The sequence below is a fragment of the Ochotona curzoniae genome, unplaced genomic scaffold (assembly GCF_017591425.1).
Source record: "Ochotona curzoniae isolate NIBS_2020 unplaced genomic scaffold, NIBS_Ocur_1.0 scaffold_3208, whole genome shotgun sequence".
NCBI classification, from domain to species: domain Eukaryota; kingdom Metazoa; phylum Chordata; class Mammalia; order Lagomorpha; family Ochotonidae; genus Ochotona; species Ochotona curzoniae.
The window spans coordinates 31066843-31201852 of record NW_024467106.1 but is presented as its reverse complement, the minus strand read 5'-3'; the positions used below and the strand labels follow the sequence as shown (position 1 = coordinate 31201852).

The window sequence follows — 135010 nt, the reverse complement described above, 5'->3', positions numbered from 1 at the left end:
AAATTCAGTCCTTATGCCAATTCCCCTTTGCTGTGTCCCACCTGCTTCACGAGGCTTTATTTAGCCTTTAGATGTCCCAGTATAGATGCACCGAGGTATGAATACATAGGTCAGGGCTCGCTGCTCCTCACTGCCTTCTTTCCTCTTCTTGCCATCATCTGGCCTGAGGTCTCCACTCTGATTCATTTGTCATTTCATCAGGGTCTCTTTTTTAAAAATATTTTTGACAAGGTGTTAAATGTCTCCCTTGGCACCTCCCACGTGGTGCCAGGGGCCTGAGCACCTGGCATTCTCTTCTGACTTCCCAAGCACATAAGCAGGAAGCTGGATCAGAAGCAGTACTCAGATACGGAATGCTGGCCTTCCATGCAGTGGCTTAAGGCACTGTGCCACAACCCTGGCCCCCAATCCTGTTATCTTTTAACATCCAGGGTTGCAGATGAGGAAAAAGAACGTGCTTTCTTTCTCCCAGAAGATCTGCGAGGCTTCTTGTATCCTTGAGGTTGTGGACTTGTACCTGGATATGACCAGCTGGTGTTTTCTTCCTGTCGGTCTGATCAGACACTTCAGTCTTCCATCGGCTCAGACAGCTCTCATCCATGATTCACCGGTGACCTCGTCTCCTCCCGCTCCGGTCTCTCCTGGCGCCCACAGTGTTTGCAGGTGAGGTCTCTGGAGTCTGCTCCAGCCTTCCATCTCTCACCGCATGATTTGCATCTCTCTAAATTTTGAGATTTTTTTTTTTCTAGGCCTGTCATGCGGTTTCAGCTCCTGTGGCTCCTCTATGAAAATGTTTAGTTCTGACGTTATCACGTCTTCAAGTTCAAGGAGATGTCAGGTGGTGGACCTTCATGCTTGGCCCCTCCCGGCTCTCACACTCTCTGCCAGGGACTTGTCCACCGCTGACCTCTGGCTTGTCTGCATTCTTGTGACCTGCAAGCCTGGGAAGCCCGATCCACCATTAGCTCTGGGGGGATCAGGAAGGCCCAGCCAAGTTAGCGACTGGCCTGGGGGAGGCAAGCTGTTTCTGGGACCCGTGTCCTTTCTGGAGGCCCTTGCTCATTACGCAGGATGTTTTCCAGAACTTGTCTGCAGGGAATTCTCTCTGCCAGGAGCCCAACAGTGCCCACATCACTTGCAGCCTATAGCTGGGAGTTGTCAGAAGGCGTGTGAAAGGGAGTGCCTCCCTGGGTCATACCCACCAGGGCGCCTTGCTCAGGGGAGGCTCAGTATTACGGGTTAACCCAAGGCTATCTGCACAGAGGCCAGGAACTGGGAGCCGTAGCTGGGAATAACAATCAGGTGGGCAGTGTTTTAATCTCTGTACTCCACCCAAGGATTCCTCAACCTGAGTACTATTGATTTGGGGGGCAAGGAGTCCTTTGTGGGGTGGGGAGGAGAATCAGTGCTACGATTATAGAGGATTAAGCCACTGCCTATAGAGCCAGCATTCTATATGGTTGCTGGTTCGAGTCCCAGATGCTCCACTTCCAATCCAGCTCCCTACTAATGCTCCTGGGAAAGCAGTGGAGGACAGCCAAAGCCTTGTGCACCCTGCACCTACATGGGAGACCTGAAAGAAACTCCTGGCTCCTGGCTTTGGACAGGCTCAGTTCTTGTTCTCGCAGTCATTTGGGGAGTGAACCAGCAGATGGAGGATCTCTCTGTCTCTCTGTAACTCTACCTTTCAAATAAATGCCTCTTTTTTAAAAAGAAAGCAGCTAACCAGTGCAGTGCACACAGTGCCACAGCAGCCTGACGGCTCCCCATCAGCTGCTCCGCAGTGTCTCTAGACACGCCCCAGACGACACCCCCATCCAGGGGACACAAAGTCAACCCTGATTGGAAAGCACTGTCGTACCCCTTCATCACTGTTTGCATTTTGGTTCTTGCCACGCATGCACATTACTTCTCAGAGCAAACATCCCCCTGAAGTCCCAGGACACAGGAGGAGATAGTGAGAGGCTGTGAGGAAGCAGAGAAATGAAGTGAATGCACACAAAAGGACAGGGAAGCTGGTATGGAAATTAAGAGATTCACAGAATAGGAGCTTGGTGCAACAATCTAGTGGCTAAAGTCCTCGCCTTGCACACACCAGGATCCCATATGGGCGCCAGTCATCCAGTTCCCTGCTTGTGACCTGGGTAAGCAGTCGAGGACGGCCCAAAGCTTTGGGACCCTGCACGCACATGGGAGACCCAGAAGAGGCTCCAGGCTCCTGGCTTCACATCAGCTCAGCTTTGGCTGTTGCGGCCGCTTGGGGACTGAATCAACAGACGGAAGATCTTCTTCTCTGTCTCTCCTTCTCTCTGTAAATCTTCCTTCTCAATAAAAATAAATAAATCTTTAAAAAAAAAAAAAAACAGATTCACAGAATTAAAAGCAGTCCAGACACCAAAACTGAGTCACTGACAAGAGGAGCTGAAGTGTGGAGGCCCAGGTCCTCCTCTCCCCGAGGCCCTGGCATGGTGGAGATCCAGTTAGACCACAGCCACCACCCAGGACTCCCATCCCAAAGGCCTCTAACTCTTGGTACTGGCCTTATAAACACAGTGTGCCCCTCACTTAGCCCGCCCCCACCAAAGTCTTGTAGGCTCCACATCCCACAAGGCACCCCACATGCTTCCACTACTGCTTTCACTTCTTAGCACCCTGATTTCCTTTTTTTTTCTAAATGTGTTATTTATTTATTTATTTTTAAAGATTTGTTTTTATTTTGCTGGAAAGGCTTATCTACAGAGAGAAGAGACAGAAAAATCTTCTATCCACTGGTTCACATCCCAAGTGCTGGCAACAGCTGGAGCTGAACCAATCCAAAGCCAGGAGCCAGGAGCTTCTTCTGGGTCACCCACATGAGTGCAAGGTCCCAAGGCTTTGAGCCATCTCCTGCTGCTTTCCCAGACCACAAGCAGGGAGCTGGATGGGAAGTGGAGCTGCCGGGGTTAGAACCCGTGCCCATATGTGATCCTGGTGCTTGAAGGGGGAGGATTAGCCAATCAAACCATTGCTCCAGGCCCATTTCTTTCAGTTTGAGTAGCCCTGACAGAGAAAACATGTGCTCCCCTCTGCTGATTCACTTCCCTGACACAGACAAGAACCCCATCTGTGTCACCCACTTGGGGGGCAGGAGCTTCCCCGGGTTTACACTAGCAGGAAGCTGGAATCAGGAACTGGAGGTGGGAGTTGAACCCAGGCACTCCAGTGTGGACCACAGTGTCTACACCGGCAGGCCACAGTGGGCTCTCTGAGTACCACACTCTAAGAGGGACTCTGACGGAGCAAAACACTGCAAATGTGGGCTGCGGAAACACCTCCGAACAATGGCAGCAACCTCTTTTTGGCAACAGAAAAGAAGCCTCAAGCCATCCAGCAAGGTCGGCTCTCAGTTCCACCAGGTTGTTCCATGCACCAGGCAGAAAACCTAGCAGTAGGTCAAGAGGTAGAAAGACAGGGTTTGTTTCCAGTTTGTTTTGTTTCTTTTAGGACATTTTGGACATTGTATTTATTTTTATCGGAGAGGCTAATCTATGAGAGAAAGAGAGGCAGAGAGAAAGATCTTCCATTTGCTGGCTCACTCCCCAAATGCCCACAATGGCCAAAACTGAGCCAATCCAAAACCAGGAGCTTCTCCCACGTCTCCCACGTGGGTGCAGGAGCCCAAGGACCTGAGTCATCCTCTGCTGCTTCCCAGGTGCGTTAGCAGGGAGCCGGATGGGAAACGGAGCAGCCAGGACTCTTACAGGTGCCCATGTGGATGACTGCACTGCAGGCAGCAGCTTTTACCTGCTATGCCACAGCATGGGCCATTTCCAAAAATTTTTTTTTAAGATTTATTTATTTTTATTGGAAATTCAGATTTACAGAGAGAAAGAAAGACAGAGAGAAAGATCTTCCATCCACTGTTTCACTCCTCAGGTGGCCGCAACGGTCAGAGCTAAGCTGATCCGAAGCCAGAAGCCAGGAGCTTCTTCCAGGCCCCCCACCTGGGTGCAAGATCCTAAGGCTTTGGGCCGTCCTCGACTGCTTCCCCAGGCCACAAGCTAGATAGAAGTGGAGCAACCAGGACATGAACCAGGACATAGGGGATCTTGGCACATTCAAGGCGAGGACTTTAGACACTAGGCTACATTACCTGGCCTCAAATTTTTAAAAAGATGGGAAATGAACGCTTGGTAACATAGAGAGGCCTCAGTGCCTGAAAGTGTTCAGGAAAAGTGATTCCCACCATGAGGGAGAGCTTGGGTCAGATGTGGTAGCCTCCTTTCACTGTGTACTCTAGGACTGTACAAGGCAGGGCCCAGCACGGTAGCCTAGTGGCTGAATACTCACCCAGCATCTGCCGGGATCTCATGTGGGTGCCATGTCCTGCTGCCCCACTTCCCATCCAGCTCCCTGCCTGTGGCCTGGGAAAGCAGCAGAGGATGGCCCAAAGCCTTGGGACCCTGTACCCACTCAGGAGACCTGGAAGAAGCTCCTGGCTCCTGGCTTTGGATTGGCTCAGCTCCAGCAGATACACTCCTGGTATATCTGCTTTTTCAATTAAAAAAAGAAAGTATTTTTAAAAAAAAATTTTAAAGCTTAGCCCAGAAAAGTATCTTAGGGTCAAGTGACGTGAGAGCAGACTGAAGTCAGATGAGGATGGCTCGTGGGAGAAATGAGCGACATGGGAAGATCCCCGAGGCGCAGCATCCCAGCTGACCCTGCTGCTGTGTTTCCCAGCAGAGTTAGTCATCACTCGAGGCAGTGGGAGAGACGAAACCCAATTCTGACTAGTGCAGAAAGGGAATTTACCAGCTTACATAACTGAGACACTCCGGAAGCAGATCTAGCTCAGGGATCCACGGTCTCACATGAAAATTAAGGCTTGGTCTCTGCCCACCCAGCTCTGTCTCCCTTCCACTGGCCAACACCACCTTGGAACCTAAACACATCTTGACCATCTGCCCAGTAGGGCTAGAGGTACTCGCCATCCAGAAGTAACACCTCGACGACCCTTCTTCTAGCGGGCGTTAGTTTCTCTATCCTCCCAAGCTGGGACTCTGCACCTGGGAACTCCTGGACTGTGGTACTAGAGACGCAAAGAAAGTTGCAAGCCATAGATCAGTCGCTGGCCAGAGAGGGAGCGTGGCTGAGGAGGATCCAGCCGCCCACAACTTGGTGCTTGCTTAATTAGGAAATTGCCTAAAGTGCAGTCACACATGAACATAAAATCGTTTAACCGGAACTTGTTTACAAACGGCTATTTGGAAGCAGTCATAACACCCAGCTTCAGATGCCATGAGCCTGCTACAAGGCCAGCAAACCTGAAGGACGACTACGGGCCACCTGCCCGACCTGAGCTCCGCACAACCCCGAGCAGCCCGGACTACAACTCCCAGGATGCTCCACCGCACCAGACAGCAAGACGCCTGCGTGGAGATGGGGCGCCGCCGCGTCCCACCAGGCGGGGGAGCCAGGGAGCCCGCGCTGGGATAGAGACGGAGGGCTAAGGTTTAGGATAGGTGGGTGGCTGGGCCGGGGAATGTCTGAGCTCTCCTGCTGGCAGGCGCGTCCCAGTGAGTTGGTGGGACTGCAGCCCCCCGCCATTTCCAGGGTCAAGTGCTCACCTCCTGGTGCACGCACACTGAGACGTCTTCAGCAGGCCTAGGAAACCCACATCCCGCTGCCGGTGGTTCCCCGCATCCGGTGTCCGCCCCAAAGCCACCCTTCCTGCCACACAAACCCGCCAGCAGCCTGCCCTGAGCCACGAGGGAGGCCTAGGTTGGAGTCCTCAGAAATCTAGGGACTCCACGCGCATCTGGGTCCTTCGGAGAAGGGGGTGGGGGGCTCCCCTTCTCGTCAGGTGCAGGGGTGCCTGCTCCGGGGGTTTTCTCTGGACTCCCGAGTGGGAAGGAGAGAGGCTCGGATGTGAAAAACCTCAGCTTCTGCTTTTCTCCTCCAACCTCAGAAAGCTCCACCCGCTGGCCTGCATTTTTCCACAGAGGCTCCAGGGCGAGATGGGCTAGTGCGCAGACTCAAAGGGAAATAACGGGTAAAGGATCGACCAGGTGGGGACGAGGTGGGAGCCGGGGCAGGAAGGGTGGGAGGAGACTGTGCGCGCAGGCAGCCAATGAAAGCTGGAGCCATGCCTCAGTGAGTGCATGCCTTGCTTGAAAACAAGTGGCTCCCCTTCACTCGCCTCCAGATCAAACTGCTTGGTGCGGCTGTTTGGGCCAGAGCTGGGCCATCCCACAGCCAGGAGTCAGAAGCTTCATCCAGATCACTCATGTGGGTGGCAAGGACTCAAGCAGTTGGGCCATCCTCTGCTGCTTCCCCAGGTGCCCTCGCAGGGTGCCAAATCGGAAGTGCAGCAGCCAGGACTCGAACCAGCAGTCTTATAAGGCATTGCAGATGGCAGCTTATCGCGCTGCACCACAGCACTGGTCCCTTGGAGTGGCTTTTGTGCCCAGTGTGTGCCGGCTTCTGGCCACGCCCATGCCTCATCTTACCATGTCCATCACCCTCATCACACTTGTCGGCACCTCCAGGGCAGTCTTGACTTTGCTCCTTGGTACTTCTGAAATGTCTCTATCTACGCCCTTCAGTTCAGCCAGACTTGTACCAAGTGGCATGTTCCCACTTACATGTCACTTCACTGTGAGCCCCTGTCGGGTAACCATAGTGATGTGGAGTCCCACCTCTGCTTTTTTTGAAAAAGATTTATGTATTCATTTGGAAGGCAAAGTTACAGAAGACACACACACACACACACACGGGTAATCTTCAGCTGCTGATTCACTCCCCAGAGGGCCACAGCAGCTGGGGCTGGACCAGGCTAAACTCAGGGGCATCGTCCAGATATCCCACATGAGGACAGGCACCCAAGCACTGGAGCTGCCTTCCACTGCTTTCCCAGGCACATTAATTAGCAGGGAGCTGGATTCGAGTTGGAGCAGCAGGGAATCGAACTGATGCCCTTGTGGATTGCTGACAGGTGGCTTAACATCCTAGACCACAACATGAACCTCTCACCTCTCCCTCTGCTCCAGCTCCTTGCTAATTTGTTTGACAGGTAGCGATGATGGCCCAAGTACTTGGTTCCCGCACCCATGTGGCAGACCCATGTGGAGCTTCTGGCTCCTGACCTCAGTCTGGCCCAGCCCTGGTTGATGCAGACACTGGTAAATGGGCCAGAGGATGGAGGCTCTCTTCTTCTCTCCCTCTCTCTCTGCCTGTCAAATAAGTAAGTAGTAAGCAAAACAAAACTAGTTTGCATGATTATACATTCACTGTTTTCTAGATGTTTTACATAGAATTCGTCTTGAAACACAACGGTCTTTTCTGCACTTCTGTCCCATGCTACAGGCTGAGAAGCCAAGGTCCACTTGCTGGTAAGTTAGAAATACAAGGAATTTGAACGTGGGCAATGTGGCTCCCAAGTCCATGGTTCTAATTTCCCTGCCAACCTGCCTGTGCGGAGGAGGAAGCTGGGGGAAGCTCAAGTAAGCAGCAGGTGGACACACAGGGCAGATTGGGTGGGGACTCGGGTGACCACTGAGAAGCAGAGGAGTAGACTGTTGCCATGCCGACAGGCAGCCAGAGGGCAATGGAGGTTTAGGGATGACGAGTAAAGATGCCAACTGGAGTTCACGTGGAACTCTCGAGAGTCGGGAAGGATGAATGGGGGAACTAAGGAGGGGCTAACTGGCAGACTGGTGAGGGGGGCAGCCTAGTATTGGAGATCACAGAGGGAGTCATTGGGGGCGAGGCTGGGGCATTCACAGATTCCCCCCAGGGGATGGTGGCTCTGAGTGACATCCTGGCAGCAGCAAGTGAGGGCAGCAAGTGGGCTCAGCTTCCAGTGTGGGCCCCCCAGCCCCTCCTCCCTAGCTGGGAACCTCCAACGCGTCCTGTGCAGAGGCCCAGGCTCCCCCTCCACCCCACCCTTCACCCCACCCTCCACCCTGTGAACCTGTCGCAGGTCCCCTGAGTAAAATCCAGACACTGTTTGACAAGTTTTATTTGCAAATTTGAGGACACAATAGCAATGCCAGGGTGGAGACCTATATTCTGTCCAGTTCCTGGGGCATGAGTTGGGCTGCTGAGCCCCCAGCCATCGGGGTCCCAGGACCCCTGCAGCCCACAGGCTGCCGTGAACGACACCCTCCCACACATCCTGTGCAGCTCTCACCTCCCCCCACCCCATTTCCTGTGCCTGTGGTGGGGGTGGGTTCTAAAGAAACCCGGGAAATGAGGGGAAGAGAGAAGTTGGGGGGCCTCCAGAAACAGGTGTGGCGGTATGAAGGGGACCACTGCCTTTGCTGCCCCTCCCCCTTCCTCAGGAAACTGGCACCTGCCTGTCCCCCTGACATGTTGCCTGTGTGGTTCCCCATGTGTGGGGGCCGGCTGACAGGTAAGTGTTACTCCCAACACAGGGTGGACAGAGGGAAGAGGCAGCAGCCCCCGTGATGGGCAGGCGGCGCCACGGGCTGTCACCTCAGCTGGCTGCAGGCTGGCTGTTGGCGTAGGCTTCATCGGGGAACGAAGCCCTGGCCCTGCGGGTCTGTGCACACACCGAGGCATAGAGCTCCAGCTCAGGGTCCGGAGGCTTTGGCTCCGAGTCCAGCACCACCTCCGAGTACTTGATGGGGGTCCCAGGGCTGGGGGTCCGGCCATGTGGAGGCCGCAGCTGCAGGCTACTATAGCAGGTGGGCTCATCTGCAGCCTGAAAGGGCAAGACTCAGCAGGTTCACTGGACCCCCCCCCAGTAAAGCACCCCCAACATTTCCTTTCCCCTCCCTCTTCCCTCTGGCCACAACTGACTCACCCTAGTAGGCCCTCCAGTGGGTGGATCCTGCTGTTCTGGCCTTGATTCTTGAGACAGCCGTCCTGGTGCAGGAAAACAGAATCAGGTCTGCTTGTCCCACCCCCACCTGTGGGAACCCCCCCACACCTCCCTGTGCCAGCAACCTCCCTACCTGTCTGTAGGTAGTGCAGGTTCCCATACAAGGGAACCTCCTCCACCGACGCTCCTGAGCTGCAATATAAGAGTTCAGGGCCTAAGTGGGGGACTAATAGGCGAGCGAAAACTCTTGGTCAGCCCATCCCTGCTGCCCCCACTCACACTGCCTGCCCCTGACGCCTGCTGTTGATCCTGCCACTGGTCCAGTGGAACAAGAGTGTAGCCAGTGAGATAAGAAACAGCAGCAGGGCAACCCCGAAGAGGGCCCAGAGGCCCCAGGCCTGGCATAAGGAGGGGATTCCTGCAAATGAGAGAAGATAGGGATGTGACTGCCCTGCCTGAGGACCAGGGCCCAGCTGGTGGGCTGCGGGCCCCACATGACCACTCCCCCAGGGCCCCCGCCCCGCCCAGCTTACCCAGCGCTAGCAGATCTGTGCAGTTGTAATCTCCTTTGTTCATGACTGCTGCTGTGGGCAACCAGACCGCAAGCACACTGCCCTGTGCCTCTGAAGGTCAGCCTGCCTCATGGCCAGACAGCTACCACCAGCCCCCTTCCTCCCACCCCTCCCTGCACCTGACCTCCACAGCTCAGCATCCCCAACACTGGCGGTAACAAAGTCACTCGTTTCCGGGCAGGAAAGGGGAGGGGAAGAGAAGGATGAGCAAAAGACCCAAGACTCCGCCCTGTGTCTGCACCTGCATGGCTCCAGCATCCTGCCCCCCTGGCCCTAAGAGAAGAGATGTAAGCCTGGGCATGGCCCCAGTGTGCATCTGGGCATGCTGTGCACTGCACTGGCACCAGCAACTGAGAAGGCCCAGCCCCAATGCATGTACTCCAAGGTCGTACCACAAGTACTGATTTTCCACGTGGCCAGGGTTTGAGTGTGACCATCTGGTTGTCCCCAAGAAACCTCACCTGGGGTGACCTCAGCCTTGACTCTTGGGTACTCTGCTAGAGCAGGGTAAGGTTCAGTCTGTTACCTGCATCAACCGACATACATACTGGTAGGTGCAGATGCCTGGTCAGTTCTACCTGCATGTCTCACATGAACTGATGGGAGCTGCAGCCTAGGCCAGCCCAGCTTGCCACAAGCACTGGTCTTCATGAACACCTGCAGGTATTGTGGCCTAGTCAGAGCAACCTGCAATAAGCCCCACCAGGCCTACCCCCAGCCCTGGTTTTCATATATGGCAGTATGTGTTGCAGTCTAGCCCAGTCTATCCTATATCTCATCATCTGGCTCTCCTGCAGTTAAGCTGAGCCCAATCTACCCCCAAACCAGGTTCACATGTATGCCAATGGGTGCTGCCGACTTGACCCATCCCCAGCCCTGTCTTTCATGCTCGCCAGTAGGAGCTGCAGTCCAGCTGGGGAGTTTCCTCAACAGGCCCATTCCCAGCCATGATCTTGAGCCTGCAAGGTGGTAAGATGGTCCAGCCTGACATGACTTGTACCCAGCCCTGGCACTTACCAGCAGGTACGGTAGGCTGGCCCACCCCAAGACAAGCTTGCCACCAGTCCTAGCTCTCATGGAAGTAGCAGCCCAGAAAGGGAATTCCCAAAGTTCACCTAAGAGGCCACTGTCAGCCCTGGGTCTTGTGTATGCCAGTGGGTGCTGTGGCCCAATCTGAGATGGCCCATCCCCAATCTTGGCATTCATTAGCACATTCTACAGCCTGACTCAGCCCAGCTCTAATCCCAGTCGGGTGTGCTTCTTGTCAGGCGCAGGTGAGCCACAAAAGTTCCAGGGTGGGTAGGAGTGGCAGGAGGCCAGTTCTTCCTCAGGATGCCCATGCTTTCTCACTGACCATCCTCAGAATGATCACACAGGCCTCCATGAGTAGTGTGGGGAGACTTCCAGGCATCCATTGTCCTGCTGTGCCTGGAGGCTACCTGAGAGGAAGTGTGTCTAGACAAGTGACTGTTATCATTACTGTCATTAATATTATAGTCTAGGAGTTAGAGGACACCAGATTCCCCCTCCCAACCCAACTACTTGATCCAAACTGTCCCTAAGCACCCTCAGTCTCACTAGTAAATTGCATTCAAGGAATCTCTGCTCTGGCAACAGGCTAAGAAGCCAGCTGGTGTGAGTTCTTGCGCTGCCAGAAACAGCTCAAGAACGTGAGAGGCCAATTGATGTGGGAAGCGGGATTTGAAACTCCCAACACATACCTTTAATCAGAGTTTAGAGATGTGTTTTGTCTGGCCTTGATGTTTTTTGAAAATTTAAATCTGGGGGCTGGCCTTGTGCTTTAGCAAGTAAAACCATAGCCTGTGACACCAGTGACTGTCCCACTTCCCATCCAGCTCCCTGCTAGTGCACTTGGGAAAGCATGGAAGATGGCCAGGTGGGAGACCCAGAGGAAGCTTCTGGCTCCTGGGAATGAGCAGATGACAGATCTCTCTCTCTCTCTCTCTCTCTCTCTCTCTCTCTCTGGCTTTCAAAATAGAGCTACAGGGGCAGGCATGATGACACACAAGCTAATCCTTCACCTACAAGGACCACCATCTCATAAGAGCACAGGTTCATGTTCTGGCTGCTCCATTTCCCATTCAACTCCCTGCTTCTATGTGGCCTAGAAAAGCTATGGAGGATGGTTCAGATCCTTGGGCCCCTGCACCCACATGGGAGACCCAGAAGAAGCTCCTGGCCCTGGTTCAGATCAGCTCAGCTCTGGCCATTGCAGCCATTTCTAGGGAATGGAAGATCTTTCTTTTTCTTTTTGTAAATCTGCCTTTGCAAATCAAAATAAATACATTAAATAAATAGTTTTAAAATAAATTTATTTTTTAAGATTTATTTATTTTTATTACAAAGTCAGATATACAGAGAGGAGGAGAGACAGAGAGAAAGATCTTCTGTGTGCTGATTTACTCCCCAAGTGGCCCCCAATGGCCAAAGCTAAGCCAGTCCTAAGCCAGGAGCCAGGAGCTTCTTCCAGGTGTCCTAAGTCTTTGGGTCATCCTCTACTGCTTTCCCCAGGCCACAGGAAGAGAGCTGGACATGAACCGGCATCCTTATGGGATCCCAGCATGTGCAAGGCAAGGACTTTAACTGCTAGGCTACCGCTTGGGCCCTTAAAACAAGTTTAAATGTGTTGGATTGAGATCAGGTGCCGTAGTCTAGTGCCTAAAGTCCTCAACTTGCATGCTCCGGAGTCCCATATCGGTGCTGGTTCTAGGTCGGGTGGCCCTGCTTCCCATCCATTTCCCTGATTGTAGCCTGGGAAAGCAGTTGAGGACAGCCCAAAGCCTAGGAACCTGCACCTATGTGGCAGACCCCAAAGAAATTCCTGGTTTCTGGCTTTGGATCGTCACAGCTTCGAAGATCTTTCTCTGTTCCTCCTCCTCTCTGTATATCTGACTTTCCAATAAAAATAAATAAATCTTAAAAAAAAAAAATGTTGGATTTATGTGCCCCATCCACTACAGACCATAGGGGGCGCCTTGTGAGTAGAGAATTTTGAAATTAAAATCAACTATGCGTGACTCTTTTCTATAATCACCATGTGGCATCATTTCTTTTTTTTTTTTCTTTTTTAATTTCGTTTTATGACACAGCTCTGGGATTCTGCCAACCCCTCCCCATGCCCTCCTCCCATACTAGATTCCTCCACATTATTGCAGTAGTACAGATCAAATCCAATCATGATTCCTTCATTGCAAGTACGTACCATGCATAAAGTCCAGCATCTTATTGTCCAGATAAATTCAACAGTTTCTTGGGGAGACCATCCCTGGTCTGAAAGTAGAGCTGGCAGAATATCATCCCTTCCAATGAAAAGCCACAACATGACATCAACAACAATTTTCAACATTATGGAGTTAACAGACATGGTATTGAGTGACCAATATGTTAGAAAATGCAAGTTCTTAACCACATCCTATGACTACTTAATTGACTTTTCAATTTTAGTTTATACACAACTGCCTGCTATACACCTTAGAATGGTTATAGGGTACTATTCAGCTGTCTCGCTTCTATTTTCATTTTTATATTTAGCAGTTTATAGTATTGAAGCATAATTTTTACTGAACTTGGTGAATTTTAGGACAGTCCAAACCGGCTTATAACTCTAACAAGGCATATGTTAACAATTTAGGTGCAGAACAGTTTTAGGAGGGGTGTGCAGAGAAATCTTCAATACTTTAGTGAGGAGTAACTAATCTTTGTGTCCTACCTAGTAAGGTATATGTGAGTCCAAGCTGACCATTTCCTGTCTGATTCTAAGCTTTCCTTATTGGTCTCTATCTGATCTAATTTTTTGGGGGGGGAGGTCATCAATTCTTTAAAAAACTGTCAGTGACAAGATATTCTCTGAAAATATTTGTTGATCTGAATTGCTGTGGTTGCTGGTAAGTACATAGTTCAGCTTTGAACCAAAAAGTTTAAAATTAATGATGACAGGACAGTGATTGCCGATTGAACAAAGCTGCGCTGGAGTTAACTTTAATTCTATCATTCTAGGTGAATTCTTGGAGTTTTTATTTTAATTGTTTGGAACTTATTGTAGAATGAAATTTTTATGAACCTTTGCTGAGCTTATCCTTATGCTTAAGGCTTTTCCTGTTACTTTTTTATCTGTTATTTCACGAGAAAAAATATTTTGAAATGAAATTTAATAAAATATTCTTTCATCAATAATGAGTATGGCTTGACAAATTTGGTTGTACTTCCTATTAAATATGATCATTTCAAAATTACTTCTGACATATTTTCAGAAGTTAAGGACAAAAAGAAAAAAGATTGAATACATATTGAGCTGTCACTCAGAAATATGTAAGTATAATTTGCTGTACCTTTTCTCAGAAAATACAATAATGTAAATCAGCCATGATATATCTGCCAAATTTAACAAAAGAATATTCATTGAGATTCTTTTCTGGTCCTTTTAATTTCATTCATGATTATTATTTAAAAGAAATAATATTGTCATACAGAGGAAAGTTTTTCAAAAGAGATTCAGGGCACAGGCATTAGACTAGCTTGTTGAGCCACCTGGGAAGCTGGTTTGACTCCTGGCCCCAGCTGACTGCAGCCCCGCAAGCCCCGGGGACCGGGTTCCAGCTGCCTACTCGGGACATCCAGATCGAGTTCCAAGCTTTGGTCTGGCTGCAGGCATCTGAGGAATGAACCAGCAGATGGAGGGTCTTTCAAATAGATAAAAATGTGACAAAGTGGTCCTTAGGAGTGTCAAATACCCTAAACATGCCATTGATTCCCAGATTTGCAAAAAATGCTCACTCTTTGGAAGCTATGAACTCTCCATAGGAAAGAATTAAGATCACACAGTGGAGGGCGTAAACGTCCTACTGGCAACAAGCAGTGGGGGACACTTCTTCCATTGTAAGTGGCCAGAACAGCTCTTCCCACCCACTGTGCCAAATGCTACTATGTTCTGCTTACCCAGCCTGCCTCCCCTAAGGCGGCGGGACCAGAGTGGTTCTGCCTGTCTGTCTCGCTTGGAAACAAGAACGCACCCCGCTATTGTATCCATTCACTGAACACACATGGACCTCCTGCTTGTGAGCCAAGCTCTGAAGACAGCAGTGTGAGGGGGACCTGGTTTATTTCCTCAGAGAACGCATGGTGTCATGGAGAGACTGCGCTTTGTATCCCAGACAATTAAAAGATGCTGACGGGGCGGGGTGCCTGGCTTACTGGGATGCTGATTTCAGTCCCGGCCACTCTACTTCTGCTCCGTCTTCCTGTTAGGCGCCTGAAAAAGCATCAGACCATGATCCAAGTTAAGCATTCAGGCCACTACCAATGGAAGACCTGGGGACGGAGTTCCTGGCTCCTGGAGTCAGCCTGGCCAAGTCCAGTATTTGGTGAGCGAAGCAGTTGATGGAAGATCTATGTTACTTTGCCTTTCAAATAAATCCTTACATAATAACAAAGGTCTGGGCAAAAGACTGGACGGTAAAGCTGCCAAAACAAGATTGGAGAGGGTTCTGTGGGTCAAGCACTCGGTTACCCAGCCCAGGATACGGGTAAAATAGTGCGCACTGAGAATGAGCCCCGTGTGGTTGGCGCGCGGGGCGCGCTGCCTGCGTGACTGTGAGCGTGACGGAAGACACCCCGCACCACGCCGCTCGGCCCCCTGCCGCGGAAGGGCGCTTCTTGGCGGACTAACCGTGGGACGCGGGGTGGGTCTACGTGCATGCGCACGCGGCACTCTCTGCCGGAGGTCCGGGGACTTTCCCCTAGGCGGAAGGGTGAGGAACAAGTCCCCGTATGTAGCCTAGGAAACAGGCCTTCAGCGCGAACTGCCTTGTGCTGCAGGCATGTCCGATTTATAGGACGGATAATCTTTTCTTTTAACGATTAGGGTGAGTAACCTGGAGTCGTGCCATGTCTTTAAAAAGTCATGCTTTTAGACGTCATTTTTAAGATTATAAGTTTCTAATGTATTGTTGGTTAATAAAATACCAAATAAGGGAGTTCATTTAGCAAATCCAGACTGACGCCTCTTTATGCAAATATGCCTTAGCGCCGGCCCCCTATGGAATGGGCGTGGCTTCCTGAGGAAGCCCGGGGCGGTGCGTGCGCGCCCGCGCGTGCGCACTGGGGCAGCCGGGTAGGGCCGGCTCGGCGGACAGGCTGCCTCTGAGTGGTGACAATGGCCGGCGCGGTGTCGCTCCCGGGTTTGCTAGGGTTGCTGTTTGTGTCGGCGCTGGCGGGGGTCCTCGGAGAGCGCCCCGGCGCCGACCACCGGGCACACGCAGGTACCGGCGAGGGCAGCTGCAGAGCGGCTGAGCCTGCCCGCCAGCCCCAGCCATGCTGACCTGCGCCTGCCCTTCCCTCCGCAGGGGCCACGGAGACTCGGCGGCGACCGTCGGCCAGGGAGCAGCGCGAGCGGCCCCGAGCCGAGGCGCTGCCCTGGGGGGCGCTCTACACCGCGGCCGTCGTGGCTTTTGTGCTGTACAAGTGTTTGCAGGTGCCGAGGGTCAAACGGTGGGAGGGTGGGGGTGTGTCCTGGGCCGGAACCTTCCCGTGGGGGTGCTACGGTACCAAGAACAACACACTTGTGTCAACCTTGGCTTTCCAACGTTGTGAGGTTATTTGAGGGGTCCCTCGAGGTAAGAGTGTCAGGGGCACATGGTGAGTTTGAAAATAATTATTGACCTCCCCGCTGCTCACTTGCCATTCAGAGCTAGTAACTGGTGGAGCTGGGACTTGAACCCGTGTATCGGCCATGTGGCTGCAACCTTGGCAGAAGCGGCTGGTTGCAGGCATGGCAGTGTTTCTAGAGTTCGCAACATCCAACAATCTTATGTTCTCCTTGGGCAGGAGGCTCTGAAAAAAAAGTGACCATATATTTTGGTGGCTGGAAACTGCTGAAGTGCAAATGAGTTCCCCCCAAGGCTTCACTTGCATTAGGAAATGAAAGGCTGAACCCATTTGGACATAATACAGAACTGGAAGAAAGAGCTTGCTGGGCGAGCAGGAAGGACTGAGTTTGGTGGTAGGTTTGTAACAAGGAGAGAGGGATGCATTCTGTGCTAGGATCCAGGTACAGCTGGGAGAAACATGATTTTTTTTTAAAGATTTATTTTTTTATTACTATTATTATTTTTTTATTGGAAAGGCGGATATACAGAGAGGAGAGACAGAGAGGAAGATCTTCCGTCCGATGATTCACTCCCCAAGTGAGCGCAACGGCCGATACTATGCCGATCCGAAGCCAGGAGACTCTTCTGGGTCTCCCACGCGGGTGCAGGGTCCCAAAGCTTTGGGCTGTCCTCGACTGCTTTCCCGGGCCACAGGCAGGGAGCTGGAAGGGAAGCGGGGCTGCCGGGATTAGAACCGGCGCCCATATGGGATCCCGGGCCTGCAAGGCGAGGACCTTTAACCACTGCGCCACCGCGCCGGGCCCCAGAAACATGATTTTATTTTATTTTATTTTAATTTTTTATTAATAACATTTATTTTGACATTCTTTACATACTTAGTTAGAGTAAGAAGGTTCAAGGGCTACAGGAAAGTGGATAATACTAGTATGTTTTCCATATTGTTACCTTCATGTTTAAAAGGGGGGTATTAAGGGAGAAGGCCCACCCAATTTCCCACCCTCCCCAAGTCCGGGGTGTAGGACATGCTCTGAGGTTCTTGCTCAAGTGGTTTTGATATTGCAACAGTTATGAATCGCTGTCAGTCTTGCCACTCCAAGCACTATGAGGTCTTTGAAAAATCCACTGATTGACATAGTCCATCATAGCTGAGATGGTTGGTTGACCCGTTCTATCTTCTCTGTTTTCTTCATTAGGGTTCTGAGTCCAGCATTTAGATTAGGAAGATCTCCAAAGAAACTTCTTGTATGTGCTAACAAGTGCAGGGCCTGGCACCGTCCATCGCTCCAATCAGCTGGTGGTTCTAATTGCTGGGTTGGCAGAAACATGATTTTAACAGCACGCCAGTGGAAAAGAGATGCAGGCATCCCAGTAAAAGAGCAGGTTCATCGCGTGATGTGGGACCACCCAGCCCAGATCAGTGCCACAAACAGGGTGTTGCACTTTTATCTGCTACCTAGACCATTCCTGGAAATTCTAATCCTTTTTCTCTTTTGAAAAGCAAAGTTTAGACAGGAGGAGAGACCGAGAATCTTCATGCACTGGTTCACTTCCCAATTGCTGCTGATCCACGCAGTAGTCAGGGCAAGAGAGCTGCTTCTGGGTCTCCCACCATGGGCGCAAGGCTATCTTCCACTGCTTTCCCAGGCATGTTTAGGAGCTGGGTCAGAAGTGAGGCAGGGCCTAGCACAGTGGCCCAGTGGCTAAATCCTTGCCTTGCAAGCACCAGCATCCCATATGGGCGCTGGTTCGTGTCCTGGTTCCTGGTTGCTCCACTTCCCATCCAACTCCCTGCTTCTAGTCTGGGAAAGCAGTTGTGGATGGCCCAAAGCCTTGGGACCCTGAACCCGCATGAGAGACCTGGAAGAAACTCCTGGCTCCTTGCTTTGGATCAGCTCATCTCTGGCCATTGGCAGCCACTTGGGGAGTGATCCAGCAGATGTAAGATATTTCTATCTCTCCTCCTTCTCTGTATGGGTTACCCTTTCCAACAAAAACAAATCTTTAAAAAAATAAGAAGAAAAAGAAGTGAGACAGCTAGTGTACTGGACACCCATATGGGATAGTGGCATTGCAGGTAGGTGGCTTAATCCACTACCCAAAATGCTGGCTCCAAGAATTTGATTCTTTAAGGAATACTACATGCTTAGTCAGGCAACCAGAGATTGTGTGAAATGAGTACTAACTGAAAAAAAGGCTGGCGCTGTGGCATCCCATATGGGCACCAGTTTGAGTCCCAGTTGCTCCACTTCCCATTCAACTCCCTGCTTATGACCTGGGAAAATAGCAAAGGCTATCCCAAAGCCTTGGGACCCTGCACCCGAATGGGAGACCCGGAGGAAGCTCCTGATTCCTGGCTTCAGATCAGTTTATCCCTAGTCATTGTAGCTATTACCATTAGTTGGTGAGTGAACCAGCAAATGGAAGATCTATCTTTCTGTCTCCCTCCCCCACCTTCTCTATCTGTGACTTTCCCTTTTGGGTAAAGATCTTTTAAAAGAAGAGAGAAAACTGAAGCCGTTAAACCGAGTAGAGGTGTGATTGCCATCTCCACATTCCTGGAAAAGACACATGATTGAGACCGCACCCCTAAGCATGCTGGGTAAAAGGCACTTGCACCAATGGCTTTGTGTTTGACTGCTGAGCTGCCCGTGTTGGGAGGTTTGAACAGACTGGGTGAACTACTCTCCTTAGGCTTCGTGTCCTGGGTAACAGGCTCCATTTGTAAGAACTGTGCTCCTTTGAAAGGACTTCCCCCATGGCTCTTCCACATCCAAGGATGCTCCTCTCCCTACTGCCCCGGGGGCCCAGGTGACCAGCCAGAGGCTTGTCGCACCAGAACTGCCCTTTGCTTCTCCCTCCATAGAGGAAGGAAGAGGCCGCTGTGCTCCAAGAAGAGGCAGGCAAGAAGGCGGCAAGACAGTCAGGTGGGTTTACCAGAAGGCTGGGCCTGGCGGGGAAGACTAGGGAAAAGCAGAAATTAAGTATCTGTTGCCCCCTTTTCCTGTCTAGAGCAACAGCTGGCCCAGTTGACCCAGCAGCTGGATCAGACAGAGCAGCACCTGAATAGCCTGATGGCCCAGCTGGACCCTCTTTTTGAGAGGTAAGGACAGCGGTAGCCCTGTGGCAGATGGGGAGTGGGGACATCCACAGGGCAGACCTTGAGTGGACATTTCTGCAGGGTGACCACTCTGGCAGGAGCCCAGCAGGAACTGCTAAACACGAAGCTACGAACCTTCCAGCAGCTGCTGCGGGAGAAGCAGGCGGAGGAGCGGGGGACACCCCTGGAGCCAGGTACAGGGTTGGGAGGTGAATGTTGAGTGCGGTGGGCATAGAAACAGAAATATATGAAACTGCAGCACACTCACTCTTTGTTCCCCCACTCCTTCACCCCAAGAGGCTGGCATTCCCTCTCCCGAGGATTTGAATGTAGCAGAAGACCAGGAGGAAGCAGGTGACAGTCAGGTGTTGGAGGACCCTACAACCTGGAGCAGCAACACATGGAGCCTAGCTACCCCCCAGGAAGTGGCACAGGGGCTAAGAAGACGACGCAGCCAGGTTGCAGCCTGAAAGGGCGGGCACCGAAGGTTTGTTAAAACACAGACTGTTCTTGTGACCAGAGGCCCCTGCGTGCTTTTCCCAGCATAGCCTACTGTACATGCACTTGTGTGAGGTGCCCAAGGACAAGAGGCCCTTCTGGAAAAGCTTCCCTTATTCGGGCAGAGAGCGGCCCCCTTCCAGCGGGAAGCAGAGCCGACAGAGGGAGCTCCAGATCTTTTCACTTAGGCGAGCCAGCCTCCAGAGCACAAAACTCCCAGGTGTGTCAGCAACAGAGACACAAAGGCCTTCCCCTCCCAGAGAAAACTTTATTAACACTTGAGAAAATAAATTATAGAAACGATTTATACTATAAAACAGTCATGTATACAAAGCTGTGACCTTAATAAACAGCTGGCCACAGATGTAGCACCAAGCATATCAATGCCAAGTCCCATGGTCCATGGTGGAACCTCAGTGGAAGTTCGCTTGGTCAGACCTGGGCTCTTGGTTCAGAAGCACTGACCAGAGGACCCAGAGTAGTCCAGTCCCAAAGTAGCTCAGACCCAGGAAACCACGAAGAGGTCTGTGTGTTGTGCAGTGCTGACGATCACGTGGTACTCCTGGCCCTGATCCAGTCCCTGAAGTATTCTAAGGCCCGGTCCATTGCCGCTAATTCTTTTGGCTGCTGTGGCAAGAAGACGCTGTTCAGGACAACTCACAGGCAGCATTGTGGGTGGGGGACCAGAGTCAGGTCAGAACTGACCATAGCCCTCTTCCCAAGGGAAGATGTGATATACCTGATGGCCAGAGTCAGGCTGTGGTACCAGCGGGCCAGCTCTTCCTGATCTGTGGACATGAGTAGTAGTTTCTCGTGGGGGAAGGACAGCTGGGGAGAAACCACTTGTTAGTACCTGGCTCAGGAAATTCAGGCAAGAGCAAAGGCCCTTGGTGTCTCCATGGAGCTTAGGGTGAAATGAGAATATGTAACCCCGCCCCCAGCCCTGTAGCCAGCACTCTCCATGTAGGCAGCTCCAGTCTGATGAAAAGGGACCCAGTCCCCGGAGGCCAAGCAGTCATTCACACTTGAGACTGAGTATAGGCCCAAGGTTCCCCTCACTATAACTTACACTGAGCAGTCCACCACAGGGACCTCCGGAGTGGCCAAAGACCCTGCTGAGCTCACACTGGGCCATGGGGTAGACGGCTCTGCAGGCAAAAGTGCCACTCTGCAGCAGGTGCAACACGGGGCGCGGTTTGGCCATGAGGAGCACATCAGAGAAGAGGAAGCACATGCGGGGCCGAGGCTCCCCCCGCGGAGGCACCACCAACAGCCAGCCCTGGCGCAGGAACCAGCGTCCTGGAGGGTGGACAGGGAGAGGGAAGGGGGGATCCTGGGGGATGCACAGCAGGTGGGGCGTTCCATGGGGCTGTGAGTGGGCTGGAAGAGGAAGACCTGAGAACAGAGGAGCAAGCCCATAGCTACCTGAGGTGAGGCCCTTGGCCTGGCGCCCACCAAGCAGGGCCTGGACACGCCGCAGGTGCTGCTCATTCTTCTGTCTCTGCCCGATGGCCTGAACTCTCTGGGCAGTGTCACTCACCAGCCGAGCAGCCCCTGTAATGACATCCCCAGTGGCTCACTACGGCATGACTTCAGGATGACTGATAGTGGTGAAAGGCTGTTCCGCAGGGGACCAGGGTCAGGGTGTAGCTTCTCCAAGCAAGGGCAGGGCAATAGAACACTGACATGGGGCATGGCATTCACACACGTGCACACATGGCTACACAGCAGAATCAGGGGAGGGCAGCTCCCCACCTCCCTCCAAGCTGCAGGGCAGCAAGAACCTACGCGTGAGCTGCTGGTGGTCGGGGCTGTGAGGACTCGTGTTTTCTGCCAAAGCAACTACGAGACTTTCATACCTGGAATCAAACAATAGAGGATGCATGATGGTCAGCAGATCCTGCCTGATTCACTGAGCACTCCCTACACATAACCCCAGAGGTAAGGCCAGGGAAAGCTACTGCTGCTGGCCAGTGGCTCTTACCCCTTTCTGCCAGGACTCGGGAACCGGCTGGCCTGACTCACCCCTATAGCCCATCACCCACCACCCCACACTACTGAGGTGCACCCTGACTGTAGCTCAGGAAGCCAGATGAGAAATGCTTAACCCAAGGAGGATACTCAAGGCAGCACAGGAGACCCTAACATCCCCAGGAAGAACCACGCTAAGCTGGGCTGCTCCTTCATCCATTCCCCACGTGCTTCATGCTAGGCCCCAGCCCAACTCCCCTCACTTATAGGTATAGTTCCACAGCTCCAGCCAGGTCCTCAGGCTGCAGAACCTCGGTGGGCTCATTTTTTAACTTTGCAAAAAAGTTTTCCAAAAGTTGACAGGCAGCAGTTCAGACAGATCCATCTTGGGGAGTGAGGGCTTGTTAAGGCATGTGAACTTACTGTTGGAGCCGCTGCAGGGGAAGGGGGAGGAGGTCTTGGAGCTGAAGACCACCAAACTCAGGGCGGCCTTCCTGCAACCTCACAAACCTCCGGAAGCGTTTGCTTTTCTTGAGCTGCTCCTGGGGAGGAAGTGGGGGTAAAAAGCCACTCCTGGTACTCAATACAGGCAGTATGCCTCTCCACAGGGAGCATAGCACGGAGCTGGGAGCCCAGGACACCCAGTGAATACAGCGTCCCTAGGGGGATGGAGTTGAGGTCCTCGCTAAGGTTACCTGCAGGGTGGCTCGGGACCTGTCGGCGTTGGCAGCAAACTGGGCGTAGAGCTCCAGGTGGGGGCAGAAGCCCTCGAGGCCCTGTCCCCACCGTCCTTCTTCCAGGTAAGGAAGCAGCTCTCTGTGTGGGCAAGGATGAGCGTGGAGCTCAAGAACCACGTAAGCACCCCCTCACTGAATTCTCTAATCCTGCCCCGGAGGCGGCACTGGCTGCTATGCCCTCTGGCAAATGGGCAACCGGGGCAGGTCGAGGCAGGTGAGGCAAGGGGCCCAACGCCACCACAGACTGAGAACCCTCGGGGCTGCACGCACGGCCAGGAGGCAGGATTCCTCCATTCCTCGGCCGGCGCGCCCTCTACTCACTGGCTAGCGCCGTAGATGGGCTCCCAGGGCCCAAAGAGGGCCTGGCGCTCCGGGGGTCGCAGGGTCCCTTTGGCCTTCAGGATCCCCAGGAAGTACTGCGAGTAAAGGAAAGCAGGTGTCTTGGTCGGCCGCACTCGTAGGGTCCCCACCTCTCACACAGCCGGGGATCCCTCGCCCACACGGGCAGAGAACGCGCCGGCCCGCACCGTGGCCACCAGCCCCAGCTGCTCCTGGTAGCGCCGCTCGGTCTCCAGCAGCTCTCGGGCAGTACGGGCGCGCTTCCGCTCCCACCGGGCTCGCTGCTCTTGCAGCGGGCACCTCGCGCCGGGACCGGGGGACTCCATGCCGGCCCGGAGAGCCGCCACTTCCGGCCACTGCCAGCTAGATTCAAAACCTAACCGCTCGCGGGCGGGGGCGGGACCGGCAAGGGGAGTGCGCAGGACGGAGCATGCGCGGCGGCCAGGCCGACCGCGCCGTCCCTCGCTGCCCCACCACAAGGGCGGCGCTGCAGGTGCAGGGTAAGGGAGTGATCACGGCACACACTGTCCTGGGCTCATGGTCCAAGATGCTTTCCTGCCTCTGATCAACAGGTTATAGGTTTTTAAGTTATTAACTAACTTTCTTATTCCATTTCTGGCTCCAAACCTGATTTTCAACTAGCTTCTGCTCGGCAAGTGTCCATAATTTAACGTGCATGATTTGGATTTGCTGAAATGTTGGCCAGAAGCAAAAGCTTCCAGTTGGTCTGTGTGTGCATGATCAAAGCTAAACCAGAACCTTTTGGCCTTGTGTTTCGATGCAGCAGTTATGCGAGGGACTCACATTATGTCTCTGTCCTGCCTCCTCTTCCAGCTCATGCACCCTGCAGGCAACAGGTGCAGGCTTAGCACATGGGTCCCTGTTACCACATGGAGACCACAGTTGGCTTTCTGGCTTCTGACTTCCACCTAGCTCAGCCCTGCATACTGAAGGCATTTAAGGAGATGGCAGACCACTGCCTGACTCTGCCCCTAACTCTCAAAAACATAAAGTTTTAAAAAATGGTTTATATAATAAAATACACTGGCATTTTCTTTCTTAGGCTTTTTATTTTTGTTTTTGTTTTAAAGATGTATTTATTTATTTGAAAATCAGATATACAGACAAGAGGAGAGACAGAGAGGAAAATCTTCCGTCTACTGATTCACTCCCCAAGTAGCCACAACAGCCGAAGCTAGGCTGTTTTGAAGCCAGGAGCTTCCTCTGGGTCTCTGACGTGGGTTCAGGGTCCCAAGGCCTTAGGCCATTCTCGACTGCTTTCCCAGGAGGGAGCTGGAAGGAAAGAGGGGGCAACAAGATATAAACCAGCACCCAGCACATGCAAGGCAAGAACTTTAGACACTAGGCTACGATGCCGGGGTCTTCTTAGGATTTTTTGAAGAACTGGCATAGCCATGAAGGTAAATAGGCAATGTTGTGTTAAAAGTTTGTATCAGAAATCTTAAAAACATGCCTGCTTACTCTTTTGGCCCTGTGATCCAATTCTAGGAATATATTCTAAATAGATTTGTAGACAAAAAATAAATGTGCTAGACTGTCTGGAACAACATGTTTGTAACGACAGAAAACGAAACCACCTGCATGCTCAGGGATAAGAGAACTGGTTAGGAAAAGTACAGCACAGCCATGTGAAGGAGCAGTGTCCGTGCTGTGGGACAGGATCTGCCCTAGCAGTGTACCTGCATCTCACAGCCAGATGCCTGGGCTTCCGTCCTGGCTGCACCTGATTCCAGCTTCCTGCGCATTGACACCTTGGGAGGCAGCAGCTAATGGTTCGACTACTTGGGTTGCTGACACACAGGAGATCTGAGTTGGATTCCCAGTTCTTGGCTTCAGCCTGGCCAAGTCCTGGCTTTTGTAGCTTTTTAGAAACAGTATTCGTGGGGTCCGGCATGATGGCCTAGCCGCCAAAGTCCTCACCTTGAACGTGCCGGGATCCCACATGGACACTGCTTCTAATCCCAGCAACCCTGCTTCCTATCCAGCTCCCTGCTTGTGGCCTGGGAAAGCAGTCGAGGATGACTCAAAGCCTTGGGACCCTGCACCCGCGTCAGACACCCAGAAGATCCTGGCTTTGGGTTGGCTCAACTCCAGTCATTATGATCACTTGGGAAATGAATCATCGGATGGAAGATCTTCCTCTCTGTCTTTCCTCCTCTCTGTATATCTGACTTTCCAATAAAAAATAAATAAATCTTTGAAAAAAAGAAAGAAACAGTATTGGTGGGTAGAAGGTATCTTGCTCTCTTGCTCTTCTCCTCTCCCCCCTTTCTTTCTGGCTCTGCTTTTCAAGCACACACACATAAATACATAGTTGGAAGTTTATATAAAATTTAATTGTGGTTTCTTGAGCAAGAAAAACCAAGCTGGAGACATGATAGTGCCTGACGTCAAAGAATATTACAAAACTGTGGTAATCAAAAAAGCATGGTTCTGATACAAAAAGCAGTATTCAGTGAGACAGAATAGAGTCCAGAAGTTAATCCACGTACAGACCTAACGTTTGTCAAAAGGGCTCAGATCATACAATGGAGTCAGGGTAATCCCTTCAACAAAGGCTGCTGGCAAGACCAATGTATATATGTAGAAGAGTGAAATTAGAGCCCTACCCCACCTAGTTCCTCTATATCATTACTAAAGTTTAGTTCTTCATACACAGTCATATGTCCATCATTGCAGGCATGGACAATGGCAGAGTCCAGCATCCTATTGTCATGCTATAGTAAACAGTTTCATTGTAAGTCCATCTTTGTCTGGAAGTAGAGGGGAAATTGGGGATGGGATAAGGGAAATCCCAGGAGCCTATGGAACTGTGTCATAACATGATAATAATAATACATTTTAAAAGATTTTTTAAAAGAAATTAGAGCCCTATCTCTCACCACATGCAAAAATCAACTCAGGATGAATCAAAGATCTAAATTTAAGACCCGACACCATTAAGTTGCTGGAAGAAAATGTAGGGCTACACATCGGGGACCTGGGATGGGTGGGAGGCTGGGTGGGGCTTTCCCCTTTATCTCTTCCCTTACCCCAGATACAGAAGAAAAATAATATTAATCTGGAAACAATGGTCTTACCCACTTTTCTGTAGCCCTTGACTTTTTGTGCCCTAATCAGCTATGTAAAGATTGCCAAAATTAAAAAAAAAGAAATAAAAAAAAAAAGAAAAGAAAACGTAGGGATAACACAGCAAGACACAACTTCTTGCACAAGACCTCCAAAGCACAGACAACAAAAGCAAAACTAAACACACTGGATTATACCAAACTCAGAAGCTTCTGCACAGCAAAGGAAATGATGAATAAAGTCAGGAGACATTCAACAGATTGGGAAAAGCTATTTGCAAGTTATCTATCTGACAAAGGATAAATATCCAAAATATATCAGCAGTTTTAAAAACTCAACAATGACAACAACAAAAAATAACCAGTTGAGCCCGGCGCAGTGGCCTAGCAGCTAAAGTCCTTGTCTCGAACACACCAGGATCTCATATAGACGCTGCTTCTAATCTCAACAGCCCTGCTTCCTATCCAGCTCCCTGCTTGTGGCCTGGGAAAGCAGTCGAGGATGCCCCAAAGCCTTGGGACCCTGCACCTGCATTAGGAGACCTAGAGGAAGTTCCTGGCTCCTGGCTTCAGTTCGGTGCAGCTCCAGCTGTAGCAGTTACTTGGGGAGTGAATCATTGGACAGATCTTCCTCTCTGTATATCTAATTTTGCAATTAAAATAAATAAATCTTTTTTTAAAAGCAGTACAGTTTAAAAATAGGCAAAGGACCTCAACAGACAGTTCTCAAAAGAAGAAATACAAATGGCCAATAAATACATGGGGAAAAAAAATGCTCAGCATCACTAGCCACCAGAGATATGCAATCAAAACCACAGTGAGACATCGCCTCATTCCTGCAAGAATGCCTACCATCCAAGACAGAGATCCCTGCTGACAGGGGTGTGGGGAAAGGGGATCGCTGATACATTGTTGCTGGAAATGTCAATTAGCACAGTCACCATGGGAAACAGTGTAGCAATTTTGAGAAATTAGAAAGGGACTTGCCATATGACTCAGGAATTCCACTCCGGGGTATATGCCCAGAAGACTTGAACAGAACTAATCAAGGAGACAACTGCATCACCATATTTAAAGCAGCACTGTTCACAACTCTGTGTGTGTACACACACCTTATGGAATATTATTCAACTCTACAAAAGAATGACGTTCTACCACTTGCAGCAACATGGATCCAACTAGAGAACGTCACGTTGGGATAAATAAGCGTACACAGAAAGACAAATATTGCATGTGTTCTCCCTTATATGTGGGAGCTAATGATTTAAAAGAAAACAAAACAAAGAAATGCCTATGTGCGTCAGTATTGCTGCAAATAGTTTTCTGAGTTTTGTTTTACACCTTGTCAAATCAGTTATTAATAACATTATTCTATGGGGCTGCCATGTGTCAGGATAATTCCTTGTCTGTGGCACCAGCATCCCTTATGGGTACCAGTTCATGTCCCAGATACTCCATTTCCAACCCAGCTCCCTGCTTATGACCTGGGAAAGCAGCAGAGAATGGTTCCCAAAGCCTTGGACTGCTCACCCAAATGGGAGACCTGGAAGAAGCTTCTGGCTCTGGCTTCAGATTAGCTCAACTCCTGCCCTTGTGACCATTTGGGGAGTGAGCCAGTGGATAGAACTTTCTCTCTTTACTCTTTGTGCAACTCTACTTTAAATCAAGTAAATCTTTTTTAAAAAAGAGTATTTTTCTACTACAGTTTTAATAATTCGTGATTGCTTTAAGATTTACTGTATATTGGTGGGGGGTGGGGAAGCCATTCAATTGAACCATACACATATTATTCCAGGTTTGTAGTGAAAACATTATCTCTCAAATACTAAAACAAAAATTAGCTGCGGTTTGTATCTCCAGGTGATGAGAATGAAGATCATTCTGTTCGCAAGTAGGTGTTACAGACTTAGTCTGTGCCAGCATGGAATGCCTGCGGCCACAGGCATGGCTGGGACAAGCTGGGTGATTTCAAAACATTCCCGGACACCTGCCTTCTGCCTTTCACACGTTTTCCTTACTAAGTATATGTTACTTTGTAATTAGGGGGAAACATGATTTTTAAAAATGCTGGAGAGACTCTTGAAAAAAATGCTAAACTCTTTTATACTGCACTGTTTTCAGACTCCTAGGAATCTGAGCTCCAAACCAAGAACCAGGGGCTTGGTAGGATGCTGAGGTCCCCTCAGATTGGATATTGCCAGATTTTGAGAAAGGGTAACTACTGGGCTTGGCCCAGGGAAGAGGAATTTGAAGGGCTGGATGGAGAGAACGAGGATTTGGGATCAGACTGACCCAGGACAGGAACCCAGGACAGCCAGTGAAACTAGAGGGCAGGGCTGAGGTTCCACCGCCTCCAGTGAGTGCGCATGCCAGCAGCTCCGCTCTGTAAGAGGACCCATAGTCCCCTGGTATTACTACACATTGCGCCTGGAGGAAGCAAACAGAACCACAAGCCCTGGCTGCAGCTGGCTATTGGGTCACTTTGGGCTAGCTGCTTCAAGTGGGCGGAACAGGATTGAACAGCAGGTCCAACCCCTGGGAGCTCAGCTAGGGAACCAGCCAACTGTGGAGGCAGAAGAGGGCGTAGCTGAGAAGCCCTGAGCTCATCTGGGTGGGAACAGTGCAGACAAAGTCTCACACATGGCCAGCCAGGCTCACCACACTCGTCTGCAAGAGATGACCAATTCTGCTCCCCAACCCAAGGAAGAAAAGGGCTGGGGGAGCACAGGGAAGGTAACAGCCCCTTCTACTCCTTTCCTTATTCTCAGCCTCTGCTTTCAACTTCCTAGCTGCTACAGAAGCCCCCAGGGATGCTCTGAACAGCAACCAGGTAACAAAAACCTAGCAACGGGTGCAGTGTTGTAGTAGGCTACTCCATCACCTGTGGCTTCAGCATCCCATCTGTGTGCCAGTTGGTGTCCCAGCTGCTCCACTTCCCATCCCGCTCCCTGCTTACGGCCTGGAAAAGCAGCAGAGGATGGCCCGAAGCCTTAGAACCCTGTACCCACGTGGGAGACCTGGATCCTGGCTTCAGATGGGCTCAGCTCCAGCCCTTGCAACCATTTGGGGAGTGAACCAACAAATGGAAGCCTCTCTTTGTCTCTATAACTTTACCTTTCACACACACACAAGTGTGCGATACAGTCTCTCACCATAAAGCGAGAAAAACGTTTTTTTGTTTGTTTGTTTGTTTGTTTGTTTTATTGGAAAGGCTGCTTTTCCAGGAGCATTATCAGAGAGCTGGATAGGATGAGGAGTAGCCAGGACTCTGTCCAGAGCCAACATGGGATGCCGGTATCATAGGTGGTGGCTTAATCCAAAAAGTAAAATTTAAAACAAACAAGCAAAACCTTCCGGCCAGTGTTCACTCTGGCTTTACCACCTGGAGATCAGGGCAGTGACAGGGACATGCCAAGTACTGAGCACTTTTATTCTTCTTTTTCCTCTTCCTCCCCCCCCCCTTCTTCTCCTTCTTCTTAAGATTTACTGATTTTTATTGGAAAGTCAGATCAGATTATCAGATTTATGGAGAGAAGGAGAGACAGAAAAATTTTCCATACACTTGTTCATTTCCCAAATGCCCACAATGGTCAGAGTCAAGCTGATCTGAAGCCAGGAGCCAGGAGTTTCTTCCTCCAGGTCTCCCATGTGGGTGCAGGGTCCCAAGGCTTTGGGCCATCCTCTACTGCCTTCCTATGCCACAAGCAGGGAGCTGGATGGGAAGTGGGGCTGCTGGGACACAATTCAGTGCCCTTATGGGATCCCAGTGCATACGGGGGAAGACTTTAGCCACTAGGCTACTGCATCAGGCCCAGGACTTTATTCCTAAGAGCAATGGTGGGTCTGGCATTGTGTCACAGTGCGTTAAGCCATCACCTTCAACACCAGGATTCCATTTCAGAGCACAGGTTCAAGTCCTGGCTGCTCTGTTTCCAAAATAACTTCCCACTAATGGCTTCAGGGAAAGCAGCAGCAGATGGCCTAACTGCTTGGGCCCCGGCCTCCCATGTGTGGAGTTCTAGGTTCTGGTTGTAGCATAGCTACCATTTGGAGAGTTGACCAACAGATGAGACTTCTTTTCCGTCAGTTTGCCTTTTAAATAAAATTATAAAAACTTTTTTTGGGATGGGGATTATGGTAGTGTGATAGTTGAATTGCCTAATCCTCCACCTACAAGTGGTAACATGCATCTGGACATCAGTTCATGTCCCCGGCTGCTCCATTTACCATCCAGACCCCTTCTTGTAACCTAGAAAAGCATCCGAGGATGGCTCAAGTACTTGGGCCCCTGCACCCATGTGGAAAACCCAGAAGCTCCTGGCTTCTGGCTTCCAATCAGCTTAGCTTCAGCTAATGAAGCCGTTTAAAGAGTGAACTAGTAGATGGAAGATCTTTCTCTCTGTCTCCGCTTCTCTCTGTAAATCTGCCTTTCCGATAACACAAAAACAGATCTTTAAGAAAAGGGGGGGGGTTGTTTGTTTTGTTTTTAAGAGTAATGGGAAACCGATGAAGGATCTTAATGGAATGGGAGGATGAGGTACACCTTTTCGGAAGATTATTCTAGTTAGCTGGACTCGGCCAAACCCATTAGGAGGCAGCTTCCATCACCCAGATTACGAACCAAGATGAACAAGGAGAGGAAACGTTTAAAAGTTAGGATCTGGGGGACTAGCATGGTGGCCTAGCAGCTGAAGTCCTCACCTTGAACATGCCAGGATCCCATATGGGCACCGGTTCTGATCCCAGCAGCCCCATTTCCCATCCAGCTACTTGTTTGCGGCCTAGGAAAGCAGCCGAGGACAGACCAAAGCCTTGGTACCCTGCACCCGCATGGGAGACCTGGAGGAAGTTCCTGGCTCCTGGCTTCGGATCAGCGCAGTACTGGCTGTTGCAGTCATTAGAGGGAGTGAATCATCGGACTGAAGATATTTCTCTCTGTCTCTCCTCCTCTCTGTATATCTGACTTTGCAATAAAAATAAATAAACCTTTTTTTTCAAAAAAAAGTTAGGATCCGGGCCCACAACAGTAACTTAGTGACTAAAGTCCTTGTCTTGCCTTGCATGCACCAGGATCCCATATGGGTGCCAGTTCTAATCCTGGAAGCCCTGCTTCTCTTCCAGCTCCCTGCTTGTGGCCTGGAAGAGCAACAGAGGACAGCAGAGGCCTTGCGACCCTGCACCCATATGCTTCTGGCTCCTGGCTTGGGATCGGCTCAGCTCCGGCCAATACAGCTGCTCGGCAAGTGAACCAGGGGATGGAAGATCTTTCTCTCTGTACCTCTTTCTCTCTGTAAATCTGATTTTCCAATAAGGAATAAATATTTTTAAAGTTAAAAAAAAAAAAGAAAGTAGTTAGGATCCTCAGGGCTTGATGACTGAACATCAGGGCGAACTGGAGCTCATGTCAGTGATTACAAGGCAGAAATGTAGCCACTGAGCCATTGCACCAAGCCCACATTTTTAAGACATTCAGTCCATGGTTCTTTGTCACAACAGGCCTAGGAAATGAATATGGAGACTCAACAGGCCAATCCTCCAGCTGCCATCATTGGCATCACATATGGGCACCAGTTTGTGTCCCAGCTGCTCTACTTTCAATCCAGCTCCCTGCCTGTGGCCTCAGAAAGCAGCATAAGATGACCCACAACCTTGGGACCCTGCACCCATGTGACAAACCCGGGAGAGGCTCCTCGCTTCAGATCCATTCAGCTCTAGCCATTATGGCTGTTCAGGGAGTGAATCAGAGGATAGAAGATCTCTCTCTAGCTCTCCTTCTCTCCATAAATCTACCTTTCAAACAAAAGTAAATAAGCCTTTAAAAATATGAATATGCACAGTGCAGTGGGTCACACCTTTGAGTCAGCCTCAGAGGCACCCAGAAAGGCTTGGATCTGTCTTTTGCTATAAAACCCACAGCTGGGAACCATGGGCTTTCCTCCCTCAATTCTTCCTCTGCAGCCCTCATCAGAGTACGGTGTCTTAGCAATGGGACCCCTGTGTGTCTGCACACACAGACCCCTATGACAATAGACTTGGCCTCCCATGACCTCAGAGAAGTCACGCGCCAGGCATGCAATCTCGTCAGTCCTTGGTACACTCTGTCCCCACCTGGGTGCTTCAGGAAACAAGAACCCTGGGAGCTGAAACCTGTTCCAGTGTTTGGCAGTCTCCCACGGTGAAGGCGCAATCCAAGGTCAGAGTCCACACTCTCCACCCAGCCCAGAGAAACAGCTGAAGAGGGAGCCAGAGTCAGAGAGAATAGCTTTGGGAGCAGGAATGGAGCTGTGGCCGTGGCAGCTCTGTACTCTGAAATGTTAAGAACTGCAGAAATGGTGGGGAGAGGTCTACACAGAGATGCCCTGTTACGAGTAACAAAGAGATTCCAGTAGCTTACCCACACACATGCACATAAACACACAAATTAGAGGGGGCCAGCACTATGGCACAGCGGGTTAAGCTACGTCTACAACACCACCCTTCCACATGAGTTTGTTTGCTTCCTGGCTACTCCAATTCCAATCCAATTCCCTGCTTATGACCTAGGAAAGCAGCAAAGATGACTCAGGTCTTTGGACCACCATACCCGCATGGGAGAGCCAGAAGAAGCTCCTGGCTCCTGGCTTCAGGCTGGTTCAGCCTAGCCATTGCTGTCCTCCGGGATGTGAACCAGCAGATGAAAGATCTCTCTCTCTTCCAACAGCATCTTTTCAAAAAAAAATTACTCAGAACATTAGGGGAAAAGTGAGCAGAAGCTGCAATTGTTGTTGGCTGATTCCGGGCTGTGTGCCTGCAGCTGTTTTGTGGCATGGGGTTCACTTTGTCCTCTCTGCCCCATAACCTCTCTTGCCTTAACTAGATCACTCACCTCTCCCTTCTACCTCATTCAGGTGCATCCAGTCAGTTACACTCCTGGATTTGCCAAGTAGCTGAGTCAGGCCAACTGCTACCAACACAACTGCCTATTGGGGTCAGCTGACCACCCAGGGTACACACTGGGTCAGAGTCACAGAGTTAGCTTCAGAAATGGCAAGGTGGCATTCTGGAATGGACACCGCCTGAGACAACCACTTAGAGGGCAGCTGCTGCAGAGCGTGACACACTTCAGTGTACTCTGACAAGGCAGATGATCGGAGAGCGGACGGGGGAAGGCATCGCTGAAAGGGCTGTCCCGCTCCTGAGATGGCTGCTGCTGAACACGCACAAACCATGGGCATGGAGCTCCCTGAGGGCAGGGAGGCATCAACATGGTATTTTTCCTGCACTTGGCAAGGTGAGCTGCAGTGAGAAAATGTTCCATATTGGCTTCTGAATCAAAGACTGACTCAGTTAAATGCTGGACCCTGCCCTCTGGCATTCAAGGCTATTAAAGCCAATAAAAATGCCATAAATCATCTTAACAGGATTTAGCAGGTGGGCAAGGTTATGATCAGAGGGTAGTCAGAGAACCGTGGTGGCCCAGAGGTGCTATACATCCCTACCAGATGGTTGACGGTTGGTTTAAGAAAGACTTCCTGGAGGAGGCAGCCTTTGAGCTGAGGCTTAGAAGTTATTTAGACAGGGACAGTGTAAAACCAATCAACCAGATAGCAGGTGCACAAGCACCAACCTATCAGAGGTGACGCTGCTGAGGTACATCAATAGGGTCCTGGGACCCCTGGCATGCCAGGCATTGCCCCCTTACCTGAGGGGGTTAGGTGGGGGAAGCTGGAGTAACAGGGAGCACCCTGAATTGGAGAGTGTGACAGCTTGCCAGCAGAGTTAGAAATAGCTCCATTTACTTAACGTATGCAGCCATTCTGGTGTGTGTTAGCCCCAGATTACGGGCCTGAAGTGGCCTTACTCTCTTCTAGTTGGTGGCAGCCACAGGAAGGGACTTCACTAGAGAAAACAGGGTGAGAGGGGAGGAGAAGCTGTCCCCTGGATCCCACAGCAGCTCCTGGAGTATGAGAGGACACTTGCCTCTGTAGGCGGACTGGAATCCCCACAGCCATTCATGAGCTGCTTCCCACCGTCTCCTTGCGCCCTGGTCCCCCCTCCACAGAAGGTTCACACAGCCTGTCCACACACCCTAAAATGAGAAGCGGGTTCCTTCATCCAGTTGCTCAAGACATCTCACCCCTCCCCCCACCCATTGTTTTCACTAATGAGCCTATAACTTCTTCAAGGTCCTGATCAAACTGTACCTGCTGTGTCCCACCTTCTGCCGCCAAGTTCATTTCTCCCCCTACGAAAATACTGCATTGTGAAAATCCCTGTCTCCTGTGTACTCCTTAGGGCGGGTGCCAGGTCTTGCTCATTTCCAGATCCCTGGGACATGGCCCTAAATACTTGTTGAATGAAAGAGTGACTGGCGTCACTTGTTAAGGGTTAGATTAACCAGAGTGGTAAAAAATGTGGAGGGGGGTGGAAGAACAGTTTGATTTGACTGGCACAGGAGGCAGTGCAGCAAGAGCTAAAACAGAAAGGTCTCTTGAGTAGATTTTAAGGGATCTGGATAGCCACAGAAGGAAGGTGAGGGGGTGCCAAAACTCTGGTAGCCCATGGAGAGCCAATCAGACTGTTGAGCAAGTCTGAGTCCATCTGAATCTTTCTCATATGTATGTGCAGTTTCCTGTTCACACTGAAATTGGTCTCTCTACCTCCCCTCCACTGACTCACCTTCAGGTTTTACCCAGCAGTCTGCCCTATCCTTTTCCCTGTTCCCTCCTTGGTCGAGAGCTAGCCAGAGCAAGTGGGGGTCCCAGTTCCTCCACCTTCCATCTTCTTTGGCCAGGGGCCGGGAAGCCAGCCAGTGTTAGCTGAGGCTGGCAGGCAAGCAGCCGGGTGGTGCCAGGGAGAGCCCATGCAGTGCCAGGTGGCGCCTTGGGTTCCAAGTTGTGCCTGTGACTTCTATAACCTTCCCGGAGCACACACCTGCCCCTCACTCCACCCTTCCCCAGGCCCTGGTATCGGGGAAGGGGGCACAAGGCCAAATAGACCCGCGGGACTTTGGCTCTGCGCTCTACAAAAGGGCACTCTGTGAGTCAGCCCGCTCCTCTACAGGCTCGCTCCTCCCCCACCGGCTCCAGTTTCCAATGCACGTAGAGCCCGTACACACCGCGTCCCGGGGCACCCTACCATCAGCCGCATGGCTCTCGCGGGCCCCGGCCCTTGCCTGCCTCGGCTGACCCCCGGTCCCACCGCGCATCCGCTGCTGCTGCTGCTGATACTGCTGCTACTGCCGCCACTGCAACTCCTGGTGTCTGCCCATCCCCAGAGCCTGCCCCAAGGAAAGGGGGATCCCGCCCCTGGGGGAGGTTCATCCGGGGAGGATGATCCCCCAGGAGAGGAAGACCTGCCCAGTGAGGAGGACCCACCAGGGCAGGAAGATTCCCTGGAGGTGGAGAGGACACCAACTGAGAACTCCCTGAAGCCGGAGGACCGACCCACCGCGAGAGCTCCTGTGCATACCCATGGTCCCCCGAATAATGCCCACAGAGGCAGAAAAGGTAAGCAGCCGGTGGGGTCACGCCTCCCCTAGCCCACCTCGCCCGGATCCAGCCTGTAGTTCAGGGAAGAAGAGCTTGCCTCTCCCAGATACAGAGGCTCAGCACCACCAGTCCCCTCTGCTGTGTGCCCACTCCAAGGTGCCGGGTGGGGAGAAGAGGGAGGGAGGCGCGGATGCAGAGACATGAGCTGGAAGAGATGGGAAGGAGAGAAAAAGGCAGGCGGCAGAGATGAGCGTGCCAGAGAAGGCAGACACAGCAGCGGAAGGAGGCAAAAAAGTAGGAGGGGAAAAGAGGAAAAGGTGGGTGCTTTGAGTGGGCATCAGAGGAGGAGGAAAGGTTGCAGAGGCCGCCTCATCTCGCATCTAGCCAGGGAACAGCAGGGATCTAGGGGATACTCGGGCTCCCAAGCCCCCAACTTTGGTTAAGGAGTGGGAGACCCGGAAGAGTGGAGGGATGCTACGCGGAGTGAGGGGTGGGAGTGCTCGGAGGAGGGAGAGTGGGCTGCCTGATCTGGGCCCGGGTAACAAGCTGTGTGGAGTCGTCCACACAAACCCCAAAGGTCGGGTCCCACGCGAGCCGGCTGGTCCGCCCGTCATTCACTCCCAGGGAGTGCTCTAGGCTTGCCCGCTGCTACCTGTGCGCGGTGTCCGCCAACCGGGAGCCGCCACACTCGGGCTCCGGGGCAGGACCGGACATTCACGGGGGCCTGCTGCCCTGTGTCCTTTCTGCAGGGGAGGATCACAGCCACTGGCGCTACGGAGGTGAGACTCACAGCCGCCCAGGACCGACGGAGCCGGCTCCGCAGTTGCGCCCCACTGACGCGCGCCCCGCCGCCCGGCCTGCCCACTTGGCATTTCCCGCCCTCCTTACCTCCCGGGCCCACATCCTCAATTTCTCCACCCGGGTGTCCCCCACCCCCAATCCCAAATTCCCGACCAACGTCGCCAGGTGGCCTCATCAAACTCTCTCTCAACCCCATTCTGCCCCCACCAGGCAACCCGCCCTGGCCCCAGGTGTCGCCTGCCTGCGCCGGCCGCTTCCAATCCCCGGTAAACATCCGCCCCGAGCTCACCGCCTTCTGCCCGGCCCTGCGACCCCTGGAACTCCTGGGCTTTGAGCTCCCGCGGCTCCCTGAGCTGCGCCTGAGCAACAATGGTCACACGGGTGAGGAGGGCTTTCTCGCCAAGCCCGGGCTAGCCAGCAGCCACCGGGACCCTGTGGGGGATGAAGATGAGGATGGGGCGGGCCCAGGGTGCGGCTGGGCGGTGCTTGTGGGGTGGAGATGGAGGAATCACCCGCCGCTCCCCGTCTCAGTGCAGCTGACTCTGCCCCCGGGACTGCAATTGGCCCTGGCTCCTGGCCGGGAGTACCGGGCCCTGCAACTGCACCTGCACTGGGGGTCCGCGGACCGCCCCGGCTCGGAACACACCGTGGACGGCCACCGTTTCCCTGCGGAGGTGAGGCGAGGAACGGGGGTTGCCGGGGCGGAGCAAAGGGCAGCCTAGCAGGGCTGGAGATCTGCCCCACTCTTCCTCTCCCTCACATCCTCTCCAGATCCACGTGGTCCACATGAGCACCTCGTTCACCGAGATGGGCCAGGCCTTGGGACGCCCGGGAGGCCTGGCAGTGCTGGCTGCCTTTCTGCAGGTAGGGCACCTGGACCCCTCTCACCCATCCCCCAGCTCCTGGTCTGTATGTCTTGAAGTGTTCAACAGTGGGAAAACAAAGGAAATGTTCCACGCTCTGGGGCTATGTGGCCCACTCAGGCCATGGCAGGTGCACCAGACTGGACCTCAGCCCAATGGTGGCTCTAGTGTTCTCCAGTAATGCATCAAGGCCCCTAGTGGCAGTCAGTGCTTAGCGACCTCTTTAGCCCCAAATGACCAAGGACACGTTCAGAAAAACTAGAGAAGGTTTGCTTACCTTCCAACTGCCTAATGCCAGCCTCAGAACACAAAATTCAGAGAAGCAATGGCAGGGAAGCCCCACTACCTCCCTGCCCCACGTCCAGATGGCAGCCAGGAACTGTTCAGTTGCCTGCAGAAATGTTATGAACACAGGTCTGGGCGATAGCTTTCTTCAGGAGGAAACCATGGAGTGTGTAGGGTAGTGATGAGACAGAGGATACAAGTGCATAGGGCCCAGGTCCCTGAGGCCATGTCTGCTGGCCAAGCAGCCCGTCTTCCTGTCTCCTCTGGTTTGCCACTGAAAGTCAGTCCACGGAGCCTACGAGTTTGCATAGCTGGAGTGTGTATCAGCTTTGAGTAGCAATGCATGAAACCATGTGCTCCTTACCTTTCTCAGGGCTGGGGCCTCGGGGAGGACCATGGTGAAGTCCACCCCACGTTCAGGCCTCCAGTCATGGCCTTGCATGCATGTGTCACTGTGTCTTGCACTGTCATCCCCAGGAGGGTCCGGAAGAAAACAGCGCCTATGAGCAGCTGCTGTCACATTTGGGAGAGATCCCCGAGGAAGGTTGGTGCACTGGTCTGGCCTCTCCCACCCTTGTGCCCCACCCTGTGTACCCCACCCAGTTCATAGAGAACTGCCCAGGAGAGCCTTAGGCTGGGGTGAACCTCAAAGTGTCAGCTGTTTCTGATCCTTAATTTTGAAGCTGACCAGAGACCAGCTGCTGACCTCCAGGATTTACCATTCAAAACCAACCAAAACAAAACCGAACAAAAAGCTAAATCAGGCCCCTTCCCCTTCCCCCTCAAAACCCTCTCTCCACTACCAACCACCACCACCACCAAATGGTGTTTCAAACTTTGTGAGTACTTTTGGTGAAAAGTGTTCCCTTCTCAGTCTGAAAGCTCACTTGCTCTCTGGGTTGATGCTAAACTGGAGGGTTCTCTGCCTTGGCTTCCGTTTGGCTCGTTTTTCCTTTTTGGCAGACACTGGGTTCCATCCATGGTCCAGCTTGCAACGCATGTTGGCATGCAACACACAGAAGAGCCAGGGAGGGAGCTAAAGAGCCTCTTACAGTTGTCTCCAAGTCTTTCCCTTTCTTTAGAGTTGCAGGAAAGGGACCATTCAATGTAAAAGTGGCCTCAGGGTGTTTCTGTTGGGCTGCTGGATCCTTGGAATTTCAAGCGGGGGATAGTCTAGATGAGACCCCAAAACAGGTGTTCTCTCCAGGCTCAGAGACTTGGATCCCAGGACTGGATGTGTCTGCGCTGTTGCCCTCCGATCTCAGCCGCTACTTCCGCTATGAGGGGTCTCTGACCACACCCCCCTGCTCCCAGGGGGTCATTTGGACTGTGTTTAACCAGACAGTGAAACTGAGTGCAAAACAGGTAGGGCTCACTGAGGGGGTGGGGTGCAGCGCTAAGCCTGGGACCCTTTGGTTTCCTGTGGCCAGGAGCACACTTGCACTGTCTGCCCACCTCCCTAGCTCCACACCCTCTCCGGCTCCCTCTGGGGACCTGGTGACTCTCGGCTGCAGCTGAACTTCCGTGCAGCGCAACCTTTGGATGGACGAATGATCGAGGCCTCCTTTCCCACTAACGGAGATGGCAGCCCCGAACCAGGTGCAGCTTTGTGTGGTACCCCTAGCCACATGTCCCTCATCTCCTGCCATGTCTTCACTGTGCAAGTGTTCATCACAGGTGGCCACAGTCCGCAGCTCTAATGTCTTTTCTTTTCCTTCAGTCCACCTGCACTCCTGCCTTGCCGCTGGTAAGTCTAGGTCTCTGGCTGCTAGTGCTGGAGGATACCTGGGAGCTAGCTAGAACCACCTCCACTCACCTCATCCCCATATTCTGCAGAATAGACCCCTAACCACAAAGTGATACAGTCAGACTCCCAGTGTCTTCAAGGCTGAGATGATCAGAAATCCCGCATCCCTCTCCCCTAGCTTATGGGAGGCTTGTGGTCCCTCCTGAGCCTGCCCCAATCTTTTCTGGGGGCTGAGACTTTGGGGCAGGAGTGGACAAGGGGGACGCCTCCCTTCATTCCCTGAGGCAGTCCTCTTCTGCCCCCCCCACCAGGGGACATCCTGGCCTTGGTTTTTGGCTTCCTCTTTGCTGCCACCAGCATCGCCTTCCTCGTGCAGATGAAAAAGCACAGGTATCCATCCCCCTGATCCTCTCCCTCTGGCACGCCCTCCCCCTCAACCTGGAGTCACATTTCATGCAGGTGGCATGCAAGGGAGGTTCTTGCAGGCCAGATTCCTGATGAGGCTTCCCTGTCGTATAGTGACAGAATAGAGACTAAAGCAGGTGTCAGCTACCACCCTGCAGAGATGGCAGAGACTGGAGCCTAGTGGCCCGGAGCCTTGGAGAAAACAGAAGCATAGACGGCTGGAGGAGACTCGCGTGGACTTATCATGCCCCTTATACCACTTCCTTTTTGCCCTCCAAAGAACTTTTTTAAAAATAAATATTTGTAAGAAAACACATGGGCGTCACCTTTGTTCCCAGATAGGAAGGAAGGGATGTCAGTTTCCTGCTGCTACTGTGACATCAAAATGCCCATTTTTCTCATATCTCTGCAGCCAGAAGCCCACAACAGATCATACAAGGTACTCCAAGCAAGGGCTGTTTTCTTGCATTTTTCAGAGTCCAGATGCCACCTGCTATTCCTGGCTTGTGGCCTCTCCTCACATCCCCTGGTACTGCCAGTGGCCTTCCTGCCTCCCTCACATGAGTACCCTGGCCATTACCCAGAGGACTGGCCACTTCATCTCCCATCTCATTGCCAAGTCTGCCATCCTCTGTAAGGGAACCCTTCACAGGAGCAAAATTAGACTAGGTGGGCTTTACCTGCGTGGTGCAGATGTTATCTGGAAGAGTGGCAAATATGACAGATACTGCTGCCAGGGCTGTGTGTGTGTGTGCACATGCACGCTGAGAGGAACAGGCTGCAGAGAGTATATAAAAGCCTTTGAGCTCCCATGCCACTCCAGGACATCCTGTGCTGCCTTTCACTGTTCTGCCAGCAGAGGGAATGACCCTGTCTGGCTGCCAATGGGAACGGGGCCATGCTCTGGGCAGCAACTTTGCTATGCGGGAAGTGAGGGTGTGACATGGCCTCGTCCTCCTGCCCCATGGGGCTCCTCTGCTGCATGCAGCCTGTTGACGACCCCCATCCCTCAGCAAGGCAAGTGTTCCCTGCCCCATGACCCCATTTCAGAGCAAGGACCCAGGCCCAGAATGCCCATTCAAGGGTCCTCCCAGGTGATTGGCCAACACCAAAGCAAGGCAGAGTGGGCCCAGCAAGACCAGTGATGTCAGTTTTATTGGGTTGAGGTGGCAGCAGCCCACCCAGACAGGGACAGCCCTCACATGTTGTTGAGCTCCAGCAGGGTCTGGTCCAGGGTCTGGTGGATCTCCACGTTCTCTTCCTTGGCACTGGCCAAGGTCTCTGTGAGGGGAAGCAGCATGTGAGCACGGGGAGGGGACACACACAGGGAACTCACAGATGGGAGGGTAGGCGACACACAGGGGCCACGCACACACACGCACGCACGCACTCGCAGGGACCTAAGGGCTCCACGGCAGGGGCAGATGCATGAGTTGACCAGGACAGACCTGGGGACATCCTAGTCACATAGTCATTTACCCTGCTGCTTCAGAAGACTTGAGGTAATGGAAAACAGAAGGAAAAGACCAGGACAGGGAAGAAGGAAAAGGCTCAAAGCAGAAAACAGACCTGTAGCTGTGGCCAAAGCCCCACGTTGCTTCTGAACTTCATTCCAGAACTTTTTCCACCTTCCTGCTGCCTCCCCACTCCCTGGCACCTCACCACACAACTTCCTTGCCAGTCTTTTCTGCCACATCCTGGCACTGCAGCTGAGTGCTCCAAGGCCAGTGATGGACACATGATGGGGTGGTGTCAGTGTGGTGCTTGGCGAGGCCACCCATGCCCACATGCAGCAGTGACAGTCAGAGTGAGTCTGGGGGTGCGTGCACAGGGGTCACAGTGTGAGCCTTGGGATGTGGTGAGAGGGCCCAGTGTAGGGCAGGGTGCTTGTGACAGGCATGGGCTGTCGGTAAGGGCTGGGGTGGCAAGAGTCAAGTGGTGCTCTGGGTGACAGGAAAAGAGCATGGAGACCAAGTTCAGAGTTTATTAAAGCAGCAGAAGAGGTGGAGGCCAGCAGGTGCAGGGGCAGCAGAGAGAAAGTAGGGTGAAGCTAATGCCAGGGTATGTGGGGTCAGGGGGTATGTGGGGTTACTCCACAGGCCGCTCCCAGCCTGATTGTGCCACCTTGGCGAAACTATGCTCCTTCTGCCTGCCTCCCCTCCCCCAAGAGAGTGGAAAGAGAGGGGAAAGGGGGGCCAAGGCAGCCACACTGGGGTGGACTCAGAGGGAGGTGATGTCGTTGAGTGCGTTGTCCAGCTCCTCGCTGATGGCCTTGTACTTCATCTTCTGTGCATAGACTTCATCTGTCCAGGGGAGGGAGGCCAGGTGGGAGTGTGGGGAGAGGGAGTGGAGGGAAAGAGGCAAGGAAGGAGAGAGGGCGATGGAGAGAGAATCAGACAAGTGGACAGGGCAAGAGAAACAGGCCAGAGGACAGGCTGGACAGCTGCCAAGGCTCCTTCCTCCACTTTGCGTCCCCTCTCTCCTGCTCCCTCTGTCCTGCAGCTGTACCCCAAGCTGCATGTCCCTGAGAAGTTCCTGCCTCTGAACAAGCAGGTGTGCTCGCTGGAGGAAGAGCAGGTGTCTGGGCCAGACAGTGAAAAGCCAATGAACTTGCTGCTGGCCTGGGAGGGTGGGAAGCAAGGGATGCAGGAGTTTTGAGAGCTAAAGGGTTACTAAGGAATAAAAAGGAGAGACAAGGAGAGTGTTGATCTAGGGTAGTCACAGGCTAGCAAATATCTTCTGCCTAATCCAGCTTCAAAGAATCTTTTCCAGTAAAGTTATCATGAAACCTCAATGCTAAACCAAACGGCTCTCTGTTTTAGCATGGACACCCAGTGCAGCCATGAAGAGAACTGCTTAGGGTCCCCAACACTTCACACTGAAGTGTCTGGGTTTGAGTCCCAGCTTCAACTCCAATTCTAGCTTCCTTCTCCTGGGCATCCGGGGAGACGGCAGGCGATGGCTCAAGTAGCTGGGTCCCTGCCCTTGACGTGGGAGAGCCAGGCTCCTGGCTTTGGCCTGGCTTAACCCTATCTGTTGTGGGTTTTATGGGAAGAAAACCTATGGACAAATAGAAGCTCTTTTTCTGTCTCTCTTCCTTTCAAATAAAATGAGAGAAAAATCAGTGAAGACATCTGTGTGATGTAACTGTGGAACTCCACTGTGCTGCACGGGGCATAAAACTGGTGAGAGCCAGGGTGCATGCGGTTTGAGCCACCAACAGCACCAGCATTACCAGGGAGCCAGGCCAAAGTGAGCCTAAGCTAGAGAGAGGGCCCAGGGCTCCGTGTTCTCAGAGAGCCTCACTCCTGGGTGAAGCTCATGCAGGATTTTAAGTCAGAGAGGTTTTGGCTGTAATGGGGAATGACCAGCTATGAGCATCTGTATCATAGGCCTCACCTACACAAATCTATGGACTTCTGAGTGGCTCGATCCCATGATCATCATCAACAAATTCAGTGGAACAAAAAGATAAGGCGCAACCTGGGCATGGGCTGGTTTTAGGAGGATCAGGTGTGCCGACGGCGAGAGGGGGGAGGGCATCCTTACCTTCCAGGTCGTCGATGGTTTTCTCCAGCTTTGCCACAGACCTCTCTGCAAACTCTGCCCGGGTCTCAGCCTGAGCGTCAAGGCGAGATTGGTGGTCAGGGTTTGGCGGGGGGGGGAGGGAGGGAAGTGGATGCAAACAGTGAAGCCTGCATCCAGTGCCCGTTCCTGTCGCTGCCCCCAGTTCCCCGACCCAGGGACAGGAGTGGCCTGAGGGAGACCAGCAACAGGAAGGAGTACTCACTTCCTTCAGCTTCTCCTCCAGCAGCTTGATCTCCTCTTCGTATTTGTCCTCTTTGGTGGAGTACTTGTGGGGACAGACACGCATCATCAGCACCTCCTCCAAGCCTGCTTCCTTCTCGCAGCCCTCAGCTGCTCCTTGTGAATCAGCCCCTCCTCCCCTTGCAGGAACCCATCCTCACTACCCTCCTCTACCTTGTCGGCTTGGGCTTCCAGGGATTTCAAGTTGTTGGTAACAATTTTCAGCTCCTCCTCTAGGTCCCCACATTTACTGCAGGTGTGGGGAGGGGTGTGGCGGGGCGGGGTGTGAGGGCACAGGGAGGTGAGGCAGTGGAGGTGGAGCAGGTGCAGTGGGAGGGTGGAGGAGAGAAGAGCAGAGCAGAGGTGTGAGAGTGACAGTCGGCAGAGTCCCCAAGCCCTGGGCCCTCCCGATCCATCAGGTGAGAGAGGGGCCTGAGCTGCAGAGCTGGAGGGGAGGTGAGCTGAGAGAAGGCACAGCTGCCCAGACAGGCCCGGAGAGCTCACTACCTCCTCCTCCGAGGCTATCAGGGACTTGAGGGCCTGGTCCATGGTTCGGAGTTCCTCCTCCAGCTGCCTGGCTCGACTGGGGGCGGCAGGCAAGGGTCAGAGAGGACAGGAGCTAATCCCCACCCCACCAGCAGCCCTAAACCCTGGGAAACTGCCTCCCCGCTGTAGAGGGGCCATGGCCAGCTGCTGGCCACCCCAGGGTGGTGTCCTTACCTCTCGGCCACTTCAGCTCTCTCTTCCGAGCGCTCCAGCTCTCCTTCCAGGATCACCAGCTTCCTGGCCACCTGGCAAGGAGCAGGAGGAGAGACTCAGTGGCTCTGCGGGGGTGTGGCTGGGGAGCAGCAGCAAGCAGCAGGCGGGGCAGGGCAGGCACCTCCTCATATTTGCGGTCCGAGTCCTCGGCGATGTGTTTGGCCTCCTTCAGCTGCATCTCCTGCAGTTCCATCTTCTCCTCATCCTTCATGGCCCTGTTCTCGATGACTTTCATCCCTCTGAGAGGTGGAGAGAGCATCGCGAGGGCTCAGGATGCAGGACCAGTAGAAACAAGTCCCTCTGCCCACTGGCCCTCTCTCCCAGGGCCCCCTTGCCCACCTCTCGCTCTCGTCGGCTGCCTTCTCAGCCTCCTCCAGCTTCTGGAGGGCAGTGGCCAGGCGCTCTTGTGCCCGGTCCAGCTCTTCCTCTACCAGCTGGATGCGGCGGTTCAGAGAGGCCACATCTGCTTCAGCCTATAGGTCAGAGGTGGGAAGTCAGAGGTCAGAATTCTTGGTCTGTTCTAGGTGAGGTCAGAGAGGTTCCAGAGGCCAGGAAGAGTGTTCTCAGAAAGGATCAAGGCTTCTCAGCTTCTAGACCTTGCACCTATTTGGCCTCCGTTCTCTTATGCCCAGGGGCTTTGGGCTCCAGCCCCAAACCTGCATTCCTTGCCAGACTCCACTCGCTTGCTACAGGGCCTCTCTCATCTTGCCAGCATGCACAGCTAATCTCGCGAGGATTTTCTGCACGCAGCTCCTTCTGTCTCCTGTGAGGGCCCTCCAAGGAAGGGCTGGGACCAGATCCAAGCCATCAGGGCCTGGCCCAGGTAAGAATCAGGGCCAACCAGATGTCACCACTGCTCAGGATAGCCAATCACAGACTGCAGCCCAGAGATGTCACCAGCTTCTAGGCAGACTAGCCGCCAGGAGTCCACAAGGCAAGCCAGGCCAATGAGAAAGCCTTGCAAGGGCCAAGGAGACAGGCAAAGGCAGCACAGGGGCAGTGTGAGTGATAGGCCCCTAGCCTCTGATCTTGTCACAGGGAGGCAAAAACCACACAGAGTGTTGGAAAGGCCCATAAAACCTCATACTTCCCTGAGAACAAAAGACAGGGCAGAGCGAGCTGGGCCCCAAGAAAATGCTCAGTGGGCAACCCCCTTGGGGGTTGCGAGTGTCTCAGCTCTGAGCCAGGCTGCTGCCTCTGAGCCATGGCACGGCCACTCCACACTTGTGTGACCTCTGGCAGCAGCTTTAGCCTCTCTAAGTCTCAGTTTCCTCCTTCGGAAATTGGAATTAACAATCCCAGATCTCTGTAGTGGGAGGGCTGCTCACATGCAGGCTTCCAATCATTAAGCAACTCCACCTTTGTGAGGCTCTGACTGCGGCAGCACAGGCCACACTGGGGCCACTGAGATGAGATTCCTGGAGATTGGGGAGAAGGGGCGGGAGCTGGGGAGTGAGATCCCATGGGCAATGGGGGAGGTGCATGAGTTTGTTTGCTTTTTAAAGCTCCCAAGCGATTCTGATGCCAAGTCGGAGTGTGGGAAATCATGATGTCATAGGAAGCACTTGAAGCACACTGCCTACAGACAGCCCACACGCCATCAACACCGAGCTGCCTGCATCTCTCCCTCAACGACACAGAAAGGTTCAGCGAGACTTTAGATTGGAGAAGAATCAGTGTAGGTGAGAGGCAGGGCAGCCTCGGGGCAGAGGGCACAGAGGGCAGCACCACTGGGCAAAGAGAGACCCAAGGCCCAATATAGAAAGTATTTTGTAACTTGTTCCCCCAGGTGCTGAAGGCACCTGGAGGTCGGCCACCCAGAGGACAAGGGCTCAGCATGGCATGGGGCCAGATGACTCAGTGTGGAAGGATTCTGAGGACAGCACAGGGGGCTGGGACTCCAGGAGACACTGGGGGCTACTCCACAGAAAGTCTCCGTAAAAGGAAAACTCTCCATGGATCGCAGTCGGGCAGCTCATGGCTTTAGAAGGTGTGGGATGTTCTGGGGTCTCTTTCCCAGGACTGACAGGTGCCACTTCTTCTATGGGGAGCATTTCCCAGTCAGGGGCAATGACTCTCTAACCCCAGGACAGGCTCTCCTGCACAGAAAGAGGCAATGTGTTCCTGAAGAGCCGAGTTCAAGAGCACCCTTGGGTGAAGGTGGACAGGGCTCCCTCTCTCCTCCTGACAGGGAAGCCTTGCTTTCCCAGCTCTGTCACTGTCCCCTCTCCCTCCCCTCCAGCCCCCAGCCAGCTCCTTGGGTTTCCAGTCCTGCCTCCAGCTGCACTGGGCCCCAGTTATTTATAGAGTGTCAGGTGCCCAGGGTCATCTTGGCGAGCAGCTGCAGGTCAGTCCCTTCCCAAGTGCCAGGGCTGGTGGAGAGGCAGCACTGGAGGCTGGAGGTCAGAGAATCCCAGCCCTGGGGGCTGGAGAACTCAGATCGCGACAAGGATCAGACCATGCCCTCCACTTGCCTCAGCCCCCACTCCAGGACACCCCAACACTAAGCTCATCTTACAACTATCCTAGGTGGATGGCAGCTGGGGAAACTGAGGCAAAGTGGAACTACCTGCTGTGCTCTGGTCATTTGGCTCCTCTCCTACCTTGTTTATGGGAGAAGAGGGGTTGGAAAAAGAGGAAATTGGAGAAGCCTGCTTGGGACTGTGGGGTGAGTGGAGACATTTCAGGGTAAGCAGGACCTGCCAAGGTGCCTTGCCTTGGCATAGGTGGCCCTGTGGCCTGGCGTGGTCCCAAGGCTGACAGCTTAATGAGGGTAAATGAGGAGTCTCAGAACCTGAGCTGGGGCCTCCAGGGCACAACAGGACTGAGGAGCCAAAGGTCAAGGCCAAGGAATTTCTAACGGCCCCCTCAGCGTGTAACTGGAGTCAGGTCCCTGTCCTTGGAGCCCTTGTCCCCACATCCCATGCACCCCACACTTCCCCAAATGTAGCTGTAGTGGCCTCCTGTCCAATGCCCAGTCAGACACAGATGGCAACTCCTTACACGCCCACCCCCAGGACCACCCCCAGGACCACCCTGGCTGACCAAGAGCTGGAACTGAGCAGAATCACAAGGCCAAGTCCCTGGAGGGTGGAATGACCTGTTGTCTGGGGTTATTTGGGAACTTTTGTCTTAGTGAGAATCCCTGACAGGAAACCTCCGATCCTGGCCTGGTCCAGGGGAAAGAGCTAGGAGTCTTTCTCCCCTGCTGGGCACTTGGGGCTGCTGGCCAGGCCACTGGCTTCTCCCCAGCTGGGAGTGGGGGCTTCCAAGTCCACACTCACATCCGTGGCCTTCTTCTCAGCCTGTTCGAGCTTCTCCTGGGCGTCCTTCACGGACTCGGAGTACTTCTCCACCTCGTCCTCAGTCCCTTTCAGCTTCTTCTGGAGGGCTTGCTGCTCCTCCTCCAGCTGGGAGAGAAGGGGTTCAGGTCAGCTGGGCCTGCCAAGGGGGCCCGGTGGGAGGGGGTGCTAAGACAGATCTGGAGGGTGCTGAAGAGGAAGAAGGGGAACAGGGCAGGCTCTTGGAGTGGAGAGAGAAAGCTTTCAACCCCAAGGAGCAGGACCTCTCATTGGGCAAGAGTGGAACTGGGGGGCCTGGGGCTCCCCAGCTTGGGGGGTACTGTGATGGCTCACCAGCCTTCACACTTGGGGAAGGAGCGGGAGATGAGAGGGCCCAGCCCACCGAGGGTGGGAGGAGGGGCTCCCCCACCTGCTTGCAGCGGTCCTCGGCTTGCTTCTTGTCGGCCTCGGCCTGCTCGGCTCGGTCGATGGCGTTCTCCTTGTCCAGCTTCAGCATCTGCATCTTCTTCTTGATGGCGTCCATGGCTGCGGTGGGGGGGCGGGCCGGCCGGCAAGGAGCAGTGAGGACCTGGTGGACGCGACGGACGGCGCGGACCCGGGGAGCACGAGGGTGCTGGGTGAGGAGGACCGAGCGGGACTGGGTTGTCTCCCGACTGCGTGGGGGCGTCTAAAAGGCCGGGAGGGATCGGGCGGAGCCGGGGCCCAGGACCCTCCCCCGCCGCGGCCCAAACCTTGTAGGGGCAGAAGCACTGCCCGGCGGGTGTGGGGGCGCGGCAGCCACCCCCTACGCCCAGCCCCCTCGGGGCCGCCCCCTTGGGGTCCCGCCCCTATCTCTCGTCTCCTCCCTCTCCAGCCAGCCGTCGGAAGGGAAAGCTGCCCCAGTGGCCTCTCCAGCCTTGGCGCTGCGGAGGGGCGCGCGCACCCTGGGGCTGGGGGCTCGGGGCGTGCTGAGTGACAGCCGGGCCCAGTGGCAGCTGCGGCTGAGGCCCCTGGGGCTATTTCGGGGCGTGAGCTCACGGCAGCTGCCTGGGCACAGGGATCCGCGGCTCCCCCCCTCTCCTCCCCACTCATCTGCAGCAGCCGCTGCCCTTAATTTAGAAGTTTCCTGTAAATCCCCCCCGGATTGAATGTCTCAGAAGGCGGGACGCCCAGGAGAGCCTCAGTTTACCCCGAGTCCCAGAATCTAGATCTGTGGTGGTGACAGCGGAGGTTCCCCAGGGGGCTTGGGGAAACTAAGGCAGGAGTGGGGAATGGGTAGCGCACCAGGAACACGCAAAGCGGGCTCGGCCTGATGCCTCTTTACACCCAGCTGCCCCTTCCCAGCTCCAAGCCAATCCGCCCCCCCCCCCCCAAGCCCGGGCCTCTCCTCCACAGGCTGCCCCGCCTGCCCCGCCCCCCACGTGCCCCGCATATTTTCCATGGAGCCGGGGTGTATGGGAGGAGGGGGGAACCACTGACCAGGGCGCGCTCCCCGCCCCCACTCCCACCCGGGACGAGTCCCTTTCCTCCCATCCCCCGCCCTCATTCCCCTCCGCTCCCGGCGGACTCTCCTCCCCAGTGGGCCAACTTCACTCCGAATTTTCTTTTCTGCCCTTTTTTGGGCTCTTTCCCCGTGGGGAGGCGGGGCTGGATTGGGGCGGGGAAGGCGGGGGCGAAGAGGTGGTGGTGGTGGTGAGAGAATCACGGAGCTGCGGGTCTCGGCAGGACGGACTGAGGGGCCACCCCATGTCCAGCGACCGAGGTCCCCCTCCTGAGCACGGCTCTGGGGCTCTGGGGTTCCGGGGCTCGGGGTGCAGGGCTGTTGGGTTTCTACGGGGTGGGGTGGGGGAGAGGAAGCGGAAAGCCACCCCGAGGGAGGGAGGTGTGGGGAGAGCCGAGGCTCGGGCAGTCTGCAGCCGGTGGTGCGCTCTGCTTCCCACCCCGTACGGGGAGCACCCAGCTTGGGTTTTTGTGGACGGGCTGGGGACCCTGGGGAGGGGCGCGGAAATGCATTCCGAGCGCCTAGCTACCTACTCACTAGCTATGGGTTGAGTACCGTCTGACGTCCCTATGTCCCCCATACTTTGTGAGGGTCGCCTGGTCGTCCACCCAGAGACCGGAGCAGGACCCCTGGGGAGGATCAAGCGCCCCTCCACACACACTTGTTCACATTCACTTAGTCCTGGAAAGCCACCTTTCTACAAAATCATCCTTGCACAGGGGCCAGGCTAATCGTTGTAAAGTTCAGTTTTCGTGTTTACACTGCCGGGGCGTACACTCCTCTTTACCAAATCGGCTACCTCCTTCTTCGGGTGGCCTTGGCCCTGCACCCCCAGCTCGTTTATTCATTCAAGTATCCCTCCACACTTCTGCCAACGATCTCTTTAAAAAGTTAATACCCACAAGATCAAAACTCCTCCCTTCATCCCTCCCCCGCCTTTGAGGATGAAAAAAAAAGAATCTACATTTCTTAATATGGTATAGAAGGCCCTTTGTTTTGGCCCCTGCCTGGCTCGGCATGCCCAGCCGCAGCCCCAGCCCTCACCGCAGCCTTGCTGCTGATTAAGTCTGGGAGCAGGCAACAGCCCTGTTTCCCCCTAAAGCTTTACCCCCACCAGGGACACATTCTGTTACCGCTGAAAGTGCCCTTCGCTCAGGTTGGTTCCTGACAGTCTTTAAGAGTCCACTCAGATGTCAGCATTTCCACAGTGTCCACTGGGTGACTGTCTTGGTGCAGGCGACACACACACACACACACACACACACACACACACTGACTCATGCTTGGATCCAACATGTCTGCCTAATGCAGCACTTCTTCTCAGAATCCCTGATGCCTGGAGCAGTTATTGCAGGTTCCAAAGGGCTTTGGTTGACGTGTCTTCAGCCTAACAGGACTTGTTAGATGAAGATGGAAATTGAGAACAGTACAAAATGCAGATCAGCTCAGGGCCAACCAGTGGCACAGCGACTGAAGCTGTTGCTAGCACTGCCTATACTCAGAATGCTGGTTTGGGTCCCAGCTGCTCCACTTCCAATCCAGTTCCCTGTCAATGTGCCTGGGAAAGCAGCGAAGAGGGTCCAAGTGCTTGGGCTGCTGTCGCCCATCTGTGTGAGACCTGCATGAAGCTCCTAACTGCTGGCCTCCGCCTGGCCCAGCCCTGGCTCTTGAGGGTATCTGGAGAGTGAATCAGCACATGAAAGATCTTTCCCTCTCTCTTTGGCTCTCCCTCTTTCTCTGTAGTTCTGCCTTGCAGCAGAGCTAAATCTTGGCAGCCAGCACTGTGGTATAGCCGGTTAAGCCATCTTCTAGAATGCCAACATCCCACATGGGTGCTGTTAGAGCCCTGGCTGCTCCAGTTTGGCTTCCTGCTGATGTACCTGGGAAAACGACAGAGGACAGCCCAAATCCTTGACCCCTGCAGTCAAGCTCGAGACCCACATCGTTGGCTCCCAGTCAAGGACTGGTCCAGTTCTGGCTGTGGCGGCCATTGGAGGAGTGAACTGCTCTCCCTATCTCTCTCTGAAATTCTGACTTTGAAGTAAAATAAATCCTTTAAAAAAATCTTTTTAACAATACTTATCAATTCATCAAAAATAGCAAAAACAAACCTATTATATGTAAGCCATGCTAAACTTCCCCCAAGTTACTAACAATATTGCAGTGCTTACATCTTGGCAAATCACTTTCATATCCTACTTAATAGTTGGAATCTCAGGCCCAGCACGGTAACCTAGGGGCTGAAGTCCTCACCGTTAGTGTCAGGATCCCATATGGGCACCGGTTCCAATCCCAGTAATGCAGCTTCCCATCCAGCTCCCTGCTTGTGGTCTGGGAAAACATTGAGGATGGCCCAAAGCCTTGGGACCCTGCACCCTTCTTGTGGGAGACCCACAAGAAGCTCTGGGCTCCTGGCTTCAGATCGGCTCAGCTCTGGCCATTGTGGTCACTTGGGAAGTGAATCATCGGACAGAAGACCTTCTTTGTCTCTCCTCGTCTCTGTTTATCTGACTTTCCAACAAAAAGAAAATCTTTAAAAAAATAATTGGAGTCTCAGAATCTACTTCTGCACTCAATCTGTTGCTGTCTGTTAACAAGGAAAATTCAGTCTCACACAGCTATGTAACTGATACATACACACAAAGACAATAACATTTTCAAGTAATTGTGCATATTCTTCTTTGACACTATATAAAACCTTGGAAAGATAATAGTTTCTTAAGAATTGGTTGCCATATGGAACCTAAAATCATATCATTGACCTTATTATATCATCTCACATCAAAATTCATTGGTCTGGGCCCTGTGCAGTAGCCTATTAGCTGAAGTTCTCACCTTGCTTGTGCTAGGATCCCATTTGGGTGCCAGTTCATATCCTGGCTGATTTCCCTTCCAAGTGCCTGTTTGTGGCCTGGGAAAGCAGTGGAGGATAGCCCAAGGCCCTGGGATCCTGCATCCATGTGGGAGACCAGAAGATGCTCCTGGCTTCGGATTGGTTCAGCTCTGGCTGTTGCAGCCATTTGGGGAAGTAAACCAGGGGATAGAAGATCTTTCTCTCTGTCTCTCCTTGTCTCTGTAAATCTGCTTTCCAATTAAAAAAAAAATCTATCGGTCTGTGCTGCTCCTTGAGCACGTCTTTTATCTGTGTGTAGTTTTGTAACATCATACATCCTCATTTGGAAAATCTGGATTCACTGAACTATTCTGATCTTCCAAATGTTGACACTTCCTTACAGTGTAAGTTATCACACCACTGTACTTAGGCAAGTGTTACACTGCAGGGACAAAAGACGCTAATAGCTGGCGGGCATGCCGTGCCTGGCTAATGCCAAATTTGTGTTAACTATACCACTGTGTGCCAGCATAGTTGTCTATTCCATTTTATTTTTCTTCTTCTTTTTTTTTAACATGTGGGAGGCAGATGCCTGCATGCCAGCAGACAGGGTGTGGGGACCCACACGTGAGCATGTGTGGGCCCTGTGTAGGCAGGCAGCGCCCTAGGCTGGCACAGCACACCACGAGAGAACCAGGCTTGGGGATCTGGGTGCTAGCAAGAATAGGGGCTGGGGATTGCTCAGGGAAGTGGGTCTGGAGATGTGTGGGAGGGAGGACTGCTGAGGGAGAATGTGATTGGTGAAGAGTGACTTCTGGGGGACTTCCAACAAGGAAGGTTACTACACTTGCAAGTAAACAAGTCGGCTGAGACTAGGTGGTTTAGAGAGGGAAATTGGAGGACCATTCAGGGCCAAACCAATATGCCTGTCCACGTGGGAGGCCTGAACTAGACTGGTTGGTATTGACCACTGCCTACCAGCACATTAAAAAAGCCATGGTTAAAGGCCTACCTAGTAGGGTAGACCATAGTACCCGCATGTGAGTGTCAGGGCAGAATGTGTACCATATTAGGCTGGGCCATGACACTAGCCAGCTCATGAGAGAACTGGGTCTAGGAGCAGATTCTGTGGGAGATCATGGGCTCACCCCTGTGGGGCTGCCATATCAGCTCAAGGGCTGGGTGTTGTGATGGGTTGAGATAGGCATGACCATGGAACTCACAAACACTCATGGCACTAGGGTTGGGAACAGGCTAGCTGGTCCAGGCTGTAGTACCCAAAGTTGCACCCAAAAATTGAGTGTGAGGGGCCTGGGTGTAACATCCACAAACATACACAAAGGCTCACACTGGGGGCAGACTATGCTGGGTAAGGGCTTAGCACACATTGGCACATGTGGAAGCTGGGTCTGAGAGTGAGCCTGGAGGAGAAACTTGGAGTACTCCCCTAGTGGGCCATCACTTTCGTTGTTAAGCATGTGAGTCAGTGCTGAGTGGTGGCCAGGCCTGGCGTGGCTGCTTCACTTTTCAACAGGTGTGTGTGTTGGCTCTTGGAGTTGGACATGGCAGGACCAGGGCAAATCACAGCTCACTGGCATGCACAAGAGCCAGGAGGGGGTGTAGGCCATGCCAGGCTAAGCTAGGCTATCATATCTACTGATTTGCATAAAAGCCAGGGATGGGGGTTGGCTGGGCAAGGCTAAGTTGTAGCACCCACCAGCAATAACTGGGACTGGGGGTGGGCTGGGCCAGGTCAGGCTGTAGCATCTCATGGCAGAGGACAAGAGGCAATGGGTTATGTCAGGCTGGGTCAGAGCAACTGCCAGCACACACAAGATCTGTGGCACCACCAGCGTGTGCAAGCTTGGTCAGAGAGCTAAGGGTATGCCCAGCTGTTCCTGAATGGGGTGGTAAACTGGGGTGCACATGGCTATAGTATCCCTTGGCATGGGTATAGACTTGATCTGGCATGTGCCAGACTGGGCTAGACTCCAGCACCCATTGGTACTTACTGCTAGGTGGTGGCCTAGCAGCTAAAGTCCTTGCCTTGAACGCGTCGGGATCCCATATGGGTTCCTGGCTCCTGGCCTTGGATGGGCAAAAGCACTGGCCATTGCACTGACTTGGGGAGTGAATCATCGGACGGAAGATCTTCCTCTCTGTCTCTCCTCCTCTCTGTATATCTTTGTAATAAAAATAAATGAATCTTTGAGAAAAAAAAAAAGAGGGTAGGTGTAGGATGAGCTGGACTGGGTTTCGACATGTGCTGATGGCTGGGTTTAGGGATGGACCAGGCATGGCTGGGCTGTAACACCCAACAATAAGAGCTGGAATGGAAGTGAGGTCAGTCAAAGCCACTGTACCTTCTAGGACAGGAGGTGGGCCATGTCAGGCTGGGACAAGAACTCACTGGTGTGTGTGAGATCTAAAACTGGGAGGTGGCCTGATAGAGCTTGGGGTGTTCCTCTGTCAGACTGCAATACCTGCAGATGAGAGCAATAACTAACACTGGGAGCAGCCAAGACCAGCCCAGCCAGATGACAGTATCTGCTGGTATTTGTGTGACTCAGGTCTGGGGGCAGGCCAGGCTGGGCCAGTTCACAACACCCACTGACAGATGTGAGAATCAGGATGGGTTGTAGGACATGTTGGGTCACAACATCAGCCAATACACTTTAGGGCCAGGACTGGGGGTAAGTTAGGCCAAGCTGGGCTACAGCACCCCCTGGTGATTGCCAAGGTGGGGCAAGCCATGCCAGACTGGGCCATAGCTTGCACCTGCACAAGTAAGACCAAGGATGTGGGCAAGCCCAGCAGGGGAGCTGCAGGCCGTATCCCTGCTAGATTACTGCTCTCACTGGTGAGGATGAGAGCTGGGACTGGAGGAAGACCAGGCTGGACAGGATTACAAAGCCCATTGGCCTGCATGTGAGCTGGTTTAGGGGGACAGCCAGGCTAGGCTGAGCTACCACATCTACTGGTCTATGCAGCAACCAGAGTAAGTGCAGGCTGGTTGGGCTTTGCTGTAGCCATCAGCTGGCAGGTGCTGGGGATGAGGGCAAGTCCTGTCACACTATACTATAGAACCACCTGGAATGAGCAAGATCTGGGGCTAGGAGTGGGTCTATTAGGAAAACGTGGGCACCTCTGATGGGCCCATCAGTGAGCATGGGAACCGGGACTGGGGACAGGCCTGGCTGGACAGGTGGATTGCACCTGCCAGTATGAGTATTGGCTGGTTAGCGGGGCTGGTTGGGTTGAGCTGGGCTCCAATGCCTTTTGATGTGTACAATAGCTGAATAGGATGCAGGACCTGCCTGTTGCACATACTGGCAAGCCCTGAGGGCTAGTTGGGTGGGAGTTATTTGGGGTTGCTCCAACCTGCTCAAACCCACTGCAGTTCCTGTGAGTATGTGTGAGAGCTAAGTGTGTGGTGGGCATGGTTAGGTGGGCCACAGCACTCATTACTTTATATGTGAGATGGGCCTGGGGACAGAAGTGACCAGGTAACATTGTGTGTATGCTGATGTGGGTAATAGTCTGAGCTGGACTCTGCACCGCTGGCACACACAGAAGTCAGGTTGGAGTGATTTGTGGCAAGGTTTCTTTGGAGACTCCCACAATTGGATCACTGGATTCAGAACTCCAACCACAGTGAAAATCACAGGGTCGTGGAATGCATGAGTCAGAACTGGGTTTCCACAAATACTGAGGTCTGTACAGTGGATGGCATGCCCAGATGCTCATGGGGGACACAACAACTAGTTAATTGAGGCCTGCTAAGGAAGTCTAGTACCATGTAGGGTAGAACAAATACCCCAGTCAAGCTTTGACAGCAAGTATCTGGGTAAATCAAGACTCTAAGGTGGACTATGTGGGCAAACAGATCTTGGAAGGATTTCCTTAACCCTGGAGCAATGAAATCAACAGCACCTCAGAACTACTGAAACCACTTAAGCAGTACCCTCAGAACATGCTCCATATCGGAGACTCAGGAATGACACCGGGTGGCCGTACCTCATTCCTGGGTACTGATGTGGCTGGGCTGCTGGGAGTGACCTCTCCCATTCTCTCTCCATTTTCCCCAGACACAGGAAGAAAAAATATTGGAAACAGTTGTCTCATCCATTTTCCTCCATTCCTTGACCCTCCCCACTAATTGGTGGCCCACATGGGCATATATCCTTCTTAATATGTAAACATTAACAAAAATAAAGCGAATTTACTAAGCAATTTAAAGCAAATAGTCACACACCTTAATAACACAATTGATTTCACCAAAGCTTTAAATTTTAAATTTTGGGATGCTGTGAAATTCATGAGGGCAGATGTAAGTTTTCTAAAATCTGAATTTTCACTTAAAAGCTCAAGCTATCACCAGCAACACATACTATCAGACTTTCCCTAAAATGATACATTATGTTCCTTAAAAAATTTGTTTTAAACTTATTTATTTGAAAGAAAGTTACAGAGAGAAAAGGCTGATTCACTCCCTAAACTGCTACAACAGCTGGACTCAGGTTGAAGTCAAGAGCCAGCAGCTCCTTCTGGGTTTCTGGGCCTTCCATGTGGGTACAGCGGCCCAAGCACTCGACCTGTCCTCTGGCTTTCCCAGGTGCAGAGAGCTTGCCTGGAAGTGGAGCGGCTGGGACTCAAATCTGTATATCTGCCTTCCCAATAAAAATAAATAAATCTTTAAAAAAAAGAAATTTAGCATTCTTTGATATGCAGCCACCTGCTTAATACAGAGTTCCCTGGTTGTCAGACAATACTGAAAAGTTTTTTTTTGTTTTTTTGTGTGTGTGCAGGGTTTGAGCTGCAGGTTACCCTTTATCTCATGGAGGACATCCTTTTTCAAAAAAAAAAAAATTAAAAAGCTTTTATTGGAAAGTCAGATTTATACAGAGGAGGAGAGACAGAGAAAGATATTCCCCAAGTGGGTGCAACAAGTGGGACAGCCAGGATACAAGCCAGCATCCATATAGGATCCCGGCGTATATGAGACGAGGACTTTAGCCACAGGGCTACTGCACTGGGCCTATGTAGGACATTCTTAAGTGAAGCTGGCACTTCTTAGTTGTCAATGCCTGGTGGCAAAGAACACAATGACTACCAACCAGTACAGTTTGGAGCCATTGCCTTCATCTGTGCTAAGGCAATTTCACCCATGAATTTTAAAAACATTTCTTTGAAAGGTTTAGTTATAGAGAAATTTCATCCTTTGGTTCACTCCCCAAACAGCTGCACAGTGGCCAGGGCTGGACCAGACTGAAGCCAGGAGCTTAGGAAGCCCTATGGGCCTGAGGACCACATCTGAGGGATTGCTGACTTAATGGGGATTTTAGCCTCGACAATAGGCTCCTGAGGTGTCACCAAGCCAGAGGTGCATGAGTGGCCACAGTTCCTGAGGACATGGCAGGGCAGTGGTGGCAGGTGTTAGCAGTTACCTTGGGCTCACGGTTGGAACTATTAGGCCCTTAAAGTTGTAAAAAGAGACTTGACCTCTAAGGTCCTCAATTCACAATGCCATGACATTGAATCTGGGGTTAGAGGGCCACAGTAGTATGTGTTGGGGTTGTTAGTCCTTTGCGTCAGAGAGGTGATAAAACATCTCCATTTCCCAATGCTCAACACGGGTAGGGCTTTGTAAATATTGACTCAATGAATCACAGGTGACAGGTGTGATGGCAGGAAGCTGGCATCATCCCTATGGGCTGGCCCTCCGAGAGCAAAGCTGCTTCATCTCCTATAAACTTATACTGGGTAGGGGACGTCAGGTGTGCAGAGTAGCAGCAGGTGGGGGGTTGGGTTCTACTTGGAGAGGAACAGCAGAGAGGAAGTGATACACTGACAAGCAGGCCTGGCAAAAAAGTCACTCGTAAAACAGTGGCTGACTGGAGTGTTGCCAGGGTGAGCCTTGAAGCACGCTCGGGACTCAAGGCCCCAGCACCCTAATACCTTCCACTCGGGGAGCCCTGCCCTGGAACTGTAAGGTCTCTCTCAAACGGAGGGCCAGCTTTTTCTGGTCTTTTTCTGCTAGCACTACTCCAGGCAGGAGTGGTTCGGGCTGGCTCTAAGCAGGTTCAGGGTGGATTTTTTACTTGCCAAGTGCTTCAGCTGACTAATTCTAACCTGAGCTCTCCTGGGCAGACACTTGTATTCTATAGGCTTATTACTTTTAGCAAAGCTGCTTTTGAAAATTCAAATTCATCCTTGGGATGGAATTTGCTCTGACACCCCAAGTAGTTCTGATGAGCAGTACTGGGGCTGGTGCTGTGGCACATTATATTAATCTTCTGCCTATAAGTGCTGGCATCCCATAATGGTGCCAGTCTGAGTCCTGGCTGCTCCATTTTCCATCCATCTCCCTGCTAATGTGCCTGGGAAAGCAGTGGAAGGTGGTCCAAGTCTGCACTGCTGCACCCAAATGACAGACTCAGAAGGAGTTCCTGGTTTCCAGGTTTGAATCGGCTCAGTTCTGGCTGTTATAGCCATTTGGGAAGTGAACCAGTGGATACCTCTACTTTTCTCCATACTTCTTTCAATTAAAAATAAAATAAATCTAAAAACAAGAAAAAGAATTCTGGGAGCCACCAAGCGCAGATGTGGCTGCTGATCCCCAGCAATGGGCTGACACTTGGAGAGGCGGAGCTGCTGGCTGGTGAGGAAGGAACCCCAGGAGCACAGCCCCATGACACTTCTCTGCCCAACCTCCCCACTAGGATGGCCTGAGTAGCCTCAGGCAAACTGCTCCTGCCCAACTCCGGCCCATTTAGCTGAACAGGCTGGAGGACTCACTCAATCCTACTCTGCCACCTGCGTTGGGAGGGCTCTCCTGTCTCCTTAGGAAGCCAGGCTACAGAAGTAGGTGGAATCACCTTTATTGGAGCATCACCTGTTTGGGGCTTACAACCCTGCAGCCCCTGGAGGTGGTGGAGGTGCAGGGCAAGGAGTATCAAAAAGCAAGAGCAGATTTGATGAGGCTGTGGGGCCCAGCTGCAAGCTGCCAGCGGCACAGAGAGCTGGGCCCTGGAAGGTTCTGACCAAGGTGCAGCAGCGCTAGTAATACTCTCGGGGCGTTAATACTCTGGGAGGGGGCAGGCAGGCAGGCACTTGGGGGCCCGAGGGCACAAAGGCACTTGGAATCGGGGCAGGGACTGGCGTGTGCAGTGGGACTAGGCAAGGCCAGGCCCAGGGTTTGGCAGGCACTTGGAGGAGTGCTGGGGTTGGGCAGGTCGGGCCCTGACAGCCCAGAAGGCTTTGGTAGTGGCAGGCACAGTCTCTGGGCTGGGTCTGCATTAAATAGAAGCGACTAATGCTCGTCTCGAAGCTCGGAGGGCAGGAACTTGTACTGCTGCTGCCGGATCTGAGCCAGCTTCTTCCGTGCCTCTTCCAGCTCTCGCTCCTTCCGCAGCATTTCTTCCTGCGCTGCAATGATCTGCAGGATTGGGAGTTGGGTAAAGTCAGTACCCTGGAGGTGCTGGGTGGACGGGACAGCACGTAAAGCAGGGCTGCCTACAACAGAGTAAGTGGACTGAAAACTCACCTGGGCAATGCCCCCGACCATCTTCTCCTTCACCACCACCGTCTCGTTCTCCTGGTCTTCGAAGGCTGCAGCCTTCTGGGCCGCCTTCACCAAGTTGTCTGAGGCGCGCTTCACTGCATTGCCGGCAGCCTGGGTGGGGGGGGAAAGCAGCAGGTGAGACGAGGGGGATCCCCAGCACCCAGGGTCCCAGATCCAATCCTAGCTTTAGGGATGAAGTTTAAAGTGGCATAGCTGAAGGCCAGGGTAGGACTCCTCACCTGAAGCCGTTTCATGGCCTCGGAGTCCTGGTCAGCCTTGACTTTGCAGGCCACGAGGAGCTGGGCAGTGGAGGCGGCGACCTGCTTGGCAGACGAGATGAGCTTCTCCTGACTGGCATGACCCTGGACAGCTGCGTTGGCGGCCTCGCACAGGTTGTTGGTGGCTGCGGCCACCATCCTGGCCTAAAGTAGGGGCAGTTCCATGAAAATGTGCCTCTCGTCCCGGTCTACCCCTGCTCCCAAACCCAGACAGATGCGGTAGGTATTAGACACTCACAGCAGAAATGAGGCCCTGGGACCACTGTCCATCGTCCAGTGCATTGGCCGGAATGGCGCCCACCTGCAGAAGGACAAGAATCTGCTTAGCCCTCTGCTGACCTTGCTTCAAGGACAAAGAAAACACGGTATACCCATACCATGGAATATCACTCAGAATAAAAACCAATGAAATGTTACCATTTGCAACAAAATGGACCCTGCTGGAAACCGTAACGCTTAGTGAAATAAGCCAGTCCCTAAAAGACAAATATCATATGTTCTTCCTGTTCTGTGACAACCAAAGCACGTGATCTCTGTGAGTGAGATCAGCATTCTGGGAATTAGCTGCTGTATACAGGGCAGGATTTCCATTTTCATTTTAGTATACTTTGATTTTATGTAATCTTATTTTTTTCTTTTCTCTCCTTCCTCTACTTGCTATGTCATGATGCCTTTAAATACTGAAAAGTTAAACTTGTGCTGTGTGGTGCATAAATACACTATTGTAATAACCTTGGAAAAATAGTAAAGGAGGAAATGGGAGAATGTTTTTGCTTCTAAGAATATACTGTGGGAGAAAAAAAAAGGTAGAAAAATTGAAAAAAAAAAAAAAAAAGAGCAAGCAAACTTCTTGGCTAGGGCTGCAGCAGGTGGGGAGAGGGAGGTGCCTGCCCTGCCCCAATCCTCCCAAGTACTGAAGCCTTACCTTGCCCTGGGCCACCAGTTCCCTCTGGGCAGCAGAAGCAGCCTTCACCAGTGCGCTGGTGGCCGCGGCAATGGACTTGGCAGCTTCTAGTATCTGCTCCTCAAAGTTGAGGGACTCGTCTGCCTCCTACAGGGAAGGGACAGCTGCTGAGGGAGAGATGCAAAAGCAGAGGGCGCTGCAGGGGACATTCTGCCACAGTGAGCGTGGCGGGGGCAGCAGGGCTGACCTTGGGCTTGGCTCGCGGCTTCAGCTGCTCTAGCTTCTTGGCTGCAGCCTCAATGGCAGCTGCAGCTCCCAGGAGCTCATTCTCAGCAATGACTGTGGGATCCTCTGGGTCCACCCATTCTGTTCCTGGTGCAATGAGGTGAGAAGTGGGAGAGACAGGCAGAGCAAGAGGTTCTGACTGGGAGCACTGGGCAGTGTCTACAGGCCCAGTCCCTGACTGGGGTGGAGGTGGGGGGAGGCCTGCAGCTGAGGTCAGCCCAGAGGCATTTTGCCAGGAAGCAGGACTGGCCCTGTGAGAGCAGCTTCCCTCACCCTGCCCTCCCAGCCCCTAGCCGGCCCTCACCCTTCATGGCCTCTGCAGCCTGGATGAGCTCAGTGACAGAAGCAGCCACGCGCTTCGAGTGTCCTGTCAGCTGTTGCTTCAGTTCTGGACTTGGCTTCTGTAGCGTCTGGGCAGGGGGCACAGAGCATCTGATCTCAGGTTTGGCCCTAGTCTCTGTAGCAGGGCACCCATACACCCAGCCCCAGCCCCACAGCACACCAACACCATGCTGTGCACACTCCATCTGGCCTACTGCCTGCATGTTGGAGATGGGCTCTGGCACTCACCGGCTGACAAGCAGCATGGAGGAGGATGAAGTGAGAAGAAAGAAGAGATGACGAAAATGGAGAAGGGGGAGCTCAGATGGAGAGAGGGGAGACAAGAGAACAGGAGGAAGAGGTGAGTGGGAGCACCGAAGATGGTGTAAATGGTGGGGTCCCAGAGAGAGACTTGAAAATGGGAAAAGATTTCGAAAATCAGCTAGTGGGGCAAGTGAGCAACAAGGGGGTTTGCAGGGAGAGGGTCTGGGGCCAGAGCAAACAGTGCCCTCCCTTACCAGCAGGACGTGGTCCAGCAGCTCCAGGTAGCCGTTGGCACACTCCCGTCCGTAGCGCAGGGCTCGTAGCCGCACGTCAGGGGCCACCTCTGGGTGGAAAGCTGCTTCCTGTCCCGCAGAGTGGAAGGTTAGCTTCAGAGTCCCAAAGCCTGGCAGCTTCTCTCCCACCACCCTGTGCTCTGGGGTGCCACACTGTCAGCACCCCTACCTTGCAAGCCCTCAGCATATCTGCAATAGCACGACGACTCAGGTTGGCTGTGGCGATGACATCTTCCTGGCGGCAGGAATTGCCGGCAGCAACAGCCTTGGCTGTTGCCATGGTGATGCCCTTGGTCATTCGGATAAAATCTTCTGGGGTGGAAGTCTTGGCAGGTGGTTCTGGGGAACAGAAAACCTGTAGGGGCAGAACAAGAAGCCTGAATGTGGAAGACAACGTGGTACTTCATACCTGTCCCGTGTTCACTCAGCAAGCCACACATCACAGCTAGTGTAACGGAAAGTAGCTGCTCGTCCTTTCTGACCCAAGTGATTCCAATAGCTTGTTTTGTTTTTCTGAAATTGAAGCAGTTTTGGCTGGGTTTCTACTCCTAAAATAGAAACCTTGAAGGGGTGGGGCCATAATGAGGAGGGTCTTCAGAGCTAACACTGGGGGGCTGGCACTGTGATATAGTGGGTAAACCTGCTATCTGCCATGTCGGTATCCCATGAGTGTCGGTTTTTAGTCCTGGCTTTTCTTCTTTCAATCCAGCTTTCCAATAATATTAATACACCTGGGAAAGCAGCAGAGAATTGACCAAGTTTTTGAGCTACTGCTACTCACATGAGATCTGGATGGAGCTCCAGGCTCCTGATTTTGGACTGGCTCAGCCCCAGCCACTGTGGCCACTAGGGAGTGAAGCAGCAGATCAAAGATCTCACCTGCTCTCTTTATCTGTAACTCTTTCAAATAAATAAATCTTAAGAGAGAGAGAGAGAGAGAGAGAGAGAGAGAGAGAGAGAGAAAGATACAGGTAACAAGCAGGATGTTGTAGTTAAGTGGTACGGCATGAATAACCAAGACTGTCAAATGAGAAGGAATTAAAGAATGCTCTAGAATATAAGAATGATTGAGAAAAGATCATCAAGATTTTAAATATCAGACCAATGGGTCTGGAATTTTACACAACATGCAAAAGTCATATAAATGTTTTCATCTATTTGTTCAATCAACGTTCATTAGGGATTGGCTAAGAGCAGGTGGATTTTAGCTAGGTGGCTAACAATCTGGTTAGCAGGCCTGTGTCCTCTGTCAGAGCACCAGGTCTAACCCTCAGCGCTGGCTCCTGACTTCAGTCTGCTGATGCAGACCTGGGGAGGCAATGCAAATGGCTCGAGCAACTGGATTTCTGCTGCCCATGCTGACAAGCTACCTTGGGTTCTGGGTACCTGGCTGCAGTCTGGCTCAGCCTTGGCTGCTATGAGCATCTGGGAATGAACCAGCATAGGGAAGCTCTCTGTTCTATCCGTTACTGCTATTAAAATATATTTAATAAAATAATAATAAGCTAGAAAGTGTTAAATCTGGGTTTCTGGCCTTAGGAGCTAAGTTCCTAGGAAATGCCATTTACTGAGATGGGAAAACTCAGGAAAGCTCCTTAGGTTTGGGAGGCAGAAAGCTCATGTCCACCTTGGACGTGTCCAAGTAGATGTCGTAATTTAGTAATCCGACAGGTAGGAGAGAGGACAGAGGTCGAGGCAGAGCAGCGAGCAAACAGGAAACTGGTATAGTAGCCAGAGGGCAGGAGTTATTGAAAGTCTGAACTGGAGGGCTAACTAGGGAAGAGGGAAAGAAAGGGAGCAGAAAAGCTCTGCAGTGGTCTGGCTATGGGAAATGAGAACATGACGGCAAGATGACTGAGGTGGCCTCTTCATGACCAGGTTATGCCCACTATTCACAGGAAGTAGCACCCTGGAAGAGCCAGCAGGTGTGGAGGCACTGCACGGAGGTGTTATGTCAACCAGGCAACTGAAAAGAACTAAACTCAGAACTGGACAGCTAACATCTCAGTGATGTCAACCATGCAACTTGCCAGAGCAGAGAACAGAAAGCTCTATTTATGCAATTCTGAAAAGGCCTCTGCATTTTGGCCTAGAAGAGGCCATTGCATTAGCAACTAAGAGATCACTGGTGCCTGAAGAAAATGGGAAGATCGTGGTGAAAGAAGACAGCTGTTCAATGCTGGGGAGTAAAATGGCGTAGGGGAGGATGAGGCTGTGGTTCACTCAAGAGGCTGGCCATGCAAGAGCAGAATGTGTGCCTGTGAACATGCGCAAAGTACAGGCTCACAATCTAGCACAGTCCTGGGAAGGACTAGGCTCCAGAATCCAGCTCACCGCCAGCTCTTGCCGTATGTGCTCTGTGGTGGCCTCCAGGGCACGTGTGCCTTTGGTGGCCTCATCTTCCACAGCTTTCACTGTCTTGAGCAAGGATGTTACGTTGGTCACCATCACCTGTGGGCGTCAGAGGAATGGGGGTCATTTTAAAGACCAGGGGAGTATGCATTAGCCCTGCCCTCTCATGTCGTTGCTCCCATTTCCACCAACCTTGGCAGAGTTCTTGAGCTGCCACACAGCAGGGTCATCCCCAACCTTGCCAGCTGCAGCCTTGGTTGCACTGATGAGGTCTCCCAAGGCCTTGGCCACGTCTTTGACTGCGTTGATCAGCACCACCTGGAAGGAAGAGAGGCGCCTCTGGTCTGAGTGAGGAAGAAGGGAACAGGAAGGAATTCTGGCCAGAATTAGCAGTGGCAGGTGCATACCTGGGTCTCGGGGTCCTCGGCCCCCAGGCTGGCTGCACCCAGCTTGACAACATCTGCAAGACGGGTGATGGTGGCCACAGAGGACTGGGCAGCTTGGGCCAACTTCTCCTGGCTTCCGGCGGCATTCTGCACCAGCACCTTGGTGTCTTCCACCAGCACCTTGGCAGTCTTCAGGATGCCCTCCCTGAGGGGGTCCAGCGTGTCAGCTCTGTTCCCATCTGCCCTTTGCCCTCCAGCTTGTCCAGTGTTCCCGAGCCAGGTTTGCTCTAAGTAAACTCATGACACACTGCCCTGTTCAAGCCACACACCCCAGCTTGCCTGCTTCCTTCCCTTGGGTCAGCTTCTCTCCTCACCTGTGGTCGGCGAAAGTTTCGGCGCCCTCACGATTGAGTGTGCCGGCTGTGGCAAACATGATGGTGGTGTCGAGGTCGGCGATGATGCCAGACACGGCACTGGCTGCCGTGATGCAGGCCTGGGTGCCACGGTTCCCAGCCTGGAGGGCAGCGAGGACGTGAGAGACCTGGGGGAGGAAAAGTCACATGGTATGTGGAAGGGAAGGGTCACCCCTACCCATATGAAGGAAGGAGGGACAGGTGCCTGGGACTGGGGAGCAGCTCCCAGTATGCACAGACAAGCTCTGTCACCTTTTCGGAGACTCTCCGGGCACACTCGATGAGCTCCTTCTTGGTGTAGGCATCACTGGGGCTGCACTGAAGGGCACCTGCCTTGGTGACCAGAGCAGCACAGCCATGGCCCAACTCCTGCACCCGGTGCTTGATGTGGGCCCCTATCTGAAAAGACAGATAGAGTTTACAAGAGGCTCTTGGGGCATCTCTGCTGTGGTTGGAGGAGTCACTAAGGATGCAGGAAAAAACATGGGGCTGGTGTTGTGGCATTTCAGGTAAAACTACTGCTGGCAGCGGTGGCATTCCAAATGGGTGCCAGTTCGGGTCCATGCTCTCCAATTCCAATCCAGCTCCCAGCTTATGTGCCTGGGAAAGCAGCAGGCTATGGAACCTGTATCCACATGTGAGACTCAGAAGCTTCTGGCTCCTGGCTTCAGTCTGGCTCAGCCCTAGGTTGTGGCCATTTGAGGAGTGAGCCAGAGAATAGAAGATCTTTCTGTGTCTTTCCCTTTCTCTCTCTGTAATTCTGCCTTTCAAATAAACAAATAAATCTTTTAAAAATTCTCTTAAAAAAAGAAAAAAACTTTTTAAGATTTTATTTATTTATTTTTATTGAAAAGGCAGAAATACAAAGAGAGACAGAGAGGAAGACCTTCCATCTGTTGATTCACTCCCCAAGTGGCCACAATGGCCGAAGCTGAGCTGATCCAAAGCCAGGAGCCAGGAGCATCTTCCGGGTCTCCCATGGAGGTGCAAGGTCCCAAGGCACTGGGCTGTCCTTGACTGCTTTCCCAGATCACAAGCAGGGATCTGGATGGGAAGCAGGGCTGTCAGGATTAGAACCAGCACCCATTTGGGATCCCAGTGTGTTTAAGGTGAGGACTTTAGCTGCTAGGCTTACTGCGCTGGGCCTCCCAAAAGAAAAAAAAAAATTTTTAAAGTATGGGCCCAGCACGATAGCTCAGCAGCTAAACCCTTGTCTTGCACATGCCAGGGTCCCATGTGGACACCAGTTTGTATCCCAGCCACTCCATTTCCCCTCCAGCTCCCTGCTTGTGGCCTGGGAAAGCAGTCAAAGACGACCCAAAGCCTTGGGACCCTGCACCTGCACGGAGACCTGGAGAAGAAGCCCCTGGCTACTGGCTCCAGGTCAGCTTAGCTCCAGCTGTTGCACCTATTTGGGGAGTGAACCAGTGGATGAATATCTTTCTCTCTGTATCTTCTTCACCCTGTTAATCTGTCTTTCCAATGAAAATAAATATTTTTTTAAAAAGCACAGAAAGAAAGGAAGAAACGTGTATCACAGACTCCTGGAACTGGGAGACAGAGCTGCCAGCACAGACTCTCTGGCTTCACATCCTTTAGGGAAGAGGTCACCTCCTACACATGGAAAATAATGGCCTGTCAGCACCAACTGGCAAGGACTGTATTCAGTGGAGCGGGGCGAGGGCGTACGCATCAGAGGCTGCGGCTTACAGCTTGGCCCTGCAAGGGTGGGGGATTAGAGGTGCCTTGCTATGATCCAGTTACTTACTTTCTTGGAAAGCCAGGAGCTTAGAGCAGGAATAAGTTTCACGGGCTGCAACCCGGAAGGAACAAGAAGGGAACAAAGACCTGTGGCCTGTGGAGCAGCTGCACGCCCTGGCCAACGTGGGCGGAGGCAGGAAAGGCAAGCCTGGCAAGTCTCCAGAGCCTAAGCTTTCCCCCGGAGTCACCGAAGCCTGCAACTACCTGTGCCCACACAGAGCCCTGACCACTCTTTACCGGAGCAGCCCCGAAGGGTGTTCCCCTCCCTCTGGAAGACTATAGGAGCGGCAAGATGGCACAGCCTGGGGCTGCCGGGATGGCATTTCCTGTGAGTGACGAGGCAAGGTTGCAACTGCCTCCGCACTCACCTCTTCACTCTCGGCAGCCACGGCTGCAGGCTTAGCCTCTGAGGCCAGGCGGCCGTAATCACTGGTCAGCTGGTTGGCCAGGGGGCCCAGTTCCTCAGGGCTGGTGTTGGACTTGGTTACCTGGTGACGACAGGAGAAGTGACATGACATGATGTCCAGAGTTTACAGTTTGCAGCTCTCCCCAGTCAGTCCTCTCAGAACCTCCCAAGCTCACCATCTCCTGGACAGTGACAGCAATGGCCTTGGCCGTCCGCACCATGGTTGTCTGGTAATCCACAAAGGACCCTTCTGGCTCGCCCATTGGTCCTTCATCTAGCTGAGAGGGGAAGAGGAAGGCTGTCAGCATCTCTGCCAGCGTGCTGGGGCTCCAACTTGAGGCACTCTTGGGATCCACAGTCACCCAAAGCCTCTAACCTGGTTGATGGCCTGAGTGATGGAGTCCACCATGCAGCCAACGACCCCAGCAGCACTAGCTGCCTCATTGAGGGTTGTGGTCAGGTCTTCCACAGCCTCCGTCATCATCTGCACAGCCTCTTCCAGGGCCTCCTGGGTGTGAGCAGCTTGCTGCGGGGAGGGACAGGGGGAGTGAGGGGAAAGGGCTCTGCCGGGTCTGTTTGGTGTCTTCGCTCCCTCCTACCCTCATTACCTTGGGGTTTCCACCAGCCTCCTTAGCTGTGTACAGTAACTGCAGGGCAGATTCAGCCAGTGTTTTGGTTTGGTCCAGGAGTGCCATCTGCTGAGGGTGGCTCAGGGTCTTGGAGGCAGCGCCCACTGCAGCCAAGGTGAGTGGCTCAAAGTACTGTGCCATCTGGGATACCTGAGGAAAGAGGGTGGAAGTAGGTCATATACTGTTCTCTCATTCTAGCCCCCAGGACTCCCCAGTCTGCCTACTGGAGTACCTTGTGTCCCAGCTGGGAGGCCTCCGCCCGGGCAGCACTAGCCAGCGGCTCGATGAGATGGGAGATCTCCTGCACTGCTGTGAGCATCTGAGTGTGCAAGGCCTGAAGAGGAATGGACATTAGCTCCATGTGTGATGTGCAACAGGACCCTCAGTGTGCAGACCCGCCTCTTCCTTCCATGCTAAACTACCTCCCCCACCCACTGCTGCCACATTCCAGCCAACATTTCTGTGAAGCTCATTGCCCGAGCCCCTGCGGGTCTAGCACCAACCTTGTCAGCACAGCCTCTGCCCTCACCTCCTGAGAGATTCCTTCCCGAGGAGCGAGCTGCTGGCTGACTGCAGCAAGTGAAGCCTGGTCCAGGTCCCGCAGACAGCTGTTCAGGGCTGCAATGGCTGTCTCGCACTCCAGCTGCCCTGGGGCCTTGTCCCTGCAGACACAGCTAGGTTCTAACCAGGAACCTCATCCCAACCCCAAACAAAGCCCACCTAAACTCCCCGTCTTCCCCACATCTGTCTTCCTTCCTCCCTCTTTCCCCTTCTTCCTTCAAGATTTACTTGTTTGAAAGGCAGAGTAATAGAGAGATAGACAGAAAGAGTTATTTTTTTGCAGTCTCCCATGTGGATGGCAAGGGTCTGAGTACTCGGGCCATCTTCTGTTACATTCTCAAGTACAGTGGTAGAGAGCTAGATCAGAAGTGGAGCAGCTGGGACTCTAGCCAGCACTCTAATATAGGAGGTCAACATTGCGAATGGCAGCCTAACTTGCTATACCACAACACAGCTCTCTCCCCCAAATCTTGAACATCAAGTGTCTCTATCCTGTCTCACCTGAGTGTCACAGTGAATGCAAGCAGCCATACCACATTCCCTCCTGCAGTACCTCATGCTGGTAATAAGCTTCTTGATGGAGTCCGAGACGGTGCGAGAGTGGCCGGCCAGCACAGACCAGCGCGGGGGGTCCCGGGGATTGACTGCCAGGGCCCTTGCCGTCTGGATCAGGCCCCCGGCGCTCTCCAACATTGTCTTCGCAGAGATCACGATAGGCTCCATGGCAGCCCGGCCCTGGGGAGAGGAGAGGCAGGGAGGTAAGTCTCGAGACCCCACTGGGGGAGCAGGTAGAACTGAGGCCCCTCAGCTGCGGCGCTCACCTCAGGGCTGATCTGGGCGGGAATGCTGGAGAACTCTGGGTTGGAGGCAAAGGCGCTGAGATTGTCCACAGCCTCTAGCAGAGGTGCCGTGGCCGCTCGGCACTGGGCACGGTTCTCTTCGGTGAAGGCCCCATCCAGAGCCTGGAAGCAACAGAGAGGCCTGCAGACTCAGCCTGGGGGCACAGGACATGGGGCCCAGGCCTCCCTCCAGGGCTCTGGGGATGTGGGAAGAGGCTGGGTAGGAAAGATGGCAGGTGGGAGCGGGCCGAAGGCCTCAGAAAAGATGGCACAGCTCAGGGAAGTGCTGGAAATCCAAACCACCATGACCTTGATGGTCTTGACGAGATTGGCTGTGCTGTTGGCCACTTCCTTGGCTGACTGGACAAACTGACGCTTGGCGGTGGGGTTGGCGGTCCGGGCGGAAGCCAAGCGGCAGCTGTTACACAGTGCTGAGGTGTGCTTGGCCACAATGGTCGCCGCAGAGAGCACCTGAGGAGACAGAGCAGTGGAAGGGCTGTTACAAGGACAAAAAGTACATGTCCCCAGGGAAGAGCCAGGTTGGGGGAGTCGCAACAGGGAAAACAGCCTTGACCTGGGAGCTAAAGGACCTGGGGGGGGGGTGGGCACGGCAGGGCGTGGGGAGCTAAGTGATGGACATACGCCTCAAGAAATCGAAACAGGACAGTGGGAGGGCAGTTCAGGGACATCTGACAACTATCTAAGAGGAAGGCTGGGGTTGGGTTTCTGCCCTTTCTGTCCCCACATGTACCCTCTTCTCCCTCTTTCCCCACAGGGTCTGACCCACCCTTTCCCTGACTGGCCTTGCCAGCTGTCCCCTTGAGTTACCTGGGCCTGGGTACAGCCAGGCTCTCCCAGACTCTGACAGGCCATCTGAATTGCCTGGTTCGCACGGGCAAACTGTGTGGGTTCCACAAGGCCCTGCTGGCCAGCTTGGCTATTGGGATCAGAGACGCCGACCAGATACGCAGCCTGGGGAGACAAGCAGGGGTGGGGGTTGAGGACCAGGAGTCACAGGTGGGAAATGATAGTAACTGCGGGGAGAAGGAGAACAGGGTTATCTTCCAGGGTCCCATGTGACTGGAGGTGTATGTACACAGTTATACTTGGAAAAAGAAAAAACCCTCCTGTCTGATAAGCAAGTTCAAGCATTGCATAAGATTTAAAAAGACAAGACAAGGAAAATTACTTAGCTAGGGTTTTATCAAACTTGTATTTAGAGGTCTGTGTGCATGCTGAGTCTTGGGATAAAAGCTACAACTTGCCTTGAACGCTGGTGGGCTAATTACCATGGATGGAGTGTCAGGGATTTGCAAAGGGGAAGGGGCTGGGAATAAGGGTGGTCAAAGGCCCGTCTGCGTGCCCGAGAACACAGGCAGGCCCACCCAGCAGCCTTGCTTTTCCCTCCTTAGGCTTTCCCAGAAACAACTGGGAAAAGAAAAACCCAAAACATACTCCAAGAGGGCAGAGCAAGCTCAGGTATCAGAAAGGTGGCTCCTTGCTGTGCAGAGCACCCAAGGCAAAAGGGCAAAGGCAAGTGTGAGAGCTGAGGGCGACATGTTTTAAGGATTCCCACACTGTGCCCTGGAAGAGTCAACAGGGATTTTCAACTTGATAATGGAGAAAAAAGAGGACAAGTGGTGACTCAAGAAAGTGGAAATTTTGACATTGGTAGTATGCCACTAAAGTAAAAAGTATATGGGAAAAATGATTGGCATATGCTAATTAGCAGACATTGAGACAGTCAGGATTAGCAGAGGCCTCACAGTTGGGCAGTGTAACTGCAGCCAGAGCACCGCAGCTTGGGGTTACAGGGGTCAGAAGTGTTAGTGGTCAATATTCTGACACATCTGCACTTGAAGGAGGAAACCACAGTTTCCTACAGGTGAACCTGAATCATGTGACTATCAACCCAAGTGCTGAAGGCCAGGAGGAAAACAGGGGGATCCCCAGGGCCCATCTCAGGGGGTAACCTGTGCGGCTGCCTCGGTGAAGCCACAGAGCGCCTTGGAGGCTGTGGCAATGGCCTCTCCAAACTCTGGCAGGTTCCCATTCTTGGCGTTTTGGGAGATGCCAGTCATGGCTTCCCCCAGCACCTAAGGAAGAGAAGTCAGGAGTGTCAGACTGCATCCCTGGTGCAGCATGACGGAGCAGCACAGTGGATCAGTTCCCTTATCTTGTCCTGCCCTCCCAGGTCCCTGGCTACACTCACCTTTGAGTTCTCCATCACACTGTCCAGGCAGCCAAAGTAGGACATGTCATTGATGGGCTGCACTGGGTTCTCCAGGAGCTCCCGGACAGTCTGTGCAGGGAAGGGAGCAGTGAGATCCAGACTGCCTCCATCAGCCCCCCGTGCAGAACACCCTCAATCTCTGCCCTGCCCGGTCTGCCCAGTGCCCACCTCCAACTCCCGCAGGGCATTGTCACACTCCTTCTGGCCAGGTGCCTGCTGCGTGCACATGGTGATGAGCTGGTTGATGCTGTCAGTCACCGCCCTGAAAGGACAGTGAGGAGAGGGAGGAAGTGAACAGATCCCCCACCTGGGTTCTACAGACACAGAGGGGTCTTTAGCTGTCTGTTCTGCTTCCACTGTTCCTCAGCTGGAATGCTTCTAACCCAGTCTCTCGTGCACACCCCAGGGTGGGGATTGCCAGCTCCTCCTTACCTGGCAGCCGCAGCCAGCTGACTCTTGAGGTTAGGGGCAGCCGGATCTGTGGACAGCGCCTTGGCAGCAAGGAGAAGTTTGCTTGAAGACATGGAGATGCCCTTCAAGTTGGATACGACCTGGGCCTGGTCTTCTGGGCTCTACGGAGGTGAAAAGTCAACAATTCTCTTACCTATTCCTGAAGGCAATCTTCTCTCCCAGACACTAAACCACTGCTGGATACTGGGGTGAGATTGGGGAGTTGGGAAGGAGCTGTGACAGGTCAGGAGTTTGGTCACCCAAGTGCCACCTAACTGACCATTGCTAGAGATCATGTGAGCGGACCCTTCGCCTCTTCGTACCTGAGCCTGCCCTGCCATCTCCACACCAGCTTCCAGGAAGGTGCTGAAGTCCTGTCCAAATCGACCTGAGGCTCGAGCCAGATCCTGAGGGGTTCCCCGGGAGGCCTGCACCAGCTCCGTGGCTGCCTGATTCAGCCCAGCTGCAGCTTCGTTCAACCGACTCTGAGCTTCCTGAAACGTCCCGGTGCTGGGAGGAAGCTGCAGGGTTACAGAACAAGTCAGCAGACAGAACGAGGGATGGCATGAGGCAGAGTGGGAAAGGGGGCTGCCAGGGTAGACACGTAACCCAAGGGTAAAGAGAAGATACATCTGGAGGTCAAGGTCAATGGAGAAGTATATAGGTAGGAAAGTGGGACTCCTACCGAGTCACTCAGAAGTCGTTTGCTGGCATCTCCAACTACTCTCAGGGCATTATCCACATCTCGCTGGCCGGGCAGGCAGCTGACACAGCGGTTCAGTGCCTGGGTCACTGCTTTAGCCACCTGGGATAGGAAAGGACACAAGGTTGCCAAGGGAGAAGAGCCCTCTTTCCCCAGGCAACACAGGGAACACCTGGCTCTGGGGCCTCTGCATAGGAAAGAGGCTGAGGTCCAGGACAAAGTGATGGTGATTAGAGGCCCTCAATCGGGGCGGGGGGGGGGGGGTTGCTGGGCTTGTGCCTTGGCTCAGCTGAGACCCTTCCACCAAGACGGGGTAAGCAAAAGGTGGTCCCTGGAGAGGCGCTCTCAGAGCAGACCTGAGAGAATGCCCCCGTCAGAGCAGACAGGACTCAGAATCTTTGCCTTACAAAGGGACCTAGGGAGGAGAGAAAGTGCCCCTCCCAATACCTGACCTGTGCAAGCCGTTGCTGGCTCTCAGGGTCCCCTGGGTGGCCAGCTGCTTTCTTGGCCTCCTCAAGCAGGCTGCTGGCCTTGTCCAGTACATCGCTGGCTGTGTCCAGCACGATGGCCTGCACCGCAGGATCGGACGTCAGTGCAGCTACGCCTCTAGCGGCCTGGGCCAGTGATCGCAGCCCACCTGCTACATCTCGTGCTGCAATACCTGGAAGACCAGGAGAGAGCAGGGAAGGGAAAGGCACCCTCACTGTCAGTCACAGTCCTTAGCTTGGGCCAATGTCCCCACTTCCCTCACCACATGCTGCAGGTCTGGCCCTCTGCCCACGCACCTGCGTAATTCTCGTTGCCCTGGGCAACCTCCCCCAGCAGCTGGGCGATGGCAGAGCTCACTGCCTTGGTGCTGTTGCCCAGGTCCTGGGCACACTTCTCCATCTAGAGGAAGAAGATTTTTGGCTCAGGAAAAGGAGCAAGGGCTTGGAGTCAGGCGACAACCTGGAGGGAGGAGGGGGGCAGCTCCAGAGTAGAGGGCTGAATGTAGACGACTGTCTGAACACTTACTGTCTCCCCAGGTAAGGGCTTCAGCTTCCCGTCTCGAGCGGCTGCTTTCACTTCCTGCAGGTCTTTCTCTAGATTCTGGACCACACTCAGCGCAGAATCCATCTCCAGTGGCCCACATGCTTCCTGAGCCTGTGATGAGAAGAAAGGGGCTGGAGGTGGAGGAGGTATTGCTGTGTCTTGCTGATGCTCTGGCCCATATAATTAAGCCTGTCTGAGGTTACTCAGAGCAGATTTCCCTTCCTCCGGACTCCACCTGCACGTTCCACAGCCCAGACCAGCTCTGTACCTTTTGCGCTGCAGTTCGGAGTTCGGCCAGCGCGGTGCCCAGGTTCTTAGCACACTGACTCAGCTGCATGGCTGAAGCTTGGTCCTGAATGGTTGGCACTGAGGCCTTTGCAGCTGCTACCATCTTCCCACCCGGCTGTTGGGGAAAAGGCAGGCAGATGAAGTGTGCCATACTCACTCTGGCCTTGAACACAGGGGTCAATGATGATTGGGGTGTAGGGAACACTGGGACTCAATGTGGGAGGAAGCTACTGGCATGAATTCAAATTGTGAGATGCAGGGATCCTTGGAGGGTAGGCGAGGGTGCCTTGCCTGCAGGAAGCTCTGGCTGGCAGCAATGAGGGCTAGCTGAGCACTGGGACTGTCGGGTTGAGCTTGACTCCCTCGGACACCCTGCACCAGCAGCGGGATCTGCTCTGCTACAGCCTGTAGGTGCAAATGTCATGAAAGCCACTTGCCATAGAAACGGAGAGCCCCTCTCCCACATGCATCCTGCAGTCTCACCTTGCAGCTCTGCACCAGCAGTGGCTGGGGGCCAGCAGAGGCCTTGGCAGCGGCGGCTGCGTGCTGGGCCGCGGCGATGGTCTGTGTGGCTGAGGCTGCAGCCTGCTTCGCTGCATGCTAAGAGGACAGAGTCATCAGGTCAAGCACTAAGCACTGCCGTGCCCCTGCTGTTGTTCAATGAAACCTTTCTGCTTGACCCTCCCAGTCTGCCCCTCCCACCGCACCCACTCTCCTTCTGGCTCTCACCCTCTCCTCAGCCTTACCTCCAGGCGCTGCACCAGCTTCTTCTTGATGGCGTTCTGCGCAGCTGCGTTGGTGGCCATGCGGAGCCCCTCGGCTGCCTCCCGCAGTCGCTGCTGCTGCTCCTCGCTGTCTGGGTGGGCAGCGGCTCCCTGAGGGAAAGGCAGAAAGCGGCATCATTCACAATCCCTGAGGATGGCAGGGAAACTCCTCCCTAATGCCTCTAGAAAATTCTGACTGCTCTGAGGTCGCTTTTTTTTTCCTTAAAAATTTTTTTTTTTTTTTTTTTAAAGATTTATTTTTATTATTTTTTCATTGGAAAGGCGGATATACAGAGAGGAGAGACAGAGAGGAAGATCTTCCGTCCGATGATTCACTCCCCAAGTGAGCGCAACGGGCCGATACTATGCCGGTCCGAAGCCAGGAGCCTCTTCCGGGTCTCCCACGCGGGTGCAGGTTCCCAAAGCTTTGGGCCGTCCTCGACTGCTTTCCCAGGCTACAGGCAGGGAGCTGGAAGGGAAGCGGGGCTGCCGGGATTAGAACCGGCGCCCATATGGGATCTCGGGTGTGCAAGGCGAGGACCTTTAACCACTTGCGCCACCGCGCCGGGCCCCCTCCTTAAAATTTTTTATTTGAAAGGCAGTTTCGGACAGATAAGAGTTTCCATTCATTGGTTCACTTCCCAAATGGCTCCAATGGTCAAAGCTCAAAGCTGGACCAAACTGAAGCTGGGAGCCAGGTGCTTCCTCTAGGTGCCCCACATAGGTTCAAGGGCCCAAACACTTGAGCAATCCTCTGCTGTTTCCCCACTTTAGCAGGGTGCTAGACTGGAAGTGGAGCAGCCAGCATCGGTTGTCTGAGAACACTTCTCAGCAGTGCCACTGGGAGGCAGTGACGGCTGGGAGCATGACCGTGGCATGAAGATATCTAGTGGGAGCTGCAGGCTCTTCTGCTTCCCCTTCAGAGAAGAGCTCCTGCTTCTTCCACCACTCCCTGCAGAATATCACGAGTCAGGGCAGCAACCCTCGCAGGGGACTCAGATCCGGGCTGGGGCAGGAACCTACTTGCTCCACAAACCAAAAAGCCCACAGCCCAGAAGCGCCGAGGAGCCTTCTGCACACTCCTGTCTGCACCCTGCTGTCTCAGTGTCCCTGCCTGTGCTCTTCCTGCACTGGCAGTGACTGCCCCAGCACCGAGTGCCTGTGTAATTCACAGGTGAGACCACTGGGAGGGCGAGGAATCCCAGGTGGGTGGTGGCAGTAAAGGCGGGTAAGAGTGCAATAGAAAATGCTGAACTGAAAGGAAAAGGATATGGATGCCCCTAACGGTCCAGGAGTGCCCTGGGGGCCTCAATGCCTGCCCCGAGTGATCCTGCACTTGTTCTCTTGTGACTTTTGCTGGTTCCTGGGGCCCCATCACATGAGGGCGGCCATCTCCCCTGTTCTCTTCAGGGCCCAGGCCACCAGTGTGTCCCTAAACCATACCTTGGCGGCCTCCACCATCTTGGCAGTGGCATCAGCCAGGATCTTGGCAGCACTGAGGAGCTTGCGTGAGTTTTCCAGATCACTCTCTCCTTCGGCATCAGCCTTGATGGCATTGACCAGGTCAGAGGTGGCCTGGGCCAGGATACGGGCTTGTCGCACCATCTCCCCTGAGAACACAGAGCAGAGTCAGGGTGAGGGAACCAGAGCCACCAGCAGGGTGTCATGGCTAGGGATGAGGGCAGAGAGAAGTGGTCAAACAAGGCAGATGGGCACTGGCAGGAGTTCCGCAGTAGATGACTGGGTTTTTATTTTTGGTCTAGAGTTTTAGAGAAAAACAGATTTTTCAGTGGGGTCTTGTGGGAAGGACAGTCTCCGCCAGAGATTGTCAGTAAACAGTCTGGGAAGCTAACACACTCTTTTGTGAAAACATCTGGAGGCGTGGTGGAGAGGGGAAGGCGGTCTCATCTCATACAGTCTTCCCTAGATATTTTTATGTAGAGTCAGTATCCTCTAAACACGTAAGGGCCAGCAGAGGTGGGAGGTGCGGAGGTACTGGAGACCTGACAACCTGTGTGGTTGGCAAGGCCACTCTGTGTCAAGCCCATATGGGAACAGCTGATAGGCTTGGGGAACCTCGTGGGGACATTTTGTCTTCCCGGGTGTGGTGTCCTTACCAGCATCCCCCATGGAGCTGAAGATGTTCTCAGTGACGGTGAGGATGGTGTCTGTGGCCTGGTCATAACGGCCGGTAGGCCCAGCCCCTGTTGCATGGGCCTTCACATGCTGCAGCAGCTCATTCAGGGCCTGGGTGACGGCTGTGGCCGCTGCTCCCACCCCTCGCAACAGCTGTCCATCTTCCGTGGCTGCCTGGGAGGCGGACACACAGCCCTCCACGGCTTTGGCCACCAGTCGTCCTGCCTCCACCAGCTGCTCTTGGCAGACAGGTGAGCTGATTGTAGGTGCCACTACCTGTGGGCAAACAGTGTGAGGATTGTCAGGATGGAGACAAGTATGGGGAAGCATTAGGTACAATATCTCTGGTATCCACAGCAGTCACTGGGATGGGAAACAGGGCCAATAAGACAAAATGAAATTTTTTATGTGTATGAGAGAGCCAAGAGCAACTTTGGGGACTCACCTTGGTGCAGGCCACCAGTTGAGAAGTAGAGAGGGCACACTGGGTTGCAGCAGCAATAACTTGGTTCTGAAGCCCCGAGTCCTCTGTCCGCTGAGCCACACTCTTGGCCTTGAGGACCAGGGCGGCTGCAGCACTTGCCACTGCCTTAGCTAGCTGCATCAGTGTGTCCTGTGAAGAAACGGCAGTCAGCACAGCCTGAGTTAGGGCCTGGGATCCACGGACCCTTCGCAGTCGCACAAGCTCCTTCATTATTCCCACTGACTCCAATCAGAGAACGGCATACGCAGAAGCAACTACAACCTAACCCGAGCTCCGGCCTTGAGCACCCAGCAGGACAGAATCCCCACCAAGGAACATACCCACACTGAGAGCAACAGAGCCTACACCCAAGGGAGCCGTGCGCGAGGCGGATACACTCGGATGCTGATGGGGAGGGAGGCCGGGGTGGTGCTGAGACAATGGGATAGGAAGAGGAGGTATTTCCCGGAATCTGATTCGCCCCCGGCCTCTCTCCTCCACTCCTTCCCCGTCCTGGTATGTAAAGAGTCCTGGAAACGAATCCCTGTACATCCCTTCCTGACCCCAGTCCCATACCCTGCCCGTGCCAGGCCTCTCCATCTCCCAAGTTCTGCTCCCCAGGAGGTTTGGGGAGAGGTACAGAAACGAGTGTATGCGGCTCAGAGGGAAAAAAGCTGGGAAGGCCCAGGCCAGAGGCCGTTACCGTAGGGGAATCGGGGGGAGATCGAACCCCAGCCCCTCTGGGTGCACATATCTGTGTAGGAAATCCAGGATGACAAGTCAGCTGGGGAAATGGTCATAGGGTGGGAAGGGGCGAGCTGGAGGATAAATATCCTTAGAGTGGCACAGAGGGCAGTTCAAGAGGTCCACCAGTCGGGGTGAGGGCTGTATGTAGGGAAGTCAGGGCTGGACCGTGTGGTTGGTGAGGGCTAATAGTTAAGCTGGGGTTCAGGGCTTCTGAATTTTCACGCCCAAAAGGAACCAGAAGTTCCCAGTACTATTGCCTGGAAGCAGAGGTTAGGTTGGTTTGGAGGGCAACTCAAAGACAACGGGACTGGGAGCTGAATTCGGCATCAGAGGTTACTGCCTGGGAGCTGGGGTACTGGGGCTGGGTAAGTCACCAACCTGGAAGTGGGGGTCAGTATCACTTTCCCCGATTTGCTGCAACAGTTCCCCACTGGCCTGGCCCACGTTCCCAGCTGCTTGCAGCAGGTTCTGACGGGGCTGTGGAGAGTGAACACCAGTCAGAAGCTGCCCAGTTCCCGCTCCCATAACTGTGGGTCTCCTAGGTCCAAGGCGCCCACCCTTTCATCCTGTGATCTGGACTGCCTCTGCTCTGGCGAGCACCCTGTGTCCACCCCAGTCCCAGCCTCCTGGTCCCCTGACCTCAGCGCTGGCTGGCTGGGCGGTGCGTAGCAGCTCAGATACAGCTCCAGCCAGGCCCTTTGCTGCCTGCAGCAGGGGCCGGCCACTGCCACCTTCGTCCTCCAGCAGGGCGGCCAGCAACTTCACACCACGGGACATCTCCGTCAGGTTGGAGGAGATTGTGGTGACGGCACAGCCCACCGCGGTATAGTCTGTCTCTGCGGGGTCCCCTGAGGGGAGAAGGCAGGTTAGGAGCATGGGAGAGGGTGTGTTAAATGCCAGGTTGGGGACAGAGCACCGTCATACACAGTCAGTCACACACATCCTGAAGCAGAGCTACACTCACTTCCCTTCCACAATGAGTCAAGGTACAGTCACATGCAGGCTGAGTCAAACACATGCTTGTGCACACTCATACTATCCCACACACACAGGCCAGCATCCCACCTACCAGCTGTCAGGTTCACCACGGAGGCAGTGCCAGCTGTGATGGCATCTACCTGGGAATGGATCTCATGCTTTGATTCATCCATCTTGTTCTTACGCCAGGCTTTGGAGGCCTAAGAGAGGGGAGCAGAACCCAGGTGTCCGCTCTGTTCTGGTGAGCCCCTCTCTCCCCCTCAAGACCCAGCTTCAGGACCATGGGTCTCCCTCCCACCCTGTACTTACAGCATCCTGGCCAAGAGGAGGAAGAGTGTCCAAGTCTTGGTCCAGAGTGGCCTGGGCAGCCTGCACAGCCTGCATGCTGGAGTTAATGGTCCCAGTGAGGGCCTGCTGGGCCGAGGTCTGCAAGACAAGGAGGGGAGTGACAGAGACCGAAAGGAACACTGAGAGGAAAGAGAACATAGAAGAGGCCTGGAGGCTTGGGAGAAAGACAGCAAGGGCCTGGGGAAGGTCCAGGGGAGGGTGGGCACAGGGCCTGGGCCCCACTGAGGATGGGGTGCTCCCACACTGAGGACGGGGTGCTCACATTGAGGACTGAGTGCTTACCACGCTGAGGACAGAGGTGCTCACAAAAGGACTGGGGTGCTCCCACACTGAGAATGGGGTGCTCACCACACTGAGGACGTGGGTGCTCACAGTGAGGATGGGGGTGTTCACACAATGAGGCCAGGGGTGCTCCCACACTGAGGACAGGGATGCTCCCACACTAATGATGGGGGGTGCTCCCACACTGCCACAATGAAGACAAGGGATGCTCCCATATTGAGGATGGGGGATGCTCCCGCACTGAGGATGGGGGGTGCTCACACACTGAAAATGGGGGTGCTCACACACTGAGGAGGGAATGCTTACCAGAGGTGGCATGTGTCCCCGGTGCATCTGGCCACTGGTGATCTGCTGCTGGGCAGCTGGCATGCTGCCCACCTGGAAATTCTCAGGCCCAGAGGCTCCAGAGCGCATGATGGCAGGCAGGGCCACTGAGCCATGCTCCACTTTGCCCACCCGGTTGTACTGCTGCTGCAGGACGGTTGATCTAGAGTGGGGGCAGACAATGGAGCATGCTGGGGGTGTCCTCCACTCCGCCCCCTCCCAGCTACTCCTATCCCCTCTGCAGGTGCCTGGCAGCTCATTACGGCCCACAGTTAGGTAAAGGAGCAGCCTAGGAACTCATCACTCCATCACCGCCCATAACACCAAGCCCCGCCTGCTCTACTCCCAAGGGACTGGATCAGTCCAACTCCCTTCGTACTTTTTTGGGGAAACCGAGTCCTCCAGCATAGTAGATTCCTCATCTCCCTCCAGCCCAAAGTGATCCTTGCTTTTTTTCTGTAGGAGGGAAAAAAAAGAACAGGAGTTGTAATAAAGGAGGAGGCCGAAGATGGGGAAAAGGTAACCTTTTTTCTCCCCAGCCAGCATTTTTCAGAAGCTGGGACCCTTGTTTTCCAGGGATTGGCAAGGGGAAAAATTAAAGGTAGAGCAAGGAAAGTCGTGGTTTGCTGTGCTCACCTTCTTCAGGATGATATCGATGTAGCCGGCGATGAGCTGGGCAATCTGTTCACCCTCGGTGGTCTGCACTGAGTAGTAGCCATCTTGGTAATCCCCAAAGTCCTGGGGGATGAGCGTGGGACTCAGAATTCACCCAGGATGGGGGTGGGCAGCACAGGAGAACCCAGGTCAAGGGGAGGGAAGAGATCTTCCCATGCCAACAGCCCCTCAGGAGGCAGTCCTCCGTTTGACAACCTATTAAACTTATTTTCCTCCCTGCAGACAACTATTTTACTTCCGAAGAATGGTTTTTATGCTACATTGTCTTAAACACATACCATTTAGGAAAGCTCTTTTACTTTCCCCTGGTGAGATTGGGAGGACATACACATTTGTTTTCACATGACCACTCTGGAAGGTTGGCACCACAGCCAAAATGAAAGAACAGCATTTACTCTCATGTCTATTTCCACCGCTTGAGCACTTTATCTACTTGGGATCAGTTTTCAATTCATAACCCCAAATAGAAAGCCATGGGGAAAAAAAACCTTACTGTCTACAGTTGTCACTAGAGGACAATGGAGGACTGGTTTTCCCTCATCCTGGGAACCCCGTGACGGTCCTTCGTCAATCCCTCTGTGGTCCCACTGCCCAGTGTGCTGACCCAGCATTGCTCACCCTCTTCGAGGGGTTTCTTCACTCATGCTGTGTCCCATGCTCATGCCAAGTACCCAGGTTCTCCTTTTCTCTGGAGTTGTATTTGGGGCAGCTGCCTGCCTCCCTGGACATCCTAGAGCCCACTTTCCCTAGAACCCACAGACTCACCAGGGTGAAGCTCTTAGGAGAGGCAGCCCAGCGTTTGATGTTGGTGAGGTTCCACTCCTGGATCACCTCCTTGGTCTTCTCGTCTACTCGCATCACACATTCCTTGGTGATGCCCAGGAGCCTGGGCACAAGCTTGTTCTTCCCTTTCATCTTCTCCTGTGGAATGGAGGGAGGTGTGATTGTAACAGGGCAGAGGTGCAACAAGTGCTAAAACCCAGGCTTCAGACAAGTGCTCCTGTGGCCAGGAGGGCTAAATGAGAATGTCCAGGGACAGGCCAGGACGAGGCTCTGTTGGGTACAAGGGTAAGTCAGGGTAGGCAGGAGAGAGGGTAGTAAGGGACAGGCAGGTTCTCTCAGAGCCAGAGCAAGGAAGAGCAAGGTGGAAACATGGCTGCAGGCCGAGTTGGAGACTTCAGCAAACCAGGAGGGCAGTGAGCAGTGCCCGTCACCTACCTTCACCAGGAAGAAGGAGACGCCGTAAGTCTTGAGGGAACGGGCTAGTTTCACATAGCGCACCTTGGCCTCAATTTCACTCATCTGCCCACAATTTTTGTGTGCCTTTAAAAATGAAATGGAGAAAAAGTAAGCAACATGGGGGTAATATCACCACTTAAGATTAAGGTGGGATGTTAACTGTAATGGGAAACAACATGGGGACACAGGAAAGGTTACACTGGGATGCATAATATCAGAAATGAGAAGGTAAAAGGATGGGGGCTGACCAGGGGTATGCAGAAGCAATGGTACAAGAGGTACGGTCAAGGAACTGGCAGACATTCCAGAGATGTGAATGGCAGTCAGCAAACAGGAGATCAAAGAGGCAACCTCTAGGGCTGAGGACACACCTGGCATACAAACAAGGATTCCGCTTTCCTAGTCAATGCAGTTCACTACCTCAACTGATTCTCCCAGCAATCCTCTGCACGGTAGGTACTGTTATCCCATGTTAGAGGCAAAGAAAACAAGAACATTGGATTGAACTCCATGGCACAAACAGCCATGGAGCCGAGACTAAAGGTCCATGTCTTTGCTTTCTTGGCACAGGAGAAGCAGAACAGCTTGGTGCATAGAAGCAGAATAAGGAGAGGTGGGGGGCAGGGGTCCACTTAGTACGATTAAGCAGCAAAGCTCCCGGGTCACCCCAGACCCTTTCCCCTACCCTCATTCACCTGGAAGATCTTACGCTCTCCCTTCTGCTTCACATACTCCTTGGGCAGGAAGTCCTTCAGGCTACACCAGAAAAGGGAGGGTCAGCATGTAGTGGACAGATTCAGGGGACATGTGGGCCATGGACTGTGGGCCTGGGGCTGTGAGGGAATGTCTAGGGCAGTGTCACTTCTAGGGAGAAGGAAAACTGTGAGGAAACTGGGCTGTCTTCTGAGGTAGAAGTGGTTTAGTGCAAGCTCCTGAATACAACCTGTGTCCCTCCCCGCGGAGAAAGGAACCGTGAGGACTGAAGCTGGAGGCTCGGGCCCCATGGGAAAAAGGACCTACAGCACCACTTCCAGGGACTCAATGACAAAGTGCTCTTAAGGGATTGCCATTCATTTAGGCTGTGGGGCCTATGTATTTCTAGAGAAAACCCTATGTATTTCTAGAGATAGCAGTGGAGGCAACATGTACCCAAGATGTTCTCTACAAGGAAATTTCTATCCTATTTTCTTCAGATTATTCCAAGAAAATTCTTTAGAGAATCTCTAAACAGCAAGATGTTTCCTTCAGGAGGACTGAGGCAGACACTAGGATATACCTGCATTCCACATGGGGCCAAGGCCCTAGACAGACGGATGACGGCAGCTGAAAAGCTCTCTGTGTGGGTCAAACCCTGGTACCTCAGAAGAGGCAATGAGGATTTTTGGGCCCAGACGTGGGACGGGGGCCACTCACTCAAGGAAGCCAGCTTTGTGCTTCTGTTCATTGTGGGGTCCAAACTGGATTTGGCACTGGAAGCCGGCGAACTCACAGGCCTTGTCGAAGGAGACAGGGTGCGAGCCATTCAAGATGTCATCTCGTGCCTGCAGAGCACAAGGAAAGGAGGTGAATGTGGTATGTGGGGACAGGGATGCCTCCCTGCATGGCATTGCAGCAACCCCTCTGGCCGCTGGCCAAGACCCCTCCACACCTGCACGTAAAGCAGGTTCAGCTGGACAGGATCCCGAGAATCCACATTCTGGTCCGAGTAGAAGAACTTCCTCCGCAGCAGCAGCGTCTCGTGCTCCTCCACCCCCTGCTCCCTCAGCGTCCGGCCGTGGTCCAGCCAGTTCACTAGGACACAGAGACAGTTCAGTGTTCAACCCCCACAGCCCCTGGGCTGGTTTGTTTACTTCTTCATTTCCTATTTCCCTTCACCAGGACTTTGTGTGTGTGTGTGACTTTAAGTTTTATTTATCTGAGAAACTGAGTGACAAAAGGAGAGACAAGACAAGACACTGCTGCTGGCTCACACCAGATGCCTGCACCAGCTGGGCCGGGCCAGGCCAAAGCCAGGAGCTCCAGCTGGGTCTCTCACAGGGGCGGCAGAGACCCAAGCAGCAGGGCCATTATCTGTTGCCTTCCCAGTTGCACTGGTGGAAAACCGGATCGTAACTGTAGTAAGGACACAAAGTGACACTGATACGGAATGCTGGCTTCCCAAGAGGCAGCTTAAGCCTGTGCACCATAACACCAGCATTGTTGCAACCACAGTGTAATGCAGTGTCTTGCAAAGAGGATGCTGAGTAAATGATGAATGAATAGCTGCCTTTCCCACGCCGCCCTTTCCAAAGCCCTTTGTGCAGATCTGCTCACGCTCATCATCTGTATGCAATTTCTGCTTTAGTTTCTCCATCTTCTTTTCATCTCGCAGCAGTGTCTTGTCCTTTCGTAAGGTTCCTGTCACCTCTTCCTTCTTCTCTTCCATTAGTTCTCGCACCAGTGAATATTCATCATGGTTGGTGATGCCTGGGGAAGGGGATGGTTTGATGGTTTCCCAGCAGCCATCGTACCCTCATCTTCCAGAAGCCCCCACCCCCGGGAGGCCCCGTACCAATGCGGGCACAGATGGTCATGAGCATGTCGGTGACGGTCTTGGAGTCATCCACCATGATGGTCTTCACAGTTCCATCCAGCATGCGGATCTTCAGGGGCCGCTGCTTCTTTCTGTATTCCATGGTGTCCTGGCGGGATGGGAAAGGGGGATAAGTCCTGTCAGCTGCCCACAGGGGTGGGAACACAATGAGTAAAAGAAAGACAAAGGCAGTTTACTCAAAACCAGGGTTTTACGATGGCCTGTATGATACAGGAAGTGAGCCTGGGGAGGGGACACGTGTGGGCGCTGAAACTAGGAGGCGGGATGCGACGAGCTAATAGGAGAGGAAGTCGGTGGACCCGGATGAAGTGGTGCTCACCCCATTTCGGAGCATGTAGTAATCCAGAGCTTTCCCAGCCTCCAGCCATATGCCCTTCTTGGGATCATCATCTGACAGAAACAGTCCAAAGTCGCTGGCTGAAAGAGAGGAGGAGTGCCTTAGACTTAGGGAGACCCCACGTGACTGGAAGGATGCACCATCAGACCTGGAGCAGAAATAGGGCACAGGGAAAGCAGACCCCAAGGGTGAGAAGCCTCCCTTTGGGCACAATGGGGTCACTTCTTCAGGCTGAGAGTCTAGGGACAAAAAGGGACTAAGGACTCCCAGCCCAAGTATCTGGGGAGTTGGGACTCACGGGGGCCGACTAGCGCCTCTGGGATCCGCTCCCGAATCATGCGGCAGGCATCGTAGACCATGGTGGAGGGCTCAAACTGCATCGTCTTCACCACATTGCCAATGCTGATCTTCAGCGAAAGCGCAACCATGGTGGCGGCTTCTCCTCTCCAGCCTGGCTAGACCTGGTCCGTGGCGTCAGGGCTGTTAGAATAGACTCATTGGAGAAAGGGACCCCCAGAGGGCAGAGTCCCAGGGACTCACCAAGAAGACAGCAGAGTGGCTGCTTTTATATTATGTGATCATTTCAGAGCATGAACCATAATTTACATCAAAGCACTAGTCCTGACCATGGAGGACACCTGAGGGAGAGGCCTGTATGCCAGGCACAAGAGCAGGTCTGAAGAGCACCTGAGGATGCGGCCCTGCCCTCAGCCCTGGAATCTGGGCCGCCCTTCTTCCTTCCAGGGGCCGACCCTGTCCCTTGGCCCCACCTACTCCCTCTCCCAGCCTGGCCCTTGTCTTGTTTTTCTTCTTTCCCTAGTTCAGTGCTTTTCTGTCTCCCAGTGTGTCCTGCATGTTCTCCCGTCTGGGCTTTGCAGAGCCCTGCCCTGACCCATCACACGACCTTCTCTCTCATGGCCTCCTCTGCGACAAGCATATGGTCTATGAGGTCACTCCCAAGGGCCCTGGGAGCCTGTGGACTGCAATTAGCCTGGCAGGGAGGCTGAGGAGTAGCCGTTGCCGCCACCCAGGCCCTTCTCCAGTCCCATCTCTCCTCTAACCTGAATGCTGGTGGCCTCCCTTAGGAGCTGAGCCCTATATTTGGCTTCCCTGACAGCCCAGCTGGAATTATGATTTTCTGTTCCAAAGGGATCTCAAAAATGATCTGGCCAACTCTTCAATCTCGCACAAGAGGAAACAGATCTTTGGAGGACAGGAAAGAGGCAGGTCACAGGAACCACTCAGTCCTCCCAACTCAGGCCTGCTCCTTCCAAGTTCCAAGTTCAAGAATACTCAGCACGACTTGGGCTGCCCTCCTCCCCAGCCTGTGAGTGCTTTTCAGCCAAGCAGCCTCTCCTGACAATATTCTTAGTGTTACACAGGATTATAACCCTGCCCTGCCTCCCTTCACCCTCCTGAGCACCTTTGAGCAGGCTCCTGGAGGGCCCACTGGAAGCAGCAGGTGGCGTCCAGGCCACAGGAGGACAAGTCTACCCAGCAGCTAATGATACAACCTAGCTGGGTTATAGGGATTGGGTTCCTCTTAATTAAGAGAATGAGCAAGTCCAGGCTCCTCCCTATTTTCTTCCTAGCAAAATGTTAGCCTGAAGGAGGGAAGAGGACTAGGGGAGAAGGTTGGAGGCAAAACAGAGGTGAGGCTGTTAGAATACACAAGGCATCTGGGAACCGAAGCTAAAGATGCTAGCAGATATGATGGGGAGAGAATGTGCAGGCAGACAAGAGGAAGGTTGGAGTCTGGTACCCTGGGACTGGTAAACCATTCCTGAATTTACAAATAGTTCACTCTCAAGAGAGAAGAACCAGGTTGGCATTCTGTCCTTCCTCCCAGTTTCCCGGGTTCTAATTCTCTGCCCCCTCCCGATTCATGCTACACTGCTCCCAGTAGCTGGACAGACCTGGCTGTGGTTCTGCTGTCCACCAAAGGGTGAGGGCTGGAGGGGTCAGAGATGCTGCAAGAGGTTCGAGGAGCTGAGGGCAGGTCTGAAGGGACCCTTCGTCCTAAGCTAAAATGGCACATGTCTCCCTCCACTTCCTCCGGAAACATGGATGCCCCTTCTTCCTCCAGCTCGGAAGCCTCTGCTGAGACCCCGATAAGGGAGTTGAGTCATGCCTCCTCTCACTCCCAGGCTGGTCCTGAGTGGATGCCTGTACAGCTCTGAGAGGGTGAGGGGAGGCAAGGCAATAGATCAGGACCCAGGGCAGAGCAGAGGGGCGGATGGAAAAGAACAGGGCACAGGCAGGATGAATAGAAGTCTCCTGGTCCTGCTCTGGCCTGCAAACTCTACTCCCCTGGCCCTCCAGTTTTATGGAAGAGCAACAACCACCCCTCTCCCAGGTCCTCCTCCCTGGGAGCTCCTCCTCCCTCAATACATTCCTGAGATGCATTCCAGAAGAGTTGGGCAATTGGGGAGGGGAGGGAATGGAGGACAGGAGGTCAAATCCTAGCAAGGAATGGAATGTAAGAGTACTAGGGTTAAGAAATTCGGGGTACAAAGAAAACACAGAGCAGACACCCACAGAGGGAACCGTAGAAAGATAGGGAGGTACAGAGAGGGCACAAAGCTGGGGAGAAAGCGGGAGAGCAGATAGTCAGAATGGAAGAGGGTTGGGGGAGTAACACTCAGTGTGTTACCAAATTTGGCCTCTCAGTCCCTAACCGCTGCCGGGAGGGGGAGGGTTTGTGGCTAAGACTGACATATCCGGCCTCAGGCTGCTGGAAGCTCCTTTGGGGGCTGGATTGGGCAGCTGGGGGTCAAGATCTCACTTTCCCCTCCGTACAGTCCCTCCACATCTCCACATGCCTGCTCAATCTCCCAATGCACCCCAGTCTCTGCACAGAGCTCCCTGACACAAAGCACCCTGCCCTGTCTTGCAACCAGGTTATCTCCACACAACCCCTACACACACTGGGACCCCATTCTGAGCAGGCAGCTCCCCCACAGCCATTCTCCCCCCCATTCATCCCAAAGCACTTGCTCTGCTCCTTTAGGGTCTGTTGTAGGAAGGACCCTAGGCCAAAGTTTCAGTGGCTGCAACAGAGATGAGTAAGCACTGGCCTTCACTTCCAAGGGGCTCCCAGTTTAGAAGATGAGTGGAGAAGCTAAATAGGGAATTACAGCAGACAGCAGGATGTGATAAGAACCAAAGGGGCATGCTGGGAACAGAGATCCCTTTAGGTTAGGAAAGATGGACCAGACGGCCTCCATGAAAGGTGCTGTTTGAAGTTAGGATTAAAAAAAGAGAAAAAAACAAGGGCAATCATGTACTGGTTATATGTTAACTGTAGTGTATACATAATTTCATTGAATCCTTACAACAACCCTACAACGTGGGCGTCCCTAATTCCAGCTTTACAAATTTAGGAAACCATGGCTCAAAGAAGGTAAATACTTGTTTGGAGTCCTTGTCTAAGTAAATTGTGAAGTGGGGATCCAAACCCAGGTCTTTCTGACTCCAAAACTCAAGCTCTCTCCATAACGCCAATTGGAGATGAGTCAGAGGGAGCAATGCCCCAGGCAGGCAGAATAACATTAAGCACAAGAGAAGCAGGACATCAGGAGGGACCTCAGGGGAGTGAGAAGGCAGCCCGGGTGGGAAAGGCAGGGACGGACTACACAGGAACAGGAGGGACTGGATCTATGGAACTGGTGGGGACAGAAGGGCAACAGGAGACTCTGGGCAACAGAGGAACATATCAGAATTAGATTCTGGGAGAATAATTTGCAATTACTTTGGATACAGGTTAATACCAGTAAGAAGAAACGTGGTAGTTAAAACTCTCGGGAGCAATTTTAGAAGGCAGAATCAGCAGGACCTGTTGATGGCCTGTCCTTGTCCACCCTCAGAGCCCAAAACCCAGTGGAGGTCCCATAGCTTCCGCTCACCAGGAGCCCCTTAGCAGTCAGAGCAGCTTAAGTTTGGGAAGGGAGAAAGGATCTGGTCAGGCTGATCCTGGGACTAGGAGGATGTGGCTGTGAGAAAAAGGAGATGGGTAGATAAATGATCAGCACACTGAGTAAAGAAAGAGGCGTGATTGGTGACTGCATTAGGTGGGAATGGGGAAGATAGTGCAGGAAAAGGCTGGGGACGACAGTGGTAGGAAAAATGCATACGTGACCAGTCACTGCATCAGGCTGCAAGTAGGGGAAGGGAAGAGATGATTATATGGGTAGTGGCTAAGTCAGAGAATGATGGGGAGAGGTCAGAGGTGAGGGTAGGCTCCTGAGGGGTGAGAGGAACGGGGTTGTGGTCAGTGGCTATGTAACACTGAGGTGTGGGAAAGTGCAGGACACTGCCAGTGTCCAAGGAAAGCTGGAGCTGGCGCAGAAGGGGGCAGTGGTTGGGTTGGACTGCTTAGGGGGCAGTGCTGTGGTCAGTGGCAGGGTCAGGCCAGGAGTGAAATGGGGGTGTGGTTAGTGGCCTGGCTAAGCATGGGATCAGCAAGACCCAGTTTCCTCTTTGGGTCTCATTTCCTCTTTTTCTGAGGGGAGTGGGGGAAGGGGACCTTCAACTGGACCAAGAAATTAAAGGAGGCCCCGAACCAGAAACTGGCACATGGAAGAAGCTGGGATTGCCAGGTGGCATGAGTGGGTGAAAATGCAGCTTTAAGATCCTGGGAAAGCTTGGATGTGGGCAAGGGCATATTAAAACAGGCTGTGTGGATTAAAGAGCAGGGAGGGAGGCAGAATTGCAGACGGGAATGGAAGGCCACAGAAGTGTTCTCCAAAGGTGGGAGGGATGCAGGAAGGTAGAGCCAAGGATGAGAGCTGGAGAGGAGGGTTTCATACCTAGGGCAGGAGGGGCGTGGGAGACAGCGGCACTCAACCTAGGGGGATTCATTCAGAGCCAGCTCCCACACAACACAGATTCTCCCTGCTCACTGCTGTCCTCCCTGCATGGTCCCCCAACCCAGGACTGAGCCTTGCACATACTCTTGGCACCCTTCCACTACCCACCTACCACCTCCTCAACAACAACCCGAGTCTCACCATGACTGCGGTGACCAGCATGTCATGCTCGGAGAATGAAGGCACTGAACGCCGTGCAGTCCTAACCCCTGTCCAGAACTCTAACCTGAAGTTTGTCAGCTCCCAGGGTTAGAAAAGCCCCTGCTGACCAACAGAGATATAGGGACCCTGGTCCCAACACACCCATGCAAAACCAAGGCATCTACCTATTACCAAACTCATAAACGTTACCTGCCCAAGGTCAATGATCCCGACCTAAATCTGCCCTTAACCTCCTCATCCGTTTCTTCCTTCTGGGCACTGGCTTTAGTGTTCATCCCTTGCCTCAGTATCCAGTCCCTGACCCCCTACTACTCATCTAACTTCTACCTTTAGCATTAGATCTCCAACTTCAACCCAAAATGTGGCCCTCCTAAACCAAAATTAGCTCTCAGGGAAATGGAGGCCTAACCTGTTTTTTGACTGTTTATCCTTCACACTGACCATGACCACATTCTTTGATCCCTAACACGGACTTCTAACTCAATTCCTGTTGTTGACCATTAACCTGATGCCCAATTCTTTTAACTCTTAAACTGGTCAACCCACAAAATAATGACCCTCACCTAATCAAACGTCACCTGTACAAAACGAGCAATTCCACTCACACCCATCACTTGGGTTTGAATCCCGGCTTTATATACCTAAAAACGATTCTTTGATTCCTAAACCTATACCGCGCTTAAACCCAAACTCACCCGGCGGCTTTCCTGCCCACATCCCCGCTATCAGCCGACACCAAATGCCCATACCCGCCCTGCGGCCTTTCGGTGCCACCCCACTCCTTGCCCTCCCCCAAACCCTCCTGCAAGCAGAGGGCCGCTCCCCACCTCCCGCAGGACGACCAGCCGAGGCACACCGGACGCTGACCCCTCCGGCTGACACGCCCGTCCGCCTCCCGGGGGTCCCATCCCGCCCCGAGGCTCCAGCTCGGCCCCGCCGCGGCCTACCTGCGCTGCCCGGCTCGGTGCCCCGCCGCGGGCCCGCTCCCCAGCTCCTGCTCCGGGGCGCGCGGAGAGCTCTCCGGCCTCGCCCTCCTTTCGAGACTCTCGGCCACTTCCGTCGGCGGAGCGTCCCCTACCCGCGGGCGGCGCCCTGGGCCCGCGCTCTATGGTTCGGGGGGGCCTGCAGGAAGCTGCTCTGGCCCCAGCTCTCGATGCTCGCGGGGGCCAGCCGAAGACTTGGCACGGCTCCTCGCCGGGCAGGAAGCGAGGGTGCGGCGCGATCCGGAGCAAACGCCCCAATTGTGCCCGAGATCCCTGTTAGAGTCCTCACTCTTCCTTTTTCTAGCTCGAGGCGAAGGCGGAGGCGGATCTGCGCCGTCCCCGCCCCCGCGGGGCAGGGTTGCGGCGACGGCGATGGAGGGAAACGCCTTTTTCGTTTGCATAGCCCCCGGGACGTGGCGCGTCGCCTCAGCCACTTCCGCCTAGGAGGAAAGAACTACACGTCCCGACAGGCCACGGGGCTGCGTGCGTCACTCGGGTTGTGCTGGAGGCTGAAGGGGAATTGAGACTGGGCGGTGGGTGGGTGGGACCGGCTGGACAGCTACGGCCGCCGCCGCAGGGAAGCCGGACAGCAGAGGGGCGGCAGCGGACAGGTGGGAGGGCCTGTCCTCCCTGGCAGATGAGAGGGCCTGTCCTCCCTTGGCAGGTGAGGGGCCTGTCCTCCCTTGGCATGGTGAGCTCTAGTGTTTCGGCCCGTCTTTCCCGTAGATGGCCCAGATGGAGCTGGCGTTGGACCCCGGCGAGCAGGACCTGCTGGGCTTCCTGCTGGAACAGAGCGGAGATTTGGGGGAGACGGTCGAGGAGGAGTTGGCGGTGGCTCCCCTGGACTGGGAGCTGTCTGAGGTGGGTGGGGTTCCGAGCGGAGCTAAGGGCGGGCGTTCAGCGAGGCCCCAGGGCTGGTGATGGTGGTGACATGGGAACCCGCTGCAGGTGCTGAGCGACTGGGAAGCCAAGGATTTGCTGGACGCCCTGCTGAGTCCGCCCGCGACGCTCAGCTCGTGCCAGTCCTCGCCGGTGCTCCACGACCACACCTACTCACTCCCACAGGACTATGTCTCGGTGGAAGTAGGTGAGTGGAGTCAGTCCGGAGCGGGTGGAGAGGGTCCACGTGCCTGGCTGTTCACCCGTGCCCTCCTGCAGACAGTGGGAGCTGTGGTCAGGAGGAGACGCCCCCGCTATGTGCCGAGGAGCCCGCAGAGCAGGTACTGGGCCTGATTAACGGGGTACGGTGGGATTATTGCCACATTTTCCCCCATTTCCGTGAGATGTTCCTCACAGAACTGCTGCGGGCTTCCCCCCAACTTCAGGAAGTGGCTACGCTGATGCTGACTGAGGAGGAGCGGCGGCTCTTGGAGAAGGAGGGGCTTACCCTGCCTGAAACTCTCCCCCTCACTAAGGTAAGGAGCCAGGACTGGGGGGAGGTGGGCGCGGGGTGGGGAAGGGGCTCGTGAGTCACACTTTGGTCAAAAACGAAAGAATCGGGGAAGGGTGTCCGGGAGGGAGAGTGCAAAGCCAGTGGTTGCCTGGTAGAGCAGTGGGATGGGAGGATTGACTTGTAAAGGTTGTGTTTGACAATTAGTTGCATTTCAAATGGCTAGCAGAGAGGATCCCAAATGTGTCTCTTACAAAGATGTGACAACTCTGTTACCCTGATGTTTATACATAGTATACATTGCTGAATGTCACACTGTGCCCCCAGAAGTGTGTAGTTACTGTGTCAAAAATAAGATACACTGGAGAGGAGGTGGGTGAGACTTGTAGCAAATGTGTTGGGGTGAGGTTAATGGGCTAGAAGCAGGGGTGGATCCTGGTTGTGTGAGCTAGGACATATTTTTGTATTCTCTTGATAAAAAAAAAAAAAAAGCTGCAGAATTACCAGTGCTGCGTTAGGATAGGGTGGTGGGAAGGGCCATGCAAGCACTCTGACAGGTAAACCCCATGACCTTCTGGTCTTGCTGAATGAAAAAAATTGTCCTACAGAGCTCAACAGAGCTGAGCTAAGCCTCCTGACAAGTGTCACTGTGAAATGAGAAGTTGCAAACTTCTAACCAGGAGTGGCACTACTGTAATGAAATCAGTGTTTGTTAACAGAAGAATGGAGGGAATGTCAACTTGTTAGAAGTACAAGTTCAGTCAGTGGTGTGGATAGGACAAGTATGGAAGGAAATGACATGTGGTCTCTGGGAGGCCAAGACCATCTGATGTTAACCAACATACCACTTAGTGTCCGGGCTCTGGACACACACCAAGAGGATGCAATGGGCTTGAGAAAGTGTTTAGTTTGTCCAGGTCTTTCTCTTTTTTAAACTCTGAGGAAATGCCAAGAGCCTTTAAACGGCTAGGTGAGATTTTTGCTCTATATGACCCTAGAGGTAATAGGTCAGTTCAATGTGGAGAAACTATGTAGAGGTAGATGCTGATTTGGGATAAAGATTTTGTTTCATGAATGATTTCAAATGGCCTGTCATCGGTGGTTCTAATAGCTGGGCCAGTGCCCCTGAGTGAAAGGAGCTGTGGATGAGATTCCTGCACTGCCCAAGGAGGTGAAGCATGGTGCCTTCCATGGATTCCTGCATTGCTCAGGAGGGTGAGTCACGTCACCCTCCATCTCCTTTGATGAGAGCTCTTTCTCTGTGCTCAGATGGAGGAGCAAGTTCTCAAACGAGTGCGGAGGAAGATTCGAAACAAAAAATCTGCTCAGGAGAGCCGCCGGAAGAAGAAGGTGTACGTGGGAGGCCTGGAGAGCAGGTGTGATGCCCTGCGGGGAAGACTAGTTGGCAGTGTTGGGAGGATTCAGGCCAGATATACACATCCCTGTTCTTCCCCTAGGGTCCTGAACTACACAGCCCAGAACCGAGAGCTGCAGAATAAAGTCCAGCTCCTGGAGGAACAAAATCTGTAAGCATCTGGCAATGGCACCCCCCCCCCCCGCCGCCTCCTCCTACCCCCTCACTGCTTCATGCTCTCTGTTCCCCATGGCGGGAAAACTCCCAGATGCAAGGTCTTTACTGGGGTCGATTTCCAGACTCCCTCTGTAATGGGGGAATAACGTACAAGTCACTGGTGAGAAATACCAAAAAAGGGGGCAATCCAGAAAACCACCCCCCAGGCAGGTGGCATCTGCTGGTAGGCAGGACTCTGGGCACTGGAGCCGGGCAGGGAAAGCACCTGGGGTGGGTGGGTGCTGGCAGGTGCAGAACATACGGAATGCCTGGTGAGCAGCTTGTGCATAGCTGAGAAGGCCAGGAAGAACCAGTGAAGATGAACACAGAGGCGCGTCAGCCCAGGGAGGGAGTTGTGGTTTTACTTTTTGCTTTTGTCTTAATGAGGAACTTAGGATATTTTGTCCACAGCAGAAAAAGTCATTTGGAATGCAAGCAGGAAGTCAAGCAGAATGCAAAGAGGACCCAGTGCACAGACAGAGGGAGTGGGCGTCCCAAGAGGGTGTCATTGGGGGTCTCAGGGTGCTGCTCATTGCTATCCCCTTTCTTTGTCTAGGTCCCTCCTGGATCAGCTGAGGAAACTCCAGGCCATGGTGATTGGGATATCAAACAAAAGCAGCAGCAGCAGCACCTGTGTGCTGGTGAGGACAGCGACAGGAGGGGAGTCTTTGCTCAGGGGCAGGCCCCAAGGAGCCCTCTCCTTGGGTGACCCTTCTTTGTTCTCCCTGGCTCCAGGTCCTGCTCTTCTCCTTTTGCCTCCTCCTGGTTCCAGCCATGTACTCCTTGGACAGCAGGGGGAGCCTGCCAGCTGCGCATGGAGGTAAGAGGCCCAGGGTGCCTTGAAGGTGTGGGCTAGGGAGTGGCGTGTCTGGCCCTTTAAGACTCTTGTCTCCTCAGTGTTGTCCCGGCAGCTCCGTGCCCTCCCCAGCGAGGACCCTCAGCAGCCAGACATGTGTGCCCCGCACTTGGAGGGAGCCAAGGACAGTACAGACCCATCGCTGGCTGGCTCAGACTATGTGCTCCAGGCCTCTGGCAACACTTCCTGCCTGCTGGACTACATGCCTCAGCCTCCTGGCACAGACTCTCCCCTGCAGGACCCCTGCCCAGGCCCCATCCTTGTCCTGCCAGCAAACAGCACCACAAACGAGGGACAGCTGCCCACTCACAGCCCCTCATCTGTCATCTTACAGGACAGATACTCAGGTTAGACATGAAGATGAGGGGGCATGCCTCTCGTCAGAAGCCAGTGGGTAGGGGTGGTGGGGGTCTTCCCTCATCTGGGTTCGGCAGAGGGCAGAGGGCTGGCCCCCAGTTCCTGTGTCCTGGGAGGAAGCCTGGAGGCTCAGACACAGCACACTTACTGGCCTTCTGGGTCTTTTATTGGTGTATCCATGTGTGTTTAACACCCCATGGATGGAGCTAGGGAAATCAGTGACATCCTAGAACATTTCATGCAGAGACGGAAAGGATGAAAAAAGAAATAAATAAGTGATTCTAATGCCTGGATGACCCCAACCCCTCTTCACTGGCACAGCTGGGTGGGGAGGAGGGAAGGAGTATGATTGTCCTGGTGGCTCAGGGCTGCAGGAGGGTTTGCAGGGGGAGGGGAGGAAAGGCCAGGCTGCAGGCTGGGCTTGTGAGCACTTCCCTCCCACACTTCCCAGGGTTCACTCTGGGCTCAGGTTTGCTAAGGCAGTTCCTTTGGTCCAGGTTTAGGCCCTTTGCTAGGTTCTCTGTCCTGTGCAGCTGTCTGCCTGGAGGTCTTTTTCTCTTGCTGTTGTTGCAGGGCCAGCTGCATGGCCCAGATGCTCAGGGGCCGCATATAGGCCAGCGAACGGAACACCTGCTGCTGGCAGTAGGCCTCTGGGGTCTGGAAGGCCAGGCCCAGGCGCTCCCACACGGTGCGGTAACAGCCTTCCGCTGTCCGGAAGCCCTCCCAAGTCAGGCCCTGTGGGGAGAGGTGGTGGTTACACTTGATACCCTCACCCACCCTGAAAAGCCATTTCAGCCAGACTGATTTACAGCAGGGTCTCTGCCCTCAAGGGAGCTCCTGGGGGAGGCAGATGTGACCACAGGCAGAAGGGGCTAGAAATACCAGGGAAGAGAAGCCTTACTATGGCATGCGGTTATGCCTCCAACAAATCTGGTGGCTGAAACAGCTTTCTGAGTGCAAGTACAGAGGGGGACAAGATGGGGAAAGGAGTGCGTTACCTCTTGGATCATGGTGGCTGCCAGCCCGTAGACCACACCCACCCAGACTTCATCAGACTGCACGCTGGATCTGTCGGGGACACCATGAGGCTGCATCCCATTCACAGCCCCCATAACTCCTCCTGCAAAGGCTTGCACGTTGAGTTCGAAGATGGTTTGGAGTGCACGGACCACATGTGGTGTGGGAAATACCTGAAGGGGCAAAGGGGGCAGGTTTTGGGGAGTAGGGGGGACATGGTCTCATAATTGCTTCCCATCTCCAAAGAAAACCCACTTTTCTGTCAACCTCCATTGAGTCTCCCTCACCTCAGTGTCTCCTTCTCCTAGGCCACAGGCCTTCAGGAACCACTGGCCAGCACACTGGTCAGACATGACACTACGGGACTGAGGCTGGGCACTGCTGTCATAGTTGTAATAGCGACCTGGAGTAGAAGGCGGCCCAAGTGAGGCTCCTGGGACCCCCTCTGTGGCCGTTAAGACTCCAGGGTCCCCATGCCCCGATGCCTGCCTCACTCACCATTCCACAGCAGTCTCTCATACGCTTCTTGGCCCCGGTGAAGGATGGAGGAGAACTTATCTTGCACGTCCTGAGCCCCACACAGTGCAGCCATTTGAACCATCACGGCCACGGCTGCCAGCCATAGCCCTCCACAGTAAGCACTGATCAGAGAGGCACACGTTTGAAGATCAGACTGGCGCCTCCAGCCACCCCCATGCAAATAAAAATGCAGAAACTGGGTGCCTAGACCCCCCTCCTCAGGCCTCCAAGAAACCTCTCCCTGCTTCCACCTGGGGCCGGTGGTGACCCATCCGTCGTAGGTCTGGTCTGCGTAGCCTCCATTCTCAATGAGTCCATCATGGTCCTTGTCAAATTTCATTTCAGACTCCATCACAGCCTAGAGAGGAACCAAGACACTGCAGACCTAGGTACTATAGGATGGATGGTAGGCGACTGGCCTCTTCCCCCAGTACCAGCTGTGCCCCAGCACAGCTACTGCCCACTGTGCAGGCGACCCTTACCAGACACACAGGCCACATGTCCTTCAGGAAGGCTTGGTCACCCGTCAGGTAATAGTCCCGATAAACCTGCAGCACAAACTTCAGGTTCAGGTCCTTCCAGTCAGCAGTGTCATGGATCAAGTATGCGTTGATCCGGAGCCACGGCTCATCGTCTGTGGGAGAGGAGGGGACCTGATCTGTTTGCATTGGTGGATAGGGTGGCGGGTGTGCCAAGTGAGGAAGGGAAGCTGGACTCGTACCTGGGTCCCCAATATCATGGGGGATGACATTCTTCCTTTTCACAGGTCCCATCTCCCCACTCATCAGGTATCGTCGCCGAGTCAAGTCCTCCTTCAGGGTGGCCAGAGCTGGGGGAACAATGTACAAGTGTGGTGGGGCGGGGCAAGCAGAGACTGAACAGGCTCAGGGCAGGATATGGGGCCATGGGTGTGACCCCACAAGGCAGCGAGTTAGCAGGATATAGATATATTGGGGGCAGGAGAGGAAGGGGAAGAAGAGTCTGGAACCACAGGTTCAGGGAACTAAGAGGGCAGAGGCAGCATGAAAGGGATCCTCACCCATGTCATACTGTAGGCTGAGCTCGAGTTTAGGCCAGAGCATGATGAGGGCAAAGGAAGCATAGAAGTGGACATCATATGTGTTGTACATGCGGTACTCCTGGCCTGGAGGAATGAGGGGGACACAGTGATGTCATAATTCCTGCTTCCCTTTTCCACTCCCAACTTAGCTTGTCATCAGGAGGTGGAGGAGGGACACTGACATTTACCCCTCATCCCAGCTCACTGTGTCTTGGAAGGCACCACCTGGCCTGCCGTGCCCAAGCCCACCCGCAGCCCATACCCTCGAGGTAGCCAAAGCGGCCGTAGTCACAGAGGATGGGGCGCAGCTGACTCATGTTGTCTCCCAACTCCTCCGGCAGGGAGTCCTCAGGAACCTCTAGCCACACCGTGCCTCCGTCAGCCACGAAGTACAGTTCATTGAACAGCGCAGATTTGTACCAGGCCGGCAAGGACCTGGGGAGGTGGGCAGAGGGAACCATTCAGCAGATGTTGGCCACCCAAGATGGGACTCAGGGTGTTCACAGAGTGGGGACAGGAATCCCAGCATGACTCTGCTGACTTCTGTGGGCAGAGTCCCATGTGGATGTGGGCATGTGGGAGAGAGGCACAGCTGGATCCTACAGACCTGTCTTCCAGTACTGGGCTCTGCCACGCGGAGATCCTGTCTTCCCAATCTGCATATCGGCACAGTGCATAATGGCTCAGGGCAGGTGCTGCGTCACCAGCTGCGCCAAAGAACCGTGTGTACCGCCTGGGGCAGAAACAAAGAGGAGGTGGAGTGAAACACGGGCTCCAGGTCAAAGCCACTGTGCCTGGGAGCCTGTGCTTTTCCAGGTCCTCTCACCTGTGGTGGACTTGGCCCTTAGCTCCAAACATGATCTTGGGCATGTCCCAAGCCAGTGAAAACTCCAGGCGGCACTGGCCTCGTGGTGGTAGTTTGCTTGACACGCAGACAGCCCCCGCGATGCCCACTCCCTTCTGCGAAGGGGCACTTTGTCCTGAGGGGAGTACAAGAGAAATAAGCACAGGCATTCGCAGGAGCTCCAGGGCCAGGGACCTCCAACTTGGAAACAAGGCCTGTTTATGACCAAGGCCTCCCATGCCTGGTCCCAAACTGGGACAACCCTTCTCCCAACACCTCCCTGTCAGACCCCCCCATCACCAGAAGGGGAGTCCAGCTGTCCATCCTGGAGTAGATCCTGCCACACCTGCTGCCCAGTGCCGTCAGGGTCAAAGGTTGTGATGTGGGTGACCGTGGTATCTGCCTGTTAAGGAGCCAAAGGCTCTGTGAGGGCCAGCTGCACTAGTGTGCTGGGCTTTGGCAGCCCCCTCCACATCCCTGGGCACTCTCACCTCCACATTCCAGAGGGTGATGAGGGTGGGGACTTAAGAGTTGAAGGAATGCAGAGACCATGAACGGGGTGGAGGTGAATTTAGGGACTGGTCTGACAGGGGCTTTAGGGGCTGAGCGGACAGGGGCTCTTCCATTACCGTGAGGCGTGCAGCCACAGCCATGGTGTAGGGATTTGGTGGAGTTGGGTGGTGCAGCAGCAGCCCCTGCACAGTCTCCCCGTCTCGCTCTAGCCTGAAGGGCTCATTCCACAAACCCCCTGTGGCGTCATCTCCACCCCCTAGTCCGTTGCGCATGGAAAACATGATGGACACATCCAAAGCTTCATCCCCTTCATTTTGCACGTCCCACACAAACACTCCTACAGGCAGGCAGCTGTCCTGGGGGCAAAAGATTGGACTTAGTGGTTCTAGAGAGGGCCTGCCAGATCCCACTCCCCAGATTGGGCCCTGGGCACAGAGGACCTGATTCAAACACACTCTAGTGTTCTCTCTCTGCTGTCGTCGCCTGCATCTCCCTGTTTCCTTGCTGGAGACACGAATGCCTGACGGTGAGGTCAGTGTGATGCTTATGCCTGCAACCCCTCTCTTGCACAGGTGAGGGAGTTTGCAGCAAAGGCAGATCTCGGGGGTGGGGTGGGAGTGGGGACAGGCATTGGGGAGATGGATGGGGAGCCTCACCTTGTAGTCATGGGGCAAGATGGGTGTGATCTGGCGGCAGGTGAGGGTGACATTCTGGCCAGGAAGCTGATAGACGGTCCAAGCGCGGGGATAGAGGGCATGGTAGAAAGCAAAGTACCCACACAGGCCCCAGTTCCAGTTACGTAGGACGCTTGGGCGCTCCAGTGACAGGACTTGCTGGTATACAGTCTGTCCTCTCCGACGCAAGCACACTGTGAACTTACGAGACAGGTGAGGTTAGGGTATGCCACGGGTACCACATCAGCCTCCCTCTCCTCCTCCCCCCATGGGATTCTTACAGTCTTGGATTGTCCCCCAGGCCTTCCCCACAAGCCCAAATCCTTCTGCCTCCCCTCCAGCTCTCTCCTCAACCATCTTCCTTTCCCCTCTCCACTGCAATGATCTCTGGGGCCCTAATCTACATGATCTCTGCTGATTCTCTCTGCTCCTTCTTATCTGGGTAGTACAGTGATCTTTGTTACAGACAAATCAAGATAGGTCAGTCCCTGCTCATGTTTCAGTAACTCCCATGACCCTCAAGTTAAAGTCTAAACTCTTAACCTTTCAAAAGCCTTCTTGACCTGGCCTCTCCCTGCCTAGCACATTTATTCCCTTTTTAAGCACGTGCATTCTGGTCCTATGAAGCACTCAGCTCCTTGGGCACGGTACACCACGTTTTTTCCTCCATAGCACAGCTTATGCATCCTCTCCATGTGGCAAAACTGCTTGTCCTTCAAGGTCTAGGTCAGATGCTAACTCCTTTTCCTCCAGCAGGGAGTCATTCTAGTGTCCCCTGTCCATGTTGGCCAGCCTTGGCACATTATGTCATAATGTGCCTGCTTACTGTTCTGCTTCTCTGCCTGTTCTGTGTGTTCCTCGGAGAGGAGGGAGCCTCTCCAGGTCCCCAGTTTCTAGTGGACCTAACCGTTCTCTGTCTTGGTGCTGACTGGTGCTGCAGTGTCCATTCACTCCCAGTTCAGCTTCCCCAGTGGAAATGGAAGCTGCTGGGGGAGCAGAGGCTCTGAGAAATCAATGTCTCTTCCAATGGTGCAAACTTTTGATTATTTTTATTGCACAAGGAGACTTTTAATGTTGTTGGACTAGTGCAGGATTGTTAAGATCATAGAGAGAACTGGCTCTGAAGCCTAGGCTTTCCGATCAGCAACCCTGTGACCTTGGACATGTGACTAAACTGCATGGCGTTTTACTTCCTCATGTGTAAAATGAGCATGACCATGCTACACATCTCATAAGGCTGTTTTTCATACCGACTACACGAGAAGCCCAGCATTGCGCCTAGCCACTAGAAGCATGCAGTAATTAACTGGAGAGTCACTATTCCAGAAGGCATTGCCCTCAGGATATCTAAGGGATGAGGCAGAGAGGGATTCAGGGGCACCGAGCAGGACCAGTAAGCCAGAGTTGGGGAGGGCATTATCATTAATGGGTCTTGACATCTGCCATTCATTTCTCCTTTGAAGATGAGCCCTCAGCTAGGAAGTACTGGGAAGACAACTCAAAAAGGAGGTCATTAGGGAGACAGTACAAAAGGCCAGACAGCTCTGGCAAGAATGTCTCAGAACAAGGTATAAAACCCAGAGATCTGAGCCCAGGCAGAGGAGGCTTTTTGGGCCCTAAGCCAGAGAGACCTAAGACCAGAGGGGCATCAGCAGCAGCAGGGAGCTGACCTCAGCTGAAGATTTACAAGGAGGTTGTGATGGACAGTTCCACTGTGCATCTTTGATTCCCATGTCTAGACTCTCTAGGCCTACCACCTGTCCCTCCCGCCAAGTGAGGTGACCTTTGACTCCTCTGCTCTCTCGGTGGTCGGGTTCTGGCTCTGCTGCAGTGTTAAGGGGGGCAGAAGGCATTTACTGGAGATGCCAGGGCCCTTGACTCTTTCCAGGAATGTGTGCTATGTGTGTCTCATGTCTCTAGAAAGCCCTGGCCTAGGGCTGGGCATGCAGAGAACATCTGCACAGTACTGACCGGATTGAATCTATATCTATACCCACTGGTCACATGCTACACTGTCCTCCACCTCTAGGCTCTTACTTGGTCGGCGATGACTGTCCGGTGCTGGTACATTCCAGGGTCAAGCTGCCAACGGCAGAACTGACCTCTCCATCCACGGGTGATCGTGCCGCCCCCAATGCCGCCCAAGGGGCAACCTACAGGGACAATCAGGATGATCAGTGGCATGTGGGGAAAGGAAAACAAGCCCCTTTCTTACCCTCTTAATGACGGCTTCCTCTGAAAACCTTGGGAACAGAGGAGTGGGGCTCTCTGCGTAAACAGGAAGCTCCTTTGCCACACTCATGGCAGAGCTGGAGTTTGGGCTGGGACGAGGCTCACCATAGATCTGTCTCAGAGGTATGCAATTGAACATGTCGATGAAAGGCATTTTCTTTTCCACCTGAGTCTTCTGGTACCACCACTTCAAGTACCTAGGAGCAAGCGGCAGCATGATGGGGAGGGGCAGGGTCCGCAGGGGCTGTGGGTACCCACCTCTCTCTGTACACCCAGTGTTGGACCTTGCAAGGATTAGTCACTTTGGCTTCCAAACCTCTCTTGTTGATTTCTTTGCAGGTCAAAGTCTTCCCAGTAGCCCAGCTCCCTTCACTTCTCCTCTTTGTTCTTGGAGGAGACTTTCTGATCTTTCCTCACCCCTCCTAACTCCACTGCCAGGTGCATTTGTCTGTGGCGTTCAAAGGGCCAGTTACGGGTCTCCTGGCCTCCGCCCTTAACCCCTAACCTCCGAACCAGCCTAGGCTGCCAAGGATTATCATTTCCTTAATATGATTATTTTTCTTCCTGACTATGAAAGGTGAACATTTGGAGAATATATTATGTAGGAGGGGATTTAAAAGAAAAAGTCATCCCACCCATATTTAACCAGAGTTTATTTACATTTTGGTTACTTCCTCTGAAGTCCTTTTTCTTTCTTTTTTTAAAATCAGCATTAAACTAAGTTTTCTGAATTTGCTGTCTCATAATATCCCAGTAAACTCCCAACATTTTCCTGGTCTCAGCAGAGGAAACAGTGCCTGACATCTGACCTGGACTGTATTTGAATTTTTATCTCCTACACACTCTCACCAAACAAACCCGTCCCTAAACAACTCCTGTCCTGCAGGGCTCTTGCCCACTCTTCTCCCTGTCCAACCACCCACCACCACATGTAATGAGGAACTGGATATGTATGCCCTTGAGCTTTGGTTTCCTCAACGACAAGATAGGGAGACCTACTGCCCTAGCCATCTCTTGCAATGGTCCAAAGAGCAAGTGACTACACGGAGATAAGAATGCCATCAAGTGCAGTGTTTGCGGCAGCACAGTTATTGCTTGCCTGCACACTATCTAAATTCCTAATCCCACACTGCCTTGTTATTTTAGTGCTGCTCATGTGAGTCTGACATATTTTTAAGTGCCCTGGGGAAAGGGACAGTGACAAAGACTAGTTGGTGTATGACCCGCATCTCTAATAAGCATAAGGCAGGACCCATGGTCTGCAGTCCATAAATGTTTGCTGAAGTTACAAATAAATGAATGAATATAAAATGGAGTATGTGTGGGGCCAGGGCCAGGGGAAGACAAACCAGAGCACAGGAAGGGAAAATGTAATTTAAAAATAGGGCTAGCATATTCTGGGAGTGAGGGAGAGGGAGGGAACATGAAGGATGAGACAGGGACAAGGCAGAAGAGCTTCTGCCAGCTCAGAGCAAAGTAGAGAAACCAGAGGCCAGGTAGGCCTGGCAGAGGGAAGGCATGCACCTGGGATTTAGGACACCCAGGGAGAAGCGAGATAAGCAGACAGGAAGAAGGGAGAACTGTCCAGAGTCCTTCCTTGTCTCACTTCTGTTTTCTCAATGCAGACCCTGTTCCAAAAGTCCTGTGTCTGTGACCATACTTTATTCTGGCATGGTGAGCTGGGGGCTAAGTACAACTGCAAGCCTTTGTGATTAATGTTTAGGGGCTCAAGGGGCTAGGATACCTGCCTGTTCCTGACCTCATTGTCCCTACCACATGCAACCCACTCTGCTGCTCTTAGAACCTTGTGTCTTACTCTGATACAAAGAGTTGTGGGCTCAGCGCCTGAGTCAGTCTCCAAAGCAGCTTGGAGGGCTGACAGTCTTGTCCAGTCTAGGCCACCCACACAGGCACTAGCAAGGGAGCCAGAAGTACAAGCTGCACTGGGCTCTTGCCGCTGGCCAGGGCTGGGGGTTAGGAATGTGGCCTCCCCACCACAGTCTCACAGTTCTGACAAGGGAAAAGGCAGGTTCCCTCGCTTACATAGAAGTGGTCAGAGCCCAACCTCCCAGCCTTCATGCTTCCCTCCCCAGCTCCATGTTTACTGTGTGCACTGACTCAGGATGACCTCAGGGCAATGATGCTGCTGTCTCTTCACATCCACCTGTTCCTGTTCACAGGTATGGCTCCGCATGGCTAGTCTCTCAACTAGTGGGGGGCCAGATGGGTCCTACAACCCAGAGTAAGTTCTGATGTCTGTGTGTGTGTATCCTTTGGGAGGCAGGGGAGAGGAAGTTTTGGAAAACCACCAGCCCTTCCCTGACTGGCTACAGTTACAGCAAGAGGAAAGAAAAAGAGTTGTGCTTCAATTGGAACACCATGTGCCTAAATGAGGCAGAGAAAATGCCCTCAGCTGCAGGAGGGTAGGCCTGCGAGGCTGTTTCTCCCCTCAGATAAAACATTGTGTCTTCCAGAGCAGCCAGGCTAGCCTATTCCACTTGGCTACAAAGTGCAGCTGATCCCAGCAGGAAGTCTTGAGGGGGAAAAAAGGGAGGGAGGGTTGAGACAGAGGCCCAGGGATGAGCCCGCCTGCCTTCTCAGTCTTTCCCCACTTCTGCTGACAGGTTTGAGCAGGAACAAGTGAAGCCAAGAGCACTGTAGGGTTTAGGATGTACTCACCTCAAGCCCATGCCCAAATGCTTTATCAAATTCTTTAGGGAGACGTGGTTAACTTGAAAGGGTTTCCTCTTCTCTGTAAACTCATGAGCCAGGCAGATGCGCCAGCCAAAGGGAGGTACCTGGTAGCCCCTAGCATTACCCTCATAGGAGGCCATCAGCTGCCCAGAGTCCTCAGGATTACAGCCGCCTGGCTCCGTGGGGGATCGACTGGCCTCAGGGCTCCCGCAGTCCGTAATTGGCACAGCGTCCGTGCCTCCAGCATCTTCGGGACAATGCACCTGCAAGTCTCTTTTGGCACAGCTGATCTGCTCCGATGCTGGGACTCCAGTTCCCATGTTCCTTGGATGCTGGGTCTCCACGACCAGGACGGTCCCAGGCCCCGCACCCTCCCAAAGTGCCTGGCCGCTAAATCCAGACGCGGGCGCCCGTGGCAGTTAGGTGCCGTCCCGGGGGGGTGCCGGACGTTGGGGAACGCGGTGGTGAGCTAGTGTCTCCGTGGGGTCAGCGAGCTCCGGCTGCTGCTGCGGCGGCGACAGCAATGAAGCCGCTTCTGGCTGCCGTGCGGCGGTATCTCTAAGTCCTGGGCGGGAAGGGTCGGGCCTCGTCGTCATTGGGTCGTGGGGATTAGCTCGCCCGGCCAAAGGGCGACTGGGCCCTCCGAGTGGGGAGGAGCCGCAGGACCGGCCTGCCAGGCGCCGCCCCCGGGACCGGCCCGCCTGGCTCCGCCCCGGGAGCGGCCCGGGCGCTCGCTGCAGCCTCCGCCAGCTCTCCCTGCCGCGGCACCAGGGCTTGCCTAGAGCCGGACACCAGGTCCCGCCAAGCAGGTGTCGGGGCAGCACCCTCCTCCAGGTGTCAGTGCGTGGGAAGGTGACCCACGGGGCCAGGGCCAGCAGAGCCCTTTCCGGTCCGGCCTGCAGGGCACTTCCGGCCGGAAGGGGTTCCTTGTAGGCTGGAGGGTGGAAGGGAACCGAAGGGAAGTCCCGCCTTTGCCGCACCACCGACGCCGCGGACGCTGTCGTGCACCTGGCCTGGTCCTGGAGGACCAGGGCAGGTGAGTAAGGGCCTCGGTGAGCTGAGACCTCCAGTGTCCATCGCGCCAGATGGCTGAGGGTCGTGATCTCGGACTGGGAGATGGAATCCTGAGGCAAAGGGGAACAGCTTGGGATTCAGGGGGCCAGAGACGGGGGTGGGGGGATGGGGGGGTGTAGGGGAAATAGCAGGGTACCGAGGGGTGGGGGTCTGGAACCCAGAAAGATACCCACCCCCTAGGGAGTTCTGAATCAAGCAACAGCCCTGTCTGCCTGCTCCCTCCTCAAGTCCGTCTGCTCCTCCAGCCCCAAGCGAGGCCTTTAGCAGCCCTTATTCGTTGGTGTTTGCTGCAGTCCCTCTTCCTCCCTCGTTGCTGACTTCCGACCCCTCTTTTCCTTCTAGATCTGATTGCGGAGCTGCCATGATTGAAGTGGTAGCCGAGCTGAGCCGGGGTCCTGTGTTTCTGGCTGGGGAGGTGCTTGAGTGTGTGGTGACAGTCACCAACCCCCTGCCCCCGACAGCCACTTCAGCATCCAGGTAGGGATGCTGGTACTGGGGGATGGAAGGGGAGAGAAGGAAGCCTGGTGTCTGGTGCCTAAGCCAGAGCTTGAGGAGCCTTGGAGCTACACCATCACTTCCTGCCTCTATGAGCTGTTTCATAGGAGCTGGCAGTGACAGAGTGCTCCTTTCTCAGTCTGTGCCCTTCCCTCTCTCCATTGGTACCCACAGTGCACTTGTCTTCATTCGGTGTCTCGTCTTTGGTGTTGGGATCACTAGCACAGCCATGCAACCTTATTGGTTGTGAGTTTGGAAATGCATTTGTTAGGAGCCACCCTTTGATGGCTTCTTCTTTGTCTTTTTCTCACAGTGAGGCTCTGGCATGGGCCAGTGCCCAGATCCACTGCCAGTTACATGCCAGTGAGAGTCGAGTAGCCCTGCCTCCCCCTGACTCCAATCAGCCAGATGTGCAGCCTGACAGCCAGACCGTGTTTCTGCCACATCGAGGTTGGGCATGGGGTGGGGACAGTTTTCTTGGGAAGAGGGTAACATGGTTGTCTCCTGGGGTGAAGTTCTTATGCAGTGTGTCACATCAATAGTGTGTGTCGAGGGAAAGTAACGATTATTTTCAGGGCCTGTATTCCCACTTCCCCATGAGAAAGGGGGCTGATGACCGTCCACAGCCTCTCCTCAATGTGTGTGCCCCAGCAAGGCTGCTGATTTCTGTCTACTTCCCCTTTTCTTAGGTGAAAGAGGTCAGTGTATTCTTTCTACTCCACCAAAAATTCTGTTCTGTGACCTGAGGCTGGACCCTGGGGAGTCCAAATCATGTGAGTGACCATACTCGTGCCTCATGGCCTGTCACGCCTCCTGGAGGGAGGACTCTGGCCGCCCCCTAGCTGTCCTGACTCCTGCTTCCCAACCAGACTCCTACAGTGAAGCACTGCCCATAGACGGACCACCCTCCTTTCGAGGTCAGTCAGTCAAGTATGTCTACAAGCTGACCATTGGCTGCCAGCGCGTCAACTCGCCCATCACTTTGCTCAGGGTCCCTTTGAGGGTTCTTGTGCTTACTGGTGAGTAAAGGGCCCTGGAGTTAAGGGGTAGAACCTTATCCAAGCACAAGTCATCTCGGGGGCTACAAGAGAGGGATCAAAGGGGTGTGTCCAGCTCTCAGTGAGGGTCCTGGGAGACCAGGAGAGAATGGTTGTGGAGCAGAACAGCTTGATATGTCAACCCCAGGCCTGGCTTGCTTACCTACAGCCCTCTAAAGTTGGAGCCTAGAACCCCAGTCCTCCAGGCATCTCTTCTCTGCTAGCATCGCTTCCCCCGATTCTTCCCATAGGCCTGCAAGATGTCTGGTTTCCCCAGGATGAGGCTGTAGCCCCATCCAGTCCGTTCTTGGAAGAGGACGAAGGAGGGAAGAAGGATTCATGGCTGACCGAGCTTGCCGGGGAGCGCCTTATGGCTACCACATCCTGCCGCAGCCTCCGTGAGGATCCTTCCAGAATTGCCCCAACCCACCTTCCCTCATAGTGGGCCTGTCTCAGAGACAGGTTTTAAGTGCCATCTGTGACTTCAGAAGGTTCATGGAAAATTTATGTTATACCTCATCCCTGATTATAAAAAGAGGCTCCAACTTTGGGCTTCGGATGCCTGCCCCTAGAGATTCCCCAGTGTCAACACTTAGGTTTACTGTGTCCCATTGTCCCCAGATCTGTACAATATCAGTGATGGCCAAGGGAAGGTTGGGACATTTGGCATCTTCAAATCTGTATACAGACTCGGTGAGGACGTGGTGGGGACCTTGAACTTAGGAGAAGGAACCGTAGCTTGTTTACAGGTGAGACGGGTAGAGGGACTAGTGGGCTAGGGTGGAAGGAGGAGGGCCTGTATAAAGGTGGGGTGGGATGCAGAAGTGGGCCATGGGGGCTTCCAGAGGCCCTTGGGTAAAACAGCTAGTGGGTGGGCCTCCCTCTCACCTGGTCAGCGCTTCCGCACGCCTGTGAGCATGTGTCTTTCTTTTCGCTTTCAGTTTTCCGTGAGCTTACAGACTGAGGAGCGTGTTCAGCCCGAGTACCAGCGGCGCCGGGGGGCAGGAGGTGTCCCCTCTGTGTCCCATGTAACTCACGCGCGCCACCAGGAGTCCTGCCTGCACACCACCAGGACCAGCTTCTCCCTCCCAATCCCTCTCAGCTGCACCCCAGGCTTCTGCACAGCCATCGGTGAGACCCGGATGGTGCTTCGAGGTGGGGCTGTGGCAGGGAGTATCTGCTAGGCAGAAAGCAGTGGGCCTCAATTGCTCACATACACCTAGGGATACTCATGTCCAACATGGAGCCTAGGCTGCTTCCTCACTATTGCTGCTTCTTGGATCAGATGTTCTCACCTGTAAGCACTTTCTAGAACTCCTCCATCCCCACCTGCTGGCACCCCTCTGATGCAGTTGGTGATTGCCCAGCAGCTCAACCTCCAGCTACCCAGTCTTCACCTGTCCCACTTACGGATCCCAAGATTCTTGACCCCACTATCCTCACTGCCCGTCTCTGGCTAACAAATCAAAAAGATTTTTAAAAAACTATTTATTTGAAAAAAAAAAACCAAACTGTCTGATTTGGTTCATTGTTCAAATGCCTAAAACAGCCAAGGTTGGGCCAGGCCAAAGCCTGCAGCTGGGAACTCTCTGCTGATCTCCTGTGTGGGGACAGGGACCCAGCAACTGGAGCCATCATCTGCAGCTTCCCAGAAGCTGGAATCAGGAATAGAGCCTCGACTTGAGTCTAGGTGCTTCACTATGGGATGCACATTTCCCAAGTGATGTGAAACATCTGCTCTGATATCCTAGACTGCTTTGAAAACAAAACAATAAAACCACCTTGATCCTAGCTCTCTGCCCCATGATATCTGTCTTCTGAATACAGGTTTTGTTTTTTTTTTTTCTTCTCATTCACTAACCACATCCTGTCATTGATTTGTACTCTTGCTTGTCTCTAATACCTTTTTATCTTTGTCTCCCACAGTGTCTCTGAAGTGGAGATTGCATTTTGAATTTGTAACCTCCCGAGAACCTGGCTTGGTGCTCCTGCCCCCCATGGAACAGCCTGAGCCTGCTACCTGGACAGGTCCTGAGCAAGTGCCTGTGGACACTTTCAGCTGGGACCTCCCCATCAAGGTGCTGCCTACAAGCCCCACCCTGGCCTCGTATGCTGCCCCAGGCCCCAGCACCAGCACCATAACCATCTGAAACTGTCCCCTTGTCTTCCTTGGCAGCAGCTTCTTCAGGATGCTAAGAAACTTAATCCCTCGACTGTAGGAGTAGGACCCACTCTTTCCACCTGGGGGACCAGTGGCACAGATGAGAGGCAGGCCTTCAGCTGTAGCATTAATTTATTGACTCAGAAATAAACTGGCAGCTGTTAGTGGTTTCCCTGGAAGTGGCAGCAGAAGTCAGCAGTCAGCAGGGGCGGGGGACTTCTGTGGAGCTTAGCCAGCCTGGGGAGCAGCAGCCCCAGGAACAGGCGTGTTGGCTGAGCCCCACTCCAAGTCGGGCCCTCTCCCTTTACAGGGCAACTGAGGGTCAGATTTTTGCACCAGGGAGAACTGACAGGTTCCAGGTTCCTGGCGAACCTCGCATTCAGCAGGGAAGTCAATGGGATGCTGGGATCTGGGGAACCAAGAGTGGGGAAGGAGTCAGCACAGCCAAAGGCCATCCCTATCCACCCTGTACCACATGCCTGCTCCCAGCCCTCCTCACTTCCTCTCCTTCAGTGTCCTCCCCCCTCCCCAGGTCCCCTGAACTTACACCTACCACATAGGGACATTATGGTTCATAGTAAGAGTGTCTTCCCTCTGGCTCCACCCCAACCTCCCTCACTTTGTAGCCTGCAGCCTTACTGAAAGAGTGACAACACTCTGGGAACTACCTTCAGGCCCAGGTAGTCTCAACCCATTCCTTGATCATTCTCACTCTCAGGCAACCTGGTCACTCCCATCTCTCACACAGAAGCATCCCCTCTCCACCCAGCCACCTTTGGTCACTCACGTGTCACAGCAGCCCACGCCAACCGGGTGCAGACAGGTGCAGTGGAAACAGTCCTTGCGGAGCCAGGACTCGCCCAGGGTGAAGTACTTGCCTTCATACTGACAAGGGGCTGGGGAAGAACAGAAAATGGTGGTGAGGGGCTGGAACACTGTTGTGCACTCTCCCCCAGCTTAGTCTGTCTGTCCTGGATCACAGCTGGGAGGGAGTCTGGGTGTTTGACACGGGATCATCTCAGCCACTGCCCCACTCCTGGTAGCCCTCAGCCTCTGGCAGTGTCTCTCAACCCACTTTACCTTGAGCTTGGAAGTAGCACTTGCTGTGCACTCCTTGGTGCTGGAGGAGTAGAGACATCACCAAGCAGAGAATCCTCCAGCCTCCCAGGATCCCTTTGGCCTGCCCAGCCCACAGCATCCTTAAGGCCAGTCGTGCAGCACCCGTCGGCTCGGACCCTTCTCTGCTTCCGTGCAGGTTGCTCTGGTCTCTCGCCTTGAGCCTTGGTGACCGTCTTTGTCCCTTGGGCTTTGGGCTCAGACCATCTCCTTGCCCTCTGTCTCATAGGCTGGAGATGTTTATAAAGTAAGGACCCTGGCCCCCTGCTGAGTGGAGCTGGAAAATCTGTAACTCCGTTTCCTGAGGTGAGGGCATGAAAACAAGAGGTCCAGCTTTAACAAGCTGTGAGAGCTGATTCATGCCGGCACAGCTTGCAGGAGGGAGGTGGCCCAGGAAGGGGCACTGGACCTTCCCCAGCAAGGGTTGAGGGAGGAGTGAGGGGCCCAGGTGGTCCTCAGATCTGCCCCAGACCTGGAGAGAAGGAAGCATTCCACCATCTGCACTTCCCCCAACTTCCCTCCTCTCCCCCCACATGGCGCTGCCACCACCAAGGGTGTGTAGGCTGGGATCCCTGCCTGAACCGGAGGGAGGCATTTCCTGGGGATGGCTAATCCAGTGCCCCAGCCAAACCGGGGAGCTGTGGCAGGGTGCGACAGCCAGAGGCTCCAGGAGAGCGGGCAGGCACCTGGAGTGCAGAATGCATTGCCCTTAGCTCCTGGTGTGGGGTTCACCTCCCCCACAACCTATGTTTCCCAGCAACTAGGCTGCTCCTGGGATAGCAGAGGAAGGGGCTGTTTTCCGCAGGCATCCATCACCTGCACAGAGATGACATAGACTGTACCTGGAGTCACTTTTTATCCTTTTGAAGAGGAGCATTTCTGATGGCCTCATGGTGGCAGTGGGGGGTGGCAGTCCATGCTCATGGAGGCTCTCGGGGAGGGCATGAGGTTTTAGGAACTGATTCTCTGATATCTGCCTTGGAGTTTCCCGCAGGTCCTGTTGGACCCAGAATGGGCTGCAGAACAGGCTCCTGGGATTCTCATCCTGACTCCATTTGCCAGCTATGTGACCTTAGGCAAGTTCCCGAACATCTCCCAACCTGTTTCCTCAGCTATAAATGGGGGGATGGTAATGCCAGCTCAGAGAGTTGTATAAACACACACGACATGCTTAGCTCCTTGTCCAGCATGTAGAACCCTCAGGAAGTACCAGCTACTGTGATTGGTGCTTGAAGCTCAGCGGGTTTGTAGGCAACCCTGGAAGTTCTGGGTAACTTTCAGCTGGGGATTGTTCTCTCCTGACAGTCTTCTGTGTCCTTGTCATCCCGCTCCCTCTTGGGAAGAACTGGTGCCTCCAGGAGCATTTTTGGCTTCATGTCCTGTGTTGAAGCCTGAATGTACTGTTTGAGAAATAGTGTTGCTGGTCAACCTTCATGCCCCAGCTCAGAGCTCTTGCCCCATGCCCTGGAGAGAGCTGCCATGTTCTCATCAGGCTTCCAGCTAACCTCACAGTTCCTGCTTTTTCTCATTAGGATTCCAACCCTGTCCCCACTTGTGTGAGCTGTCAAGTTCACAGGATGGCTGAAGCTAGCTATCTTTGATAACTACAGTCCCTGTTCAAACTGCCTGCCTTTCACTTTCACACGTTAAAGACCTGTGTTTCAGCTCAGTCTTGTACTCCAAGACTCACTCACTGCTTGTGACCCTGTATACGAGTGAGCAGCCTCTGACTGACTTTCAGAGGGCTGCCCAGCTTGTTTACTTCCCCGGAACAACCATGTATCTCAGGCTGCATAGCTGGCCTCTTCTAAGAAGTCAGCTTTAAGGGGTGGAAATCAGATTATACCAACATGCTTGGCCTTGGCTGATCTGATACCCTTTCCAGCTTAGTGGAGTGCCAGAAAGGGAGAACTCAGGGCTGCAGCAGCAAGTTGCAAGGTAGACCTGGGTGCCGGAGGCAGGGCCTGGGACAGCTCTCAGCAGTAGCAGATGTGTTGGAAGGCCTGTCTAGCAACAGGGCTCAGAAATGCAGTCAGTGGTCAGTAGTTTTGTCACTGTCTGTGTGTGTTGCTTGAATTGTTGGCACCTGCCTGCTGATAACACAGGAGGCTGAGTCATAGGCTACCTTCTGCTTATACAACCTAGAGCTAACTGGATGGCCTTGCTGGTGGTGAAGGGGGCCCAGTGGGGTTGGTATCTGCATAGTAAGGGGACTAAGATGAGGGCTCCTTGCCTGGGATGAAGTTGGGATAGGTCTAAGGGCCATTTCCAAAGAGGCCAGGACAAGTCAGGGATCCTCTCCCAGAAGTTGGGTGAGGTGCTGGTTCTACCAGTATGCATGCCTGTGAGGGTGATGGGTGAGCCGGGAAGGGTAGAGGATGTCAGTGGTTAGGGCCCAGCCCTCCCAGAGTCTGGGGAGAGTGCTGTTTGGGGCACCAGTCATGAGGGGTGCAGCGATTGGCATGCGCTACCCTCGCAGGGACAAGGAAAACATCCGCCGGAGGCCTAGCTGGGCGAGACTCCAGCATTGCGGGCAGGTGTGCAGGGTGAGGAAGTGAGTACATTCCGGCCCCCCAGGCCGGCCCTCCGGTGAGTCACACCGACCCCTGCCTGCCTGCTGCCGGATAGGAGGGACTATTGGGACCGGGAGGGAGGGGGAGCCGGCAAGAACCAGGGGAAGCTTGTGGAAGGGGCAGAAAAGTGCTGAATGCATAGTTTGTAATAGAACTGAGTTAGGCAGGTAGAGAGAACTTGGAGGAGGGAACAAGGGGTCTGGGGCAGATGGGGAGTGGTGAGGTCCCTAGAGACCAGGTGATAGGAGAGGACCCGCTGTAAATGGGAGGGTGGAGTCAAGGCCTCTAAGGGTGGTGGAGGGATCTTGGATGCTTGGAAAACCTAGGAATTTGAGGATTTCTGGGAGTGGGAGCAGGGAGTGGGGGAAGCTTAAAAAGCATTGCTGTGCAATTCATGGAAATACTCCTATTTAGAAATTTAAAATACTTGACTATAAGCCATCAAGCAAGTATTTTAAGTATGTTGTTGCCTTTTTTTTTTTTAATAAAAAGTTGAATAAAAATGGAAAAGTTGGACTTGCTATTTGGTGTAAAACCCAAAGTGAGACTGCCAGGAAAGCATAGGTGGTCTAATCTATCCTGTCTATGGTCAAGTCTATGCTAATCCCCTCAGTCACCTGACAATTGTGTGGTGACCATGCCTCCAGTGTTGTGTGTCACTGGCATAGTGTTGCTTTGCCTCTTCCCCATCCTTGTTTTTAGCTTTTTTTTTTTTCACTTAGTCCTTTAACCTACTCTATGTATCTGGAACCAAATCAAAATTCCTTAGGATGGGGGTAGTGGGTTACAGTGTACATAGTGGCTCCCCATCTTCCACTGTAAGCAGGGTGTGTTCTGCAGGTGTGGATGGAACTATAAAGCTGGTGGAATGCAAAAGCCATCTTACAGCTGAGCTTGTTTCAACAACACAGCAATACAGTAGTGTGGTTTCTCTTCCAAAATTAGTTGTACTGTGGCATTTGGTACTTGTCTCGGAGACTAACACTCTGTCCAAAGCCCTAATCTGTGTTCCTTAGGGCCAGAGGCAATGGCAAGGATTAGGATTGTTAGACTTTATTTTAAAGATCCTTAAACAACTGTTGCCTTTGGTGCCAAATAAGGAAACTATAGGTCAGTTAATACTAATAAAAAGCAGCAGCAGTAGCTCCCACTTGGGGGTCCTGCCGCCATCTGCCTTGCTGCCCCAGCGTAGCCCTCTTGTGTCCCCCACGGCCTCTGCCTGCCTGCCCTGCTCTGCTGGGCATCTTCAGAGGAAAACTTCACACCGACTTCCCCTACTATAAATTCTCTCCCTCCCCTCATCTCTACACTTCTCTCTGCCAACACACACTGAATACTTCTTCACTGATTTTTTTTTTAAGCTCACAGCCCTTTTTGGCTTTTTCCCATGTTCAACACTCTTTTGTTAAACTCCTTTCCTTCCTTCTTTTTGTGGAAACCTTGGATTTTCCCAAAGGTCAGGCTTTGATCATCTATTTTGTATGGTCCTCTTCTGCCTGCCCTCCTTTCTAAACTGTTTACAAACTGAGGTTTTCCTTAAACTTTCTTCATTGTGATGAAATATTCTTCCTGTAGTGCAGTAGTAGATGTTTATGTTCCCATTATTTTGCCTCCAAAAAAAAAGAGAGAGGGAAAAAAAGGCTTCTGAAATGTACATCTATGTTAGTCTCTTAAGACAGTATTCTACATCTAGAAACATGATGTAGCCTTTATCAAGAAACCCATCAAGTGACAATTCAGACTTGATGTTGTGCTAGGTAACTATAAAATTTTTTTTTAAGATTTATTTTTTTTTATTGGAAAGTCAGATATACAGAGAGGAGGAGAGACAGAGAGGAAGGTATTTCATCTACTGATTCGCTCCCCAAGTGGCTGCAATGGCCGGCGCTGAGCCAATCCAGAGCCAGGAGCTTCTTCCAGGTCTCTCATATGGGTTCAGGGTCCTAAGGCTTTGGGCCATTCTCAGCTCCCAGACCACGAGCAGGGAGCTGGATGGGAAACAGGGCTGTCAGGTTACAAACTGGCACCCATGTGGGATGCCGGCGCATGCCAGGTAAGGACTTATAAGCCACTAGGCTACCATGCCAGGCCCCAATTTGTTTGTTTGTTTGTTCTAAACTCATTTATTTTTTATTGAAAAGGCAGAGCAGACTTATGGAGAGAAGGAAAGACAGAAAGATCTTCATCTTCTGGTTTATTATCCAAGTGGCTGCAATGGCTGGAACTGAGCCGATCAGGAGCTTCTTCCAAGTCTCCTATGCAGGTACAGGGTCCCATCCTGTATTGCTTTCCCAGGCTACAAGCAGGGAGTTGGACGGGAGTGGAGCAACCAGGACACAAACTGGTACTCATTTGCGATCTTTGCACTTGACAAGGTGATGATTTAGTCACTGAACCATTGTAGCAAGCCCTGTAAATCTTGTATTCCTGGTGCAAAACGTAATGTCTGTAAACAATAGATGCTATCACACGTGTGTACTTGATTGTTGTCATGTACAGACACACACACAGAAAATAGAACCATAAGCTAATGTGTGAATATGTACTTGCATATGTATATTCAATATGTTGCATTAAAATCAAGCCAGTTAAATATCGAGCTGGAAGATGATAGGTAAATTCACAGGATAAAAGTTTTTTTTTTTTTTAAGATTTATTTATTTATTGGAAAGTCAGATATACAGAGAGGAGGAGAGACAGAGAGGAAGATCTTCCATCCGGTAATTCACTCCCCAAGTGAGCGCAACGGCCGATGCTATGCCGATCCGAAGCCAGGAGCCAGGAACTTCTTCCTTGTCTCCCACACAGGTGTAGGGTCCCAAAGCTTTGGGCCATCCTTGATTGCTTTCCCAGGCCACAGGCAGGGAGCTGGATGGGAAGCGGGGCCACCGGGATTAGAACCATCGCCTATATGGGATCCCAGCACATTTAAGTCAAGGACTTTAGCTGCTAGGCCACTGCGCCGGGCCCACAGGATAAAAGTTTAACAGCATTCATCTTGCGTTCAAACTGGAGAAGGATGCGAGGAAAATCACTTCTATGTAGATGGAGAGACCCCCATCAAGGAGGATGCGTTGAGAATGGAGGAAGATAGGATGGGATGAAAGGCTTGCATCGAAGAAACATGAAGCTGGAATACTCAAACGTCTCAATGGTAGAAGATTGTAAATGTGGCTTAGGTTGTGGTACTGATTTCAACCATAGTCAACCCTCCATCACTAACCCCTATTGAACTTTGCTTACAAGGTTTTCTTTGCTGTTTTTTTCTGCTTACAAACATTTTTAGGAGTTTGTATGGTAGGGAAAACTGCCAATTTGCAATGGGATCACATGGGCACCAGTTCTCAAGTCCTGGCTGCTCCAATTCCCATCCAGCTTTCCTCTAGGGCCCCTTGGAAGGTAGAAGATGGCCCGAGTGCGTGGCCCTGCTTCCATGTGGGATAGCCAGAGGAGGCTGCTGGTTTCTGACTTTGAACTGGCCTAGCTTCCACTGTTGTGGCCAGTTGGGGGGTGAACCAGCAGATGAAAGATTCACTTACAGTAAGTCTACCTTTTAAATAAAGAAATAAAATCTCTTTTAAATGGTTATATTTATAATAGTTCTCACCACCAATTAAATCCCGGCTAACCACTATTATTATTATTATTATTATTATTATTTTACTGAATTCCTTAACTGTTCATATGCTTAAAAGGAAGGAGTTATTTATGTAAAAATCAGTGCAAAATAGAAACAGAGGGAGAGAGATCTTCATTCCTCTGGTTTATACCCCAAATGACAATAGCCACAGCCAGGATCTGACCAGGCTGGAGTCAGGAGTCTGGAACAGCATCCAGGCAGCAGCCCAAGGGCCTTGAGTCATCTTCCTCTGCCTTCCTAGGCACATTAGCAGGAAGTTGGATTTAAAAACAAACCAACCAACCATGAAGTAGCTGAATCTTGAACTAGTGCTTCAAAATGGGATGCCCACAGTGGCTTACAGGCTGCTGCCTAGCCCCACTGCACCATCACATCAACCCCTACTTAAACACTTGCTTTTCTGCTTGCTCCACAATCTGCTTGGGGTGGTAATGGTTTTTAATATTTCACTGTGGTTCTTCATATCATTTGTGAATTACACTTTTTTTTTTAAAGATTTATTTTTATTATTTTTTCATTGGAAAGGCGGATATACAGAGAGGAGAGACAGAGAGGAAGATCTTCCGTCCGATGATTCACTCCCCAAGTGAGCGCAACGGGCCGATACTATGCCGATCCGAAGCCAGGAGCCTCTTCCGGGTCTCCCACGCGGGTGCAGGTTCCCAAAGCTTTGGGCCGTCCTCGACTGCTTTCCCGGGCCACAAGCAGGGAGCTGGAAGGGAAGCGGGGCTTCCGGGATTAGAACCGGCGCCCATATGGGATCCTGGGCGTGCAAGGCGAGGACCTTTAACCACTTGCACCACCGCGCCGGACCCGAATTACACTTTTTAAATTGATTTTATTTAAAAGGCAAATTTTACAGAGAGAGAGAGAGAAGTCTTCCATCTGCTGATTCACTCCTCAAGGGGTCACAATGGCCAGAGCTGAGCTGAGCTGAAGCCAGAAGCCAGGAGCTTCTTCCGGCTCTCCCACACTGGTACAGGATCCCAAGGACTTGGGCCACCTCTGCTGCTTTCCCAGGCCATAAACAGGGAGCTGAATGGAAAGTGAGCAGCCGAGACACAAATTGGCACCAATATGGGATGGCACCAATATATGACATCACAGGGTGAATTAGCCTGATGTGCCACCACATTGCATGGATTACTCTTTAAAAAAAGAAGAAAAGGCTTAAATGGAACCACTTGGAAGTCCTCCATATTTTAAATCTTCTTTGTTGGACTATTTGTACTGAATGGAATGGGCGTCTTTCTCCTGCATCCGCTGTTCCCTGGCTTTAGTTGCTTCAGACTTGGTTTGTCTTGCTTATCCACTCACTTCTCCCCTCTTCTCGTTTCTGATCTTCGAAATGATGTGGAGAAAGCCATGTTTTCTAATACGGCAGCTCATTAGCAATGTGGAAATGGTTTGTTTTCTCTGTGCTCCAGCGCTATCCTGGAGGCCTTCCTGCAGCAAGGGAGCTGTTCTCCTGTGTTGTTCATTAGCCACACCTGGCTGCTGAGTTTTCCATTTTCTTTCATCCTCACTGGTAAGCAAGCAGAAGAGGCAAGTGGCTGTTGGGTTAGTATGGCTGTAAATCCTCTGGGAGTTGGTACCTTGACGTGTGACTGTCAAGAGTGGTTAAAAAAAAATTGTGTAACAGTGCTCTAGGATCTGTGTGCAAGGCATCCTCAATGTCAACTGAGAAAAAGCCCAGTCCCAACTCCCAAAGCCTCAGAGAAAGAGAGAGATTCCCCTACCTGTTCATTCACTCTCCAAATTCCAGGCTAAAACTGGGAGCTGCAAGCTCAATCTGGGCCTCCTGTGTGGATGACAGGGATGCCGGTGCTGTAGTCAACAGCAGTGTCTCGGAATGCATGTCAGCAGGAAGCTGGGATCAGAAGCAGGTTGGGGTCTGAACCCAGGTACTCCCTGTCATGGAGTATAGGGGTCCCAGGCAGTGGCTTGAACACTTGTGCCAAATGCCCACTCAATTTTAAAGATTTGTTTATTTTTATTGGAAAGTCAGATATACAGAGAAGGAGTGGCAGAAAGATCTTAAATGCCCACTCAATTTTTTAAAATGTTTTATTTTAAGATTTATTTTATTTTATTTGAAAGCTACAGAGAGAAAAAGAGATTTCCTCTTTTCTGGTTCATACCCAATTGACCACAGTAGCCTGAGCTTGACCAGTTAGGAGCCAGGGGCCACAAGTCCCTTTCAAACGAGTGTCCCAAATGAGTGGCAAGGGCCCAGACACTTGGGCCATCCTCAACTGCTTTTCCCAGGTCATTAGCAGGGAGCCATGTTGGAAATGGAGCAGCTGGGACATGAACTGGTGCTCATATGGGATGCTGGTATTGTAGGTGGTGGCTTAACCTGCTCAGGCACAATGCCAGTTCACCCCTCCTTCAGTCAACTGTAATTGGAGCTCTCCTAGGAGGGAGAAAGAAGAATGTGTCTCACACTCCATATCCCCCAAGCCAAACTTTCTGAAATTCCCAATTTAGTCTTTGAAGTTCCTCTCTTGAGCTTCCATAGTGACTACCAAATCTCCTCCTCCCACTTTTTTTTTTTTTTTAAATATTTCTTCTTATTAGAAAGGCAGATTTAAAGAGAGGCAGAGAAGGAAAGATCTTCCATTCACTGATTCATTGCCCAAATGGCTGCAATGGCCAGTGCTGAGTCAATCTGAAGCCCAGAGCCAGGAGCCTGTTCTGGGTCTCCCATGCGGGTATAGGGTCCCAAGGACTTGAGCCATCCTCCCCTGCTTTCCTAGGCCGTACGCAGGTTGCTGGATGGGAAGTGGAGCAGTGGGACATGAACATATGGGATTCTGCACTTGGAGATGGAGGATTAACCAGTTGAGCCATTGTGCCAGCCTCTCCCTTTCTTCCTCTGAGCCTTTCTCCTCCATTCTCTCTGAACACTGCCCTCTGCTCTCCTGCCTGTCCGAGAACAGTTCTTCAGTGTGTTCTTACCGTGGTGCTTTCCCTTGATCTCTGCTCAGGAAAACCTGGGAGTGTTTGCTGTACCTACCCTTCTCTGGACTAGTTAAGACCAATAGGTAAAGAGTTGTAAAACTTATCCCTTGCTCGTGTATCACCTGGCTTCCCACAAGTCCTTCCATGTTTCAGTTTTTGCTGGAGATGTATTCTTTGAACCTCTTTTTGCCGAAGGGTCTCCACTGTTTTCTTTTCATACCAAATCTACACTTGGCAAATGCTAAGGCTACTTGTGCTATTAATGTGTCCATTTACCCTTGCTTTGCCTTTCATTTTGTGCTTCTGTGACATTTTTAGTGGGCATACTGTCTCTACCCATCTTGCAGTGACATATCATGGCTGCTTTCACCAAGGGAGCAGCAGTGACTTCCCCTGCTGTCACCCCATGCCTATTTCCTCCTTCGCCTCTTTTTGGACTCACTCTGATTGCCTGAAGTCCCATTTCTGTTCTTCTCTCCTCCTTATCCATCACTTTGCATTAAATTCACTATTTTAAAGAAGAGAGATCATGTCTGGACTCTCAGACTTTCTCCAAAAGTTTTCATGTAATTTTGTGGACCATGTTCTCCAACTGTCAGTATGGCATTTGAGTTTCCATAGGTGGAAATCAATGGGGTCTATAGAGCAGAAAATCCTTATGGGCACAGAGCTTGGTAGATAGGGCTCTGTTACCATGTTGGGCAAGACAAACCTTTGTGGGATGTTTAGCAGCAGATGCCAGTGGTACCCTCCAAGTCATGACAACTGAAAGCAGTCTCCAGGAAGACAAAGTCCTACCCCCTCCCCACGTTGGAAGACAGATGCCGTGTATCCCCATCTGCTGATTTGCTTGCTTAGCTAGAGTTTGAAGAGCACGGCCTCTAGCTTGATAGGAGGTAGGCTTTCAGAACTGAATGTTCCTGTGGACTCATTCTGCATCAGAAGTGCTGGAGGTAGAAACCAGAGAGCAGGCTTTTTACCACGTCCTGTGCCCTAGGTATGACCCTCCTGTGGCAGAACTGCTGCATTACCCACATTTTTTCCCTGCAGATCTTGCTGTTGCTCTAGCTTTGCTTCCGCTCTTGGCTCCATGATGCCAACACAAATAGGGAGGCTTCAGGTTACCAAGACAACTGGAGCACAGGAAACCGTGAGGGCTTAGCCACCCCACACACCTCATGGACTGTGACTGTGCTGGCTGGCTTTATCCTTAGGGGTACAGCCGGACCTCCTACTCCCCACTTCCGAAACTAACCAACCTGTCGGGTACTCAGGCCCACGGCCACGGCCCCGCCATTCCTCAGACCTGGTAGAGGAATATGAAATGGACATGATGAAGAGTGGTAGTGAATGAGGCTTAATTTCTAATATTGATGCACCAGGTCACCTTGGTGATTACTTGACTTGTGCAACAGCAAGAGGTGAACACTTCCCTATTTGGGGGTAGATTGAAGGATTGGGAGTCAGGATGCTTCCATTGACTCCCATAATTAATGTGTTTCTCCTGGCCTTGAGTCTTGGGTGGTTTTGTATCTCCAGGCTAGATAACTGCATAATTTACTTTTAGACCAAAAGGTTTAGCAGCCTGCTTCTGATAGACCAGGAGCAGCTAAGTTATAGCAAGAAAGGAGTAGTTTCCGAGCAGTGTTCAAAGCTGGATGTTTATTTTAGGAAGGACATTTGGCTGAATTAAGTCCCCTTTAAGCCAGGCATAAGTCACAGGCTCTTTGCATTTAGATGCTTGCAAATGTCGAGCTGATCCCAAACTGGAACAAACCACCTGCATGGAACATTCAGGGTCGACCAGAGCAAGGAAGAGTGAAGGGTGCTAAGGCAGACTTGAAGGCTCTCTGCAAAGAGCTGAGGACTGAATGAAGGAGACATCGGATTCATTTGATTTCCCTCAAGCAGGTAGAATAGAATAAGAAATTTTATTGACTTATTTAACTTAGATGACAGAGCTAGGGGAACAAATTTTGTCTTGGTTAGGAAGAACTAGAATGATTTGAGGCTCTTGAATGCAAATGAGTACAATTGTTCAGCACTAGGAATTATTAGTGTCCATGTTGTTTATATAGGGGTTAGATTACCATTAACGCAAGGCTGCTTGGATGATATTTTAAACGTTGAATTGGGTTTAATCTGTAAGGAGAAGCAGGCAAATGTAGAAAAGAAATCAATTCATGCTTTCTATGGTATGACTCCATGGCAACTCTTGTTAAAGTCAGTACTGTTTTCCTAGGTACCTCTGCCAAGTTTCCTTCCTTGGGTCATTGGCTATAGAGCAGGTAGTATGGAGTATATATTTCTTAAACTTTGTTCCTTAGCCCCTGGAGATTCCTTAAGAATGCCTCAGAAGTGGCTGAGAGGAGTGGAATGGAGGAGAGATAGGGCATATGCTTCAATCAGGACAGTCTTGCCTTGGTTTACTTTATAAACAAGATTTCTTTTAGGATCTTTCTGAAAGCAACACACACACACACATTCTGCTGGGGAGGAAATTAATTAAAGGCTCTGCTATTCCAAAACCTTCCATTTTATTGGCCTGCAAACTGAGATGTGAAACAGGAAGTGCCTTGCCTTCCTGTAGGGCAGGTACATTCCAGATCAGCTGGGATTCGAATCTAGCTCCTCTAGAGATGTAATTTGTTTCTTTTACCCTGCTAGGACACCTTCTTAAAATTCAGTACAAGGGCCTCTCCATTTCACTGGCTACCACTGTCACCCAAATCTTGCTTCTTCAGCTCGGCTGTCACGTTAGCTGCTCAGCTGGTTTTTGTGTTATCCCATCACCACTGAGGCTGGTGTCTATTCTATCTGTTGTGGCCATTTTGCTCCTGAAAGGTTTCCTTCGTCATGAGACTTCCTTGCTGGGAGTCTGCTCCCTGCTGCCTGCAGGAACCTTTCTGTTGAACATTCTGCTTACATCTATAGAACACTCGTTGGGCTGAATACAAGCCCAGATCCTACCTATTGAGAGTGTCATGAAGGGATTTCATAATAGTGAGGTTAATAGCATCTGTCCCTATCCTTATGCTTTCATTCTGACAGGGTTTTCATGTGTACCATTTTAATTAAATGAGAAGATGCAAAAAAAAAAAAAAAAAAGAAAGAAAGAAAGAAAAAAAGAAAACCACATTAGGTTGCATCACAATATGCATAAAACAATCCTATTTCTGGATCTGGTGTGGGGCTCAACTCACTAATGCTTACAAGTGCTGGCATCACATATGAATGCTGGTTCATGTCCTGGTTGCTCTCCTTCCCGTTCAGCTCCCTGATTATGGCCTGGGAAAGCAGTGGAGGATGACTCAAGTCGTTGGGACCCTATATCCATATGGGAAGACCAAAGGGAGCTCCTGACTTCAGATTGGCTCAGCTCTAGCTATTGTAGCCGCTTGGGGAATGTATCAGTAAATGGAAGATCTTCCTCTCTATAAATCTGCATTTCCAATAAAAATAAATAAATCATTTTAAAAGTCATATGTATATTATACATGCATCTTTAAAAGTTTTTTTTTTTATTATTTGATGGGTCTGGTACTGTGGTATAGTAGGCTAAGCCTCTCAGCCTGTGGCACCAGCATCCCATTTAGGCCTCACTTCTGATCCAGCTGTCTGAAATGGCCTGGAAAAGCAGCAGAGGATGACTCAGGGCCTTGGGCCTCTTGGCAGAAACTCCTGTCTTTGGCTTCAGTTTGGCCCTATCTCTGGCCATAAAGATCATGTGGGGAGTGAATGAGCAAATGGCTGTGGTAGACTGGAACCAGGAGTTTTCCTGGGTCTCCCACATGAGTGACAGGGACCCAGGCACTTGAGCCATCCTCTGCTGCTTTCCCAGGCACATTAGCAGGCAGATGGGTAAGAAGTGGAAAAGGAGGAAGCTGACAGCCTAACTCACTAACATCATAGCACTAGCCTCACACATGCATTTTTAAAAGCCTTATTTTATTGGAAAGGCAGGCATACAGAGAGAAGGAGATACATAGAAAAAAAAAATCTTCCATCCTCTGGTTCACTTCCCAAATGGCTGCAATGGCCAGAGGCTGAACCAATCGAAAGCCAGGAGCCAGAAGCTTCTTCCAAGTCTCCCATGCGGGTGCAGGGTCCCAAGGCTTTGGCCATCCTCGACTGCTTTCCCAGACCACAAGCATGGAGCTGGATGGGAAGTGGAGCAGCCAGGACATGAACTGGTCCCTATATGGATCCTCATGTGTGCAAGGCAAGAACTTTAGTCACTTGGCTACCACTCTGGGCCAACCACACATGCATTTTTAAAAACAGAGTGAGATGCTTAGAAATTTCTGGAAGAAAACACATCAGAGCTATAGTAGACATGAGTTCCTTTGAGAGGGCTTGGAAAAGGGTCGGGAGCAGAGGAGGAAGGGGGAAATGGAAATGTTTGTTTCTTCCACTGAGAGGAGACCTCACAGGATAGAAAGGAAAGCTGATGCTTGGCACTTGGCACTGCAAGGTGTCGGTCACAGGAACTGTTACTCCGCTGTCTGGACTGCCTCCACTGCTGACCAATCCCTTGGTTCTGTGTTACTCTGCAGAAGAGGGACAATTCCAGCAGGTGCCTTGATTGCTGTCCCTGACTCTGGATACAAAGAGGAAAGATCTGTGGACGGAGTCCCTAGGGATGCCCTTGGGGCAGACTTGATCTGATCCTCCTCCAAGGCTCCACATAAGAGCCAGAAAGAACAGCAGTGCACTCTTGAGAAGGGGTCATGGATGTTGGGGGCTAAGGATGACACACATCTGTCCCTTGAATTCACTCACTGCTCCCAGTCTTACTTCTTATCTGCACCTTCTTCCTAGACCATTCTTTCCTCTAGGTGCAACCCAAGATCGCTTGAGTGATTTTAACATCAGACAATGAGTTAAGGGGCTGGGGAGAAAAGCGGAAAGTGGGAAGGTAGAGAAGGCAGCTAGCAGGCTTTAGCTTCCTGGTGTCTCCTTTCTATGCACATGCAGAAAGCCTTCCCGGGGTCTGATAGTTCAAAGTGAGTATAGTAAGAGTAAGTGAAATTACAGGTAAAAACCTTATCCATCTGTGGTTCTAGCAGCCTGCTCCTCCCTGTGGCGTGGCCCCAGGACACTCCTGCCTATCTCGTATGTGTGTGTGTGTGTGTGTGTGAATGTACCAGGGGTCTGGCCAGTAACAAGATGATTCTCTAGCTTCTTGCAAGGTCCAGGCTCCAATCATATTTTGCAGAAGTGTTCTGCATTAGTTCTCTGATAAAAAGTAGCATGTTTCAGGCCCAGTGGTGGGCTGTGGTTAATCTTCATATGGGCACCAGTTCATGTCCCAGCGGCACCACTTCCCATCCAGCACCCTGCTATGGTCTGGGAAAACAGTCGAGGATGGCCAAAGCCTTGGGACCCTGTACCCATGTGGGAGACTTGGAAGAAGCTCCTGGCTCCTGGCTTTGGATTAGCTCAGCTCCAGCCACTGTGGCAGCTTGGGGAGTGAATCAACGAATGAAAGCTTTTTCTCTGTTTCTCCTCCTCTCTGTATATCTGATTTTTCAATAAAAATAAATACATCTTTAAAAAATAAAAAGCATGTTTCAACTCTTAGCATAAGTTGGACTTGATTTTTAAAATTTTATGGCTAATGATGATAGGCTGTACAAATTACATTCCACCTCCTGTGGATTGCACAGCAAATGTCTTCATGTACTCCATTCTCCCTGGAGAGAAAGCTCGTTCCTTTCATGCCTCAGAAGGCTGGTAGTCCTTATATAATCCTGTACCACCAATGGATTGATTTACTTTCTGGGATGGCATGTTGGTCAGACACTAATGATCACAAAAAACAAACAAACAAAAAAACCTTTGAAATAACCCCTCTTCTTGTGGTCATGTATTTGCATTTTTCTTGTATAATTATCCAAGAGTGGAATCTTGGGTTCTTGTTTTCTAAAGTTGACTATACAATTTACCCCTCTTCCTATTTTTTTTTTTGTTCTTTTCAAAACATTGTGTGAGGTGTTCTAGTTGATCTGCGTCCTTGCCAGCATTTGATATTGTTGGCTTCCAGAAAAAAAATTCGAATAGATGTGTAATGGTATCTCATGGTTTTTATTTGCATTTTCCCAATGAATGTTGATGTTGAGCATCTTTTTTTTTTTAGAGATTTATTTATTTATTGGAAAGTCAGATATACAGAGAGGAGGAGAGACAGAGAGGAAGATCTTCCGTCCGATGATTCACTCCCCAAGTGAGCGCATGGCCAATGTAGAACCGGCGCCCATATGGGATCCGGGTGCGTTCAACACGAAGACTTTAGCTGCTAAGCCATGGCACCGCGCCCCATGTTGAGCATCTTTTAAAAATTTATTCACTTGAGAGGCAGAGGAAGAAAAAAAGAGAGCACTCCTGTTTACTGGTTCCCTTCCCAAATGCCCAGAACAGCTTAGGCTGGGCCGAATCAAAGCTGGGAGCTGAGAACCAAGAGTCTGGATCTCCATCACTGCCCAAGGTCTGCTCTCACAAAAGCTGGAGTCAGGAGCCAGAGTTCCTGGTATTCTGGTTCAAAATGTGGGCATCTTTCTTCTCTCTCTCTCTCTCTCTCTCTCTCTCTCTCTCTCTCTCTCTTTCTCTCTCAAGCATCAAGGAGAGAGGGGGAGAGAAGCAGGCTATCTACTGCTACACTGCACTCTCCTGGGCCCCCAGTCACTGCTCTGATACATGGTCAGCACTGGGCCAGGCTGCAACCAGGAGTCAGGAGCTTTTGCTAGGTCTCCAGCATTGGTACAGAGGCCCAAGTACTTGGGGCATCTGCTGCTGCTTTCCCAATTACATTAGCAGATTGAATTAGAAGTGGGCACATCCAGGACTCAAACTGGTACCCATATGGGATGCTGGCATTGCAGGCAGCAGCTCAACCCAAAAAGCCACAATGCCAGCCCCACAGAGAATCTTTTGAAGAGCAGACATTTTAAATTTTGACTATGTCTCATTTTTTCTATTGGCCAGTTACTGCATTTACTTAGTTTGTTCCTTCCCCAAACAAGGCATGACACCATTAACCAAGAATTTTAAACACAGGCTCTTCTTTTTTCCTTTCTTTCTAATTTTATACTGTTTTTATTTGGTCTGTTTCATGAGGAGAGGAAAAGGAATTCCATGCCATTGATACCAACAACTTGCCCTGCACTCCTCCCGGAAGTCTCTCCCTTGCATAGCTGCATTGCGAAATGCTCCCCATTCCTGCTCTCAGAAGCTCTGATACCTGCGGCTACCACAGGACACGCGCCCACACCCAGGGAGACAAGGCAATTTTCCATCAGAAGTTACATGTGCAGCGATAGGTGATGCCATCCATGACTGTGCGTGAACTCAACAGGGAAATGAGTATGGAAGAAAGAATGCAGAAACAGGAGGACAGCAGCCCAGGGGGAGAAGGCCATGCTGCAGAGGAAGAAGGGCATCTTTATAATGAGGGCTCAGTTGGACCTTGAGATGGGAGGATGACTAAGAAAGTGAGCCATCACGCAGAAACCCAGCAAGAATTTTAAGCAGCAGGTGACAGCGGATGGTCTACCATGACTGAGGCGGACTGATAGTCTACCATGACAACCATGCAGGTCAGTGTCTCCTCATGTGATTCCACATCTGGATCTTTATAAACCTTTTACACACCAAACTATTTAATTCTGCCCCGCAAGTTTTTACTGAGTGGAGTAATTCCTATGGTGGAATTGTATAAAAGAGCTGTGAAAGTTACCGCTTAAATTAATATATCTTTATAAACAACTGTGTAAACAAACACACTGAAAACCCATAAAATTCTGTCAGTCTTGGCTAGGTGTCTTTGTTCATTTTGTGCTGCTACAAGAGAATAGCAGGACCCAGTGCGATGGCTCAGTTGGCTAATTTCTCCCCTTGCAAGCACTGGGATTCCTTATGGGCAATGATTTATGCCCCAGCTACTCTGCTTTCCCATCCAACTCCCTGATTGTGACCTTGGAGAGCAGTGGATGATGGCCCAAAGCATGGTCTACCTGCATGGGAGACCTGGAAAAGGCTTCTGATTCCTGGCTTCTGGCTTTGTGACTTCCTGGTTTTCTGGCACAGTGCCAAACATTTGCAGATTTACAGATTTACAGAGAGAAGGAGAGACAGACAGAAGCATCTTCCATCTGCTGTTACAGTCCCGAAGTGGCCTCAATAACCAGAGCTGAACTGATCTGAAGCCAGCAGCTTCTGCATCTCCCACAAGGGTACATGAGGAGGCTGAGTAATTTCTGAAGAATGGAAATGCGTTGCCTACCACTGGGGAGGCTGGCTAGTCTAGGGTTGAGGGGCCTGTCTCTGTGTCAACACCCCGCTTCCCCCACAGCAGAGGCAGAAGGGAGGAGGGGGCAGAGCCCAGCTTTTATCCAGGAGTCCCTTTCCTTACTAACTAAGCCACTCCCATGATAATGGTGTTAACCGTTCACAATGGCCCCAATTTTGAAAGTGCTGATGCCCGGGGGTTGCTCAGCTTCCAACCCCTGAGCTTTGGGGCACACATTCAGACCCCAGCACTCACACATTCCTGAAGTGGAAACTCCAAACTGGTTTCAGCCACAATAGATGACTTTTAGATATTTAGCTTTTATTTTCTGTGATATCTTTGAAAGAAAACCCTCATAAAAGTTTTCTTATTACAAAAACTGTACGCAATCACTGTGTGGACTTATGTATTTGTATTTAACTTGTACTATCCCTAAGAGATGGCTGCTCTTAGCATTTTAATTTACAGGTTTCTATTATGAATACAATGAATGAAAGTTGGCTTTTTCTATACATTTCTCAACTTTCTGTTTTTACTTAATATTATATGAAGAGTTATTTCAATTAGATCATGTTTCTTTGTTTAAAGATATATTTATTTTTATTAGAAAGGCAGATATACAGAGAGGAAGATCTTCCATCTGATGGTTCACTCCCCAAGCAGCCGCAATGGCTGGAGCTGAGTCAATCCAAAGCCAGGAGCCTCTTCCCGGTCTCCTATGCGGGTACAGGGTCCCAAAGCTTTGGGCGTCCTTGACTGCTTTCACAGGCCACAAGCAAGGAGCTGGATGGTAAGTGGAGCAACTGGGATTAGAACCGGCATCCATATGGGATCCTGAGGCATTCAAGGCGAAGAGTTTAACCGTGACACTATCATGCCGGGCCCAGATAATGTTTCTAAGCCAGTATTTAGTGGGCAGTTTTGGATCTTAACGTAAAGGTAAAACTGAGTTATATAATGCCTTACTTTTTTTATTATTATACATACTGCATAGGTACTATTATAAATGTATTTGAGGCTAAATAGGATTTTTTTCCCTCCACATTCTCTAAGTGAAGCTAATGGTCAGTGGTAAATGGATTTAAAGGGTCTTGACAGAGATTGCCAAGTTGCTTTGGGTTGTATTCTCAGTAGGGGTACAAAGGAAACATTTTCCTGTGTGTTTGCTAGCATTAGGCATTATTATTTCTAAAAATCTGTTTTTAAGCATTTATTTTTATTTGAAAAACGAAGTTCGGAGAGAAATCAAGAGAGATCTTCCATGCATTGATTCACTCCCCAAATGGCTTCAGTGGCTGGCGCTAGGTCAATCTGAAACTAGGAGCCAGAAGCTTCTCCCAGGATTGTCACCTGAGTGCAGGGGCCCAAGCACTTGGCCCAGACTCCACTGCCTTTCCAGGAGCATTAACAGGCAGCATTAACAGGATCAGAAGTAGAGCAGCCAGGACGAGAACTGGTGGGCATTCCAGTGCCACAGGCTGAGGCTTACTGTATGTAGTATGCCATAGTGCTGCCCCCCAAACGATTTCCTTGGTAGGTAGAAGAAAACAGTCCTTCACTGTTACTCCAACTTCATAGCTACTATTAAAATACTCTGTCAGTCTTGGCTAGGTAGCAAATGCTTCTTCCTTGAAGATCAGTTTTACTAAAACAGCCAAGAACAAGGCTGTGCTGGTTGAACGTAATGAATGATGAGTCTGGGCACAGTACTTCTGCTGAGAGTGCACAGTACTGCTCCTGAGTGCACAGTACCATTCCTGAGTGCACAGTACCGTTTGTGACTGGCCACATGCTGGTTCCCTTCCCCATGGGCTGTTCTTCTCCACCACCACCACAGGCCTGACCTTGGCATCCTCCTGCTCTCGCAGTACCGCTCTCCTCAGAACCATGGGGAACCTGAGACATCCATGGTCCTAAGGTGACTCAGCTCCAGCACCTGCCCCCTTCCCACATCTACCACCCTCCCTAACAGACCGACAACTGGGGCCATGGACCAGGTGGGCCAAGTAGATTTGGACCAAAACAACAACAACAACAAAAACCAAACCCAAAACTGATATATTTTAAAAAGTATTGAAGTAGTTACCACAGGGAGAAAAAAATCTAGACTGACAAGTGTATTTTACTCCAGGATTGGTCTCCTGAGTTTTGGAGGGAAGGAATGCCCTGAGTCTTTCAGTGTTTTGAGTATTTGCAGAGCTTCAATCTCTTAACTTGAATTATAAAGCGAGGGTGGGGGGAGGGGAATCAGGCATCTCTCTCTTCCCAAACTCACTCTTCAGTGTCCTTTTGCGGGGAGAAAGATGGTATTGTCTCTTTGTTACTCTGTATAAGTCTGGAGACACATCAATAACAGTGCTTTTTTTGTGTGGGTTTTTTTTTTTTTCCTACAGGATGAGACAGATCAAGAGAGATCTTCTATCTACAATGGCTGCGGCTAGGCCAGGCTGAAGCCAGAGGCCAGGAGCTCCAACTAGGGGCCTTGTATGGGTAACAGGAGCTGAGGTACTTGGGCAGTCTTCCCAGGTGCATTAGCAGGAAGCTGGATCAGAAGTGGAGGAGGAGCCGAAACTCTAGCCAGTGCCCCTACCTGAGATGCACACATCCCAGGCTGAGCCACAGTGCTTGCCTTAATAGCAGTGAACTTTGAACTTAGCCACTTTGTAACCAAGGTCTTTGCTTTCAACACAGAAAATCTTTCTTTTTTTTTTCTTTTTTTTTTCCTTAGCCACCAGGCTATGTCAAGGAGCCTGGAGCCCAGTGTTTCCCTGAGGTTCTCCCATTTTGCATTCTGCCCTGCATTCTTCTGCCATCACCTCCCACTGGCTGATTTGGGCAGATGCTACAGGACATTTGGAGACAGCTGGAGGAGGCCAGGGCCAGCCAGTGGGAGGAGCTGCCACTGACTGCTTCGCCTATGCATTCCACCCCATAAGCTTGCTTTTGTCTTGCTACTTAGTATACTTCCAGGTGCACAGAGAAGGAAGCTCAGTGCTGACTTCTCTTTGTATCCTCTGAAGGCCCCTCAATAGAAAAAAAACAACTTGTTACTTTGAACCAAAGGGTTTCTCTGGTTTTGGTCATGTGTCGGTGATCAGCAAATCTCATTCGACTTCTATGAAACACTCCAACACCTTTACAACCTGAGGTACAAAAAAGTGATGTCTTAAAAAGCAAAAACGGAAACAAACAAACATTTCAGCTCTCCAGAATATGACCTCAAACTGCTGATGGGTAGGATTCGGTTTATTTTTGGCTGCAGAAGGTCTCCAGTAATTACCATTGACTGTCATTTCTGTAATACTTCCTAATATACTTCACAATATACAAGGTGCTTTTCTGTTAATTTTTGTTGTAAGAGGCTATAATCTGGGCATGCTGGAGTCTGCTTATTTGACCTTGGCAGGTTAGCTTAAAGTCTAGATTTGCAAGAACAACATTAGGGCCCTTTTGTCTTTTTTTGTTGTTGTTCTTAACCACAGACGTTGGGCCAGCGTCTTTGCTATTTTTCCTGGTCAATTTAGTTGCTTTCAGCAGTTGATGGAAGATGTTCTCAGCTGTCACTCAGTGGGGGAGGCTGGTGTCACCTTACCACCCCTTCTCCCTCGTGATGACCTAGCAGGTGTCGGAGGACAATGACTGACTCTTCTGCTCATAAGGATTCCTTGGAGTCCTATAGATCATGCCTGCTATTTTAGGACACTATTCTCATCTAAATAAATATTTTCTTTTAGAATTATCATCTTTGGCCTTGACCGGCAAGGAAGAATCCGAGTAAGCCTTTTGGCTTTCCTTATCCAGTGTTTGATTTGTGGAAAATCAAAATAGTTAGGTTTATTATTGGAACAGAGATATCCCCAACTAACTTTAGTGTTTTGTTTTTAAAGAAAGGAGAGCTTTCACATTCTTTCTCTTTTTAAGATATATTTATTTTTATTGGAAAGTCAGATTTACAGAGAGAAGGAGAGACAGCAAGGATGACACTAGGCCTTTCTGCACTTAGAATGAGCAGAGTTTTGCATATAATATGCACGAGTGTCTTTTTTTATTTATTTTTTTATTGGAAAGATTTACAGAGTGAAAGAGAGACAGAAAGAAAGATCTTTCATTCTCTGGTTCACTTCCCAAGTATTCTCAACAGCTGAAGCTGAGCCAATCCAAAGCCAGGAGCCAGGAGCTTTGTCTGGGTCTCCCATATGAGTGCAGAGTCCCAAGGCTTTGGGCCATCCTCCACTGCTTTCCCAGGCCACACGTAGGGAGTTAGAAGAAAAGTGGAACAGCTGGGATACTAACCAGCACCCATATGGGATTCCAGGCATGCAAGGCAAGAACTTTAGCCACTAGGTTACCACATTGAGCCCTTTTTTTTTTTTTTTTTAAATAAAGGCAGATTTAGAGAGAAGGAGAGACATAGAAAATATTCCATCTGCTGGCTCACTTCCTAAGTGACCATAATGGCCAGAGCTGAGCTGATCTGAAGCCAGGAGCTTTTTCTGGGTCTCCCAAGTGGGTGCAGGGTCCCAAGACTTTGGGATATCCTCCATTGCTTTCCCAGGGCATAAACAGGGAGCTAAATGGGAAGTGAAATAGTAGGGTCACAAACTGGCACCCATGTATGATACCAAGGCTTACACTCAGAGGATTAGCCAGTTGAACCATTGCACTGGCTTTTTTTTTTTTTTTTGTAGTTGTCACCTGATGTTATACCACCCACATGTCTCTGTTTTCTTTCCTTAATCTGCCTGAAACTTCAACTCCTGGTTCTGTCACTCAGAGGATGACTGAGTCTCATTTAGAAGTATAACTGAGCTGCCCATTTTCTATAAATTTATCTCCACTAGAAAACACAGTAGAAGATATTGATTAGAATTTGCCCTACCCTGGAGCTGAGGACTTGGGTTCGATGCTGGGGAACAGGAAGCACTAAGTGCCACCTATTCTGGCACCTCCAGGTGGCAGAACTGGCCCTGCCACCTTGCACCACTAACGTAATCTGTGCCTCTCTACCCCACCTCCAATCCCAGGTGACCGAAGATGACATAAGAGAGGGAGTCATGAGCCTGCTTTCTCCAACCCGGACCAGGTAAGAAGGTGTCAACGAGAGCCTCTGCTTATACTTTGGTTAGACTGTTGATAGTGAACCTGTGCCTTCCAATGGAAGGCCACAGAGAGAGATAGAGGACAGAGTGACAGGAGAGTTGTAAAGTCATGTACACTGTTCCTGATTACTCTAGCAAGGATAGAGTCATTCCTGTGACCACAGGGACACTGAGGAAGATGGCTGCACTTGAGCCATCTTGCCGATCACCTATCCAAAAGGCTGCATGCTGGACACCGATGAGAAGGGTTCCAAGAGATCACCAGGAGCAAGGCTGTCCATTTGGAGCACGACTTCGTGGGGGAGATCCTGAAGGACCTCCTACAAAGAGCCGATGCAAGAACCTAACCAGACAGCCAGCATTATGACACCTATTAAACAACAGGTTGGGGTGGTTGGTCATCCACACAGACAATCCAACTTCCCTGTGAACAAAGAGACAGCCATCCTTTCCCTTCCTGTTCTTTTTCTTGCCTCCAAAGAACAAAACCCCTTCTAAAGAAACTTCTGGAAGACTAGAAGAGGTGAGAAGAGACAAAACTTGAGCCACTTGCTGAAGCTGTGGCTCAAGCCTGGTCTGGTAGAGAAATAGGTGACCTCTGCACTGGTCTTCAAGCTGGGGGCTTGAACCAGATCAATGGGGCCAGTATTGTGGCACAGGTCAGTTCTTGCAGTGCTGACATCCCACAGCAGAGCCCCCATTCAAGTTCTGGCTGCTCTGCTTCCACTCTAGCTAGGGATGTGCTTGGGAAGGCAGCAAAGGATGAGCTAAGTGCTTGGGCTCCTGTCGCCCATGTCAGAAATGCAGCTGGAGTCCTGGCTCCTGGCTAGACCTGACCCAGACCTGGCTGTCATAGCCATTTAGAGAGTGGACCACCCAATGGAAGATGTTTCTGTCTTTCTCTGTCCCACCCTCTTTCTGACCATCACCTTGCCTTCCAAATAAAATAAAATTTAAAAAGATTGGACTGCATTTTAAAATAACCTAAAGAGAGAAAAAGCATTGTGGAATCTATCTGCATATCATATTGGAGATGCCTGGGTTTGAGTCCTGGCTCCAGCTTCAATTAAAATGGTATAAAGGAGCTATTGTCTTAAGCACCTCATAAACAGGGAAGTTTGAAATCTATAGGTTAATAGCATTTTGAAAAAGGCTCCTTAGTGACCCTCAATCCCATCCAGTCTGTCTTCCTTCTTCTAATATCTTTTTTTTTTTTTAAAGATTTATTTTTATTATTTTTTATTGGAAAGGCGGATATACAGAGAGGAGAGACAGAGAGGAAGATCTTCCATCCGATGATTCACTCCCCAAGTGAGCCGCAACGGGCCGATACTATGCCGATCCGAAGCCAGGAGCCTCTTCCGGGTCTCCCACGCGGGTGCAGGGTCCCAAAGCTTTGGGCCGTCCTCAACTGCTTTCCCAGGCCACAGGCAGGGAGCTGGAAGGGAAGCGGGGCTGCCGGGATTAGAACCGGCGCCCATATGGGATCCCGGGCGTGCAAGGCGAGGACTTAACCACTTGCGCCACCGCGCCGGGCCCATCTTCTAATATCTTTTAACAATAGCTTTCCAAGCCTAAGATGATAGAAACTGCAGCCCTTCTGTACATGTATTTTCAAAACATCAAACAGAGGTTTGTAACATAAAAGAAATAAAAGATAATTTACAACATTTCAATATGTAAATGATTGGCATTGATGTTGACAGGAAGAATTAAGTCTTTTTTTTTAAAGATTTATTCATTTTTATTACAAAGTGAGATATACAGAGAGGAGGAGAGACAGAGAGGAAGATTTTCCGTCTGGTGATTCACTCCCCAAGTGAGCGCAATGGCTGGTACTCCACCAACCCGAAGCCAGGAACCAGGAACCTCTTCCGGATCTCCCATGCAAGTGCAGGGTCCTAAAGCTTTAGGCTGTCCTCGACTGCTTTCCCAGGCCACAAGCAGAGAGCTGCATGGGAAGCAGGGCCGCCAGGATTAGAACCATTGCCCATATGGGATCCCGGGGCGTTCAAGGCGGGGAGTTTAACCGCTAGGCCACACCGCCCGGCCCAATTAAGTCTTTTTATAAAAAAGATTTATTTATTAAAGATTTATTTGTTTTTATTGGAAAGTCAGATTTACAGAGAGGAGATACAGAGAGAAAGCTCTTCCGCCCCCTGGGTCATTCCCTAAGTGTCTGCAATGGCTGAAGCTGAGCTGATCTGAAAGCAGGAACCAGGAGCTTCTTCTGAGTCTCCCATGAAGGCACAGGATCTCAAGGCTTTGGTCCGTCCTCCACTGCTTTCCCAGGCTGCAAGCAGGGAGCTGGTTTGGAAGTGGACCAACTGGGACACGAACTGGTGCACATAAGGGATCCTGGCACGGGCAAAGTGAGGATTTAGCCTCTGAACCATCATGTTTTATTTGAAAGGCAGAGCCATGGAGAGAGAATGAGATAGAGATCTTCCACCTAGGTCTCCCACATAAGCT

The 135010-nt window shown here is 52.3% G+C and overlaps 10 protein-coding genes across 19 annotated transcripts; 4 read left to right on the top strand and 6 right to left on the bottom strand.

Annotated features, from left to right (window-relative positions):
• Positions 1-7983: 7983 nt before the first annotated feature.
• SIT1 (signaling threshold regulating transmembrane adaptor 1) lies at positions 7984-9520 on the bottom strand. The gene is made up of 5 exons (XM_040963301.1): positions 9358-9520; positions 9104-9242; positions 8958-9016; positions 8807-8868; positions 7984-8704 (listed from the first exon to the last, which is right to left on the bottom strand). The coding sequence occupies exons 1-5, from the start codon at positions 9398-9400 to the stop codon at positions 8477-8479; spliced, it is 531 nt and encodes a 176-aa protein (XP_040819235.1). The 5' UTR covers positions 9401-9520; the 3' UTR covers positions 7984-8476.
• A 6022-nt stretch (positions 9521-15542) lies between these two features.
• On the top strand, positions 15543-20186 carry CCDC107 (coiled-coil domain containing 107). The gene is made up of 6 exons (XM_040962772.1): positions 15543-15674; positions 15759-15886; positions 18886-18946; positions 19032-19122; positions 19201-19328; positions 19417-20186. The coding sequence occupies exons 1-6, from the start codon at positions 15569-15571 to the stop codon at positions 19587-19589; spliced, it is 687 nt and encodes a 228-aa protein (XP_040818706.1). The 5' UTR covers positions 15543-15568; the 3' UTR covers positions 19590-20186.
• Positions 19947-23252, bottom strand: ARHGEF39 (Rho guanine nucleotide exchange factor 39). 3 transcript variants are annotated; one of them, XM_040962771.1, is made up of 9 exons: positions 22853-23252; positions 22647-22741; positions 22284-22404; positions 22012-22130; positions 21406-21476; positions 21043-21171; positions 20687-20916; positions 20357-20445; positions 19947-20244 (listed from the first exon to the last, which is right to left on the bottom strand). In XM_040962771.1, exons 1-9 carry the CDS (start codon positions 22988-22990, stop codon positions 20229-20231), a joined length of 1008 nt encoding a protein of 335 aa, XP_040818705.1. In that variant the 5' UTR covers positions 22991-23252; the 3' UTR covers positions 19947-20228. The 3 variants fall into 3 exon arrangements, with proteins under 3 accessions (XP_040818705.1, XP_040818702.1, XP_040818703.1); XM_040962768.1 differs by having other exon boundaries at positions 20687-21171; XM_040962769.1 differs by having other exon boundaries at positions 19947-20241; positions 20687-21171.
• An 11628-nt stretch (positions 23253-34880) lies between these two features.
• CA9 (carbonic anhydrase 9) lies at positions 34881-39638 on the top strand. The gene is made up of 11 exons (XM_040963588.1): positions 34881-35241; positions 35973-36002; positions 36235-36405; positions 36556-36698; positions 36796-36888; positions 37650-37716; positions 38380-38537; positions 38636-38771; positions 38893-38919; positions 39231-39309; positions 39439-39638. The coding sequence occupies exons 1-11, from the start codon at positions 34881-34883 to the stop codon at positions 39503-39505; spliced, it is 1332 nt and encodes a 443-aa protein (XP_040819522.1). The 3' UTR covers positions 39506-39638.
• An 818-nt stretch (positions 39639-40456) lies between these two features.
• Positions 40457-47970, bottom strand: TPM2 (tropomyosin 2). Of its 4 annotated transcripts, none has more exons than XM_041004364.1 (9): positions 47602-47970; positions 47175-47300; positions 44230-44363; positions 44012-44129; positions 43852-43922; positions 43639-43714; positions 43115-43177; positions 42874-42943; positions 40457-40605 (listed from the first exon to the last, which is right to left on the bottom strand). In XM_041004364.1, the coding sequence occupies exons 1-9, from the start codon at positions 47713-47715 to the stop codon at positions 40523-40525; spliced, it is 855 nt and encodes a 284-aa protein (XP_040860298.1). In that variant the 5' UTR covers positions 47716-47970; the 3' UTR covers positions 40457-40522. The 4 variants fall into 4 exon arrangements, with proteins under 4 accessions (XP_040860298.1, XP_040860300.1, XP_040860301.1 ...); XM_041004366.1 differs by lacking the exon at positions 43639-43714 and adding an exon at positions 43306-43381 and having other exon boundaries at positions 47602-47831; XM_041004367.1 differs by lacking the exons at positions 40457-40605; positions 43639-43714 and adding exons at positions 40946-41627; positions 43306-43381 and having other exon boundaries at positions 47602-47831.
• A 10401-nt stretch (positions 47971-58371) lies between these two features.
• On the bottom strand, positions 58372-90686 carry TLN1 (talin 1). 5 transcript variants are annotated; one of them, XM_040962913.1, is made up of 57 exons: positions 90331-90686; positions 84652-84833; positions 84336-84433; positions 83975-84104; positions 83737-83889; positions 83072-83214; positions 82837-82964; positions 82119-82179; positions 81403-81507; positions 80950-81105; positions 80146-80247; positions 79889-79965; positions 79492-79672; positions 78865-78981; positions 78647-78755; positions 78217-78425; positions 77956-78054; positions 76813-76980; positions 76349-76643; positions 75675-75841; positions 74214-74342; positions 73951-74067; positions 73759-73872; positions 73448-73582; positions 73162-73290; positions 72933-73035; positions 72600-72808; positions 72130-72249; positions 71768-71965; positions 71427-71566; positions 71163-71256; positions 70974-71063; positions 70735-70857; positions 69590-69733; positions 69071-69232; positions 68744-68884; positions 68476-68657; positions 67891-68023; positions 67594-67695; positions 67341-67511; positions 67109-67258; positions 66909-67010; positions 66695-66814; positions 64818-64964; positions 64527-64693; positions 64174-64357; positions 63959-64084; positions 63749-63865; positions 61584-61769; positions 61376-61483; positions 60841-60946; positions 60499-60623; positions 60273-60398; positions 59586-59648; positions 59309-59491; positions 59052-59180; positions 58372-58943 (listed from the first exon to the last, which is right to left on the bottom strand). In XM_040962913.1, the coding sequence occupies exons 2-57, from the start codon at positions 84779-84781 to the stop codon at positions 58818-58820; spliced, it is 7629 nt and encodes a 2542-aa protein (XP_040818847.1). In that variant the 5' UTR covers positions 84782-84833; positions 90331-90686; the 3' UTR covers positions 58372-58817. The 5 variants fall into 5 exon arrangements, with proteins under 5 accessions (XP_040818847.1, XP_040818845.1, XP_040818846.1 ...); XM_040962911.1 differs by having other exon boundaries at positions 84652-84814; XM_040962912.1 differs by lacking the exon at positions 90331-90686 and adding an exon at positions 86270-86458.
• A 210-nt stretch (positions 90687-90896) lies between these two features.
• Positions 90897-94828, top strand: CREB3 (cAMP responsive element binding protein 3). Its single transcript, XM_040962919.1, has 10 exons — positions 90897-91003; positions 91093-91227; positions 91315-91453; positions 91525-91586; positions 91692-91781; positions 93026-93132; positions 93214-93282; positions 93883-93967; positions 94062-94146; positions 94224-94828. The coding sequence occupies exons 2-10, from the start codon at positions 91093-91095 to the stop codon at positions 94532-94534; spliced, it is 1083 nt and encodes a 360-aa protein (XP_040818853.1). The 5' UTR covers positions 90897-91003; the 3' UTR covers positions 94535-94828.
• On the bottom strand, positions 94688-104470 carry GBA2 (glucosylceramidase beta 2). Its single transcript, XM_040962916.1, has 17 exons — positions 104078-104470; positions 101504-101595; positions 101204-101319; positions 99149-99367; positions 98609-98848; positions 98280-98382; positions 97962-98115; positions 97743-97868; positions 97398-97570; positions 97115-97219; positions 96797-96904; positions 96558-96709; positions 96327-96433; positions 96055-96197; positions 95844-95959; positions 95538-95729; positions 94688-95274 (listed from the first exon to the last, which is right to left on the bottom strand). Exons 1-17 carry the CDS (start codon positions 104410-104412, stop codon positions 95014-95016), a joined length of 2742 nt encoding a protein of 913 aa, XP_040818850.1. The 5' UTR covers positions 104413-104470; the 3' UTR covers positions 94688-95013.
• A 432-nt stretch (positions 104471-104902) lies between these two features.
• Positions 104903-109061, top strand: RGP1 (RGP1 homolog, RAB6A GEF complex partner 1). The gene is made up of 9 exons (XM_040962918.1): positions 104903-105128; positions 105509-105643; positions 105975-106111; positions 106351-106434; positions 106531-106680; positions 106950-107096; positions 107320-107447; positions 107640-107829; positions 108625-109061. Exons 2-9 carry the CDS (start codon positions 105528-105530, stop codon positions 108846-108848), a joined length of 1176 nt encoding a protein of 391 aa, XP_040818852.1. The 5' UTR covers positions 104903-105128; positions 105509-105527; the 3' UTR covers positions 108849-109061.
• Positions 109062-109087: 26 nt separating this feature from the next.
• LOC121144936 (microseminoprotein, prostate associated) lies at positions 109088-110867 on the bottom strand. Its single transcript, XM_040963587.1, has 4 exons — positions 110818-110867; positions 109940-110100; positions 109647-109755; positions 109088-109268 (listed from the first exon to the last, which is right to left on the bottom strand). Exons 1-4 carry the CDS (start codon positions 110865-110867, stop codon positions 109088-109090), a joined length of 501 nt encoding a protein of 166 aa, XP_040819521.1.
• Positions 110868-135010: the final 24143 nt, after the last annotated feature.

Excerpts from the sequence above, each read along its gene's own strand:
- GBA2 (XM_040962916.1), bottom strand. The coding sequence starts at position 104,412 with ATGGGAACTGGAGTCCCAGCATCGGAGCAGATCAGCTGTGCCAAAAGA. Across the intron at positions 98,849-99,148 it reads TCTTGCCCCATGACTACAAG|GACAGCTGCCTGCCTGTAGG; the intron begins GTGAGGCTCCCC and ends TTTTGCCCCCAG. Across the intron at positions 97,220-97,397 it reads CCGCTTTGGCTACCTCGAGG|GCCAGGAGTACCGCATGTAC; the intron begins GTATGGGCTGCG and ends TCATTCCTCCAG.
- CCDC107 (XM_040962772.1), top strand. The coding sequence starts at position 15,569 with ATGGCCGGCGCGGTGTCGCTCCCGGGTTTGCTAGGGTTGCTGTTTGTG. Across the intron at positions 15,887-18,885 it reads TGCTGTACAAGTGTTTGCAG|AGGAAGGAAGAGGCCGCTGT; the intron begins GTGCCGAGGGTC and ends CTCCCTCCATAG. Across the intron at positions 19,329-19,416 it reads GCCAGGTACAGGGTTGGGAG|AGGCTGGCATTCCCTCTCCC; the intron begins GTGAATGTTGAG and ends CTTCACCCCAAG.
- TPM2 (XM_041004364.1), bottom strand. The coding sequence starts at position 47,715 with ATGGACGCCATCAAGAAGAAGATGCAGATGCTGAAGCTGGACAAGGAG. Across the intron at positions 43,923-44,011 it reads CGGACCGCAAATATGAGGAG|GTGGCCAGGAAGCTGGTGAT; the intron begins GTGCCTGCCCTG and ends GCTCCTTGCCAG. Across the intron at positions 43,178-43,638 it reads TGATAGCCTCGGAGGAGGAG|TACTCCACCAAAGAGGACAA; the intron begins GTAGTGAGCTCT and ends TGTCCCCACAAG.
- CA9 (XM_040963588.1), top strand. The coding sequence starts at position 34,881 with ATGGCTCTCGCGGGCCCCGGCCCTTGCCTGCCTCGGCTGACCCCCGGT. Across the intron at positions 36,003-36,234 it reads CAGCCACTGGCGCTACGGAG|GCAACCCGCCCTGGCCCCAG; the intron begins GTGAGACTCACA and ends TGCCCCCACCAG. Across the intron at positions 36,699-36,795 it reads GCCACCGTTTCCCTGCGGAG|ATCCACGTGGTCCACATGAG; the intron begins GTGAGGCGAGGA and ends CATCCTCTCCAG.
- ARHGEF39 (XM_040962768.1), bottom strand. The coding sequence starts at position 22,990 with ATGGAGTCCCCCGGTCCCGGCGCGAGGTGCCCGCTGCAAGAGCAGCGA. Across the intron at positions 21,477-22,011 it reads CCCCTGCAGCGGCTCCAACA|GTATGAAAGTCTCGTAGTTG; the intron begins GTAAGTTCACAT and ends GTTTGATTCCAG. Across the intron at positions 20,446-20,686 it reads CCTGTGGTGGACTGCTCAGT|CTGTCCTTCCCCCACGAGAA; the intron begins GTAAGTTATAGT and ends GTTTCTCCCCAG.
- RGP1 (XM_040962918.1), top strand. The coding sequence starts at position 105,528 with ATGATTGAAGTGGTAGCCGAGCTGAGCCGGGGTCCTGTGTTTCTGGCT. Across the intron at positions 107,097-107,319 it reads CACATCCTGCCGCAGCCTCC|ATCTGTACAATATCAGTGAT; the intron begins GTGAGGATCCTT and ends CATTGTCCCCAG. Across the intron at positions 107,830-108,624 it reads AGGCTTCTGCACAGCCATCG|TGTCTCTGAAGTGGAGATTG; the intron begins GTGAGACCCGGA and ends TGTCTCCCACAG.
- LOC121144936 (XM_040963587.1), bottom strand. The coding sequence starts at position 110,867 with ATGAGGCCATCAGAAATGCTCCTCTTCAAAAGGATAAAAAGTGACTCC. Across the intron at positions 110,101-110,817 it reads AGGATAAAAAGTGACTCCAG|AGAAGGGTCCGAGCCGACGG; the intron begins GTACAGTCTATG and ends GCACGGAAGCAG. Across the intron at positions 109,756-109,939 it reads GTGCTACTTCCAAGCTCAAG|CCCCTTGTCAGTATGAAGGC; the intron begins GTAAAGTGGGTT and ends GTTCTTCCCCAG.
- CREB3 (XM_040962919.1), top strand. The coding sequence starts at position 91,093 with ATGGCCCAGATGGAGCTGGCGTTGGACCCCGGCGAGCAGGACCTGCTG. Across the intron at positions 91,782-93,025 it reads AAACTCTCCCCCTCACTAAG|ATGGAGGAGCAAGTTCTCAA; the intron begins GTAAGGAGCCAG and ends CTCTGTGCTCAG. Across the intron at positions 93,968-94,061 it reads GCAGCAGCACCTGTGTGCTG|GTCCTGCTCTTCTCCTTTTG; the intron begins GTGAGGACAGCG and ends CCCTGGCTCCAG.
- SIT1 (XM_040963301.1), bottom strand. The coding sequence starts at position 9,400 with ATGAACAAAGGAGATTACAACTGCACAGATCTGCTAGCGCTGG. Across the intron at positions 9,243-9,357 it reads CACAGATCTGCTAGCGCTGG|GAATCCCCTCCTTATGCCAG; the intron begins GTAAGCTGGGCG and ends TCTCATTTGCAG. Across the intron at positions 8,869-8,957 it reads CCTGCACTACCTACAGACAG|GACGGCTGTCTCAAGAATCA; the intron begins GTAGGGAGGTTG and ends TTCCTGCACCAG.
- TLN1 (XM_040962913.1), bottom strand. The coding sequence starts at position 84,781 with ATGGTTGCGCTTTCGCTGAAGATCAGCATTGGCAATGTGGTGAAGACG. Across the intron at positions 73,873-73,950 it reads TGCTGGTGCAGAGCTGCAAG|GCTGTAGCAGAGCAGATCCC; the intron begins GTGAGACTGCAG and ends TTGCACCTACAG. Across the intron at positions 64,694-64,817 it reads CCCGGAGAGTCTCCGAAAAG|GTCTCTCACGTCCTCGCTGC; the intron begins GTGACAGAGCTT and ends TTCCTCCCCCAG.